This window comes from Hoplias malabaricus, chromosome 15, assembly GCF_029633855.1.
Source record: "Hoplias malabaricus isolate fHopMal1 chromosome 15, fHopMal1.hap1, whole genome shotgun sequence".
Lineage (NCBI taxonomy): Eukaryota > Metazoa > Chordata > Actinopteri > Characiformes > Erythrinidae > Hoplias > Hoplias malabaricus.
In genome coordinates, this window is record NC_089814.1 from 30,788,045 (window position 1) to 30,909,940 (window position 121,896).

The 121,896-nt window shown below is 42.6% G+C and overlaps 1 protein-coding gene across 1 annotated transcript; it reads right to left on the reverse strand.

Annotated features, from left to right (window-relative positions):
* Window positions 1-34,653: 34,653 nt before the first annotated feature.
* Window positions 34,654-120,952, reverse strand: kctd16b (potassium channel tetramerization domain containing 16b). Its single transcript, XM_066646518.1, has 2 exons — window positions 119,959-120,952; window positions 34,654-35,114 (listed from the first exon to the last, which is right to left on the reverse strand). Exons 1-2 carry the CDS (start codon window positions 120,800-120,802, stop codon window positions 34,654-34,656), a joined length of 1,305 nt encoding a protein of 434 aa, XP_066502615.1. The 5' UTR covers window positions 120,803-120,952.
* Window positions 120,953-121,896: the final 944 nt, after the last annotated feature.

The following is a 121,896-nucleotide window of genomic DNA, read 5'->3' on the forward strand; positions in this document are numbered from 1 at the left end:
CTTTGTTTCATTTCCTCTGCAGCGACACTTGAAAAGGGGAAAGTAGTCCATTGTGTTGTATGAATAGCTTTATTTTCTTTAAATCTGCTTGCGTGAATTTGCTACATATGCCATACAGTGCAGCCCAGAGAAAGGCAGGTTTCTTTTTAGTGAGATTTTTCTTGAAAGGGACATATTTAAAAAAATAATAATAAATAAATTCAAAATTTGAAATTTTGTTTCATAAATAATGAGGCCGAATGAGTGCTGAGAAATATCCCTGCCTCATTCCTACACCTTGTGTTTGGTGTAAACACAGGTTATTATTTCAAGGAAGGTAATTTGTTTAACAGGGGATAACGCTACTGTGGTGTTTGATCCTTTTGGTATTTTGACCCCAGAACGGTGTATTTGTGCACATTTTCATATAACAGAAAGTGGATTTAGTAATTTTTTTATATATGTACTCTACTATATAAAAAAAAATAAAAATGCTGGCCCTAATTCTTGTTCCATTTAAAAGTGTGTGGAAAAATAAATGAATAAATAAAATACAACATTAAACACAACTAGTGCAGTAATAGCCTATAAACAACTGCAGTAATAAATATTAAAAATGTTTTTTTACATTCTGCACTCACTACATCCCTGAACATGATGAAGCAGTTACATGAACGTTTTCCCATCATCATAATTTTAGCACAAACACAAAGTTTGTTCAGCAGGGGAGCAGTAAGTGCACTACCAGACCTCAGGCTAGGCTGAGGAGAACAACCGTAGCGCCACAAGCGTCAGAATTCCCTAGTTGTTTTGTGGGCTGGCACTTGATATCATGCACTGAATCTGATTTATCAGCTATTTCAAGTTCAAGCTCTGTTTTTAGCCTTTTTTTCTTAGTTCTCTTCTCTGTTCTTTTTTTCTCCATATTTAAACAGAGCTCGCGGCACGGTGGCGCAGCAGGTAGTGTCGCAGTCACACAGCTCCAGGGGCCTGGAGGTTGGGGGTTCGATTCCCGCTCCGGGTGACTGTCTGTGAGGAGTTGGTGTGTTCTCCCCGTGTCAGCGTGGGTTTCCTCCGGGTGCTCCGGTTTCCTCCCACAGTCCAAAAACACACGTTGCAGGTGGATTGGCGACTCGAAAGTGTCCGTAGGTGTGAGTGTGTGAGTGAATGTGTGTGTGTCTGTGTTGCCCTGTGAAGGACTGGCGTCCCCTCCAGGGTGTATTCCCGCCTTGCGCCCAATGATTCCAGGTAGGCTCTGGACCCCCCGCGACCCTAAATTGGATAAGCGGTACAGATAATGGATGGATGGATAAACAGAGCTCTTTATTTCTCTACGCACATTGTGTCTGTTTTGCTGTTTAACCTCATCTTATGGGGCCAGTGCTGTGGTTGGAAAGACAGAGACCAGGGGGTGGGACAATTCTAAAGTCTCTGCATTTGATGTAGAAAGCACCTGAAAAGCTTAGATTAGCTCATGATTTCTGATTTATTAACCCCCCCCCAAAAAGAAAAAGACAAGTACAAATGTTTCCTGTTAAGAAGAATGTCATGTTTATAATGTAAAGATTGCTGAGCTATTTATACCCTTGGTACACAGATTTGTTTTTTTGTTTGTTTGTTTGTTTATGTTACGTTCCATTGTTCAGTACTGTAGTAGATGTACTGATATTGTCTGTTATATACCAGAGATGCGGACTCGATTCTGAGACTCAGACTCAAGTCGCACTTAAATCGTTCAAACAATGACTTCAGACTCTACTTGAGACTCGCCTTCAAATGACTCAGACTCGAGATTTGGGACTCGTGAACAATCTTTGTGTAATAATGTAATTTATTATTATTATTATTATTTCCTTAATGTATATCTCTCATGTTTCTTTGGTGAGCAAAACACAGCCTACCGAATTAAAGGTATTATGTTTTTATTCTTGCTTGGTGTTTATTAAAAATAAGCCCGTATAACAATAAATTAATGTCCACTCGCTGTGACATAGCCCAAACTTGTCCAATGCTGCCTCTGCCAAGTGCTAATTCCCTGGGTGAGTGTTCACACACAAAGCACTCTCCGTGATTCTTCCACAGTCCCGTGAGTCAAAACTCTGACTGAGCACGAGGCAACTGCAACTTTTTTTGTTTCCACTAGATGTGCTGCGCACCAAGCCGTGCTCTGTATTAATCAGTATAGCTAGTCGTGTAAACTAGAATTAAAAATTGGTCCCGTACAGACCTCTATTTATAATAGTTTTTTTTTCTTCAAAGAAATTGCAATGCAGTGATGTGGGCAGGACCAGAGAGCATTCATGTTTTTCAACAATAAGAGAGTTGAGACTCGACTTGGACTAATGTTGAGAGACTTCAGACTTGACTTGGACTTGCCCCTCAAGGACTTGAGACTCGACTTGGACTTGGGATTTGAGACTTGACTTAGACTTGCCCTTCAAGAACTTGAGACTTGGACTGAAGCTCAAAGATTGAGAGTTGATTTAGACTTGTTAAAGCTTAGTGACTTGGTAACATCAATGTTATTATATACTCAGAAAAATAGCACATGAACACCAGTACATGCTAACTCCTGAATGTAAGTAGGTTTGGGCCTGGCCAGTACTTGGATGGGAGACCTCCAGTGAAAGCTTGGCTAAACTTGCTAACGTAATTTACTCACTCACTCACCTGCTAAATTGGCAGCAAGTTCTGTTGTAAGATGTGGAACTGTCAGTCCACTATCCAATAAGAGAACGATGTCGATCTTGGACCTTATACATATATAGGATTGGATTAAACCCACCTCCTATTCAGTGCCTAAAAACAAAAACAACATGTGAATACATGACGAGTAAACTATGCTTAATGTTACTGCTGCCATTGTTGTGGTTTCCAAAGCCTGCGGTTCCTGTTAGAGATGGTAGCTGGGCACAGTCAAATAGATTAGATTCCATGCCATGGAAAAACCATTAGATGTCTGGGGAGCCCCAGATGCCAGTGTCAGGTTTCAGACATCAGACAGCACAGCTTCATGTCTTGGAGGGAAATGCTGTCTCAGATCTAAGATCTCAGATGTATATATGTATAATTTCATACCAGACCAAACTGCCTTTTTCAAAACAACATTAGAGCAGCCACAGACTGCAACCCTGGTTTAGACCTTTTAACCATCAGCGGTTAGTTTCTGACCACAGACCTAGTAGTGACACTAATGTGTGAACACTCCAGCTTCACACTGATAACGTCACACAAGTGGCACACTTCAGTGTAATAGGTGTGTTCCATTTTCCCTTGACCTGCCGGGGTCCAACACTGAATAATGTTGAATGGATGAAGGGTTACTCGCCTAGATGTTATGCATGACAACAGATGGTATACAGTCTGTCATTGTTCACATGTGATTACAATAAAATTAGGCATAGCTGTTAATGAAAGCACAAGGTTGGTGAGGTAGTTTCGCTGCCACACAGCTTACTGTTTGTGAGCTTTTTTTATCCTGTGTCTGCATGGGGATTCTCCAAGTTCTCTGGTTTGACTGGCCAGTGGTGTGAACTGGATAAGAGTGTGAGTTTGCCGCCATATTATTGAGGTGGATGCTGCCCATTTGGTGGTGATTGATGAGGCACGGTGTAAGTTTTAGTGAAATGTAGGTGTTAAGAATAATGAGCATTCAGTCTAGTATTTCCAGATGGTCTTACTGTACCATAACCTGCTCTGAATCTCAAAAAAAAAAAAAAAATCTGCATTCTTGGACCTATTTGAAGACCACTTTGCATTCATCCAAGTAACAAGTAATGCAGCTTTTCTCCAATTCAATTTGTTCACTGTAATTACCTTGTTGGAGTTCTGCTCTGAAAACAGCATACCGCCAAGCTATTCTGTATACAGTGTTTGAACTAAGTGGTCCATGGCTTTTTGTGTTGACCAAGCACTATTCCACCTGATTTTGCTAATGAGTTTGTCTCGAGAACCTTGGATCAAGAAGTAATGAGGAAATTTAAGCGTCTGCCATTTCATAGCTGGGCAAAAACCTCCAGGCCACCAACTAAGGCTTCAAGTGAGTCTTAACTACCAAACAGAGTATACAAACATGACCAAACCATTTACAGAACAATTCGAAGCCAGATTGTGCAAAATGTTGGCTTATAACCAACTAACCTGAGGGTCCTTCATATCCAAGGCCATATGCTGTGTATATGTGGTTCTGGTCCTCCTGTTGTAGCCAGAGTTTGCTTCTAAAATTAGTAAATAGTGTTGCTAAGATTTGTGCCCTTGGGTAAACGAGGGGACGCAGCTGGCTCTTCCAAACCTCTCCGCAGCACAAGAGTCTTTCTTGACTTGATTAGGATCAAAATAAATCCACACAGGCATCCCCCATCCCATTTGTGTATGTGGAAGTTTTTTTTCCTGGTCCACTTCTGATCTAGCACAACACACAATAGCACATCACCCCCACATCAGTGTCATATATATGCTCTCTGGTGGTCCTGGAGGGGTGTAACTATTTAATTAACAAAAAAAAAGGGAGGTGGGCTAATGAATGGCACTTTTACACTGGTTTACTCTGCTTTTTTCTTTTCTCTTAGGCCAATTGAGTACTTATTAGCCACCACCAAATGCAGACATCCAGCACAAACTAGGCATTTGTAGAGTCACCAGTTACAGTAGAGATCACATTTGCATAAGATTATGCAGGTTTATTTATTTATTTGTTTTTTACTTTTGGTCCCCTACAAAACGAGGCGCAACAAAAGGAGCTGTGTTAAGTTCCAAAAAGCAGAAGCAGTATGTTAATAAACATGTCTTTGTAATGGAAAACCAGCCAGGGACAATAACAGTTTGATGAATCAAGCCTAGCCAAGTGGAATAGGTACCATGAGGTGGAAAAGCGACAAAGGTTTGTAGCGCAACAGATGAACTACTGTCTGTACGGCACCCATTCAGTAACTGAAGCTGATAATTAATGTAGAAATACTGAAACAATTTTAATGTTATTTTTGATAGCTGTACATGTTATACAAGATACAAAAGATCATTGTTTTATTATTATTATTATGACAAATTTGAAATTATTTTTTTAATTACAGTCTTCCATTTTCTGGCCTTTTGTGCCTTCTTTTTTGCAATTACCACTGCACTCAACATAGTAAATAAATTTGGGCTGAGAGTTTTACGCTCTACTGAGCTTGACTTGGACTTTGGACGTCAAGAGTTCAGATGTAGATAACAGAAAGTAATGCCCTTATCTCATAATACCTTTTCCAGTGTTCTCACTGGATGGGTCTCATTACCAGACTGGGGCAATTTCTTTCATGCTATAGATGCCTGAAGGAAGCTGCAGCGATGTCTGGATAATTTCATTTTACGCTTGCCTCCTCTGATTTACGTAAAGAGACAGCAAATAGCTTCAGACTGACTCATTTCACTTGCGCAAGTGGGCTTCTGCAAGTCACACTTTACTTTGTATTAAGTAGGCAAAATTAAACTGCTCTTTCGCAGCTTTTTTTGTTGACGACAGTAGACTCGGCTGGCTTCCATTCGTTTCCCCCTAGGGAGGGAAGGTGGGGGATGCTTTGAGGCATCTTTGCAACGCTGCTGATGTCCTCTGGGATTGAAACATGGAGGGCCAGATGGTCTGGCGTTATACTTTTGTTAGGCTGACACCCTCACACAGGGCGCAAACCGAAATAGATAACCCCAATGCCCTGCTTTCTTCCTACAAAACTATGAAGCACAATGCCTTTATGTTCTGAAACATTAGGCAGCTCAAAGGCTCTACTTTTTGATACACTACAGGGCCAATTTTGTAAACACCCACTCACTTAATATTTCTTCTGAAATTAATGGTATTAATAGGGAGTTTGTCCCCTCAATGTTCTGAGATATTGAACATTGCTGTGAGGATTTGCATCCAGACACAAATTATGGGGGTGGGTTATAACCCTTTAGCCAACACTTGGCACTGTCTATGGTCCACATTAGCAATGGCAGATTATGTGAAAACACACAGACTGGTCATAATATATAAGCCATATCCTCAGATACACTCAGTATCCATTCTCTAAGCTCCATTTACCATACAAGTGCACTTCGTAGTTCTAACCGTCGTTGTTGGCAGTTTGTTGCTCTTCAGATGTTGTTAGCCCTTTCCCTCCTTGTTCATCGATGCTCAGGACCACCACAGAAGAGGTTTGATTTGGCTGGTGGATCATACTCAGCGCTGCAGTGACACTGACGTGGTGGTGCTCTGTTAGTGTGTGTTGTGTTGGTACAAGTGGATCAGACACAGCAGTGCTGCTGGGGTTTTAAAGACTGTATTCACTCTCTTTCCACTGTTATGGTGCGCTACTTGACTCGACACGGTTCATTTGCTTTTCAACTGACCAAATCTGGTACCTGGTCCCTGGAAACCAGGTATGTTTTCAAGCTCACTCTGGGTTTATGTGAGTACACAATGAGTAAACAGCGCCTAACTTCACTGCCGCCGTTGTTGTGGTTTTCAAAGCCAGCGATTCCTGATAGAGATGAGGTTTTATGACATCACCAGGCTCGCAGGGGAGCCCTGTCAGTGGAAAAGTGACAAGCTTTAAGCCAATGTGGTGGAAAAGCACCATTAGACATACCTACCCCGTCGGTCTACATTGTAAATGTAAGATCAGAGACAGTTACCCATCTGTTGTGGCACAGTTTGTGTTGGTCGTCCTTGGGTACTTTATCAGTGGACTCACCCTCAGGCAAGTTGGACTATTCTCAGTCTAGCAGTGATACTGAGGGGTTTAAAAGCTCCCATACCAAGGCAACACCCACTAACACATTTCCATCATGTCAGTGTCACTGCAGCACTGACTGTGACCCCCCCCCCCCACCCAAACTGTTCCTGCTCTCTGGTGTGCCACTGTGCATCTGTATAGTAAGTGGATCTGAAATGGACACTGTTATGGTGGATTTGGTGTATACTGTATGACCCATCATTCTCCCACTATGCCTTAAAGGGACAGTCCCCTGTTTTCTTCAAAGAATGCCCTCCATTCTAGTCACATAGTAGTCACTTACATTTTAGGTCTCACTAACATAGTAACAGAGAGACAGAAGACTCAAAGTACATATCTGTTAAATTGTGATAGATAACATGTCTTGCCTGTTCCATTTTTGAAACATGGCTATGGAAACCCAAGGAACCACTTTCATAAGCATTTCTTACCCCTGGGTTTCTTCTAATGAAACAGGAATGTCCCTGAACATGTCTGCAAAAGGGACTTGGCTTGCTTTTAGTCCCTCAGCCTGCAGCGCTTTTCATTAGAAACATTGTTGTGCAGCAGAAGTGAAGCTATTTTCAGCCTCAATTTTTCCCAGTCGTGGGGAAATAGGAGACTGCATCTTTTGGAGGGGCTTCCTGTTTAAAGTTACAGTACCGAACCCTGAACCCATATCTAGTGAGTCCTAAAATGGCTACCCTCAGTCCAGCAGTGACACTGTGTATTCATTGCCAGTTTTAGTGGGTATGATCGAGCATGGGCATCACCAAACTCTACCTTACACTGGTCCTTAGGAAGTGAAATTGAGTAAAATACAATAGATACATTCCTCCATTGTTTGCTGTTGAGGGATGAGCAAGTATCCATCCTTGTTGGCCATAAATAAACTAATCCTGTACAGCCATGAGAATCCATAGAATTTATAACTATGCCCCCATTGTTATCTGATGTTTTTCTGAGATGGATCCTAGCCTCCATTTCCATCATAGCGACAGGCAATGTGCTCTCAAGGATGGATTGCCTCAAGCTGATTTCATTAAAAATTCTTGGAATTCTTGCTGCTGGTGTCACTGACATTTTCAAGACATGGGCCGTGTAAAAAGGGTTGTCTCCTGATACGTCTCATGGCTTTTAACGTCTGTCCTGCAGGTGTGATAAAGCAAGGATGACCATGAGTGACTGATTTGGTATTCTGAAGTCTGTTTGAAGTCAGCTTGACACCGAGGTTCCTAGAAAAACACATCGCCTGTTGGGGAATTCTGGAATCAGCAGACGACAGGGTTAGTTTTAAGCATTGTGATGTCTCAGGAAAATCAATTGAGGGGGCCAGCAAGACGTGATTCATACTGAGTGTCCCTGCAGGGCAAACTTAACACCTCAGGTAAGTTGTAAGTTATACACTGATCAGCCCTAACATTAAAATGACCTCATTGTTTCTACACTCACGGCACATATAGAGGCACATTGTAGTTCTCCAATTACAGAGAGTAGTCCATCTGGGGGGAGGGGGGTTATAACGACAATGGTGCAACTGTATGGTTTGTGGAGCTGATAAATTGGACAATGGATATAGAAATAAGAAGGTGGTTTTAATGTAATGGTTGATTACTGTATGTACATGTTCAGTTCTGTCGATCTTCAGCTAGATTTTCAAGGTTTTTCATATTTGTTTTCCTTTTATTTATTTGTTCTTTTTTTTGTATGTTATAATGTAGTCTGATATATTACCAAAGCAAATGGCTCTGTCATTATGAGTAATTCACAGCTGGTGTGTGTGTGTACGTGAGAGTTGTGCTTTTGGCATTTTTGAGTAATGCAATAATGATCCTGATTCTCATCACCTGAGGAGGAATGAAGATATAGACATGGACAAGCAGGTGTATCCTATCTGGAGGTCTTATCTGTCCTCCAGCACAGCTCCTGGACAGCACAGCAGCTGGACCGCACAGCTCCTGTTTGCTTGGTTTGTTGAGTGGGTGGGTGGGGGGGGGGCACACGGTGGCGCAGCAGGTAGTGTCGCAGCCTGGTGGTTGTGGGTTCGATTCCCGCTCAGGGTGACTGTCTCTGAGGAGTGTGGTGTGTTCTCACTGTGTCTGCGTGGGTTTCCTCCGGGTGACTGTCTGTGAGGAGTGTGGTGTGTTCTCTCTGTGTCTGCATGGGTTTCCTCCGGGTGACTGTCTGTGAGGAGTGTGGTGTGTTCTCCCTGTGTCTGCGTGAGTTTCCTCCGGGTGACTGTCTGTGAGGAGTGTGGTGTGTTCTCCCTGTGTCTGCGTGAGTTTCCTCTGGATGACTGTCTGTGAGGAGTGTGGTGTGTTCTCCCTGTGTCTGCGTGAGTTTCCTCCGGGTGACTGTCTGTGAGGAGTGTGGTGTGTTCTCCCTGTGTCTGCGTGAGTTTCCTCCGGATGACTGTCTGTGAGGAGTGTGGTGTGTTCTCTCTGTGTCTGCGTGGGTTTCCTCCGGGTGACTGTCTGTGAGGAGTGTGGTGTGTTCTCCCTGTGTCTGCGTGAGTTTCCTCCGGGTGACTGTCTGTGAGGAGTGTGGTGTGTTCCCCCTGTGTCTGCGTGAGTTTCCTCCGGATGACTGTCTGTGAGGAGTGTGGTGTGTTCTCCCTGTGTCTGCGTGGGTTTCTTCTGGGTGACTGTCTGTGAGGAGTGTGGTGTGTTCTCCCTGTGTCTGCGTGGGTTTCCTCCGGGTGCTCCGGTTTCCTCCCACAGTCCAAAAACACACGTTGGTAGGTGGATTAGCGACTCAAAAGTGTCCGTAGGTGTGAATGTGTGTGTCTGTATTGCCCTGTGAAGGACTGGGAACTGTATTCCCGCCTTGCGCCCAATGATTCCAGGTAGGCTCTGGACCCACCGAAACCTGAACTGGATAAGGGTTACAGATAATGAATGAATGAATGTTTGAGTGGGTGATCATTCTGAACCAGTGCAGTAAAAATGGGTCAACAATGGGTGGTGACTTGTGTTTTTTTTTTTTTTCTTAATCTGTGTAGCACCACCCACTGTTGTCTCTTTCTCCCCACCTCTGAAGCATAGGGTGACCTTTTTTCCGCCAGGACAATTAAGATGTTTTTTAGTCCATGTCCCGGTGTCCAGACTTACACACAAACACTTAACAACCAAATCAGCCAGAAATAGATTTCATTCATGCAAAAATTCCATGAGAGAGAGAAGCAAGCCCAAACAAACATAAAACCAATCACCCTTGGACAACGTCATCAAATGTCATCAAGCAAACCCTCTTCGAGGAATGCCTTGGGGCTTGGGGTAAGAATTGGGATAGGGGGTCAAAACCTTCAGAGAAGGCAGTGCATAGCTCAAATCAAGGGTTTAAATACACTGTTAGGAAAAACTGTCACTGTGGTGGTCCCTTTAAGAGTACACATGCTGTACCTTTATTTAAGAAACATAATTATGTGAGGGTACTTTTTTGATATGGCCAAATTTACCAGTCCACCAGGGGTTAGGAGTCATTTTTCTTGTACTGCAGTTTTGGGAACTGTGTATTTTTAAAATGGAAGTGGATCCAAATTTCTTTAGGGTGGATCCACTGGAAGGAAACAAAGAGTAGACCGGGTCTGACTTGCCGAGTACTGTATATAGCAGATCTATAAGGTAGGTGAACATCTTGAACTGGCAAGTAATCAGTGGACGTATAAGGTAGGTGTTTCTAATAAAATGAACTGTGAGTGTATTATCAGTGCATAATAGAGGCAGAGAAGCCAGAGCTCTTCTCTAAGCTTTGCTTCACTTCGTTTTAATGGGTGTGAAAAAAAAAAACAAATGGTCCATCTCCTGCATAATGTATGAGATATGACTCAATCCACCACAGAGAAGCACACTCTCACTTTGAAAATGAATATGCAGTGTGTTGCCATAGATCTGCGTTTTAGTGCAATATCTGTCAGAGAAAATCAGCCCCCCAGCTTTTTGGATTTGGAGTATTACTTTGTTATTACATCAAGGTTTAGCAATATCCGTGTACGATTTTGTACGCTGACGTGGAATGATGTCCAGATAAGACAGCGGAAGACTTCAGTTTGGCTTGTCATCTTGTCTGATTTTCAAAACCACTCGTGTTAACTCACTGCTTGGGGTGTGATTTTCATGCTGTCTGGTGGCGGGGGTAACGCTTAGTTAATCATAATTCAATTACGCTACACAGGATTCAGGGAGTTATTTTCGAGAGATTAAATAAAGTTATTTATAGCATGTGTAATTCAATAGCCTATTCTGCACATGTTAGGGTGCATTAGACACTAACAATGGAAAAGAGCTGCTTTCTTCTCCAGGAGAAAAGCCACAGTAGTGTGCCGGCCTTGGTTGCCATCGGGCTCGCAAGACCCCCTTCCGGGGCCATTTTTCAAAAAAGGAAACCACGTTGGAAAGCACATTCTTTTTTTCTCTTTCAATACCTTCATACCGTCCAGTTGTTAGCACTTTATTAGCACTGTAATCTTTACCCCATTCCCCACATGGCTTCTTTGAGGGTTATTAGTGAAGCTTAATTTACATGACAATAGATATTCATTCATTCATATTGTAACTGCTTCAGCCGGGTCAGGGTCGATGTGTGTCCACTATATGGGGTTACGTCAGGGAGATGGTGTTTGTTGTGTGCGGCGCGGCGGAAGAATACACGGTTACGCGGCTCGGGACCAAGGAGGATAGGTGTTAGGATAGGATAAGTGCTTACAGTATGTTATTTACGTACAGTATGTACATATGTTCCGACTTACACCGAAAATCGGTTTACGACGCGACGTAGGAACGGATCAACGTCGTAAGTCGAGGACCCCCTGTAATAATAAACACATGTTGAGCTTGTTAAACACTATTATTAACATACAGATTTTTTTTCTTTAATTTTCAGTTGTGTTTGAGCGAGTACATACTACATATACATTTATATAACCATCAGTTCCGGTCATGCACTCTGATTGGTTGAGAAGGGAAAATAGCAGCATGTTTTTTTCAGAACCTTGGTATCACTCCACAGAGCCATTCCTAACAACTCTCTTCACGCTGCAGCTCTCATTATGACATTTTTCACCACTGAATATAAACAGCTCATGTTTCACACCAATAAACTGTCCTCAGAGTATACACTGATAAAAATATCAATACCAATTACAGTGGAACCTCTACTAATGAACGCCTATACTAACGAACTTTCCAAGATACAAACCGAGCATTTGAATATTTTTTTGCCTCCACCAACGAACCATGACTCTAGAAACGAACCCAAGCCTCCACCGAACCGGCGGCTGGAAATGGCCACTGACCCCAATAGGCGAGTCTCCCAGCGCCCAGACTTGAGTGAGCTTTTAAGATTAGCAAATTGTAGCTTTAGCAATTTAGCATTAGTGTAAATAGCAGACATCCGAATTCGTGCTAAGTTAAGCCGTATCTACGCTTCGTCTCCTTACATTCACCGCCTACTCTCCGTTATTCCACCCCCCCCACCTCCCGTCATACAGCCAGTGTCTGTGTTACTGCTCCAGCCAGTTGTCACGTCTTCAAGGTAGCGATGTGTAACCACTTAAAACTTTATTTCTTTTTTATTTTTAGTAACGCTACATGTATTTGTTTTACTAATTTGAGAGTGTTGTAAACATATATCAGTGCAAAATGGGTGACTTTCGGGGTGGGGGCTGGAACGCATTAATTGCTTTTCGATTATTTTAAATGGGGAAAATTTTTCCACTTATTAACCGGGTCACGGAACGGATCAAGTTCGTAAGTAGAGGTTCCACTGTATAATCATTTTCACTTTAACTTATTTTTTGTAATAAATGTAAGTTATGTTAGAAGTTTAGGAAATTTAGGATAATTGCGGCTCGACTGAACACATCGGGCTGATTCAGTCAGGTGAGTTACTGTGACATACCAGCAAGCTACTTGTTGAGGAACTTTACAAATATTATAAAATTATTTGACACCTGTTACATTTCGGTCTAAGAGATGATTATTGGTTAACGAAAATTCCCACAAAAAAACTAGAGAAAAAAAAAGAAACTCACAGTTTAGAATAAATGAAAATATAAAGAATATAGAATACAAAGAAAATATGGATATTAAACAAAACCAAACAATCAAATCATATAACAACAACAAACTAAATTTAAAGCCATATCTCCAGGGGTAAGCCACGGCCAAAATAACAAACATAACCCAACACTGACTCCAACCCCAATACTAACTTCACTATTCAAATAAATAAACAAATAAATATACCTGACTCCCTATCTATCAAGGAACCAGGAGAAAACAGGCATACTCAAAAGGCACGTGCCCCCTAGCACAACTAACGATCACATGGACTAATGTAAGGAAACACACAGTCTCCAGATCTACAAGGTTCTCACACAGAGACACAGCAAACACCAAGCTTCACACCACATGGCAATCCACAATTGGAAAAAGGGGCGTGGCCATCTTCAGCTTCCTGCTTCTTTAAAGGCAGACACAGGAAACACCTTCTCAGCACCGAGCAATACCGGAGAGCTCCACAGTGCCACCTAAAGACAGGGAGGGATAGCAACAAGAAAAGAAAAAGAAGAACACAGACATACAAAACCTGTAACAACACCACTTTCAGAGCTCAGTTTATTTATTTCATACTTATTACCCGAACTGTAAAGAGCCCAAAAAGTGCTGCTCCTATGGACTCGTCACTGGAATTTTATGCTTCCTGATTGGCTACTCAGTGGGCAGCATTCTGGTTTGCTAGTGAGTGGGCAGCCTGTTGATTGGATAGTCCAAAAACATGTTGGTAGTGTGTTATTGAATGTGTGAGTGAGTGACACCCTGTTCTTCTTGATACGTTGTTGTTTCCATAGTCCAAAGCCTACATAGCATCACTGCATGCAAGGCAGGAACACTCACCAGACAGAGCACCAGTCCATTGGATAAAACAGAGAGTCTCTTTGTCATATAAATATTTGACAAGAGTACTTAACACTTTAATCCTTGGCTTCTTTCAAGAATGTAATCGTTTCTTGTTCTTTAGAATGTCCAATGGGGACCGCACATGGCTGAGCTGTGGTTTAAACTCAAAACCCGAGGACATAGTTCAGCTCTGCCTCATGAAGCCACCTTCTGCTTTCAGGACGACACTTCCCATTCTTTCACAGGGGTAGATAAATCGCTGCCCTTGTTAAAGGGTGTTGAATCAATCTGTCTTCCCTCAAGGTTTGTTTTTCTTTCTTTTTTTTTTAAACCACTCACTGATTTATGTGTAACATCTTGTGACATGGAAACTAATACAGGGACTCGCAAGCAATTATCCGACTCCCCTGCTGTGGAATAGACATGGCTGTTGACTGAGTGGAGGTTTCCTTGGGTTATTAGGGCTTTGGAGCGATGGGACTGCTTCATTTGTCTAGATATTTGCTAAATACCTGCATTGAATCAGCTGTGGCTGAGCTGACAACACATTACCAAGTCTCTGTAATGCTAGCAAGCAACCAAATTTTGGGGGCTGCACATTAGATGTGTTGTCAGATCGGCTTTTACACATGGCTCTTGAGCCAATACAGGGGGTTAGGTTGTGAACAGGCAAGTCATGTTGCTTTAGATTCATGCATTCATCTTCTGTAAGAGCTTAACAGCAGATTTGGAGTCTACCTGGAACACACCAGCCTCCCCACAGACAGTGACCCCAGGACAGCATCAACCCCATGACCCCGGGACCCTGGAGCTGTTGCAAACAGCAGGCCATCCTTCAAAGTACAATCTCGTTTTAGGAGTGAGCACTTTTCTTCTGGTGATAACACGCCCCAAAACTCTGACCCATGTTTCTTAACAGAATGCTGGCTAAGCCATTTAATGCCACCTGCTTTGACCCCTGTATCCTGCCCACTGTTCTTGCTCAAAGGCATGTGTAAATGTCCTCAACTCTGCAATCGTGGCCGCCGAACCTGCCTGCGCACTCTGCAAGACTTGGTTTGTTGTGCCCTTGCATGACTCGCTTCTTCTTTCTCTTGTATCCCTGTGCATCTCTCTTTTTCTTCCCATCCCTCTCTCCTTCACTCCCTCCCCCGTCATCTACTTCACTGCGCTCTGAAGCATTAATGATGTTCCAGGAAAAATGCCCGCTGGGCTTTGTTTGTTCTTCTGCTTTGTACAGCTTTCTCCCTCGCTTGCCGACTGAAGCAAAACACCACATTCACGGAATTTGCCAGTTACACACCACTCTGTGTGTTAATCTGCAATTTCCTTAATCAAACCGCCAAGAAAACATTGCGTTTGTTGCTGTTCTTGGATAGGTAATTGATTTATTGTCTCTTTTTTTCACTGTGAGGGAAAGTATCTATGACTGTGCCAGGTCTTAGTTCATGACTTTCGTCAAATGAGTTTGCAGTCCAGCTGTGCTTGGCTGGTAATTATGCTAATAGCATGGCTAAAAAAGGGATTGCAGGTGCGAATGTTTATGCTGATGTTCTTAAGATAATCTCCTCTGTAGTCCTGGAGGTGGGAGTCATGCTGCCAAATTGTTCGCTAACACAGCGTTTGTAATGATTGAAAGTGCAAAACATTCCCCTGTAGCCCTTGGAACGTCGCAGTAGTTCACATCATGTCATGGGAATGCAGCTCATATTAGGACAAATCCTCTCTGGCTTCGATCCATCGCTCGGACTCAGTCCATCACTTGGATTCTAGCAACATTGTCAACCACCATTAAAATATTCAAAGCTTGGACAAACACTTTGAACGTGCCTGTTCACGTTGCGTTATTTCATCTTGCAGCCAGGGTGTCAAATCACTATAACTGAGAATCTGCACATCGTTTAGATTTATGTGGTGATTTTGCAGAAGGCTACTGATGCGTGATGCTTGTCGTTCCCTGGGGGGAGTTATTAACACTCTAAATATACGAACATGATGCACTAATAACGTTACACTGCTTTATGTGTGCTTTGCCTTTTTAATCCTTTTAAAATTTCACACTGCTCTGCTTAAGACTAATAAGGAGCTTGGGGCTTGAATCATTTTCATTGGGATATCATTCCAGTGAGCCTGTGTTTATACTCTCACTGTGTGTGGATACTGAATTACATACATACTCGCAAGGGAAACAACTAGCCTGCTTGAACTACAATAGGTTGTTCCTCCTAAACTCCGAGGAACTCCTGTAATTCTGCAAATTCTAATTGTGGAAACGTCTGGGGAGGGGAAACTCCACCCTGGAGGAACAGGCTGGCCTTGCCCTTAAGAGAGGGAATACCTCGCACTGTGTGGAACCCAAACACACAACAACAACAACTCCTGAGAGACGATAAGAGGAGTTATACAAATCATGTTTGCTTGACATTGGAAACCAGTGCTCAATCAACTGAGCATATATAGTTCTTATACTGCTTCTGGGGACAAAAGCAGACCAATTGTACCACGCATGATCTACAATAGCACAGTGATAAACATAATTAAACCTACATAATCACTGGATTTCTCAAGCAGATGATGTGTGGGAGGCCATACTACTCATACTGCTTGACTAATTATAGGTTTAGCAATTAGTGCAGATTTTAAGTATATGTTACATTCTAATTATACACTGCTGCCCCAAAATACCGAACCACTCTCAAATGAAGCTTGGTATGTTGGTTATCAGACTGGTTAGTCTCCATGCTAACCCCGGTCCCCTATCTGGTGGCTAGCAGATAGCTAATACTGCTGCTAGTTGCTACTAATTTTGACCAAGTGAACCTGTTATGATCACTGCCGCCAGATAACAACCTCCTTATTCTGCTGGTAGCTGCTGCTAATTTTATTTCCCTCAGTCAACATTAGCAGGAGCTAGCTTGCTAACCACTGTGCAACAGCATTAATTAAAGGATTTCTGCAAATAGGAAATTAAGCTAATGTGGACTCAGGGCATTAAAATTAGTCTAAATTATTTGTTTTTTCTTAAAATTTTTAAGGCATCATTATGTTTTTGATAGTGGTATCAGTCAATTAAAAATGTAATAATGTTCATCACATAATCTAAAATGCTAGCATTTCCTTGCATTTTGGAAGAGAGAGAAACTGATGTGTATAGCAGTATGCATGCCAAACTCGTTAGAGGAAACCTTTGTTTTTACTTTATTATAATATAATATTTGAATTAGAATCTCTTAAAATTTCAGGGACAGAGTTCACATCAAACAATCTTGAATAAAATCTTTAATTGAGAAAATGGATGGTAATAGTGAGAGTTAGTTATGAGATTTAATCCATAGTTCAGCATAAAAATTGTGCAATTACTTTTTGACTAACGGTGGTGATGCATTGTTTACATTGCATGATAAAACCGCTAATACATCACTAGGCTCTGTAAAATTAGTGCATTATGGGAGGAAGTTGTGGCCAAATTTGTTAGAGTTATTAATTTATGTTTAGAAAGAAATGCTGTGTTAAAGATTAATCATGTGTATTAAAGCTGACAGCACTAGTTTGTGTGGTACTGTTGCCTGACACTGGGAAATCACTTATACAAGGTTGACATTATTTAAAGCTTACATTATTAAAAATTAAGAACCAGTCACAATTTTACGCATTAACTTTTCTGGGCTTTACCCGAAGGAGCCATGTGTGTGAATGCTAACATCCACAGTTGTACTGGGCATTGCCCAGATTACATTTAAATGATCAGACCTGAATCTCAGTATATTTTCCAGACTTCATACGTGAAAATGGCTATTGTCACAAAATGCACTCTTCCATATAGGTAGGGGTGGGTCTTAGGGTGACCAGACGTCCTCTTTTACTCGGACATGTCCTCTTTTTTAGACATATAATAACAAAGTATAAAAATAGCTTATCTCGTCAGTTGCTGACAGTGTGTGTATGATCAGGGAAAGCCTGTTTTCTGTTCATACAAAGCTGTAACACTAGGGTGACCAGACGTCCTCTTTTACCCGGACATGTCCTCTTTTTTAGACTTAAAAAAATGTCCGGGCGGAATTTCACAAACGTCCGGGATGTTGTTTTTCTAGAGCTTCCGTAGAATTTGGAGAAGCATTTCGTTCACAAACTAGTCCCGCCCTCCCCTACTCCGATTGGTTCGCTTGAGTGAGAAGGGGGCGTGGTGAAGTAGCCGAAAATCTTCTGATTGGACGGTCTGACTGTAGAGCTACCGTTATTGGTCGATAACCTTCTCTGTAAACATTTAATTGGTCAGTCTGCACGTCAGTAGTCCTTGTTTACGTCAGGCAAAGCTCATGTACCCACCCTCATCTGGAGCATCTATGCTGAAATGTAAATGTAAGTTCTCAGATTAATTAAAAAAGAAATTAAAAATGTAAAGGACCTAAAAGCACACACAGGTTCAGCTAAGCATACAACGGCAGTGAGGGGCGAGAGCTCATCACCCCTCACCCCCAAGACGTGTCCTCTTTTTCACAATCTCAGATCTGGTCTCCCTAGTGGGTCTGGAGCCTCATGAATTCAGGCAGGGACACTACCTGGACAAGAGGCTAGGCCTTTGCACAGCATGACACCCTCAGCCAGTCATTGTCACACTCAGGTGTTTAGATGATGGGCAGTAATTGAATTGTTGTGGTGTCTTTGTTTCTTGACTCTTCTTAACTAAAAATCTTTGGGCTAGTGATCTTGTCAACCATGGGGGTAAACTTCTTCACAGCAGCCTTCCACTCGGTATATTGTCTCATGCGCTTGTTCATCTCCTGCTTAGGTTGTTTACTACGTCAACCCCTGCCGTCATGCTGAGACTTTCCGCAGTTTGGTGCAGCCCAGTTACACCCTGGCTCCATGACTCTATACACATCAGCATGAGAGAACAGAGCTCTTAACCGCTATTTTCCTTCATTCTCCTCCATTTCCTACTTAATTCACTTGGGAATGAATTAAGGCCTTGGATACACACAACACAAACAGACACACAAAGATTGTATCTCACACTTTTGGGGGGTACTGATATAATGGAGATAAAACACAACTTGCATAACTGATGCAAATTGACCACACAAACAAAATGAGTAATTATTATTATTATTATTTTATTACTATTATTCCCACAATCCAAAAACACACACTGGTAGGTGGATTGACTGTACAAATATATCGTTATATGTGAGTGAGTGGGTGAAAGTGTACATTTGGCCCCACAATATTTTCCAGTGCCGTAAGTGAATGGCAAGTGCCAAAAATGAGACAGATTTTGCCCAAATATGTCTGTTATTTGGGGGCTTAACTCCTCTATGTATTACCTTTCAGTTCACCACTACATACATTTGAATTATTGATCTCTTAATTAAACACCAGTTTAATTATGTCTATAAATTTTAAGCGAGACCTGTAACTCTCAATCGCTTACTGGAAGTACCCCATTGATACATCTTCTCCTGATTAAAGACTAATTTAAAGGTAGTCTTCAATATGTTAGACTGTGATAACTTGAGCACTGTAAGGGACCTTATCCAGCGTAAATTTTACTTAGGTTGCATTGTTATTTTATCTACAAAACCACTTATTGGATAAATTAATATCTTTGCTCTGATTTTGTATGCTGTATGCATGTTTATAAAATTTAATTTTACATATTAGTGGTAATACACCTTAGTGAAATCCTCATCTAAGATTATTCCAATTATTATTAATCCTTCATTAAAATAATCCATTTACTAGATTCAGTGTAGCATGCTTTATTAAACTCTGCGGGTAATCCCTCTGGTGCATGTGATTTCCCATTTTTTAACCTTTCAATTCATCAGCTTGTAGTATTTCTTCTTTTTAAATTTCAGGTGTTATGATATCCTTCTCTTATCTTTGGATATTTTTGATATTTGCTATTCTGGAAAACGTTTCTTCCCTTGGAAGGATTTCCCAGCTGCACATGAGCCTTAGGTGACCATGCCCAGTGCAACATTTGAAAGTGAGATAAACCATGAGATGTAAATAGACAGTGCCCACCTCTCGCCGACCCCAAATTTGGCGTCTGGTGATGAAACTATACTCTGTACTGTATTACACTGAAAGAATGCCTCCATACTGCCTTCTAAGGGTAAAATGCCTAGTGAGATGCTGGTGGTAATGCCAGGGGACGCTGCAGGGTGTTTCAGGAAAGTCAATCATCTTGAAATAATTTTATACTGCATGGACGCATGAGTTTCATCACTTAGAAGACGTGTAACATGTTTCATCCAATCCTATTAGGGCTCACATTGTTAAAACACTGTGGCGTTATGAACGTTTGACACTTACATCAGACAAATTCCTAGATCATACACTTTTTTGTATTTTTAGTTCTTAGTTTCAGAAGTAACAAAGAAATAGATGGAAAAAGGAACCAAAAAAAGTGTGTGCTTTTGAAAGGGGGGGGTGTCACAGTGTCACAAAGCTTTGATTTATTTAATCAGAACGAGAATGTGAAAGCCTTATCATGTTCCCCCTGAAGAGCAGGGTCTCCATGCTGTCTGTTCATAATGGAGCATGAAAATCTTCCCAGAGCTGTCTCTGCAATGCTCAGAGCTTCATCAGTGGAAACCCAGTCACAGATGAGCAGGAAGACAGTGGCACAGGTGCAGTACGATGAATATAGACCTCCACTCACCATATAGGTGCCCTCTGTAGTTCTACAATTACACGCTGTAGTGCATGTGTTGCTTTGCATACATTGTTTGCCCCTTTTCAATGCTCAAGGCCACCACAATGCAGGTATGATTTGAACGCTGTCTCATTCTCAGTGCTGCAGAGGCACTGATGTGGTGTTGTTGGGTTAAAGTGTGCTACGCTGATATGAGTGGATCAGACACAGTAGTGCTGCTGGAGTTTTTAAACCCCCGAAGGGCTTTTCCGCTCTGTGCATCAGCTCGGCTTGGCTTTTCACGGCTCGGTCACTTTTCCATTATAACAGCTCCCCCCACCAAGGGTAGCCATTGATGCTGCAAAATCCTGTCTTTAACAGGAACCACAGGCTTTGAAAACCACAACAACAATGGCAGTAACTTTAGGCACTGTTTACATATCGTGTAGTCACATGTTGTTGTTGTTGTTGCCATCTTGTGGGTGGCGTCCTGTTACCATTGATGAAGGACTACAGAACGACCAACAAAAACAATACAGCAACAGATGAGCTACTGTTTCTGACTTTAATTCTACAAGCTGGACCAATGAGGTACAGAGGTTGGACAATGAAAGTGAAACACCTGGTTTTAGACCACAATAATTTATTAGTCTGGTGTAGGGCCTCCTTTTGCGGCCAATACAGCGTCAGTTCGTCTTGGGAATGACATATACAAGTCCTGCACAGTGGTCAGAGGGATTTTAAGCCATTCTTCTTGCAGGATAGTGACCAGGTCTCTACATGATGCTGGTGGAGGAAAACGTTTCCTGACTCGCTCCTCCAAAACACCCCAAAGTGGCTCAATAATATTTAGATCTGGTGACTGTGCAGGCCATGGGAGATGTTCAACTTCACTTTCATGTTCATCAAACCGATCTTTCACCAGTCTTGCTGTGTGTATTGGTGCATTGTCGTCCTGATACACGGCACCGCCTTCAGGACACAATGTTTGAACCATTGGATGCACATGGTCTTACTGGTGCAATGTGCAATTAATGAAGATTGGCCACCAGGCTGCTCCAGTTTAGCCATGAAACCTCCCACGCTACAATGACAGGTGTTTCAGTTTCATTGTCTGACCCCTGTAGGTGTGTCTAATAAAGTGGAAAGTGAATGGACAGTGTTTAAAGACTCCAGCAGCACTGCTGTGTCTGATCCGCTTGCATCAGCCCAACACACACTAACAAGTTGTAATATATGTTCTGTCATGTGTTCACAATAGCCACTCGATATTGGGAAGGCAGCTGGCAGTTTAGCAGAATAAGAAAGAGTTGTTTAGTTCTTTGTAAACAGTATTTTAGTGTAAATCACTTGATCGCTCTGCTGTGTTGTGTAAACCTGTGCAAACCTGTGTTAAAACTGACATTGGAATCAGCTACACTGGTTTCACCCTATTTTCTAAGACAGGGTTGTCAAAAGTAGGCTGCTGTACTTCATTGCCAAGTGTCAACAGTCTCTGCGGGACTCCCGGGGTGTTGCAAAGAGATCGAGAACAAAGCTGTTGCTCAACAGAATGTGTGAGGTGACCTCAGCTGTGAGATACTGTGCAGAATGGATATAAACTATGACTTTGATATAGGAGCAGAATATTTTTGGCTGTACAGCAGAGATGGGCACTCGAGTTAGCAGTTTGGGTTTGAGTTGCATTTAAGTCACATACGAAAAGACTTTAGACTTGACTCGCAACCCGTCCCTGTGACTCGAAAAATAGAGTGAAATCTCTTTCTGTGTGTGTGTGTGTGTGTGTGTGTGTGTTCAATTTATTTAATTGATTTGGGACACAGCTCCTTTTTTTGTGGCACCACAATCTGTGAGCGAAGTATAGACAGAGCAATATAGTGAGGCTTTAGTGGGAGCACCGTGGGATATAAAAGAAGACTGGCAATGTGCAACTATGGTGGGAAACAAATTAAGACATCGACCACATCAAACTTCAATAAAGCATCTGAAAACACACCCAGATAAGTCTGTTTAATTCACACTAGGCGCCTAGCCTTCACTCCAGCTCCATATACAGTATAAGTTACGCTAAAAACAAGCACACCATTGTTTTTCTTGTGAAATTCCCAATAAGTTTGATATGTCACATGACCCTCTTCCCATTGAAAAAACAAAAGTTAGATCCAAAATGGCTGCCATGGTCACCAACCGTCTTGAAAAGCTTCCCCCTCCCATATACTAACGTGCCACAAACAGGAAGTTAATATCACCAACCATTCCCACTTTATTAAGGTGTATCCATATAAGTGGCCCACCCTGTAGTTATATATCTATATATAGTACCCATCACATGTTTGGACACGCCCACTCAGGGAGGGTTTCCTTTGTTTTGGGTTATTTTCTACATATTGTGAATGTACAGAAACAGTCAAAATTTGGACATCATCTCATTCAGTGTTTTTTGTTTTTTGTTATTTCCTACTCTGTAAATGAATATGGAAGATATTAAAACTATAAAGAAACACATGGAAATATGTAGTAAAGAAAAACATTTTAAACAACCAGAATGTTTTATACTTAAGATTCTTTAAAGTAGCCCCCTTTTGCTTTGATGACAGCTTTGCGCACTCTCTGTGTTCTATCAATCAGCTTCGTGAGGTCGTCACCTGGAATGTTTTTCAGTGAAAAGCTGTGGTCTTGTCAAGAGTTAATTTGTAGAATTTGGGTTGTACAGAGCTAGGGGCTGGTACACAGTAGTGAACAGCCTTATTCCATCCATCCATCCATTATCCACTGCTTATCCGGGTCTGGGTCGCAGGGGAAGCAGTCGGAGCAAAGAAACCCAGACCTCCATCTCCCCAGCCACCGTCTCCAGCTCCTCCGGTGTTATACCAAGGCGTTCCCAGGCCAGTTGAGACATGTAGTCTCTCCAGCGTGTTCTTGGTCTGCCCCAGGACCTCCTCCCCGTTGGACATGCCCGGAACACCTCACCAAGAAGGCTTGCAGGAGGCATCCGAACCAGACGCCCGAACCACCTCAACTGGCTCTTCTCGACGTGGAGGAGCAGCGGCCCACTCCGAGTCTCTCCCGGATGTCCGAGCTCCTAACCCTGTCTCTAAGGGAGAGTCCAGACACACTGCGGAGAAAACTCATTTCAGCCACTTGTACCCGCGATCTCGTTCTTTCGGTCACTACCCAAAGCTCGTGACCATAGGTGAGGGTTGGGACGTAGATTGAACGGTAAATCGAGAGCTTTGCTTTTCTGCTCAGCTCTCTCTTCACCACAACAGACCGGTACAGAGCCCGCATTACTGCTGACGCTGCACCGATCCGCCTGTCAATCTCACGCTCCATCTTCTCTCACTCGTGAACAAGACCCCGAGGTATTCCTCCAATGACTAATGAGATCATGTGTCCAAACTTCCATTCATATAAAGTTAATCTGTTGTATTTTACTTTTAATTTAATTATGAGCAGGTTTTTTTATGCTACACTTACCAGATAGGCTTTTAGTGTGCGACTTGACTTGACTCTAGCCTAAGTACTTGTGACTTGACTGCTGTACAGTGCTGTGAATTTGAGCATGGTCAAGTGTGTGCAACTGAATCTTTACTGCTAGTTCTTGTTACTTTGTAATCATCTGAACACACAGTGGACACAGAAGTCTTGTGTGATTTGATATGAAAGACATGTTAAACCTTATGTTGAGATAGAAGGCTTCATAATAGCTTTGTCATGTGTGTTTTCACACAAACTTATATCATATAATTTTCAAAAAGCCTGTTTCTCTTGAAGAGCTTGTAGATCCATAAAATGTGTCCAGGACAGTCCAAAATAACCGGTCTCTGGAGATTTTGTGATGGACAGCTGAGGTAGTTTGTATTTCTGCACGGCTTGGAAGCAGAGCTTGGATGATCACGTGATCCCTTCACACGGCGAAGCACCCTCATCTGCTATGCAGCAAAAGAGATGCATGTTGCCGCCTTATCTGTGTAATCCTGACAGCACCATGTCCTCTTCCCGGGAGACGGAGCGTGGACGAGATAGCACACTCTAAAGAGCGATCACTGAGAGATTACTGGCACCGGCTTTAGCTCCGGTCCAGCCTCAGCAGTTCTGCCTGGAAAAGCTACATTGTCACAGGGGACTCAAAAAGGTTTTTTTTTTGCCATCTTGGGATTTAGGTCTCCTTTGAGGATTTTAGATGTGAAGCACCTCATTCATTCACATTTTCAAATATATACACACTTACACATTTACAAATATACGTACTAAAGCAATAATACATTTGAGATTTGTGCGATAACGTGAGATATTGGTACTGATCTTTGGCGTTAGGCCTGCAGCCTCTTGCCCACCATGGCAGCACACCAGTGCACCCCCACCCCTGGCCTTTGCACCACTTTTGGTAACTGAATCTGCAGCTTGGCTGTATTAACCAGAACAGTACCAGAGCCATAGATAAAGTGATTTTATCTACTGGGATACAGTCAAGGTTAAGCCACTATACACTTTATATCATAGTGGTATATGATCCACATGTAAATGATAGAATCTCGGTTTGAGTCCAAAGTTAAAATTTGGGGTATAAGCTTGTGAATGAGAGCAGCTGAGAAATATATATTTTAAAATCACACTGACCACAACCCAAGGAAACACAAACAATGCATTTTTCTCATTTTATTTCCTTTTGTTTTTGAATCTCTTTGCACTTTCTTAAGCTTAGAAGTACCTACTATTCATTAATTCCAGCTGAGAACAAACCTTTCGGATTCTGGAACCTATTTATGTCGGTGGAAATGCAGCATACTGTTTAAAATTAGGTGCATGAATTTGAACTATTACCAGTTCCATGCTGATGGAAAAAGACTGATTTATCAGGCTCTGATTCTATCTTCACTTACCCCACACTGCTCTCCTGCAAGTCAATAGTCCAGCCCCACAGGATTGGTTCCTTAGGTTTATGCCGGAGGAAACCCTGGCTGTGGAACACTGCGTTAATGCTCAGCCGTGGCGTGTGTTGACAGCATATATAAACACCACACAGTCATATAAACAAGTTAAAAAAAATTATTTTCAATAGAGGGGGAGTTTAAAGAAACCCCTTTTTAAATATTTCCACCTTTTAAAAACATAATATACAATATGTTCTAAATATAAAGTAATAGTATTTCAAGAAAAATAAAACATGTCAAAATAATTGTGTACTATCAGACTCCCAATTCTGATTCTTATTTATTTATTTATTTTTAAATATATGCTATTTTCCGAGATGCAATTTTCCCAGTTCTACTGTACACATCAATACAGCTTTTTAAGCTCAAGGCATGTCATGATCACAAGTTTCCCTTTGTTCTGTTGCAGTATTGAACTTGTTTCCTTTATTAATAGCTTGGATAGTGATAGCCTACAGTAAGAAATAACTCATCTCTGTTCCCATTGCAATATCGGCAGAAACTATAGACTCAATGTTTCCCCACAACAGAACTGTGGCTGACGCTATCACAGTAATTGTTCAAAAGATAATTCAAGCTAAGCTACTAGTAAAATACTATTGTTGGCTAACTAAGCTGTACGTTTTAATTTGTACCTCTATAAGCCTATAATCTTATACCTAGATATGATATGACACACACCTGGCTGTTTAATATGATGTTTTTAGTGGGTCTTGTGTTACCATTGTCACAGAACTCCATTGAGCCAGCTCTCAGGATTTCAGGAAGCTACTTGAATTTATTTAAGGTAAAAAATATCCAAGAACAACCATTGAATTCATCCTGAATTTCATCAGCATTGGTGTCATGAGGTGAAACGCATGGTGTCTGCTTTCACTAACACAGATCTAGTGCCCTGGACCTCAAGAAATTGTGAAATTTGAGATACACCTGGCAAGGGAACCTTCTGCCTGGAACAGGGTGGCCTTGCCCTTAAGCAAGTTGATGACTGCCTTTCAAAATTGCGCATTGCGAGATTCAGGATCCACAGGGTGAGAGGCACTAACACTCTTAAGGGCAAGGCCACTCTGTTCCTCCAAGTTGGAGTTTCATTCAGGGTCATCATGGTGCGAGGTGCCCCATTGCTTATGCAAGCAGACCTGTTTTTTGGGGACTCTGAAATCTGGGGAAGGTCTTGGCCCATTCCATTACTCTTCATGGTTGTGTCTCTGCAAAGATCTTGTTGATAGTTTACAGTACTCTGTTCAGCTATGCTTCTGTGGCTGTACTAGGTGAACCTCAGGAAGTGGGCTGAAAATGTAAGTAAAGAAATGGCTTTCTAATAAAATAGCTGAGAGGTGTAAATCACGGCGATTTAATGATATTTAACACACAGTTCCTTCTGAGAGGTGGTTATCCGGGACAACACATCAACAATACTCTCATTTCGCCAACCTGGTTACTACCTTTCTGCCTGTGCCTTTGATGTTATGCTTTCTTTCCAGCTCTCAGAATTCTCGCTGCGTCTTTTGTAGAGCAGTGCCATAATCCCTTTGTTTGACAAGCAAGTTCAATTACCCAAACCCAAACCACAAAGGCCAGACGAGGTATATTTATATAGAACTTTATTTTTATGCACTAATACAGTTTCAAATTCCCTGTGCTTGTATCTAAAGACATTTCAGATGACGTGGCTTTGTCTTTATACATAACATTATACATCTGTGGCAAAACAGTAGCAGATGCAATCCACACATTGTGCTTATATTTTTTTTATATCTTTTTTTGTTGTTATTATTTTTTATATTGGTATTTTCTTTTATATTCATTACTCAACATGCGCACATCTTCTGGACCTCGCAGAATAAAATAAATAAATAGATAAATAAATAAAAACCAAACATTCAGAATCCTGTTTGTTTTTTGTGATTTTTTTGTGTGTGTTTTTGTTTTATCTTCTGTATTTATTCGTATTAAACTCTGCTATGATTTTTCTCCACTTCATTGCTTGCATTTGTCTTCAACGCTGGCCTTACAGAACAAAACTGCAGGGGCTTGTGCTCATTTACAAACGCTTCATCATAAGAAGACCATTAGTCTAAGACTAGAAAGTGTACATACACAGCAGCGCAGTTCTTTTAAGCCTGTGGAGTTTTAAATGCAACTACCACCCAAGAGACCTGAAAAATTAATAGAGGCTAAGCGAACTCAATCAGCTGAAGGGCCAATGTGGAAAACAAACAAACAAACAAATAAATAAAGAAACTAAATGACAATGGTTTGTATGATTTTATATCCACAACTACCCTTTGGTGATTCACAGGTCTGGGTCTAGTACACGTTTCCCAGATGGCTACAAAATTATTCTGGATCAGGTCTGGCCCACATCTTGAATTGTCTTGACCCATTTGCCACAAGGAATTGCTGCACTTGTGTGGACTGCTCTTGCTGGACACAAGGGCCACATGTCAATTCTTGTGCTACTTTTGGCTCACCTCCAGTTTGCCACGGCCAGTACGACCATATCTTTGTTAGACTGAGCAGTCGCTTTTGGTTCACGTGCAGTTTGCCAGTACCAACAGTGGGCCAGCAGTGCAGCATCTCTGCCAGACGTGGCCCACACAAGCTGTAAAGGTATTACAAACAAAACAAAATAAATCCATGTACCAGTACTTAATGTATGGGGTAGTGTTACCTTTCCATACCATTACCATGTTTTCACAAAATTCTCACACACCTTTTTATACAGTCACATGGAGCCCACTGGTCTGCTTGCACTACCAAGGTCCCAGCCCCCAGACTCCCCTGGCGAGGGACAACTTAGATCCCAGAGCAGTTTTGGGCTTAAGAACCCCAAAACCTGGGGAATTCACATAATCTCGAGAGTCTTGTTTTCAACTTGTGGTATGTGATCCAGACTTAATCTCTCAGTAGAGCGGGAGGATCTGGCTCACATGACACAACTGGCGACCCTGGATTCTATTCTATTCTGTCCACCTCCAGGATGAAGTTTCAAATCGTCCCTTTCCAGGGGGTCTCTGTTTCCTAGTTTTGGGTTTCCTCAGGGACTCTGAGGCTCGTTATTGATTAGTCAAAACAGACCAGTGCTATACCAGTGCTATCGAACAACACTATATGACCCATGGTTTCTGGGTGCACTGCAGATCCAGTGTTTCTTATAGAGTTTGTAGATATTCTGTCCCCTCTTTGCTGCAGTAACAGCTTTCACACTGTGGGGAAGGCTTTCTGTTAAATGCTGGAACATTTCTGTGAAGATTTGATGGCATTCAGCCAGCATTTATGAGGTCAGGTCCTGATGTTGAATGATTAGCTTTGGATCAGAACCCCAACTCCAGCTCTACTACAGAGATTGTAGCTACACAGCCCAATGCTAGAGGGCGTTCCCTCCACCACCCGTTTCAGTTCACACTTGACATGAGGGAAGCTCCAGAGGGTCTTATGCCACTTAATGTTCTTCGATGGAGTTACGCAAAGCTTTGAGTGCCCAGCTGAACGTTTGTGTTCACAATAGGTGCACGTTAAGAAGCTGAATTCATTAATTATCTGGAGGGTCTACAGACCTGTGGACATATAGTGTATAGATATATTGTGTACATTTGGAGAATATTTACAGCTTGTAAAATGCATCCTCTCATCATATATCATACCAGTTACAATGTGCAAAAAGTTCTCTGAGGTCTTGAATGGGCAAAACATGAATATTCATGAGCTTTCAAATAAAGGGCTGGATGAGCATTTACATGAGATATGACCGATTCAAGGCGGATGAGGTGGTTTATGAAACTGAGCCTAGAGGAATCCATTTGGTTACTGTTCGCTCTGCATCTGTAAAGCCAAAATAAAAAAAATGCCACAAGGCTTGCTGTAGATGACCGCTCCTATTTACTTCAGTTCTTATTCATTTGGATATTTGCTTACACTGTACACTGAGAGCAGAATCTAGCACATTTCCTGAGTCATGACAAACACTTCTAGCACTGATCTGAGATGAATTCCTCATCTTAGTCTCGCACACACAGGCACAGGATAAGAGCCGTATGATCCCAGGCCAAACCAGTGTGCTGACACAGAATGAGCGTCTGGATTAGGGGGCTTGTAGGGAGCACAGACGCCAGTCTAGCCGCTGAGCTGAAAAAGAACAACGTGCTGTACACAGGAGGATTTTTTTATAGGCATGCTTGAGTAAGAAGATTCTCACTTCAGGTGGAAAAATAACTGTTTCTGATGAAAGGTGTGTGGAAAAAATATATATATAATTATCTTCAAGGCCTTCGCATGTCCAATACGTCGAATCATTACGATGTAAACACATTCTTTTAGAGTGCTTGGATTTGAAATGCTTAACTGAGTTTGAATTTTACCCTGTTGTGGCAGTAGGTACCAGACATCTGTTAAAAACAAGTATAAAGCTACCTCAGGGAAAGTTCATTACTTCATTTTCTGTTACTGCTTCTTCCTAATCAGGGTTATAGTGGAATAACTGGGCACAAGGCAGGAACTCGCTCTGGACATCTACGGAATACTCCGGGACATCTGTGGACCTGTTCTTTGGAGAGTCTCTGGACTTGATATGTGAAAGGGGTTACACACTCACTCAGTCATTCGTTTCTGTTTCCTATCACCAGGAAGAAACAGGAGCATCAGAGGGAAACACATTGAGACACAGAGAGAACACACTACCCTCCTCACAGAAAGTCACACTAGAGCTGTGCAGCAGCAGCACTGTGCTGCCTTCACAGAGCATTTATATTAAATTCCCTGCCAATTGCCCCATTTCATGAAAATGTTTTTGAGAAAATCCGTATTTTTAAATCCATTCATGGTAGAGGAAGTGTTGTGAGGCCACTATTTTACTTCTTTCAGCATGACATACAAAAACTGAAATCACATGTTCACTAGTGGAAAAATAAAAGGAATTTAAATATGTTTTGGAGGTTATCGCAGTTTGTTCCTCTCACAGATGAAGAAATCAGAAACTGGGGCTTTTCTCTGCAATTACCATTTTACATCAGGGACCTTTGAATGAGACTGTGTGAGGGAATGGGTGAGTGTGTGATGCCCTGTGATGGACTGGTGCTCTTTCCAGGGTGTGAGCTCTACCTTGCACCCAATAATTCATGGTATGCTCTGGACACACTACATCCCTGAAAATGCGGAAGCGGTCACAGGAGATGAATAAATGATTGAACACTCGGAATCACTCTTTATGTCTATTTACGTTGTTCTCTATAAGTCTACAGCAAGACAGTCTGGAGGAATACCAACTTCTCTGACCACTGTAATATAAATAAAAACCCATCTCCTCTAGTTTGTTTGATCGAAAAATATATGTTAATGAGCTAGCATATTACTTTATAATATAATCTTACTTTTAATATTTAATATCATATTTAAACCTTTGGGCTTTAAAAGGTAAAATATCCTAGTAAACATTACTATATCATATATTCATTGATTAGCCACAACTTTCAAATGACCTCATTTCTACACTCATTGTCAATTTGATCTATCATGTAGTTATACAATCAGACTGTAGTCCATCTGTTGCTCTGCATACATTGTTAGCCCCTTTCTACCATGTTCACCCCAGCAACACTACTTTGACTAAACCACTTTTTAGAGACAATAGCTCATCTGTTGCTTCACAGTTGTGTTTGTGATGCTGTAGTCCTCCATCAGTCGACACAAGGCGTTGTTCGCTGGATGTTTTTCACTAGTGACACTAGGGAGTTAAAATACTTTAGCAGCCCTGCTGTGTCTGATCCACTCATACTAGCACTACACACATAATATACCAGCCAAATAATACCGGTTCTGTCCTGATCACTAAAGGAGAATGGGGGCTAACAAATTATACAGAGCAACAGTTGGGCAACAAAGTGTGCATTTATAGACCTATGGTAAGTGGAGTGTAGAAACAAGTAGGTGATGTTAGGGCTTTTATATATATGCGCATATATCATTAAAAAAATGAAAATGCAAATTTCCTGCAGAGAAAAATACAGTAATATTTATAGATAATTTAAATTAGGACTGCCACTGATAATGATGTCGAACACTAAACGGTTTGTCATATCATTTGCATTCGTTCACTTTCGATATATTGCACAGCTTTTTGGAAAATCAGGGCAGTTCCTATCAACAAAGTAATGAACCTCCAGCGCTACTTCAGGGCTTCTGGTCATTGTGGTTGTGCTTCCAGTTGCTTTCGTGCTCTCGTGTCCTTCCAAAAGGGAGCAGTATCCTGTCCAGCATCTTTCTCACGGTCTCTTTTTAACGGAACACTACGTACCTAAACTTACATCTACAAAATCATTGTGATGCTTCGTTGACCTGTAATAGGGAGCCTATGTCTTTGGGCTCAGCACTGTAGAAACTGGACTATGTAACGTTTGGAGGAGGGTTGAACACTACCTCGCCTCTCCCCTCCCCCTCCTCCTTGATATTTAGGACAGTGCTGCAAGAGTGAATTACACTCTGCAAATACCAGATCTTACCTAGTGTTCCTTTAAAACACATTAAGGTTATTATGCAGTCAATCAGGTTTCCTGTTACTGTCCTCATCCTGTAAGATTACGGTTTACAGTACCTCTCACTGGTAGGCAATATGTGCAGTTAAGACATAATACATTTTTATTATCTTTGTCGTTATTTTTTAGAATAATTATTCTACAGTTATTTACATGTGATTGATAGAGCTATTATATTACAGTATTCACAGACTGCATTCAAAATAGTTGGAATACGTTGGTGGTACAAAAGATGATACAGGTATGTCCGCAGTAACCGAACCGGTCCGATGGGTTCTGAGTTCTAGGTACAGATAGACAGGCTTATGATAGCTTTGATAAACATATTTGATCAATATGTGATGGTAAACTCTTCTGTCTGTTTGAGGTACTCTACAATTAGCTGAAGTTATGGGGGCAGACGACAGTGTTGAGGCTAAAATGACGTGCCCTTATGTAATCAGTTTATTCAGCTTCATGAAATATATGCTAAATTTATGATTAGTAGATGAAGCAGCTTTGCCCATCCCCCTTATTCTGTTCCTTTGGTATGGTCTATAGATAACATTCTAAATATTACTTCATAAACATCGACAAAGTCTTGCGATATGGTCATATTTAAAAAGAACTCATCATAACACACTGGCTGAGGAATGCCTGGTCAGTTTATTACATTCATCTAGCGCAGGTTAGAGGGCTGAGTTTTGTTATAATGGTCTCCCAACCAACTAGCCGTCTACAATTCCACCCCATCACCTGAGCTCCCTCTATCGCACGCCATGCCAGGACACACACCTGCTTCCACGGATACATGTGTTATCAGCCAGATGAGTACAATGCCATCAGACCTCCCCATGAGTAGGAAGAGAAGAGAACGGCCAGATCCATCACATCAGCTGACAGACGCTGGTGATGGCTGGCAATGTGCTCCGTGATGAGGGGAGGGAAGGGCTAACCATCCACCCACAGAGCGAAGCCAATTGTGCTCTTTAAGGACGTCCAATCTTGGACAGCTGAGGCATCAACGATCTCACTGGTTGGAGTGCTGGGCCTATCTGGAGCTCCCATCTACTCTTAAACTAGGCCCAACAAATTTTAAAGAGCTTGAATATTGTATATTATCATTTTATTTGTGTCGTCTGTAAGGGACAGTAAGGCTAATTAGATTAAGACAAAAAAGAAATCGTCAAATGCCGGTGCTATGATAAAACCAGGCTTAATATGTGTTCAAGAAATATACTGCAATGATATAAATGATTTCACTGTATTCTCAGTAGATCATCAGTTTGAATTCTGAAATACAGTCGTAGAAGTATATATTAACTGATGATGATAAAATCTCGGATTGTCCGTATCAACTGATACATCGGTCAACTGATATATCGGTCAGGCTGTAACTGATATAAGTCAATACAGTGTGCATAAGTGGGCTTGATACAGCCAACATCAAGCCATCTGTTCACTGATGTTACATTCCACTAAACCCAAGGCTGTGAGGCCACACAGCCAGTCAAGTGAATGTGTTTTTTTGACTTTTCATGCCTCAAAGGAAAAGAGCATAAAATCAATTACACCACTGATTAATAGACGGATGACATTTTCTCTCTCTCGCTCTCCGACTATTATAACCCTCCTAATCAAAGCATGGCTTCAACTGCTGTGTCAAAATAAATTAATTACATTACGTTGTGAATTATTAGAGCATGTCACTTCATTCTGCTCATTCAGAGTGAAGATTCATGGTCCTTTTTTAACAGCAAATTAAAAAGTAGTCTAAAGAATTAATAAAAAGTCTACACTAATATTCGTGTCACTTAGGATCCCTTCTTAAGATATTTTAAATAAAAAATAAATTTCTGGTTAAATGACTCTTTTCTATAGTGATTCTCTGCAGTAGATGGATCTTCTATCCATTCTGCTGTTATAGATTTATTATTATAATATTTGTGGCTATTGATGACACCCATTAGAATACACTAAGATGTGATCGGTACAGGTTAGTATACACTTGGTCCATAAATAGGTCGTTACACCTAATAATCATTGTTTTATGACCTCACTGTGTAAGTGCAATCCATTTGTCATTGTCCAGTGTTGTCATCTGTGGCAGTTTCGTGTGCAGTTATGCTCTTGTATTTGTGTTAAGCGTGTGTATGTGTGTGTATAAGTGTTTTTCTGAGATTCAGTGTATTATCGTGTAATTTTCTACACCATATTTAGCTTTACAGCCCTCATTTAAAGTAAGCCCCCCGTTATCCCGTTCAAACGCATCAGCAGAATAGACTGCGGTTTCGATATGTGAAGGAGAAGATGTTGTGGAGTTTCCAACTACTGTGCAGAACCCTTTATACACCATGACTAAATCCATAAGGAGACTGATAAGGTGAAGGGATTGGGCCAGTAGCAGGGGTTTGGAAATGGTGCAAGGAAAAGCTGAAAGGGGTTGGGGGTGGGTGGCAGGGAATCACGCATGGTCTTCTGTTGGTCTTTCCGAAGTGTTGAAATCAAACCAGGCGCTCACGTCCACGCTATTTTTAGCGAGGGGCACTGTGGGGACAATATGAATTATTTATGTGTGCGTTCGTCATCCGACCTTTGGGCCAACTGAGCGCACCCGCTAGTGCCACGGACATGCTAAGGTCAATGACAGACATACATTTGTGCTCATCTGTGCTAGCTGAAAAAAACAAAAGGACACCACGAACCAAATGACCAGGAAGGTGTGTTTCTCTCATAACAACGATGCTTTTCCTGGGCTACAGAGACAAAAAAGCTTTCGAGTCAACTTGAAGGAAAGTCTTAAGTGATCGTTCATTGAATCACTCTTTATCAGAAGTGATCTGAGGACAGACGCGAGTCCGAGGCAGTAGTGAAGAATTGCGTACATCGACACAGCTCACAGCTTTGTATTCCTGCTTTGAGAAGGGTCTATAGTTCCTCCGAATCCCCCCCCCTGGTCCCTCAAAGACGGTACTTGCGCAGCAGGTCAGCCTGCCACATGTATTTACGCTCGGGGAAGCGGTCTGGGATCTTGATCTTACGGAAGTCCTGGATGCACTTCTCCAGCTCCTCTTCCACGGTCATCTTCTCCTTAGCAGGCCTCTTCTTGCTGGTGCTAGTGTCCCGGGCACTTGCGGTAAGGGTGCGGAGGAGGTCGCTCTTGCGACGCTGTTCGGACTGCTGCTGCTGCAACAGCTGCTGAACGGGGCCTTTCTTCGGGGGGCGGTCCAATGTCTGAACGTGTGTTTGTCGGCTCACGGGGCCACGGATGACCGTGCCTTGCGGAGAGCTTGCTTCTGACTGGCTTTCAGAGCTGGAGGTAGAGAGCTCGTTGAAGGAGGTGCCGCTCTCGCCCTCGCCATCGCCTTTGTGGCCCTTGCAGCAGCAATCACAGGGGGGAGAAGACCAGCGTGACGGACCCCCTGAAACAGATGGACGAGAATATTAATGACAGTAAAGACACACACATTCTGATGTTTTACAATTATTTTCCACAAAGCAATAAAGCAACTTTACTTATTTTATTTTTTATAATCAATTAGTGTCATTTGAGAAATGTAGTATCATGGAGTTGCTCACACAGATGGTGTTTTACAACAAGATGGATGTGATGGCGGCACATCACAGCACTGAAAATCACAGTAGTTCCAAGGAAAGAAACCTACTATCTTTTCTTAGAATGGTTATGTTAGAACAGGGGTGCCCAACTCCAGTCTTGGAGGGCCGGTATCCAGCAAAGTTTGGTGATTGCTCTGCTAAAATACACCCCTTAAACCTGCCAATTAACAGATGAGTTGATTCAGGTGTGTGAGCAGAGGTATAACCGGTCCTCCAGGACTGGAGGTGGGCACCCCTGTGTTAGAAGATTTGACAAAATCACATTTGAATTACAGCCACATTTCCAAAAATGTCCTCTGTCTACAGCACTTTTGAACCATCTGAAAATAGCTAAGGCCAAGAGATCTTGTCAGGATTTGATGTATGGCACTTCATTATAGTGTTTCAGATGCATTTCATGATGCAGCAGCAGACAGCGTTACGTAACAACTTTTTTCAAATTACTCTTTAGCCCATGGGCTATATTTATCACAGTGACATGATAGTTTCTCTTGTGATGCTGTCTGAGGCCTTGAGCTTTACCAAAATGAGATTTCTCCAGATTTCCAGAATTATCTTACAGTACGTTGTACTGTCTTTAAAGTTTTGTACTCTTATATCAACAGTATTTTTTTTTAACTATTTGACCAATGTTTTATGAGGTTTGAAACAAAGTGATGAACCACAGGCGATCCTTGTGAGAAGTGGCATTGCCCCTGAAATACGTTATACCGTAAAATAGAGTAACGTCCCGTATTTGGACACTAAAAACGTGTTCCGTATTGAGCCGAAATGGGACGCAATTTGTGTGTAGCTTGTGATTTTGTGTTGTGTTTTGGTGTTGCTCCTCTAGTGATGTCATAAAGCGGATAGTAGTGGACCTGCCTAAGTGGGCTCTACAGCAGCCCTTAGATTACTAATTTTTATATTCTATGTTATTATAGGAAAACATTATAGCACACCGCGTCTTTCATGTTAACCTGCATGTTGTGTTCTTTAATTTCCCCACCTCACCTCTGCTTCAAAATCTAAATACACTGTAAAAAAATTCTTGTAAATTTTATAGTAAAATACTGGCAGCAGAGTTCCCAGGCATTTACCGTATTTTTACAGGAACACTACTGTATTTCAAATTTACAGCATATTACTGTAATTGAATAATACAGTAATTTACTGTAAATACTGCGATTTACAGTAAAATACTGGCAGCAGAGTTCCCAGCCATTTACCGTATTTTTACATTAACACTACTGTATTTCAAATTTACAGCATATTACTGTAATTGAGTAATACAATAATTTACTGTAAATACTGCGATTTACAGCAAAATACTGGCAGCAGAGTTCCCAGCCATTTACCGTATTTTTACAGGAACACTACCGTATTTCAAATTTACAGCATATTACTGTAATTGAATAATACAGTAATTTACTGTAAATACTGCGATTTACAGTAAAATACTGGCAGCAGAGTTCCCAGCCATTTACTGTTTTTTTTTACAGGAACACTACTGTATTTCAGATTTACAGCATATTACTGTAATTGAATAATGCAATAATTTACTGTAAATACCGTGATTTACAGTAAAATACTGTAGCAGACTCACTGTAAATTTACAGCAATTTTTTACAGTGTAGGTTTGACCCTCCTGCGCACAAATTTGCCATGTCATTTCTGTGTTGTTGACTTTAGCTAGCCTAGCGGTACAGAGTTTGCTAAAATGAAACTAAACTCATGCTTCCAAAATGAGAGAGAGGGATTTGAAAAACAGTAGTGTTCCTGTATTTACAGTGTATATACAGTGGAACTCTGCTGCCAGTATTTTACTGTAAAATTTACAAGAACTTTTTTACAGTGTGTCCTGTTCAGTAAATTTACATTAAATATATTTAAATATCATGTAACCTACAGTATAATACAGTATAATACCAGGATTAATAGCTAATATCAGTTTGTCGACATTGCTGCAAGCTTAGTCCCCTTCCAGTGAAGTCTCTATTTGTGGGGTTGTAAGTCATCTGATGTATACAAAAACCTCTCCTTAACTGCATGGCCTAGTCTATAGGCAAAAACTGTAGTGGAACCAATTACAGCCCCTCAGTACTTCTTGTGGTGTGGCATTTCCCAAAACGAGGAACCAGCCCAATTTCATGTCAGTGACAGGACTAAGCATTTTTTACTCTCCACTTACAAAGGTGAATCGCCAACCTTATAAGTGAAGTGCCACCCCTATTAGACCTTTAATCAGGCCTGAAGTTTTGGCCTGAAACCAAATACAACCTTCTGAACTTCCTGTATGCACTGACCCAAACCACTTCAAGTTTTGAGTCTGAACCTGACCCAAGGCCAAAATAATGTAGGCCTATTTCAACAGGGCCTGAACCTCATAATCAGATTTTGAGTGAGAAACCAACCCAAGTGCAGCATAATTCTGTCTGAAATGGACTCGAACAGGATCATAATCACCCAAAGCACTAAACCCGATACAGGCGGCCAGTTACAATTGCATTCAGACAAATATTTCAAGCTCTAAAATGTGTATTGTATGAGTGTCCATTATGAAGGGACACCATCTGAGGTGGAAAGGCAATTTCCATCACAATTCACCACGCACAGTGTTCCTAATGAAGTCAATTACCCAGGCTGTGTTTTTCCGAGGGCCGTCACTAAGGCATTGTGTCTTGTTGCACTATTCCCCGCCCCCCACACACACTGATCTACACTACACTTACCAACACTGATCCATGTCATATTTTTAATTATGCAACTTCAGTCCATTTGCATTTAATTATGCAAATTCCACTCCGGATGTCAGAAATGATTCACAGCATGCGATCCTGCTCTTGATTGGAGTCATTAGTTGTCTATATAGATGTTTATGCACGTAATCGGGGGCACACAGACTTAATTGAATGTACTATAAAAGGTAATTGGTTGGTTGTAATGTGGCTGTGTCCATGTGTGGAGGAAAACCTCTGGAAGGCACGACACAGGTGACAAAACCTTCTGGCTCCCACATCCTGTCAGTTTTTGTAGTTATCAAAAAACTACGAGGCTGGAATGTTTACAGAGGTCATATTTTATCCCTTTTCTAGAAGCTATATAACATCTGTGACATGCTTAGATCACAATACCAAAAGCACCAAACCTCACAGCGGCAATCTCATCCTGTCTAAACAGACCAGTTTCAGCACTTGTTCCTTTAAATGAGAAAGAGCTGCTTGCTGTTCACCCTGATCTGAGCGCACAGCTGTGAGAAGTGAGGAGAAGAAACTCTGTTTTTTAGCCATTTTCGCTAGGTTCTCTTACTTTCCTTTTCTTGTTTTTATTTCTGTTTTTACTCAATGCTCTTATTTCTCTGCACTTGTGTTAGTTGTGTTTGTTGCATTATTTCACAGTGTGTGGGTTGGTGGGCTCCAGATCGCCAAATTAACCTGCCCATGCACTGAAAAAAGTAGTTTTTTATAGTATGTCCCCTTTAAGAGAGCGAGGTGATATGTCTGTTGAAACATGAAGGAAGTTGTCCTCTCTTCAAACACTGGCTGAGGAGTTGGAAATCAATAGTTAATTTCTGCAAACTTTGTTTAAGTCTTCTAAATGATATTTCAGTGATAGCATTGCCACTAAATATTAAAGGTTTCGATTCATCTCTGCGTTGATAAGCTATTGATTGATGAAAACACGGGCACACACACACACTGCTCCTAGTGATTAGAGGCAGTGAACATTCAAACACCCAGAGCAGCAAGCAGCCACCTAAGTTGCCCGGGGAGCAGTTGTGCCTTTCTCAAGTGCACATCAGCTGTGTATGTTGAGAAAAGAGAGAGCGCTGTTCCTTCAATTCCCCCCAACCCCATATTTTTCTGGTGACTTTTGGTTCCTTAGCACACTTGTGGAAAGGTTTAGGCCATGGCTGCCATCAACAAAGTAGTATCTGTGATACAATGCTATGACAGTGATGTTAGCAACTCTGAATAACTCTGGACTCTCATTAGCAATACAGGACAGCTTCTTGTATTCGGAACATCAAACCACAAGCAGTGGCCCATCAGGAGTGTTCTTTTTTTATACAACCCCCCTTTGCCCATTATATACAACTAGAGCTGGAATTCATTTGTGTCAGTCGGTGTAGAGAGGAGTCTTTGATCGATGAGCTGGAGTCTTGTAATTGGTGTTTTGAAAAATAGGCCTTGATATAGCACAACAGCTAAATCTGCTGTTGGCTAATTTCCCTGTCTAAATAGAATTAACAGGATGCAGCAAAACAACGGTGACAAATATCACATATTACAAAGACCTTGGTGGATATTTTGGCGAAGCATTTATCTGCCTTGCCGGGATAGAAGTTGGACATGCTGCTCATTTACTCTTTTAGACCCTACTGCAGAGATATCCAAAATGTTTCCTCCAAAAGCTACAATGCTACAACCCCACCCCCAGTTGTAACAATGAGCAAACTACCACAGTGTGTTTATTTAAGAAAAAATAATAATAATAAAAAAAGAACAGCTCAAATAATCCAATTTGTCCAGGACTTTTATTATGTTCCATTAACTAACTAACAAATAAAAACAGCACATCATAATAAGAGTTCTTCTTTTCTACACATATGAACAGGAACAAAGATCCTGTTCTGGGTGGATATTTTCCTCATCCATGGGCCCATAAATAGATATTACATGATGTTATATTTCCTACACAATGCTATTTTATAAATAATTTATATAAAAGTATATTCAAATAAAACTAAAATTGAAAAATAAGAAAATAAAGTCATTTTGCAATCTGACTTCACCAGCACCACCCATCACTTCCTTCACTGTTTGAATAATGTGAATCTACAGTCAAATACTCAATATTAATAATACAATAAATGATTCATTTATTAAACGGCAATCTATATTAAATGGCTGAGCATTTTACAAATATTCATAATTTCTTATTGAGTAGCGGCAGGTAAAATCCTCCTTCACAGTGCAAAGACATGCTAAGTCAGTGTCTAGCCTCTGCAGAGAACCTGATACTGTACCTAAGGAAATATATATACAATTTCCAGACATGTCTTTTAAGAAACAGCACTACTGGCTGCTGCAGTAGCTTTGAGTTCGACTAAGGAGAGAGAGCACGATTAGTGTTCTAGATGTCAGCGGAAATTTCCCCATTAGCAATTTCGTCCTTTCCTGGTCTCCAGAGGTGTGCCTGTTGGATGTTGGTAATAAGACCCCTAACGGCTCCCCTCATTTCAGGAGCCTCTAAACAGATAATTGCATTCTTTAGCAGCATCATGCTGCCATGTGTGCAGAATCGCAGGCTTCAAAGATCTCCCAGTGCAGCATAGTGTCCACTGATGTCTGTTGGCGCATCAGACGAGAGCGCTCACTGTTACTCCATTCACATGAAGAGGGCCTTTGTAGATGAGACGCCTGATGCAGGATGTCGGGCATTGGATCCAGGCACAGATTCCCAACACTAATGTTTTGTGTCTAAATTTGTGGCTGAATTCTGGAGTTCTTCATTGACATAAGCTCCAGTTTCATGGTCTAATTTAGCAGTTTTCTAACATGTAGGTGGTGTCCTTTCCTACGGTGGTGTGGCAAGTGAAGCTTCAAGCTAATCAGAGTCCTGAGGAACTCTACCTCTCAGTAAATGTGAAAGATTAATTTAAATAACCTGTACTTATTTAAAAGAGCTTTTCTGATGTGCATCAATTTCTGAATAGTAAATAAAGTCAGTTTTAAATTTTAGTTTTAGGTTATCACAGTCCTACTTTCTGACTTGGGAATCATAAGTGGCAGTAGTGTGTTTATTCATTCATTCATTCATTCATTCATTCATTCATTTATTTATTTATTTATTTATTTATTTATTTAATACAACATTAAGAAATGTTTCCACTACTGAAAGGAGCAATCTGTAGGATATTTGCTGTACTTGGTAATAAAATGTCCAGGGAGTGTGATCATAGATTAAGGAAACAGTCAAAGTTAAAGCACTGCTGCCTCTCACAGTATTGCTGAAGCAGTATATTCTCATTCAGAAAGTGTCCAGTCCGGAGTCCTGTGATCCCGCCCCCCTAAGTCCCGCCCTCTGTCCAATCATGTTACAGTCCACCGTGTGGCCAGGTTTACAAACACTGTCTCGCAGCCATGAAATGACCAAGTGAACATAGTTAATGTTATATTTTATCAGACCCAAAAATCCCACTGCCCTTTTTTAAAAATCTCCATGACCAGAGACGGAGTAAAATGAGTGGAAATATTGGACCTGTGTTTGAAAATTGGAGGCAGTTTAAAAGCAGCAACGCTACAGAACAAAGCCAAAGCTGGCTAATTTTTCTCCTGAACAGGTAACAGCAAATCATTTGAAAAACTTTATAGAAGTACAGCTGCCTATGTATAGATTAATAAAAGTAAACTCTATAAGTTGTGTGTTTTAAATAAAGAAAGTGAGGCATTGCGATGTTTGAAAATGTTAGGACTGTGTTTTGTGTGTTTTATACAAAGAAGGTGAATAACAACATGATTTAAAAGTGTAAATACCATTTTTTTGTTTGTTTTAAAGGAATTGAGGCTGATTCATGTGTGTTTCTCTGTGGTGTGTTTTACACAAATTAAGGAGTAAAAATGAAAATTCTCACATATTCACCTATTTAAGGTGGAATGGAGAACTCAAGCTTGGTAGTAGACAGCAAATATAAGCATGTCACTATAGTTGTGTCATAGTCTTTAGTTGTGTGTTTTAAGTGGATAAAATGGGAAATAAGTGTTTCAAAATGAGTTTTGTTTATAAAACCTAGCGCTAGCATTAGCTTCGATTAGCTGTTTAAGGTGGGAGTATTCAATAAGAAGCTGGTACACAAATAAGACATTTACTGACACTTTTAAGGTGGAACTAAATGCTTGAATATGGAAATTGTGAACAAGAAGCAAGGATCTGCCTCCTAAAATGACTTTTATTGTTGAAGGGAACATAGGGAATAACACCAACTGTGTCTAAAAAATGTAAGGTGGTTCAGGTACAGGTAAAGTGGATTAACTGTTGCTTCAAAATGTTTCAAAAGCCATAGCTCTAGCTTCCGCTCTTAAGGTGGAACAGAGAGCTAAAAAAAACTGTCGAATAAAGCTACTAAGACTTGTAAATGGACACATGTAAAGTTGAATGAAATGTTTGACCATGAAAATTGTGGATAAGACGATCTGCCTCCTAAATGACATTTATAGTGGAAGGAAAATTGATAAGTAACAGTCTAGTCTATATATTTAAGGTGGATTTGGACAGTGAAGACTTGCAAATGCAGGGAAACGGTAGCCGCATGTTGACATTTTTGCATGTTTTAGTTGTTTTAGTGAAATGATGAACACTTTTCTGTGTAAATATGTTGATTACTGTTCAAGTTCTTAAACTCGTCTCTTGCTTTTTCGTTCAGTTTTCCTCAAACTGGCAACCTGCTCGAGCTTCACGTCTCGGGAGGAGGCAAACAGATTGCTCCAATAATGGAACACTGGGTAGTATGTTTACCTTACAATTACAGCTTCAGGATCATTGCTAGGCTTCACTCTCCTGTAGTAGGAAAAACATGGCCTCTGCCATCTGTTCTGGGCTCCACACTGCAGAAACTGCACTGTGTAATTTTTGGAGGCGGGTACGAAACCAACTTGATATCAATACATTGCTGTAAAAACACTATTCGTTTTTTGTTTTTTACTCTCAACTACAAATGAAGCCTAGGGGTGCCTCAGGAGGAAAATTCAAAAAACAAAAATGTACCTAGTGTTCTGTTTACTAGGGAAAAACTGATGTATTGTGGCTATAAAGGTCTACAGTTTCCATGACAACGATGCCTCAACAACAATTAAAAGGAACATTTACTGAATGCCACTGTTTGAGGTGTGTCTTAATGACTTTTAAAATAAACAAAATGGAAACGAGGAGCGAACAAAAAAACAAAACCTAACAGGACCCAGGAGGAGAAATCATCTGTTCTTTTAGATGAATATGGAAAAAGAATTTACGGTTATGGAGCTTTATGAAATATTAAGCAGTTTTAACGGAATGCTAAAGGGAACATTTAAGGGTTAATGACGATTTCCTTAAGAAAGCCCTTAGGCGCTTTAAGGGAAGGTGGGAAAAAAAAGGTGTTTTGAGTGTGTTGAGCTCTCACAATGATCAGTTTACTCCACAATCTTTAGGTTTATGTGCTCAGGAAAGGGCCCAGAAGCACCAGAGATGTCTAAAATCAGATGGCACAGTGGCACTGCTGTCACACAGCTCCGATGTCCAGGCTTTGTGAGGTAAATCCCTACGTCTGGTCACTGTCTGTGAGAAGTTTGGTGTGTTCTCCCTGTGTCTGTGTAGGTGTATGAATGAAAGAGTTCTGTAAATCCCCAACAGTAACATAGTTTAGCTTAAAATATTTAAGTGTTACATTTCAATACAAATTCAGATGCTGCAGGACTTTGCTGTTTAATCCTTTTCTTAACGGTGTGTGATGATTACTGGTGACAGAAAGGCTTATAGGATACACCAGGTGGGTTTTTTGATTTCTCAAAAATGAAGGGCACAATGCAGGAACAAAGGGTCCTGCCATACAGCACAGCCTTCCGTTGCGTAACAGCAGAGACATGAGGCAATTCTCGGCTTTAGGACGCGGAAATAACCTCTGACTGAAGGGTGGTGTACAGGTTGCACCTGAAATGACACTGTCTTGCAGTTTGAGACAAGAGCAATACAGACGCATTGTTAGCTGTTTCAGGGTTGTGCTACAATGCTATGACTGCCATTTTCACAGCCTTCTTCCCACTCTGTCCCCCTAAGTTCTTTACCTTGAAAAACGATACCATCTCTATGCAGCATGAAAGTATTATGTATATTGTTTGTTGTTTATTTGATGTCTTTATATGTGCAATGACGATGGCTGTTAACTAATTTCAAAACTAGCATATCGTCACTGTCCAATGACAAAACATGCATCTACATTGTCACATTGTTTTTTGTTAACTACATTATTTGAACAGTTGTCTTTCACAAATTTCCTGATGAATGGACCAAGAGAAATGCTCAAAAATGACTTTTTTTTACAAGTTGATTTTGACTCCCAAAATTAAGAAAGTTTATTCCTTCTCCTGTGAAGTTACTGTTTTTGAAGATACATGCTTTTCTTTGGATTTGTCTGGTCAGCACCAAGTGACTAGCATATGTAGTGTTAGTTAGGGTGACCAGACTTCCTCTTTTACCCGGACATGTCCTCTTTTTTAGACTTAAAAAAATGTCCGGGCGGAATTTCACAAACGTCCGGGATTTTGTTTTTCTAGAGCTTACATAGAACTTCGAGAAGCGTTTCGTTCACAAACTAGTCCCGCCCTTCCCTACTCCGATTGGTTCGCTTGAGTGAGAAGGGGGCGTGGTGAAGTAGCCTAAAATCTTCTGATTGGACGGTCTGACTGTAGAGCTACCGTTATTGGTCGATAACCTTCTCTGTAAACATTTAATTGGTCAGTCTGCACGTCAGTGGTCCTTGTTTACGTCAGGCAAAGCTCATGTACCTACCCTTATCTGGAGCAGCTATGCCGAAATGTAAATGTAAGTTCTTGGATGAATTCCCATGTTTTGTGTAGCAAATAAAGGTGTTAAGGACCTAATAGCACACATAGTCTCAGCTAAACATACAACGGCAGTGTCCTCTTTTTCACCATCTCAGATCTGGTCACCCTAGTGTTAGGTGCTAGTTAGGTTCATTCATTCATCTTCTGTAACCACTTCAAAATTTCCAGGGTCATGGTGGGGCCAAAAACTACGTGAAATCTTAAGACACAAGGTGGGAACACACCCTGGACAAGGTCCCAGCTCATCATAGGGCATCACACACTCACCCAGTGACTCACACACTCACACCAGTGGACACTGCCTGTCCATATACCAACATGTTTTTAGATCGTGGGCAGAATCCTGAGCATCCAGTGGAAACCCATTCAGACACAGGGAGAACACAGTTGGGTCAGTTTCAGATCGAATGTATTATCTGGCTTGGGTTTGAACTTGAAACATGATGCGGTGTCTTGGTAGGATACTGACTCAAACAGTCTTGGACTGTATTGAGGTTTCACCTTGTATATCACTGGTAATGTTTTACAGTTTCTTGCTCAAGGCCTTCTCAGTCGGTAAGGACAGGCATGCTGCCTCTCTGCTCTTGTCTCTCAGGCCAAGCACACATGCTAAAAATGCTCATTCTCCACCAGGCCTGCCTCCACAGGGTGACAGCTTTGTCTGATTCCCAAAGTGAAGGTCTATATTTACTCCTTCTGTCCTCAGAGATGGAACAATACACACTTTATAAAACTGCTGGGTTACAGGTTAGCCAAATTTAGCACTTGCATTTGTCAACAACATAATGCAATCCACTGTTTCTCAGTCTTGTTCAAGGCAATGCCTCACCAATAAAGGGGACATAATATGAGAAAATGACTTAATTTCTGGATCTGGAGCCTACTAACCTCCAACCCAATCAGGTTTTTGTAAGCTGCCTAAGTCTGAAAACATGGGATGAAATAAACTTCTGATTTTGAGCTACTTCTTACATAGAGTAATCACTTTTGTGATATCCTGCCTCCTCATCAGAGTCTCTCCAATCACAGCGCTGGACTGGGAGTGGATGTGAAAGCGTAAGATGAGGTTAAAGATGGCAGAACAACACAATGAGCACAGAGAAGTAAGGGCATTGAGTAAAAAGTGAGAAAACAAGAATGGAGAAGTAAGAAAACCTAGCGAAAATGGTGAAAAAACCAGAGCTCCTCACTGCTGCACACTCAGGTGCAGGGGAACAGTGAGTGGTTCATTCTCATTTAAAGGAAAAAGGCGATGAAGCCAGATGTTCAAATTCACAGCTGACATGCCCTTGAGGAAAGCACTTATCCCCCATCTGCACCCTGAGAGTTGTGTGCTGGTTGGCTGCCTGAAGTTCTGAGTCTTCCTTGTGGGGACCACATGCTGGTTAGGGTCGATAGGATGTTTCCACAAAATGATTGGACATCTATGCAATGTCCAAGCTTCATCCACCCCAGTTATCTCGATAGGAGTGGAGTTGAGGTGGAGGTGAGACCTTCTAAAAAGCAGGAGAGAGGGTAACCATGACTCTAAGGAGTGACATTTGTTCATCACAAAAAAAGAAAACCCAGTTCTCGTTGCTTCAATCTTAACTCTGAGTCCAGACATCATTTGTGGAGCTGCCATCAGCTCCCAGTGGTGGGCTGTCTGCCACAGAGGCGGTCTTTCGTATGAGAGCTGACAGGGTTGTGCCACCTCCCTCCCTTCAAGTGCCCCCCTGCCGGCTATCAAGCGCTGATCAATCCTCTACTGCGGCCTACGCGGCCAGAATCCATCTGCCTGCCCTCGCACCCATCTATCTTCCTCGCCTCCTTGGCCTTATCAATTCATCAATTCAGCTGGCCAGCCGAGATGTAGAAGTGCCTGGATGCTGACTTGTTCCATGCCAGAAAGCATCGACGCATGCCAAAAAGACATGAGAAATACGGACAGTGGTGGTGGCGAAGGAGAGGAGCCGTTTATTTTAGCGTTTGTTTCTCTTTGACCCATGGGATCGCTGATGAGCGAGGCTGGGATTCGCAACACAGTGCTCTTTATGCTACAGCAGGAGCTCTAAACTTTGTGGATGGATTACTACCCACAGGCTCTGCGAATCTGTGAAGCGATGTACGGTCCGGAGAGTGGCGACCATTACTGTACGCTGCCAAAGAGCATCTGACTCATTATCAACTGTAGGAAGCTCTACACTTTACTGAATGTGAGCACAGTCTAAATGAAGAAAATGGATGGATGTCTTCTGTACATTACTGATTTAGCTATAGCCAACATAACTGCCAAATTTAATTAGAATCTGTTGCTCTGTATACTTAGTTTACCCCCCTTTCACCCTGTTCTTCAATGGTCAGGACCCACCACAGAGCAGGTGAGCAGGTATGATTTGAGTGACATTGATGTGGTGGTGGTGGTGTGTTAGTGTGTGTTGGGCTGGTGTAAGTGGATCAGACACAGCGGTGCTGCTGTAGTTTTTCAAACCCATCAGTGTAACTGCTGGAATGAGTGTAGTACACATTAACACACCATGTGACCCTTGAAGACCAGGGTTAAAGAAGGCAAAGTATGCAGAGCAATACTACATTTTGGACTACAGTTTGTAGTTGTAGAACTACAAAGTGCTCCTGTATGGTCAGTGGAGTTGAGAGAATGGGCGTTGAGTGTAGATACAAGGTAGGTGTTCGTAATCCAGTTATCATTCTGTGTGGTGTGTGTGTGTGTGTCTATATATATATATATATATATATGCATGCTGTGAAACAGGCAGCAAATTAAACCATCCATTTTCAATATGTTTTTAGCAGCAGGCTGCTGTTAGAAAGAAGCAGTTTAAGCAAACAAACTGACACTCATTATCTCAGAGATCTGATTTCAAAGAAGACAGACGTAACACACTCAAAGAAGCACCGCCGAATAAACAAACTCTTTAAATAAAGTGTCTTCAAGCTTTCAATCTTTTCCAAATTGAGCAGTTTCTCCACGTATTTCTGTGAACTGTGATGTAGGACCTATAGTGTAAATGGTAAAAAATACACAGTATGACCAAATGTTTGTTGAAGACAGCTCATCCAACATTAATTCATTCATTCATTGATTCATTCGTTTTCTGTAACATGATTAGGCTTGTGCTGGGTAAGAATCCTGATGCCAGTCAGTCACAGAGCATCTCACTTTCACCCAGTCACATGTGTATAGTTTCATACAGCCAATGGAACTAACGATGCGTGTTTTTGGAGGAAACCCACGCAGACACAGGGAGAACACACCACACTCCTCACAGACAGTCACCCAGAGGAAACCCACGCAGACACAGGGAGAACACACCACACTCCTCACAGACAGTCACCCGGAGGAAACCCACACAGACACAGAGAGAACACACCACACTCCTCACAGACAGTCACCTGGAGGAAACCCACGCAGACACAGGGAGAAAACACCACACTCCTCACAGACAGTCACCTGGAGGAAACCCACGCAGACACAAGGAGAACACACCACACTCCTCACAGACAGTCACCCGGAGGAAACCCACGCAGACACAGGGAGAACACACCACACTCCTCACAGACAGTCACCCGGAGGAAACCCACGCAGACACAGGGAGAACACACCACACTCCTCACAGACAGTCACCCGGAGGAAACCCACGCAGACACAGGGAGAACACACCACACTCCTCACAGACAGTTCCCTGGAGCTGTGTGACTGCGACACTACCTGCTTTCATATGTTTCATATGTACTGGGAGAATTCCCAGTAAACAAGGAACGTCCCTGGACATTCAAAATAGGTCTAAAAGTAGTCTGTCCGTCACGGACATATTTTAAACGTCAATGGACATCCAAAATCCATCTTAATAAGTTAGTTAAGTGGTGACCAATCGATAACGTCAGTGGACGTCCAAAATGCGTTTTATACAAGTAATTTATTTCAGGACCAATTAATAACGTCAATGGACGTCCAAAATACGTCTAATAGTCGTCTTTTCAATGTCTCTGTTTGGACGTCTTTTCAACTTTCATTTTCAACCTTAAGAGAACGTTGGTTAGACGGCAGTCATTGCGTTATTTCAAAGTTGAATCAACGGCTAAATGTTTACTGGGTTTTCTGATGGAACTGGGTGGAGTTTGTTTTACTGGGAGGATTACTGACTGTATTGGGAGGGGTTTCATATGTAGAGGAAGGTGTTTCATATGTAGTGGGAGGAGTTTCGGTTGTACTAGGAGGAGTTTCAAATGGGAGTTTCAAGTTACTGGGATACTTTTCTGTTTAACTGCGTTGAGTTTTCGTTTTACTGGGAGGAGTTCTGGCTCTACTTTGGAGTTTTGTTGTACTGGGAGGGGTTTCATATGTAGTGGGAGGGGCTTCCTGTGTAGTGGGAGGGGCTTCATGTGTAGTGGGAGAAGTTTCGTTTGTATTAGGAGGAGTCTCAAATGTACTGGGAGAATTTTCTGATGGAACTGGCTGGAGTTTGTTTTACTGGGAGGAGTTGTACTTTGTGGAGTTTTGTACTGGGAGGGGTTTCATATGTGGTGGGAGGAGCTTCATGTGTAGTGGGAGGAGTTTCGGTTGTACTAGGAGGAGTCTCAAATGTACTGGGAGAATTTTTTGCTTGAACTAGGTGGAGTTCTGTCTGTACTTTGTGGAGTTTTGTAGTGGGAGGGGTTTCATATGTGGTGGGAGGAGCCTCATGTGTAGTGGGAGGAGTTTCGGTTGTACTAGGAGGAGACTCAAATGTACTGGGAGAATTTTCTGTTTGAACTGGGTGGAGTTTTGTTGTCCTGGGAGGAGTTTCATCTGTAGTAGGTGAAGTTTCAGCTTATGTGGCTTGACTTTATCCAGATATAACCCTGATACCCAAGATGGATGCCCTAAATTTCAGCATGGTCATATGCGGCTTTTTAAAAACACAAACACTTTGTGCACGTCTCCTTCTGTTTGTTAATGTTTCAGTATTTATTGCTTGAGCAGACCACCTACCCACAGAGACACTTCCTGTGAATGGACGTTTTAGACCAGGCCCGGTCAATCAGGCAGTTTGTGGGACATAGTTTTGAATGTCGCGGTGTCTCTGAGTGGCCTTGCTTGCTTGTGCGAGTGCCATCAAGCAGTTTTGGTACGTTGTGTGGACATGTTTTCAGAATCAAGTGGGCAGCGTGGGCAGATTTCCAAAAACAAGGATTTCAGAAACATCCGGGTTCGTGTGGACGGGGCTGAGTGCGCAATTATAAAAGAGAGAGATTTCCTTCATTAGGCGACACTTTTAAGTTGAACCCATCCCCCACCCCGCCCCTGCTGCGCCAGCTCCGACACAGCCTCTTCCACTGCTTCTGAGCATCAGGCTGCTCTCCGCTCAGCTGAAGCAAGACTGCCTCCACTGCTGCGCAATATGCCAGCCTTCAGCCAGCCCTGCTGTGGATTTCTCTGTTGTGATGAAGTAGTCTTAATTAGGACCATCTATTTCCAGCCATGAAAGCATATCCATATTTTTTGGAGGGGTTTATGTTTTTGTTTGTTGTCTTGTGCTCCTTAAAAAAACAAAAAATCGCTTTCAGAGTGAGTGGGTACAGAATATAAATGGCTAGGGTGTACTGCCTGTCCCTTCCCTCAAAAACAAGTCCACACAGTTGTGCACCTGCAAGATATTCTTCCTATCTGCAGCTAGTTTTACAGCCAGGACAAAGCCAAACTGCCATACGACAGAGCTAAGAGTAATCTGAGGCTCTTGCACTGCATTTCACTGTATTTATTTTCAAGTATGAGGCTCTCCCTTTGGACCCATGCAGAAATCTGATAAATGGCTATATAATTGTTGCAGATATACATCATTAGATTAAGAATAGCATAATTACCCTCTTTTGCAATTGGCATTATTTAAAGGAACAACAGGTAAGATTTAGTATTTTTCCTCCTGGGCTCCCCTTATTAAGGTTGAAGAGTGTATTTCACTTTTACAGCACTGTCATGAAATCAAGAGAAAGCTGTGGTGGTTTCCTGCCCTCGTCCCAAAGTTTCATAGTGCAGTTTCAGCATGTGCTGAGCCCAGGGTAGCAACATCAGTTGGTCATCACAAAAACACTACCTAGTGTTGCCATAGATATATACAGATTATCCATAACATTATGACAACCCCTTTGTCTGTGCATTCCATGTCCATTCTCTCCGCTCCACCGACGATAACGAGCATTTTGAAGTTCTACAATTACAGCGTGTAGTGCAAGTGTTACTCTGCATACTTTGTTAGCGCCCCCCCTGTCAATGATATGGGTGGTGGATAATTCTCTGCAGTGACACTGACATGGTGGTGATGTTAATGTGTGTGTTGCGCTGGTATGAGTGGATCAGACACAGCAGTGCTGCTTGAGTTTTTAAACACGGTGTCCACTCTGTTAGACACACCTGTCTCATTGGTCCTAATTGTAGCTCTAAAGACAGAGACAGTAGCTTATCTGTTGCTGCACAGTTTGTGGTGGTCGTCCTCTAGTCCTTCATCAGTGGACACGGGATGCTGCCCACACTGCTAATTTTTGGTTGGTGTGCTATGTTAAGTCCAGCAGTGGCTTTAAAACTCCAGTAGCACTGCTGTGTCTGATCCATTTGGACCCGCAGTAGGGGTCCTGAGCATTCTACGGCACAGTATGTAATTATAGAATTATGTATGTGTGGTCACTGGAGCCGAGAGAATGTGAAAGTGAGTGTAGAAACAAGGAGGTGGTCACAAGTTTAAAGTTGATTGGTGTATGTTTACTTATGTACATATATGTATTCACTGACCAATCAAATATATATATATATACGCCATCCATATATTATGCATGTGTCCAATTTATGTTATTACTTACGTGTATGCTATATATATGTACATACATTTGGAATTCTATGGCCAATCTTACACAAAAAGGTACAGTTGAGGTACATCATTGCCATTAGAGGTACAAACAGTGTAAATGTACTATTAAAGGTACAACAGTGGTTTTAATGCCCAGTGGTGTTCCCTAAAGGTACATTCCTTCTAGAGAAAAGAATGTAAAGGTGAAAGATTAGTAATCTTTCATTATAAAGCTGTGTATATTAAAATGAATGGAGATGAAATGGAGCATACGAAATCAATGCAAATTTAAAATCTACAATTATAATAGAATAAGGTACAGTTATGTTCCCTAACTGAAGGTACTGAATATGTCCTACACAGTGACAGTTTTTCTAATATTGGATATAATATATGTGTTGATTTCCTTATTGAAATAGACCTTCAGGAGCTTAAAACTAACGTTACTATTCGAATCCTACAGAGAAATGAGAGATATTCAGGGTCTAAACTCAAGGCAATGCTCATAGTCCCAGTTTGCCTCTAAATAAATTCTGTGCAAAACAACAGGCAAACGTATGAGCACAGCACCGCAAATGGGTCATTCCCATTTATGGCTAAACCCCACTCAGATATATTGCTCTGTGAATCTTTAAGAAAGAGCCAGCAGTCTACCGCTTCCTCAGAGCGGCTCTGGCTCCAAGGGCCCTCTGTCTTTCTTGTTTGTGTCTCTCTATCGCCGACTGCCACAGCCACATACAAAGAGCAAACATATTGGCCCGGCCAGCCAGACTTCTTTATCTAGCCGGCCACGGGTGGAAAGTGTTGATGCGGCATTCGTCACGGCACCTGGTGATGGATTGAGAGAAGCGATATACGATGTGACAGGAGGAGAACTAAAACCCTCGCTGAGCTCTCTTTCTCCCCATCTCTCTCGCTGTGGCTCTCCTGGCTCACCGGGGCCGAAAAAATATCAGCCACCAGAAGAGTTTAGGAAACGATGGGAAGGGTGTGTGTGTGTGTGTGTGTGTGTGTATACACACTGAACAATCACTGACATAGAAACACCTACCTTTTATTTACACACTTTGTACATTTTAGCAGTTCCACTATACAGGAGCACAACTACTGCCTATTGTTCATCAGTTGCTCTGCATACTTTATTATCCCCTCCCTTCTCTTCAATGGTCAGGACCCCAACAGAGCAGGTGTGATTTGGGTGGTGGATCATTCTCAGCGCTGCAGTGACACTGACGTGGTGGTGGTGTGTTAGTGTGTGTTGTGCTGGTGTAGAGTGGATCAGACACAGCAGTGCTGCTGGAGTTTTTAAAGCCCTCAGTGTGACTACTGGATTGAGAAATGTCCACCAACCAAAAATATCCAGTCAATAGCGTCCTGTGCTCACTGATAAAGGACTAGAAGACAGCCAATACAAAAATGAGCAGCAACAGATGAGCTACAGTCTCTGACCAATGAGGTAGGAGGTGTAATTTGCAGCTTTAGGCAGCTTGCTAAGGACTCTTACTCAGAGTGAGACATGGGCAACAGGCCAGAGTGCCCCCCACCACTCCCCACCCCAACCAACACAACCTAGTACATGTGAATTGTGGGGACATTGCATTGCTTTCCATTTCATTTTGAGTTGATTTACCATTACGTTTCCAATCAAACTGAGTACAACCAAATAATACAATGAATCCAAGGGTTTTATGGTGCTTTTCCACCACATGGTACCTACTGTACTCGGTCCTACTTGCTTTATGTCCCTGGTAGCTTTCCTATTTGTACAGGTGTTTCATGAATTTTAACAGATAACACTGCAAAACACCATCTCTCATGGGAATTGTAGGGCTTTGAAAACCACAACAAAAGTGACAGTTAGGGATGGGTAATCGACATTCAGAACATCTAATCGACATAATCTTGCACATGAACACACAGTGTGACTACACACACTACCATGCTGCAGTCACCTCATTCTGCCCCTATCTGCAATGTGGTGGAGAGCCTAAACTCTGAGGTCGATCAAGCGACTTGAGCAGCTCGTACCAAAGATAAACACAGCATCTGTGGTTTGGACGTGCTGTCTTTTGACTTTAATTAAAACAACACTGAACAAAAAGATGTCAGTTGTAAACACTGAGAAAAACCAGCGACCAAAGCACAATCACACACCAAATATAAACAATGATCAAAAAACAAGAGGAAAAAGCTCCCAGCAACATTAGAAAAACTATCCCTCTGAACTATGAGGGTCAAAAATACAAAATAAAATAATCGTTCATTAATCGTAATGGTGGTAAAATGTTTAACTTATCGTGATATTGATTTGTGCTCGTATCGCCCAGCACTAGCGACAGTAATGTTAAGCGCTGTTTACTCATCATGTGTTCCCATGTTGTTTTTATGTTTCGAGACTGAACACTGCTCCATGTCCCAGTTCAGATATCGGTATAGGTTTTTCCTTTCTTGTCGCACTGTCCAGCTCTTGCTGGAGTCTTTTGTCATCCATCAAATCGAGGAGCATTTGAACCTGTTCAAAAAATCCCTGTGTAATTTTATGAGCTGCCGCTGAGTTGGTTCAAACAAACGTGATCACTACAGTGGCTGGAGATTTTACAAATGACAAGTGCTTGATATCTACATTCCATAAAAGTACCCTCCCTGTAAACATTTAGCCATTGATTCAACGTTGAAATAACGTAATGACTGCCGTCTAATCAACGTTCTCTTAAGATTGAAAATGAAAGTTGAAAAGACGTCCAAACACAGACATTGAAAAGACGACTATTAGACGTATTTTGGACGTCCATTGACGTTATTAATTGGTCCCGAAATAAATTACTTGTATAAAACGCGTTTTGGACGTCCACTGACGTTATCGATTGGTCACCACTTAACTAACTTATTAAGATGGAATTTGGACGTCCATTGACGTTTAAAATATGTCATTGACGGACAGACTACTTTTAGACCTATTTTGAACGTCCAGGGACGCTCCTTGTTTACTGGGCTGTTCCAAACTTGCTACCAAATTTGCCTAGCACAAGAGTAAAAATATCAGAGTACAGCTGAGCCAAGTAGGTACCATGCAGTGGAAAAGCACCACTTGTTTGGGACAGAGGGTGGGGAGAGCAGTGCAAGGAGCAATGCAAGCTAGAAACTCCAGTTCTGTTACTCTGGTATTGCATTGTGTTTCTGCCTGAAAGGGGAATCAAAAACTAATATTAATATGGCATTTGGAGGGAGGTGGTGTTAGCCACCTAACTTTACCAAGTTGCTTATTTGGAAACGTATCTGAGATAGAGCATGGGTCATTCATTCATTCCTTCATCTACTGTATCGTCAAGGTTACGGTCACTGTGGGACCAAAGTCTACCCAGAATGCTTGGGCGCTAAGGCAGGAACACACCCAAGCTCAAGCATACTTCACTCATATGCACTAGAAGTATCGATTTTGTAGTTGGTCACTAGCTGCCCAGTTTCTCCAGCATGTAAAGGGGTGAGAGCACTTGCTGGTGAATGGACCGGTACTAAACCACCCACCAACATTTAGGTTTTTTTTTTTTACCTCAAATGCCACAAGCCATTTTTGGATTTCAAAGGAAGAGTGGAACCATGAGGAGATCAATGACACGTTGGGAAATCAATGCTTCCCCAGAGACTCATTAGAAGTGGCACATGAACCACGAAGTTGGGGGAAAGGGGTTTGTAGGCTGCAGAAACGTGCGCTGGGGCAGGCCTCAATATATGCAAGTAGGATGTTCATGTATGCCATGTGTTTGTCGGAGGAGCGTCTTTTGATCCTAGACAAGCTCTTCAAATAAATTCCAGCACCAAAGGCTGGCGCATCTCAATGAAGCAGTCAGCTAAAGATTTATTCTTTTATTGCGAAAGCATACATGCATTTGCATTTTGTGTCCTTGAAGTCTTTAAGGAGGAGAAAAGCATTGGAGGCGAAACTGTCAATGCTGAAAATATTGGGCTCCATTTGCAAAACTGCAATTATGCTTAAAGAAAATCAACAGCCCTCTTTCAGACATATTTTCTCATGCCTCTAAGCAGCAGTGACTCTGTTTTCGGCACACACTCTTACAAACTCCCGAGTGGATTTTAACCCAGAATGGCCTGGGGGCAATTAACACACCCAGGATTCCTCTGCTGAAATTCATCACCAGAAATTATTGTACGAATAAAGAAAGAACAGACTTGTAATCTGTATAAATTCAAACAGGGTCAGGATTTAATTCTATTCTAACACTTTTTCTACATGTGGGCACAGTTCTGGGGTCTTAATGAAATGACTGTGCCCTGCTTAAGGTCAAAATACCACAAGGATCCAACACCACAGCGGTGTTATCCCACTATGTAAACAGCCCTGTTCAGAACAACCGGATTCAGCACTTGCTCCTTTACATGATAAAGAGCCACAGCGCAAAATGCAGTGAGTGATGTGAAGGATCTTTATTTATAGAGCACTTTTCAAACACAATTGCTATTCAAATTGATTTACAAAAACAATTAAAGGAAATAATGGAAATATAGACAATAAAACATTCATTCATTCATTATCCAGTTCAGGGTTGCGGTGGGTCCAGAGCCTACCTGGAATCATTGGGCGCAAGGCAGGAATACACCCTGGAGGGGGCGCCAGTCCTTCACAGGGCAACACACACACTCACACATTCACTCACACACTCACACCTACGGACACTTTTGAGTCGCCAATCCACCTACCAACGTGTGTTTTTTGGACTGTGGGAGGAAACCGGAGCACACGGAGGAAACCCATGCAGACACAGGGAGAACACACCAACTCCTCACAGACAGTCACCCGGAGGAAACCCACGCAGACACAGGGAGAACACACCAACTCCTCACAGACAGTCACCCGGAGGAAACCCACACAGACACAGGGAGAACACACCACACTCCTCACAGACAGTCACCCGGAGGAAACCCACGCAGACACAGGGAGAACACACCAACTCCTCACAGACAGTCACCCGGAGGAAGCCCACGCAGACACAGGGAGAACACACCACACTCCTCACAGACAGTCACCCGGAGGAAACCCACGCAGACACTCCTCACAGACAGTCACCTGGAGCGGGAATCGAACCCACAACCTCCAGGCCCTTGTAGCTGTGTGAATGCGACACTACCTGCTGCGCCAGCGTGCTGCCCGATAGTAAAACAAATAAAATTTAAATTTAAAAAGTAAACATGAATTAATTAAATAAAATGCCTGCTGAATAGATAAAAGACATCACAAAGTAAATTTAAGAGAAATGTATATAATTAATTGTGTATAAATGTATTTCTGAATTAGCTACAGCTGTAAAATTGTCTATTTGTAGTCTTGGGAAGTGCCATAAAGGAGCATTGCCGATGAATGCTTGAATTTGTTTTTCTAAGTCTGGTTGTGACATACAGAGGTGGTATTCCAGACAGGGATTAAGCCTAATCCTAGTCTATGTATGGAGTTGTCCAGGACTAGATTTAATTACTGTCTAGGAAACCACCCCATAATATTTAAAGGTACTCTAGGAAAGATTTCATTCATTCATTCATTCATTCATTCATTCATTCATTGTCTGAAACCACTCATCCAGTTCAGAGTTGCAGTGGGTCAGGGCCTACCCGGAATCACTGGGCGCAAGATTGGGCGCAACATACCCTGGAGGGGGCGCCAGTCCTTCGCAGGGCGACACACACTCATACCTACGGACACTTTTGAGTCGCCAATCCACCTACTAACGTGTTTTTTTGGAGCACCTGGAGGAAACCCACGTGGACACAGGGAGAACACACCTCACAGACAGTCACCCAGAGGAAACCCACGCAGACACAGGGAGAACACACCTCACAGACAGTCACCTGGAGCAGGACTTGAACCCACAACCTCCAGTCTCCTGCCCCCCGCCACCAGACCAAAATACATCAGACAGCGTCCTCAGAACGTCATTTTCACATCTGCTGTCTGTCAAGACATGGCCATTCTTGGAAATGTTGCTATAAGTGGTGATATATCTTCTGCTGATCTGGCTAGAGCCAAGCCCAGTATGTGGTAGGTCATTAGATTCACCATACTTTGGCTCTTCTTGACTTCTCAGCTCTGAGCTGAACAGATTTTTGCAAGCTCTCACAAAGTGGCAGCTTTTCACACATCTGCTCATTGTCAGGCTTCAGGGTTGCTGAGTCCCGTCACACTCACCAACACTTGGCAGCTGAAAGCTTCATGCAGCCACCAGACACTCTAGTCGTAGATTTTCCTTTAAGCCCTCCTCTGAAAGGTCAGGTCCTTTGTGGTAAAGCAATAGTGAATTTTGCTTTTTATATAACACAAAGTGAGAAAGAATGTGTATGCATAAATATATATTTCAGTCTACAGTGTACATATTGCCTCATGGTGCTAGAGTTGATGTAATGTTGAGAATAGCTGTCTGGGTAAGAGTTGTTGAAGTTCTGGAGCTGGATCTATGGCAAATATGGACATGCCACCTCTAAAACCATTCAACTCCAAACTTGTTATATCTATTTTAGTTTGTCCCTTATAATGATTGATCGGTTTCATAAATTTGTAATTTAAAAATTGACCGAACGTGTAATAAATCGAACACACACAAAAAATACACTTAATACCAAAGGGTGGCGCTGTTGCATTTCATCAGATACAAACAACTGGGGATGTTTTTACAGTTAAATGAAGCAAATGTTTTCGAAGAATGTGTGTGTGTGAAGGATTGGCGCCCCCTCCAGGGTGTATTCCCGCCTTGCGCCCAATGATTCCAGGTAGGCTCTGGACCCACCGCGACCCTGAATTGGATAAGCGCTTACAGATAATGAATGAATGAATGAAAATGTTTTCACACATGCTTTATGTTTTTTAGCTGTTTTTGGCCGTAGTCATTCCATAGATTAACAGAGTTCTTACACTGTCAGATCACATCTTTCTATAATTTCTTTCTAAATCTCTCTCCACATAGGGATTTTGTCCCTCAAAATGATTAATAATTTTCATAAATCGTGATAAATCTATTGATTCGTCCAGAACATCAAAAACACAAAAAATACACTTTAAGCCAGAGGGTGGCACTGTGGCATTTAATCAGATACAAATAACTCTGTTGGCATGGCATAACCCAGAGGCTCCTTGCCTCCTCTTACCCAGTCAGTACATGGGTACAAAAAAAACCCCAAAGGGTCTTAGCTGGGTATGCTAGAAACAATATTCTGACAGGAGAGAAAAGGCAAGTGGAGACATCCAAACAATGAAAAGCACATATCGAGATGAGTACATTTCTGCTCCATAGGTGGGTAAATGTTGACTTATTTTTACTGTTTTGTATCATTAAGGGTGGAAAGGTCTCCAATTTCAGGAGAAGGCTAATGGCATGAAAATAAACACAGACCAAAACCCCCAACAAATCTAAACAATTCTAGTTACAGATGTGTTTCAAACAGTAAATAAAAATGTACAGACAAGTACAAATGCAGACAGAAACTTCAGCCTTGGACAAACGACAGTAATTATTTCCTCTAACATACTGTTCCACCTTAAAAGAGGAGGAGTTTCTGAATGTAAACAAACCAGAGAGAACAGCACTTACCCAAAAATTGGGAGATCAATCAGGAAATGTTATTTTACATCCAGTTGGCTCCCACCCTAATAAGTATATTCCAAACTATATTTAGCCCAAAAACGTTATGGTCACCCCCAGACATTCTCGCTATGTCTATAATAATGTGATACAATACACAGTCTCGGCCCCCTGATTAAATTCTGGAGTTCTCCCCTGAAATTTGTACTGAAAATACATGAACATTAAAAAAGGCATGGTCAGGGATAGACTGCCAACTTCTGACACACCCCAAAATCTGCAATTCCATTTCTCATCTTATTATACACCTATCGCCCTTTCTGATCAGGCAAGGGCAAACCCCAGAGTGCTCTACACTCAGTAGAAGTGTGCTTAGATGTGGCATGTAGGAGTGTGGGTCTGTTTGGCCTGTTAATCCTGCTTTATACACATACTCTGTCCTAACAAGACCAGACCTGTCACTTTATAGCTTGGTCTCATCCGTTTTAAAGCACCTAAGACATGCTGTAGTATATTAAGTCCAATTTATGCGTCTGCGTTGAATCTACGCCGTATGAAATGTGTATTACTTGCGTAGCCGAGAACCCTACACTACAGCCTGATGCCCACCTCTGTAGAAACTCCAATACTCGTTGTGAGGATGCAAACGGGAGCAGCTATAATTGGTTCACAGTTGGATGAACATAGACCAAGTTGAGGAGAGATAACCGAGGATGTCCAGAAATACGAACTCCTCCACACTACAGACAGCAGCAAATTCACAGCAAGAAATTATCTCAGACACTGCAATGGACATCACAAACTGAAGAATAAAAATGGAAAAGGGATTTGGTTTTGTTTTTGTTTCTTTCCTGTCACCGTATTTAAACTATGCTCTGTCTCAAACAGCACCCTACACCATACATAGTGCACTTCACTGACAAAACTAATACTACTACGCCACTACTACATAGGTAGAAGGAAGATATCTCAGATTCAGCCCTACAGTTTTGCTGGTGTCACTGCGGAACGATGCACACACACCACAGACAAGTATAAAATCTCACAATGGCATAGTACAGTTGCGCAGGCTACGGCATGGACTCTGTTGATTCAAGGTAAAGGCATAAATCGGTATATTACAAAAGTGGGAGGTGTGAGACAAAGAAGTTCCCCATCAAATCACTGGAATAGCGAATGGTGTATTCTTGCAGAACATTTGTGTATGGAACATTCCAGGCTGTAAAGTGATAACGCTTCGGATGGGTGGATTTATGCAACGTTGGGGAATGAATGCGTTGGACTTACTGGCGCATGACCAGCTTTCCTGTAGTTTTATGTCTTCCCATTTGCAAATGCAAGTGGCCCAGCAAGACTCATCAAATCCCCATTCAGATCCTCAGCACAGCTGACAGATGCTGCCACATCATAAAGGTACGATAAAGCTGGCACAGAGAGACAAATGGTTCCAGGCAGATGCCACTCCCTTAAGCGATGTTTAAGTCAGAGAAGCTGCAACGTTCATTCGACTCTGTCACCAGATGTTGCAGCTCAAACATCGACGCTGTAAGGCATGTCTGTCAAGCTTTCCGGTACTAAGCTGCATGCTTTCCTCCGCTGTCAGAGCTCCTCTGAAGACCAGAAGGAGCCAGGTGGTTTGGCATTGTCATTCATTCATTCACATTCATTCATTTTCTGTAAATGCTTCACCATGAGCTCAGTTTCCCAGTCCATCACAAGGCTTTACACACTCATCCAGTCACTCACACCTGTGGTCAAATTGACACACTCTCCCAGTCACTCATTCCCAAACAATCACGGGGAGAAAACTCCAAACTCCTCCCCGTACCCAAGACACGGATCAAACCCAAGACCTCAAGGCCCTGGAGATGTGCGATAGCGACACTACCTGCTGCCCTTGGAATTTTTAACTTCTAGTAATTAGCAACTGATGACTGTCATTACCTGAAGCATGGGGCAGGGACTCAGGAGTTTGCTGAGGCTGGAGTGTCTACAAGTTTATCAAATGGAAAGTAATGCTTCATCCATTACGGCGTGAGGTTTACAATCAAATATGGTGTTGTTGATTTTTCTTCAGCTAATTTGTAGCATCCATCAGCGCCCAGCTTTAAGCTAACACTTTTTTTTTTACGTCTTGTTTGTTCCCATCTCAGTTTGGTCAGGTGGTGATTAGGACATTTTACAATTCACCCAGGTATTGGCAAATGGACCCATCTGCCTTTGACTTTATGAGGCAGTGCCTTAATTGCGGGTTTTAATGGACTTTCTTATAAGATCTAAATGAATGGAAAATCGGGTTGAGTGAGGAGCCAGACAGAGACCATTTAGCGAGGAATCTGGAAATAGAAATAGGGATGTCAGTGCCCATTAATAATTTAATGACCACTGACATTGCTATACTGATAATGTTCCCTGGAGTGGAATGTTCTCCCACTGGCAAGAGGAGAAGATGAATGTGGGCATCATCACCGTCATCTGGTTCGGGTTCAGTTCACAGACTGCTGGTTGGACCTCATCTATCCATCTATCCATCGCATATGTGCATCAGCCAGCACCCATAAATCATTGGCAGAACTATTCGCATAATCCATAACACTAGCACACTCAGTATTCAGCTATTAAAGCCAGGGGGAGCATAATTCCTGACGGAATTCTCACTTACCTTATTTTATTCATCGTCTAGGGGCTGTGACATGGCACTTTGGAAGCATACAAAACAACTTGTAGCAAATGCTAGCTGAGCATCACAGATTCATCAAGTTTGCCACCTATCACCCCATTCTTCAATGGTCAGGACCCCCACTGGAACACCACAGGATAACTATCATTCTTACTGCTTTAGTGACATTGACATGGAGAGGTGTGTTAGTGTGTGTTGTGCTGGTACAAGGGTCCCGACACAGCAGTGCCACTAAAGTAAAAAAAATATCCAGCCAACAGCTTCCTTTGGGCCACCAACATAAAACTGTGCAGTGACAAACGAGCTACAGTCTCTGACTTTACATCTACAAGGCGGACCAATGAGTGTACAGTGAGTGGACATCGTTTTAAAACTCCAGCAGTGCTAAACATAGTCAGAGACAGTAGCCCATGTGTTGCTGCAGATTGTGTTGGTCATGGGTTGGAGGACTTTTCTCAGTCCAGCAGTGACACTGAGGGCTTTAAAAACTCGAGCAACACTGCTATGTCTAATCCACTCAGACCAGCACAACACACACTAATGCGACACCACCACATCAGTAGTCACTGCAGCACTGTGAATGATCCACCCCCCAAATCATACCTGCTCTGTGGGGGTCATGACCATTAAAGAACAGGGTGGTAGGAGGCTAACAGTATATATGTAGAGCAATAGATGTACTACAGTCTAATTACACAGTGCCACTCTCTGGTCAGTGGAGCTGAGAGAATGGACAGTGAATGTAGAAACAAGGAAGTGGTCATAATATTATGGTTGATTCCAGCATTTCCCTTGTTTTCCTATAGCGCAATCCTTTTTGATTTGACAAATTAATAGGTGTGTAGTTTAATCTGCAATTTTATGCAGCGCCTATTTTATAATTGCATCCACTAGCCTAGAGGACTGGAGGACTATGACTGCTGACTCATTCATAAGCTCTCGAAAGCTTTTCACCTGCTACAACAATGAATGCTCAATTATATTATGTCAGGAAATCTTAGCCTCATTATGTAGCGGGTAAAAAAAAAAAAAAAGCCAGACACTTTCATTTCCACAGTGATTTCTTACAGCGCAGTGTTAATCTGTTGGTTTCTGACTGCTGTAATTAAAGAAGACATGTTCTACACCTTTTCCATAAATGAACTCAGTTCGAAGTCCTTAAGGAAAAGTCTATGACCTGCTTTGGTCAAAACAGGACAAGCATCAAACACCACAGTAACGTTATCCCATGTCTAAACCGCCCTGTTCGGAACAGCCTGTTTCAGCGCATGTTCCTTTAAATGATAATGAACTTGTTTTTCACGCCAACCTTGTGCACAGCAGTGAGGGTTGAAGCGCAGAATGTCTGGTTTTTAGCTGTTTTTACTCAGTTCTCTTTCTTCTCCTGTTTTTACTCAGTGCTCTTATGATCCCTTGCTTTGGTCAATCTAACCTCGTATTGGAATTCTCCAATGCAGGTCCATTTCTGTGATTGAGGAGACTCAGACAAGGGGGCGGGACCATTTGGAAGCCTCTGCACTTGACATAAATAGCAGAGAACCTTTTTACACTATGTTTAAGCCCACAGAAAACTCACAGGCTTGTCTTGCTTCTCAGTCTGACGGTTGGAAGGCTCCAGATCCCCTAATTAATGGCCACGTGTATTGAACAAGGAATTTCTTTTTCATGCTATGTCCTTTTTAACAGATGTTAAATGTGGCTTGGGGCTTCAGGACCTTTAAGGCACCCAGCGCACACAAAATTTTCCCAACTTCTTAGCATGAGAGCACATTGGCAATTACTTGGCCTAAAGTGTCTTTAAATAGGGATTACTGATGTGACCTTTCTAATGACTAGGCTTTGCTAAATTAACTCTCAGCGCAGGAACATTTACAGCTTGGAACCATGTTTTCTCACTCCCATTTGTTCTAATGACCAGAATAGACTTCTGATCTCTTCAGGGCACCACAGGAATAAACGGCGTCCGGATTTGGATTCGGACCAAGTGTGGTTTCCTTAACCTGAACTTTCAGCCCGACAGACGAGGGCACAAGTGCTGTGGCATTGATGGACAGGCTGATAGTAGCTTCTAATCACACACACACACACACACACATGCTATCAGCAGCCGGGATCTGAAGTGCGAGGTCTTCCTGAAGGGCATATAGAAATAGCTGAGATGAGAAGTGAGCACATGACCAAGACTGTCAAGAGCTCTCTTTGTAAACCCAGCTGGATGACCCCACTGTTTATCATACGCTGACCCAGGGATACTGCGTCCATGCATTTACTGAATCACTGGATTAGGAACCCTTACCTTGCATCACACTCACTGCTCATTTTATCAGTCCACTTGCCATACAGGAGTATTTTGTAGTTCTACAATTACATAGTGTAGTTTTATCAGGTTTTTGCCTACAGTGTTAGCCCCATTTCACCCTACTAATCAATAGTCAGGACCACCACACAGCAGGTATGATTTGGGTGGTGGATCACTCTCAACGCTGCAACGACACTGACATGGTGGTGGCTTGTTAGTATGTCTCGTGCTGGTACAAGTGGAGTTTTAAACAGTGTGTCCACTCACTGTCCACTCCTACTCTGTTGGTCCACCATGTCTGCTGCTACATGTGTGTTGCTCATCCCCTAGGCCTCCATCGGTAGACAGAGGACAACAACCACAGGACGCTGAGTAAAATTCTCAGTCTAGCAGTGAAATTCAGTGGTTTAAAAACTCACAGCGGCACTGCTGTGTCTGATCCACCCGTAACAATACAAATGAACACATCCCCACCACTGATGAGAATGATCCACCAGCCATGTGGTGTTCCTGTAGGGGTCCTGACTATTCAAGGACAGATTGAAAGGGGTTAACAAAGTATGCAGAGCAATGGATGGTTACTAATTCCAAAAGTTTCTAATCCAGTGATTGATCAGTGTATATCACAGGAACAGTGATGTTCAGAGTAGATGCAGATTAGTCTGTTAATACTTGTAGTCCAATGAAAGCCAAAGAAATGGTTTGTGCGCTCCTGAATTTACTTTACCTTTACTGTCCAGGAATATTATTTGCACCCTGTGTCAATTTATGTAGCATTTAATTTCTCATCAAATAGTGTTACCCCACGGAATCCAGACATCTCTTTCTTTCTTGGACAATTTTGGAGGACTTAGTATTTTCCCAAGCCCAAACAGCTCAAACAGGGGCAGAAAATTGATTTCTTGAACTGAGCAAGCTTATGAAGCTCAAAAATGGCATCATGTCAACTTTATTGATTTTTTTTTGGAACATTTATTATAGAGGCACTTCGCGCTTCAGCCAGATTTAAAAACAACCATTACTGCATTGTCTGTAAAACAGGCCAATTCGTCTGTTGCAGCGTTGGTGGTGGAAGGCTAGTAGGTGTTGTGTTAGTACGAGTGGATCAGACACAGCAGTGCTGCTGGAGTTTTTAAACGTGTCCACTCACTGTCCACACTATTAGACACACCTGCCTTGTTTGTCCACCTTTTAGATGTATAGTAGAGAGCAGTGGCAGATGCTGGTCTTTCAAGGAGGGGAAGCTCATTTTCGGCCTACATCATAAAATGTGTCGGTTTATTTATACGTAAATTCTACCCTCCGTTCCTTTTTAAGAAAATGATCTGTGACCCTGTCGTACCAACAAGGCGTCTTTTCCAGGGACTTGACTAGTGTCCTCTCAATGGCCAGCAGAGCTAGGCTGCTTAATGCCTTGGCCCATGTGAAGTGTGTCCGCCTGTGAGTGCTTTGTGACGGTGGAGGGGCTCAGCAGCACCCACTGGACAGAAACTCAAGTCAGAAAGAGTGATAGAAGTCAATCTCCAAACACAAGCAGCTACAAAAAACCCCACCAGAAATAGAAGCTCGATTTGTCGCTAGTCGTTTTTATCAAACAAAATGCCGCTAAGAGGATTAAGAAAGTCTCCGGTTCAACTCAGAACAGAATGAAAATGTAATGCTCCCACGGATCTTTACACCAAAGGATTGCTGATTCGCTGTCAATCAAAAAGGGATTCAGCCTCAGACAGATCATCCAATCATCATGCAGAAGCTGAGCGTCCGGGCCAGCCGAGGCCAGCCCACTGCTCCATAGACCCCCAGAGACGCTGAGCATCCGATGGGCGGGACAAAGCCCAGCATTTATCCAATGACTCGTCTCGTTTCGCTGCTTCGCTATTGAACTCTGTGGACGCTCAGCGTCCCATCCAATCATCATGCAGAAGCTGAGCGTCCGGGCCAGCCGAGGCCAGCCCACTGCCCCATAGACCCCCAGAGACGCTGAGCATCCGATGGGCGGGACAAAGCCCAGCATTTATCCAATGACTCGTCTCGTTTCGCTGCTTCGCTATTGAACTCTGTGGACGCTCAGCGTCCTCACTGTTTAAAGCACTGTGAAGATGCAGGAATGATTGAGAGGAAAGCCGCATCTTTACCAGTGATAAGAAGCTGATTCTGAACAAAAGTTGAGCTCGTTGTAGTGCATATTTATTCAATGACATGTACACACAGCAGTTAATATTTGATCACTTATTTTTTGACATTTTAGGGGAAGCTGAGCTTCCCATGCAGTCTTAGAGCAATCGCCTCTGGTAGAGAGGTCATCCTCTAGTCGTCCATTAGCCTGGATTTTTTTGGTTGGTGGACTATTCTCCAGCAGTGACATTGATGGGTTTAAAAACTCCAGGAGCACTGTTGTGTCTGATCCACTCATACCAGTGCAACACACTCAAACACACCACTATCAGAATACTTATTTTATTCCATTTTAATGGCTATTCCGAATGGTTGTATTATGCCTTGCAGGGTATTGTAGTGAGATAACACTGATGTACAAAACCACAGATAGCGTAAACCATGATGAACTCGTTGCGCTGAGGCTGAGTAAAGCACAGACAGCTCAGATGCAGCTGTGGAGTGAAAAGGTGCGCTCTCTGTTATTTATGATGCCCCCCACCAGAGCGGGTCTGATTCAGTCACTCCATCAGTCCTAGCTCTCCATCAGTTCCCTGACCTGAGGAATGGTAATGAAGCGAACACCAGCCTCACGGCACCCAACCATCTTAGCCTTCTCCTTCCCTCGGCTACACCCCTCCAAACATATTCAGGGAGCTCAGCTGAGGAAGATTACTTATTCACATGGAGCTTCATAAATCATGGATCAGAAGAGGAGGATGGGGAGCAAGGCACACCTGGGGCCAGAATGCTCTGAGTACACAAACTGCTCAAACTGGGAGTCAAATAAGTGTCGGCCGGATGGTCTGCAGCTGAGATGGAGAAACACATTGGCTGACAGTTTAAACACTAAGCAAACCTAGCTGATAATCCATACAGTCAGCATTGTCCTGCAGTGGCAGCTGGTGAAAAACATTCTATGTTTGGCTACTGGAATTTAGAAAAAAGTGTGTGTGTGTGTGTGTGAATATATATACAGTGAATTTCCACGAAGTAGAGGAAAGATTTTCTATGTATTTAACGAGTATTTGGACTTTTAAAACCCTCCCTGTTACTGTTAACAACATAATGTTTTTCAGCTGGAACTACATGTGATATCCTACCACGGTAGATTACACCCATGTTATCGCATCCGATGGTGCTGAATTATTATCTTTATTATTTTTTTTGTTAAATCACCGGTTTTGTTGTTTCAAGGCTAGGGAAGTGTTTATTATTAATATTTTATAGGATTTCATGAAAACTTTTGGGTGTTCATTATCGAGAGAGAGAGAGAAAAAGGGGCAGATGAAAGCATTAATCTATGCACCAATCACATTCGTCGTCTCTCCAATTGCCCCAATCACAAGTCCTCTTACAACGCACTGTCAGCAAGAAGTTACTGTGCAGTATAATGCATGTTGTCTGCTACCAAGAGGACGCACAGGGTCTACTACATTATTCAAATTATAGATAGATAGAATTATATAGAATAATACATGAACTAAAAAGAAGAGGAAAAGGATTTGAAAACAAAATCATAAAGATTTGTGCACTCTGGTAAAAATAGCAAAAAATATAGAAGAATTTTATGAAATTTTAATGGATTTAATGAAATATTTTGGCTATTCCCTCAATATCCGCGATAAAGCGACCATAAGCCCCCTTGAAAAAACCTGCGAAGTAGCGAATCCACGAAAAATGAACCACGAAGTAGCGAGGGATTACTGTGTATTTATATATGGAATCTGGCAAGATCTGAAAAAACAGAGCAGCAGGACACTAAATTTTAGTAAATTTCTGGGCTCAAAATACTTAAGACACCTTTACATGGTGTCTCATCTTGTCTACAAACATTTCATTCATTCATTATCTGTAAGCGCTTATCCAGTTCAGGGTCGCGGTGGGTCCAGAGCCTACTTGGAATCATTGAGCGCAAGGCGGGAACACACCCTGAAGGGGGCACCAGTCCTTCACAGGGCGACACACACTCACACACATTCACTCACACCTACAGACACTTTTGAGTCTCCAATCCACCTATCAATGTGTGTTTTTTTGGACTGTGGGAGGAAACCCACGTGGACACAGGGAGAACACACCAACTCCTCACAGACAGTCACCTGGAGCGGGAATCGAACCCACAACCTACAAGTCCCTGGAGCTGTGTGACTGCGACACTAACCTGCTGCACCACCATACCGCCCTCTACAAACATTTATTATACACGAATTATTCAAAAAAATATGTGACATAATCATTAAACAAAGTCCTGTTTAGGTTTAAAAAAAGAAAAAAAAATCCAGTGTAGTCAAACAGTTGAAGGAATCTGGAAAAATCTCAGGAAAACTTATCTACCAGGTCAGAAATGTATCTCCAAGACACTGTTGTAGCTATGGCAACATGAACATCAACACAACCGCAAGCTGTAAGCTTTGCTTTGTTTGTCTATTACTTTCTGGCAAAAATCTCGTCGTAGTCGGAAGGGATGGGGGATGTTAACAATGTTTAACTGTGAAATCTGAACAAATTCGTTTAATTTTTTAACATGGACAAAAAGCACATCAAAGCATGCCATTCGTAGGTTTCTCATAATAGATGTTCTGTGAAGCTTGTGTTGATGCTGTAAGCCCGAAGCCGTACTGTACTTGCAGTGGCACTCAGCACAGTGTGACTAGAACCTCGCACAATCCTGTATCATCTTCTCCAAACTTCAGGGCATAATTAAGCATCTACATATGGATGAAAGCTGCACTGCCCCAGGTAAAAGCTCCACTTGCTAACCTGCTGATATCTGGGAGCTGCATCTGCTACAGCACCGTTTGCGTTGGTGAAGACGTTGCAGCTGACAATGCACACAACCTGTGAGCCATCTAGCCTAAGTGCACCTGGCAATTCCTCCACGCCGCGCCTCTACACACCAACGGCTGCGCCAGACTAACAGCAGGCTGCCAGCAATCGCTCTTCACTGCCTGCTAGCACGACGGTAGGGAGAGACAGATGGAGAGAGCAAAGGAAAACGGGTGGCGGCTGGTGGGCGCTAGAGAGAAAAGGAGGGGTGGCAAATGAAGACGAGCCGGTGGAAATAAATAACGATAGACAGCAGGGGACGGGGATGACTGTCGGTGCCAAATGAGGCCATGGTCGCATGTATAATTGCCTCTATTAGCACCATTACCCTGGTGTTCCATTGCTGCTCCCTTTTTTTGCTCCGTATCTCGCAAACAGTCCTGGAATAGCTTTGAATTTTACATGAAACATTTGGTGGAGAAATTGGAAATGTGTTGGAAAACTTTTGTCCAGTTTATTGAGTCCTAAATTTGTAATTAGCTTCACGACTTCTTGAATCATAATCTACTTTAATTTACGCAAACTACTGAGTTACTACTAGGTCTTCTCATATTTAACCTTCAGTGTTTTAACAAGGACTTTTTTCCCAGTATCTCACATTCCTCTTCCTGTTATTATCTTATATACACCCTCCTGTGTTTAGCACTGTCTCTTTACAGCGTTCTCATTTAAAATCTTAGATTTTACCTTTCTCTTTTTACCATGTTCTTATATCTAACATCCTCTACCCTGGTGTATTGTGCAAATGCGTAAATGTATTGCCACTTCTGAGGAAAGGGATTCACTTTAAAATATCAAGATGTCTTTTTTGTGCTGGATTTTTATTGAATCATGAGTGTAGAGAACAATGACTACCCTTGCGATTCACACCTAGCGCTATCTTCTATATCTTGCAATGTTTTCTCACAGTTGAACTATATACAGTTTAATATAAGACCTAACATTCATTCATTCATTCATTATCTGTAACCCTTATCCAGTTCAGGGTCGCGGTGGGTCCAGAGTCTACCTGGAGTCATAGGGCGCAAGGTGGGAATACATCCTGGAGGGGGCGCCAGTCCTTCACAGGGCAGCACAGACACACACACACACACACATTCACACCTACGGACACTTTTGAGTCGCCAATCCACCTGCAACATGTGTTTTTTAGACTGTGGGAGGAAACCGGAGCACCCGGAGGAAACCCACCAGAGAGAACACACCACACTCCTCACAGATAGTCACCCGGAGGAAACCCACGCGGACACAGGGAGAACACCCCACACTCCTCACAGTCAGTCACCCAGAGGAACCCCACGCGGACACGGGGAGAACACACCACACTCCTCACAGACAGTCACCCGGAGCGGGAATCGAACCCACAACCTCCAGGTCCCTGGAGCTGTGTGACTGCAACACTAACCTGCTGCACCACCGTGCCGCCATAAGTCCTAACAGTACAGTGCTATTGTATTCAAATAGTATAATACCATGAGACTAGTGTATGAATGACGCAAACCTTAAAGGTTGTCTAACACACGCCCACCCAGGCACTCTCACACTCACCTCTATGGACAATTTCACACAGCATGGTGGTTTTTGGATTGTGGATGGAAAGAGGTCGGAGCGCATGGAGGATACCCATGCAGACACAGGGAGAACACACCACACTCCTCACAGACAGTGAACTGAATCAGGGATGGAATACAACCTGTAGCACCACTGTTAGCTCTTTTCCACCATCGTGGAACCGGTTAGGTTCCAGTTCGGGAACCTTATTTGGAACTGTTTGGTGCGTTTACAACAAAATAATCAGGTTCATGAACCAGTAATGTTTGTTCTTAGCTGGAACATACTGTGATGGCGTTCGTGGGCACAGAGCACGGAGCCTCAAATAAAGCATCATCACACAGTGGAGGTCTAACTCTTACACTTTCCTGACTCTGGAATCTCTGGTTCTTTCTCTGAATGCAACCAAGCAACCCCACAACACCCCTGCTGAAGATGTATTAGTTGTTCCCATCAAAATGGTTTGGAAATGTGGAGAGCACCAAATTTCCAAGAATCCTGATCCAAAATTGGTTCAAGAACCTGAATCATTTAGCTTGAATATGTGCCACATATTATTCACATAGAAAACCAATAAGCAGCAAACCTAGGCAAAAGGAACCAGTACAGCAGCTCAGTTTTAAGATCCATTATGGAATTTTATTCTTTCTTATCAATTATTTATCAAATACATGTGTAAAATGTACTGCACCCGAGCAGAACTACCCACCTATCTGTCCACTCACCCATAGACAGCACTACAGTACAACAGCTGCTCTATATGCCTCAATTTCAATAGCGCACCAGATCCTTGGCTGACCCATAACCGTGTATCCTATCATATTTCAACAATAGCTTTCACTTCTGGCCCTTGGCTCCTCCTGAGCTTTTCTTTTTCAAGCTCTTAGAGTATTCGGTCAGCCCTAGCTTGCTCATTGTATTTCTCTAAGGCTGTTTTTGATGCCTATTGCAGAAAGCACCACACAAATAAATATTGAGTTAAATTGAATAGATCAACCTTTGTGTCCCTCTTTTTTGGTATTTGCTGAACGAGGGACATCTTGACAACCCACATTAACTCCAATAAGAGAGGCGAGCGTTTTGGTTTTGTTTACATGCTCCCTGCCACCGCCTCCACAATTACCGCCGAGTGCCTCTCCAAGCGCTCTTTCATTACGAATGCAAATAGCGTTTTGTTCATGACTTCACGTTGGCGGAGTGAAGGCCCCTGCAGCAGGGTTTCCTTTTTTTCCCTTTGTGCTGCTGTTTTATCCATTCTTTATTTTCCATTTCACCGAGAGGCTGAGACACCCCGATTGCGAGGCTTTAACATGAGATGAGGTTTAGCTCAGAGTGAAAACAGAGATGTTTTTTACAGAAGAGATCACATCAGATTTGGAGAGCATGTGTTGTCATGTGCCAAATACTTGGTAACAACACAAAGACAGTGGTGAGTTACATGAGGTCATACTACAGCATGGGATCTTTTGAATGCAACTCAAATGATCTTTATAAACAGCATCAGTGCCTCAGATTCCTCTCCTAGGGACAGTTGTGAATTATTTAAAGTCTTGATGCAGTAGGTCAGGACCTTAGTCCTCTATCCTCTGAAGGCTCCTTCTCAGTACTTGTAAAGCCACTCAAATTAAATGGTCTAATGAAGCTGTGTGGTGATGTAACCTAAAAAGCTCTGTCTCTCGCAAAAAGTTTTGCAGCAAATACTTGGAAAAAAAAGGTTCTGGCACAAAAATAGAGAACCCTCTGTAACCAAAGTTGTGAAGGATACATTGGTGATGTCCTCAAAAGTTTAGGCTGCATTTTATGTTGTACTTGGAGGATGTTTAACACTGGAACAGCCTTCCATGATGTACTCCCGCAGCTCTGTTGACCTAGCACTGACCTTCTGGCTCCACCCTGGCTCCTTGCCTGCATCACACTTTGCACCCATGTCTTGTTATTTCACCTTCGCCTCTGTATAAATAATGTGTATAAATCTCTCCTCCCTGTGTCTCAAATTGAGGGCCATCCACTGTGTACTCACAGTCTTGATGCAAGTGGTGTGTCCACATTGGGTTTGTGTACTGTTCATACCTGGAGGGTATCAGAACTCCCAGATAAGAAAAAAGGGAGCAACAGTGTAAATCAACCTTTAAAAACTATGGCTAATATACAAGCCAGTTGAAATAATAAATTCATTCTTTATCTGTAACCCTTATCCAGTTCAGGGCCGCGGTGGGTCCAGAGCCTACCTGGAATCATTGGGCGCAAGGCAGGAATACACACTGGAGGGGGCGCCAGTCTTTCATAGGGCAACACATTCACTCACACCTACAGACACTTTTGAGTCCCCAATCCACCTACCAACGTGTGTTTTTGGACTGTGGGAGGAAACCGGAGCACCCGGAGGAAACCCATGCAGACACAGTGAGAACACACCACACTCCTCACAGACCGTCACCCGGAGGAAACCCATGCAGACACAGTGAGAACACACCACACTCCTCACAGACCGTCACCCGGAGGAAACCCACACAGACACAGGGAGAACACACCACACTCCTCACAGACAGTCACCCGGAGGAAACCCACACAGACACAGGGAGAACACACCACACTCCTCACAGTCTGTCACCCGGAGGAAACCCACGCAGACACAGTGAGAACACACCACACTCCTCACAGACAGTCACCCGGAGGAAACCCACGCAGACACAGTGAGAACACACCACACTCCTCACAGACAGTCACCCGGAGGAAACCCACGCAGACACAGTGAGAACACACCACACTCCTCACAGACAGTCACCCGGAGGAAACCCACGCAGACACAGTGAGAACACACCACACTCCTCACAGACAGTCACCCGGAGGAAACCCACGCAGACACAGAGAGAACACACCACACTCCTCACAGACAGTCACCCGGAGGAAACCCACGCAGACACAGGGAGAACACACCACACTCCTCACAGACAGTCACCCGGAGGAAACCCACACAGACACAGGGAGAACACACCACACTCCTCACAGAGAGTCACCCTGAGGAAACCCACGCAGACACAGAGAGAACACACCACACTCCTCACAGAGAGTCACCCGGAGGAAACCCACGCAGACACAGTGAGAACACACCACACTCCTCACAGACAGTCACCCGGAGGAAACCCACGCAGACACAGAGAGAACACACCACACTCCTCACAGACAGTCACCCGGAGGAAACCCACACAGACACAGGGAGAACACACCACACTCCTCACAGACAGTCACCCGGAGGAAACCCATGCAGACACAGTGAGAACACACCACACTCCTCACAGACAGTCACCCGGAGGAAACCCACACAGACACAGGAAGAACACACCACACTCCTCACAGACAGTCACCCGGAGGAAACCCACGCAGTCACAGGGAGAACACACCACACTCCTCACAGACAGTCACCCGGAGGAAACCCACGCAGACACAGGGAGAACACACCACACTCCTCAAAGACAGTCACCCGGAGCGGGAATTGAACCCACAACCTCCAGGCCCCTGGAGCTGTGTGACTGCAAAACTACCTGCCGCGCCACCGTGCCGCCACCAGTTGAAATAATGTACACTATTATTTTGATCACTGTTTGGCATCTACTCCATGTGCTTTGTGTCTCGCTTGTTGACTTAATCTCAAAAAAGCCCTGTTAGTGCCCTTTGAAAAGACCCTCACAAACACCTTCTATTGTAATGCTGAACAAAGCACTAAATACAATGAAATGGAGATACATGTTTTCATTGGGCCGGTACTTGGACTATTGGTGCCACTCAGGTGGGCTGCATATCGAATAAATGTGGGCAGCCTATTATCTCTCTACGTAAGAGACCAACGTAGGTCCATAGTGGGTTGTCTTATATTAGGGAGAATTTGTAGCAAGTGGGCTGCCCTATGTTTAACCAGTTCTAGTCCCAACAGTGGTCCTGGAAGCAAACTGTGTATGAGGCCAACATATAACCCATGGACAAAACTTGCTAGTACCCTGCCGGGCTGCCCATATGGGTCCTACATGGGTGTGTTAGCTGGGCTGAAAGAATAATCTAAAACCAAGCCATTTCTTACCTAAGAACACCCTAGCAGGCAGGCACTGAGATCAATTAATATTATGCAAATTATATACAGGGAGGTGCATTGCTTAATGGTGACATTATTACGTTTCTCTGTTTGTGCACTGGTCTAATGTGTTCACGCAACTCTAGTATTTGTAAAAGAATAAAAAAAACAAAGTGGCTCAGTCAGACATGCTAGGCTTCCTCTCTCTCTGTGCTCACTTCCAAATACTGAAAATCATGAAAGAGATGAGGATATTGCTTTGTTCCTATTTTATGGGTAACATTGACTTATTTTTGCTGTTACAGATTATTTAGTCTGGACCCACTTTAAATTTGGGAGAGTGCTAAAAAAAGTGCTTCAAAACTACACAACTTGAGCTACAAATGTGTTTCTGTGGTAATTCAAACAGTGAATAATTGAAACAGTGAGACAAGTTGAACTTCACCCAGAACAAACAACAGTCAGTTTTCTTTTCAAACGTAGCATTCAACGTTAAAAGACGCAAAGCATCTCAATATTAAACATACCAGAGAGAACAGTGTTTTCCCACAAACGTAGACATTCCCTTTAATAAACCTGTGGTCAATACTGTTGTAAAATATAAGGTGTACAAATAAGATCTAAAACTTTAATCTTTTTTTGTGTAATGTATAACTGTAATTCAAAATTCAAATATTCTCCCCTCTTGTCATTTTGTGGTAACTGTTTAAAACAAAAGTATTAAGCAAAAAATAACCTAAAATGTAAGTGTTTGAAAATGCAAGTAGAGTTTATTTATCACTGCATTTTGTTAGTTTCTTCAAGGAAAAAAAATGTACATCAATTTCTTCGGTACTTGGGGATAACATTGTATCCAAAATACATGTGATCTAAACTTGGTGATCTTTGGTGCAGCAGGTAGTGTTGCAGTCACACAGCTCCAGGGGCCTAGAGGTTGTGGGTTCGATTCCCGCTCCGGGTGACTGTCTGTGAGGAGTTGGTGTGTTCTCCCTGTGTCTGTGTGGGCTTCCTCCGGGTGCTCCGGTTTCCTCCCACAGTCCAAAAACACATGTTGGTAGGTGAATTGGTGACTCAAAAGTGTCCGTAGGGGTGTGTGTGTGTGTGTCTGTGTTGCCCTGTGAAGGACTGGCGCCCCCTCTAGGGTGTATTCCCAACTTGTGCCCAATGATTCCAGGTAGGCTCTGGACCCACCGCGACCCTGAAATGGATAAGCGGTTACAGATAATGAATGAATGAATTAATTTTATTGTCATTTTTAGTATTATGGAACATTTACCATAAAAAAGTTAAAAGAACAGGGGAATATTTCAATTTTAATTACAATTAATAATTATATGTTACATGTAAAATGTATTATTCCACCAAATGGAATGGTATAACATTCCCAAACCTTGGCTTTGGGAATCTGTGTCCAGAACGTCAAGGACATCTGTGCTTAAGGTCAATAAGACAGTAATCAAGTCCACTGCTTTAATACAGGGCTGAATGAGCATACATTGTTATTGACTCACTATAAATAGCCTGAATCCACCCACCCACAGGAATATTTGTGGCCTTTCACCGCAGTAGGCCTCCTCCGCTCGGTTACTGGATCCCCTTTTAGTATCTCTCAGGAACATAACAGAGGACAGGACGCTAGCTCTGTGCCAGCATTCAGAAATTCTCCTGGCTATCAACCACCCTTCAAGGGAAGGCTCTTCTCTTATGAGTGTTTAAAAGGAAAACGGTACAGTCGCAATGTGAGAGGTAACATTCATCAACTTCTCCAGACCTTTTGGACTCATGTTGACAAAGTAATTAACCTCAGACAGTAACGGGGTTCTGTATTTTATCAAAAAATATGCACCAGACTTTATCTGTAATAGAGTTTGGAAAGCCTTGTAACACCTTCTTACAGCACTGATGTAAATGATATCACCCACCTACTGAGAAGGAAGGAGGTCATTGGGGTGGAAAATTACGACCCACTCGAAAAACAAGAACACACAAACAAGATCCGCCACCATTCTTTTCTCCCCCATCAGGCCTCCGCTAGACCAAAAACATCTATCTCAGAGCAGAGCGGACCGAAATCGATGTGGGCAACATTTAGGAAGCGTAATGAACGAGCCGTCTCGTCTCCCGAACATTAAAATTGGTCCGAACGAAATTACTTTTCTGGCCGACGGTGATGTTTGGCCCGAGATGGGGGAAGGGAGCTATTGACTGGCTGAGTAAACCTGACGCCTTCATCCTGTCCCTGTGGGCCAGCCCCCTGCTTACTGCCTGGCAGCTTAACCAACAGGAAAGCAGAAAAAAAAATGCTGTGATCTTCAGTGCTGGGACAAACGAGGACAGGGACAAGACCTCCAGAACAGGTCATGATCTATGCCAGTTCTGTCAGGCAGAGATTGTTCCTAAAGGAACATTTGCGAGCATTTTCTGCTTAGTAGAGTGAAAAAATAGACCTTGAGACAAGCCCAGGTCTGTCAGTCAGCCACAGCTGAGTTAATAGGCATCAGATGCATGTGCCCAAATCCCTGACCCTGCCTGTATATCTGTGTGTGAGCACAATTACTGCGCAGCACTAGGGCTGAAACGACCAGTGTGGTGTTGTCCGCAGTCTTTCATTAGCACAGAATGATGCCTGAATTTTCATGATGAAACCTTGCTCAGGACCGCGGACCCTAACGATGTTCTTGAAATGACAGAATAGATGTTAATGCCATAGTCCTGCAATGTATCTGTTGCAACTCTAGTGTAAGGTAAGTTAACAGTTTGTTGTTGTTGTTTCCCTGAACACCTGACCTCGTAATGCACTTAAAATATAAACTAATGGGCACACAGCAAATTCTCCAGTGTTAAATCAACAGTAATAGTCTTGTTTCATATTTTATAACTCATTCCTTCAATGATAGGTCTAGTTTTCCAATGGGTGAAACGTCACCCATTTTTTGTGTCAATTCTCATTCATTGCCAATTCCAACAACAAAGATGCTCATAGCTCCAGCCAGAATTCCTCAAATTTCCCCCACTTGTTCCAGCTCACATTGGGCATGTGCAGCACTTCTCAAATTTATTATATATTTTGTTGTAGGTAGTTTCATGTTCTGAGGATATTTTGGGGCGTATTAGTTTCAGGTTGCGTGTTCTTGATATTTAATGGGACAAGTACATATTTTCATGGATTCGGATTCAGTACAAATTGGATAGGAACTACCCTGTGTGTGTGTGTGTGTGTGTGTGTGTGTGCATTCGGTGTACACTGAGAGAGAGAGATGTGGGCTAGAGTCTACAGCTTGACTATAGGCAACAACATAAAACATAAAAACACTAAGGCTTGTGCCTCTTTTATTGGTAGGAATGATTCATTAGGCTGAAAATGGAAGGACAGGTAGATGACTGGATGGCCAGTGTGAGTTACCAGGCCACTGATATTTCACAGTCCACATACTGTCTATGTCTAAGGGGGCAGCCTTGGCCAAATGGTTAGAGGACCAGGCTTGGTACAGGAAAGTTGCCCCAGAACCGGCAGGATCATCCATGGCTGAAGTGCTCTTGAGCAAGGCACTGAACCCCCAAATGCGCCCTGGGCACTGGGGATGGCTGCCCGCCGCTCCGGGTGTATGTTCACAGCCTCTAGTACATGTGTGCGCCACAGATGGCAAATAATGACAAATAATTGCATTCCATCTCCATACTTCCATCACTGACCATGAAAGGCATTCATAAGTAAGGCCAAAATTTAACCCATGGACAAAACTTGCTGGTGCCCTGCTGGGATTCCATATGGCCCCAATTCAGATTTGGTTCATAACTGGACAATTCCTTTATTTGTTTCATTTCTTTTTAAAAAAGCATATAAATGTGAAGTCCTTAATAACAGTAATAACAATAATAATAAACATCTGGATTCAGACTTTCCTCACCTGCTACACCACGAACCAATAAAATTTATTTCTGCCAGACACAGGCAATAACTCAGAAGCTACAGAAATCAAATCACAAGTCACTATCGCAATGCCTGGCTCTGACGGTGAAGTAATATGAAGCCTTCTTGAGCAATGATATATAACCCATCTCTTATCAATCCTTAGAGGAACAGCAAATCATAGATGGTACAGGCCACAGTGTCTGGATACTGGATGCTGATTTCAAAACTTGAACCCCCAACTGCATACGATGTTTTGACTAGGATACCCAGGCATTCTTAGGGGCCTGCAGCTGGCCCACCTTCAGTCTGCCTTTGATTCTGCCAGCAGAGATTGCTGAGTCTGAAGTACAGAACTGGTACAGATACACAGGGTTTTTGGTGAGGCAGTCATAGACTCAGTGAGTCAGCACAGTCATTTTTGCACAAGCAACACAAAGTATTTATGCTGCATTGTGAGAGTCAAAGAGGAATATTTTCCCTGATTTTGGGACCACCTAAATGACCACCATAGAGCAGATATAACCACTGAAGAACAGGGTAATACATGAAGGTGTGTACATAATTACAGTATTTATACACTCTGAAAAGTGGTCAGAGTTTATGACACATACTAATAAGTGACCCTCAATTTAAAATAAAGACAGATACATGAGGCCTGCATGTGAAAACACATAAGTGAAGTTCTCCAAAGGAACTTGATTTGGCTAAACTCTACTGGAGCTAACTGAGCGTCTGCAGTTTTATTGCTCCCAGACATTACCTCCGACTCGGCCCATTTGCTTCCAGACAATGTTGTTTTGTAAACTCGCTAAATCTAAAAGACAGTTCCAAACAGCTTCCCTCAGTAACTTCGTTTGGAGGGCCACTTTAGCCAATAAGAGACACGCCATGATGGATCGAGGGGAAAACTAGGTGTTGCAAATGGCACCTATTTGATTTGTGGGCCGCAGTTATACTGCATAATTCACCAAGTGCCTTCTGACCACCCACCACACCCTCCATCGGCGGCACCATAAAAAGGATGCTGTTCTTCATTAATGAGCACCCATTTTCATTAATCTTCTACGACTAAAGCTTAAGTCTAGCAGGCTCCAGGGGCCCGTACACATTGCTGTTGACGTGATTGCTTGTGCTGTAATTACCTCAGTGATGAGCTGAACGTGATCTAAAAATACACTCTTCCCAAACTACTGTGTGATGAGACTTGTCAGCAAATGTCTGTTGCGCAGTGGGGATGGTAGGAATGTGCTTTTATGTCATACCTCTTCCTGTTCTAGGCAGGTACTCACACCTCACATCAAAAATATTCACGTTTAATACTCAGTATTAGATATCATAAGAAGCCGTTATAAGGAAGGAATATGGCTGATGCGCTGTATACTAAAGGCACTCGTGCAAAATCACTATTCAAAATGGTTCTGAAAGCAGTGCTGCCTTTGAGGCAGAAGGAAAGTAATTGGTTACCAGCCAACAGGTAGGAATGAATGTGATTGGTTAGTGCACATTTGGTGGAGAACCACAAACCACCTAGACCTTTGTGGTTTGCCTGAATTGACTTTGGTAGAAGTAAATTTGCCTTTTTTTACTGTACACTTTTTACAATTAGTTGCACAAATTTTAGTACTTTTAATGTTTTTTTTAATGTCTTTTAAGGTTGTTTTAATGAACGATAATAAAACTCTCTGCCTCTGATGAAGCTTCTAAAGAACTACCTTCCTGCACATTTGAGTTATGACTGCTGCCTCAGAGGAAGCTCAAAAATGAGGCAGTGGTCACGTGCTATTCAACTTTCAGAGGAAGCAGAACTTTACTGGATGACATCCTGTAACTCATTAAGAGGCAGTAATCATAACTCAACCCAAATGTGCAGGAAAGTATTTCTTCTGAATCTCCGCAGAGGCAACAGAACATTATAACATTCTGCAGCTTCCTCAAGGGCAGTTACATTATACTCCATTCAAGCAAAGCAGAATACTTTTGCAACATTTACAACACATTATGGAACAGGACAAATTAAGTCTACAGTAAAAACAACAACAAAAAGGATTGCATGCTTGTACTTTCCAAAGATATTAACTGTCAGAGCAGGCAAACACCAGGTTCTCGGCTGAGTTTTACAGGCGTACGGCACTGTATTTGAAGATATCCACCAAATGTGTACTAACCAATCAGGTTCATCCCTGCCTTATGGCTGGTAACCAATTACATCCTTTCTGTCACAAAGGCAGCCTTGCCTTCAGAACCATTTTGAGTAGTGATTTTGCACACAAGCTACCAAAGGCAGTGATAGATTTTCAAAGTGGTTTGGACAAAAGGGGGAGCTATACCTGAGTCCTAACATAATATTGGAAAGATTTGAAAGATGTTAACTCAATTTCAGGTCATTGCACATTGATTTAACTTCCCAGTTTTGCCATTAGTGGCTGCGACAGCCCAGTCCATAACTCAGTTTTAGCCCAACAATGACTGTCTGCAAGTTGCTGACTTGTCAGCAGCTGGTCAGTTTTTTAAAGGAGCAGAGCTAAGTCCGAAGCCCTTCTAGCCTGGTGTGTTCCAACAAGAGTGTGCTTGAAAGAGAACACTGCTGTACTGTTGGTACTCTTCCGTCAGCAAAATTAATGAGTGTCCAGCAGCTTTTCAGCACAGCTAATGCAGTAGCACTGGGAAGAACAAAGTCCCGTAGGCACCTCTCTGCCTCCAGGGCTGTTAGGTTGGTCCACTCCCCATGCCCTAGCACCCAGTTAATGAAGGGAGACCTCCAACTGGGAAGCTATTCCGGGATATCTAATCATATTGCTATTGAGTGTGGCAGATCCACAAGGCTAAAAGCATCGGAGTGAGAGCCGGTACGTTAGGATGGCTCGGGAGATTTTTCAAAGTGGTTTGCTTGTGTTTTAGAGGTATCGATTTGCACACTGCTGAAGGGATTGTTTCATTATTCATGGCCTGAATTTGGAGAATTTCTTTGAGAGAATTTTGAGAGCTGCCAGAATCCATGGGGTGAATTGCAAAGTCTAAAAGCCTAAAGTCTAACTGCTCCTGAGAACAGTGAGAACTGATGAAAACTTTTGCAATGTCTAAGCAACAGAACAAGAATGCAGAAAAATAAGGCATGTGTCAGTCCACCAACATAAACACGGCTGACTCCATTTCAACAACGGATGCTGTGAACTAGTCTAAGTGGAAGTTATGATGTTTATCAGGTTTGCGGATAAAACACTAACGTTTTCATTTGGTGAAACGTTTTCATTTGGTCAGGTAGTGGTACATTATATATTCTGAAAAAAATACTTGTTCAGTGCATGTGCACAAAAATATGTGGATCTAGAACCAACCAACACACACACTGTGAGCCAGGGCAACCCAGTCTTTTTTTTTTTTGTGGGCTGCCTAATTCAGAAAACATGAGATAAAATTTGTCTTTATGTGAGAGTGCAAAGACAAGGTTAAATAGAGCAAAACAAACACAACATGCATGGAGGAATATATGTACTGATTAAAAATGTCAAAAATGTGATCGGAGAAGAAAGAGAACCAGTTGAAAATGGCTAAAAAAACAGAGCTTCTCCTCCTTGCTCGCTCCTGGACTCTCACACTGAACGGAGCTGTGGCTTATTATCATTTAAAGGAACAGGCACTTAAACTGGCCATACTAGACAGGGCTGTTTAGACAGATGGAGAATGCCGCTGTGGTATTTTGACCAAAGCAGGTCACAGACTTTTCATTAAGATCCCAGAAATGTGTTCACTTGTTGGAAAAGGTCAGAATATTTCCCCTTGACTTGTCAGTTTTACTGCAGTCAAGAACAGTTGTTACTGCAGTCCTGTTCTCCAGCAGCTAGTAGCAGGTTCAATACTGATCAAATATAAAAAATATTTCAGTTTAATGCAGTGTGTTGTAGAAAACCAAAACAGCTTGAAGTTGTTCAACAGCAACGTAGTTTGGATACAAAGCATGCTAGCTAGCACACAGCTGTTGCAGCTGAATTTGCCATCTTAAGTAGCGTTAGCTTTATTAAGTTACACATCACATTTCAAGATGTTCTGTTTCTTTGAGCCCTTCATTTTTGTGCTGATTCCAGAGTTTTTAATAATGAAAGTCTCGTTATTTGAAGCTGCATCAAACCAGACAAGTTTTAGTAGGGATTTTACTTTGTAAAATTCAACGCCGGCTGCTAATGAGCTAATGGCAGCAGCTTAGCCAAGTAGTCCATTTATGCAGGCGCCTCTGGCTATGACTGTCCTGAAGAACAACATCCAGATTATTTCCTAGTATGTGTTGTGTGTTTAAAAGGATTAAGGCTTTCCCATGATGTGATAGTTTTGCTACATCATATCTTAATTGTTTAGCAGTATTAGCAACAAGCATTTCCACCATGTTAGGTCTTTAGGGAGCTCATCAAAGACACTTATGCTTGAGAGGTTCAAGTCCAGTGCCAAAAATGAGGAGCAATCTGTGATAATAGAGAGCTTGAGGGAAAAATCTTTTCAGCTCTCAACATATTATACCCTCTTTGAGCCCTGGAAACTATGCTAACGTTTCCTAGTGCAAATCTGGTAATTGGTGTAATAGAACTTTGTACGGCTTCCCAGCTTCGGCCACAGTCCATACAATCATGTTTTATTTTTTTGCAATGGGCAAATTATACTCTCCATGCTATCATTTCAGCTACATTCCTTGTAGTTGTGTGTCATTTTGGGTGGGAAGGGGTATAAAAGGACAGATGTTTTTCACAGGCAAAGTCAATATTTCCAGCTTACCAAGGACCGCAGAGATTTAGAAAGCAAAAGCCTATCAAGCAAGAAATATTTACTTTGACACAGAGCGAACAAATATAGTGTTTGTCTTGACCCTGTCAGATGAGCCTTGATGCCTTCTCTTCAAAGTGCATGAATCAAGACATCCACAGCTCATCTTTCTGATGATAGATGTATCGCAGCAAAGCTAATTCAGTTAGCACTGCCGCCTCATGGTCTGCACACCAGAGGCCACAAATTCCCCCATGCCTGATCAACTACGGCAACGAAGCCAGTGCCACATGCCTCTTTCCATCTCTGATGCTCTGAAACCTGCCTGAGCTTTGAAGTAGCAACACACGGTGGAAAAACTTCAGCTGTCTCGGAAGACTTCAAACGTGATTAGGCTAAAAAAGCCGTTTGAAGAAAACTCAGCTAATGGTGTGTGGGGAGAGCAATGAAGATAAGAGATGATAAATCTTTCCCCATCCTTCTCCAGGATCTCCGGAAGAGGATGTTTGATGGTGGTTTGGATGTCTCACTGATGGAGTATTACTCTGTCTGGGTGTGGCAAAACCATGATGTCTCAATTAGCAAGTCCCGAATGTAGGGCTGAACGATATGTGAATATCCATTTGCAGTATTTCTGAGCAGTACTGCATTTTGATTTTACATCTGATTGTTTTTTTATACGTTAAGTATCAGGCCCTTTTTTTGCAAAGAGGTCCAGCATTTTTCAGATTTTAACTTTCACTACGTTAAAAATTAAGACATTGCATAACATGAGACATACTTAAAATCGCAGGCCTTGCGATTTGGACAAAGCTATCTTTCATAAAGTTTCTCATACCATCCACACGAGCACTATTTTAAATAGTAAATGTGAAAACATAAAAACACGTTGCTCCTTGGCATTCTGGCAAAGCAGCCCACTCAATAAAAGCGATGTCCTTGATCAATGAAAATTCTCTTGCCATTCTTCAGCAACAACCACTGTGTTTTGAAGTTGCCCCATCAACTAGAGGTTTAACTGTACCTCACATCTGGCAGCAATCATGGCGTGGTTTGTTTCATAGGAGCGCAGAATGTAGCAGTGACCAAGGTAGCGCAAACTCACACTTTTGTTCACTATAGTGTGAGAGTAACTGTACATTTATATGTAAACTTGTAATAAGTCCTGTCAGGAAAGTTAAAAGCGATATATTAATGTGTCCGACATTGCTGAAGATAGTCTCTTGTAAACAGTGGAGGTGACGACACACACTCTTGACTTTACAAAGCAGTTAGCAATGCAGTACTCGTACAATGTAGTACGAGAAAAAAGTGTACAAAATCATCGTTTTAAAACAGGCCCATTCCAAACTAGAGGTGCATGATCATGTTGCGGAAACACATTTTCAGAATAAATACAAGCTAAAGCCTTCTTAAGCAGTGATCCTACTTGTTTCTATTTCTCTTATTGAAATCTCTTCTATAGCCAACCATAACCCTTAACAGGAACTTGCCAAATAACAGAAACTGTAAAAGCAAAACCAAGCCAAACTGTTCCCATAAGAAAGTGTGCACTGAGGTCTGCCACTTCTCCCCTCTCCTCCTACTAAATGCCAGCAGTTCATTGAGACTCCAACAGATGCTTAAAGGCAATGCTCATAATAGTCTACAGCACCCCCGTGACTCCACTGAACGCTGAGGGGCATTTAGAGTACAATAAGCTTCTTCGTTCTGCTTAAACCTATAGGCCAGCAGAATTTTAATGAAATGAATTAGAGAGGGTATTACTTCAGTGGGGAGCTGCAATTAGATTCTATCAATGTCTGTGGGCTAAGATTATACTTAGCGTTTTTAGATGCAAATTTAGGACCCACAAATGGAGTAGCAAAGTGCACTGAAAGAGAGCTTTAAATAGAGTGCGGGGGATGTATTTCAAAAACTTGGCCTTGAGGGATGGGACCAATGCCGGACAAACACACTGAAGAACTTTCAATCCCATTTTAGTCCCAATTTGCCTCTTCCAAATAATTTTCAACACTGGGTTGAAAACTGATCCTTGGAGGCTCAAACTGTGCGAAGGTCAGAACAGATTATCTCGTAGCAATGGGGCAGAATCTTTCAAGTTTCCAACAGTGCTAGACTATCCACTAGAGGGCAGTGTAGAAACTCAGCTTTGTTTTCATGTCTGGACACCGATTGGTAAACTTGTCAATGGCGAATTTTATAAGGTATGGGGCACATGAGGGTGACTGTCTGTGAGGAATGTGGTGTGTTCTCCCTGTGTCTGCGTGAGTTTCCTCCGGGTGACTGTCTGTGAGGAGTGTGGTGTGTTCTCCCTGTGTCTGCGTGGGTTTCCTCCGGGTGACTGTCTGTGAGGAGTGTGGTGTGTTCTCCTTGTGTCTACGTGGGTTTCCTCCAGGTGACTGTCTGTGAGGAGTGTGGTGTGTTCTCCCTGTGTCTGCGTGGGTTTCCTCCAGGTGACTGTCTGTGAGGAGTTGGTGTGTTCTCCCTGTGTCTGCGTGGGTTTCCTCCGGGTGCTCCGGTTTCCTCCCACAGTCCAAAGACACATGTTGGCAGGTGGATTGGCTACCAAAATGTCTCCATAGTTGTGAGTGTGTGAGGGAATGTGTGAGTGTGTGTGGCCCTGCGAAGGAATGGCGCCTGCACTGGATGTAAGGTTGGGCTCAGGATAGAGGGCAGTAATGTCAATTAAATGTTGGCACCATGACAGTGTGTATAGGGATAAGGTAGTGGAGTAAATAGCTATGTTGTTGATATATGATTCTAAAAGGAAAACTAAGAAATGCTTTTATGGCCAGATAATCTTATTCCATTCCATTTAAATTTTAACAAAAATTAACAATAACTAAAAAACACCTTTTACACTTTTATGTTCGCTATTAGCTTCTTTTGGCTGCTGCTGTGGTGCTGAGGCTAATGATTGAAAAGCCATTTGACCAGTGTTTGCATGAATGGCTTGTACATGACAGATGTTGGCGTGTGCGTAGGCGGGGCTGAAAGAGAAATCAATGCAAATACACACACAACGAATCATGACTGCAGACAACAAAAGCCAAATACCAGATATTTTTGGTAATATTAAAATCCTGGCTGGACACATTTTTTGTTCCAAAAATCTGGGAAAAAGGGGACGCATGGTAGGGCTGGGCAATTAATCGAAATCGACATTCAGTACTTTTAATCGATGTAATCTTGTCTATAACGATTATATAGATTTTTTTTATTCTGTTATTTCCCCACTGTGTGTTCATGTACTGCTCCTTTAAAACCATGCTACCAAGCTGTAGTCACATGATTCTGCCCCTATCTGCCACGTGGAAGCAACCTAAACACAGAGGCAGACCAAGTGACTCAAGCAACTCGTACCAAAGAAAAACACCTTATCTGTGGTTTGGACGTGCTGTGTTTTACTATAATTAAGACAACACTGAACAAAAAGAAGTCAAATGTCAACGCTGAGAAAAAAAGCCAAAGCACAGTCACACACCAAATATAAACATTGCTCAGAAAACAAGAGAGGAACAAGCTCCCAGCAACATATCCCATATTTAATACTGGAGCATATTTAGAGTACAAGCCTCGTCACTGAACTATGTTCAAAATTACAAAAAACAAAATAATCGTTCATTAATCGTAATCATAGTAAAAGGTCAAATTAATCGTGATATTGATTTGAGCTCATATCGCCCAGCACTAATGCATGGTAATTTGGTGGACAGAATACACTGCGTCAGCGACATGGTGGGTGAGATGTGCAGCATAAACATATCCAGCTTCTCAACATCATCCACTAAAATATATAAGATTTTATGTAACTCTCTGCAAACTCAATGTTTTTTCTAGCCTAAAGGTATGGGATTAAACATGACGTTTGAAGGTAGATGCTTAGCATTATTCATACACCTTAATTCTCTGCAGTCAAAGGGCATTCTTAACTTCACCTTTAAATGCACTTGCATATAAAACAATACCCATAGGTTTCATACCAAACAATGAACAGAATGGTCTCAGCTCTCTCTGTAATGAGCACCATTTGACCTAGAGCAATGTAAAAAGAGATCATTTGGCCTTTAAGAAACACTACTATGTAAGATTTGTGTTTTTTTTACTCTTGGGGCTCCCTGTAGTGTTATTCATTATTAGAGCACTGTACTGACATCATTGAGGAGGGTAAGAAGGGGGTGTGGTTTCTTAACCTTCTCCACAAGTTACCTAGTGCAGTTTCTGCAATGCTCAGCCCAGAGCAGGAACAACAGAGGCTCTGTTCTCCATATTACAGGTCAGTGAAGCATCACAATGATTTTGAAGCTGTAAGTTTAAGGTACAAATATTATGTACAGGGTGGGCCATTTATATGGATACACCTTAATAAAATGGGAATGGTTGGTAATATTAACTTCCTGTTTGTGGCACATTAGTATGTGGGAGGGGGAAACCTTTTCAAGATGGGTGGTGACCATTTTGAAGTTGGCAATTTTGGATCCAACTTTTGTTTTTTCATTGAGAAGAGGGTCACGTGACACATCAAACTAATTGGGAATTTCACAAGAAAAACAATGGTGTGCTTGGTTTTAACGTAACTTTATTCTTTCATGAGTTATTTACAAGTTTCCGACCACTTATAAAATGTGTTCAAATTGTCAATGCAACCCTCTTCTCCCACTCTTCACACACTGATACCAACACCGCAGGAGAAATGCTAGCACAGGCTTCCAGTATCCGTAGTTTCAGGTGCTGCACATCTCGTATCTTCACAGCATACACAATTGCATTCAGTTAACCCCAAAGATAAAAGTTTAAGGGGGTCAGATCGGGAGCACACCATTGTTTTTCTTGTGAAATTCCCAATAAGTTTGATGTGTCACATGATCCTCTTCCCATTGAAAAAACAAAAGTTGGATCCAAAATGGCCGACTTCAAAATGGCCACCATGGTCACCACCCATCTTGAAAAGTTTCCCCCCTCCCATATATTATTGTGCCACAAACAGGAAGTTAATATCACCAACTAGTCCCATTTTATTTAGGTGTATCCATATAAATGGCCCACTCTGTAGTGTTGAAGTCTGATTTTAGAAACTCTACATATCTCTTGTGAGTAGAACATACCTTTACATATAAGTGTCCATTGGTCAGTTTCATAAAATGTTACACATGGTGAGATGCAGGTGGCATCCTAACTCTAGATGGGAGTGCTGTGTGAACTCATAAGATGTCATTTAATGGGTAGACTCTACAGATTCAAGTAATGTGCCCTATTTCTGTGCTGTATTAGATGATAATAAAATAATGTTAACCAATGAATATGATGCACTGGAATGTTCCTCAACGCCATATGTTAGGGGTAAATTTCAGGCTACACACCTACAAGCAAGACACTGGGTGGTGTTACTGTTACTGGGTGGTTGTAGCTAAAGGTCTTTCTTGAAACTGTGTTGACTCAAATCTTGGCAGTTTGGCGTTTTTTTGTTTACAGAGTCTGAACAAACATTTATGAGGAACATCGTCTCACTATTGAACCATTAGTAGAGCGATGCTCCACTGAGCAAACAAACTAATTGACTGCAGACCTTGTCATTCCTAAATGTCTTGGTCTTTATCATTTCTGGAGCAGACGATGATGAAGCTCTGGTAATTCACCTTTGTCACTGTAATTGAGAATGTCGCATCGAAATACCTAAATGAGAAAGAATAACGGCCCCTCGCCTTTAACAGTAGCGTTCCATCACGCTAATGAAATTTGAACAGCAATCAGGGTGCTAATTACAGAAAGCAGCGAACACCACGTGTACATAAGTGATTGTTTTTTTTTCTAAAGAAGACTGAAGCTGTTGCTATGTGCTTTCCTCCTTTCCTCGCCCACAGAATAAAGGCTAGTCATTTAATCAGTGCCTGTGGCTACCTTTCTGCCTTCTTTTTTTCATTATTATTTTTTTTACTCATGACTTTTCAAGCAAGTGTTCCTTCATTTTAAAAGATAAACAGTTATAATGTCACATATAAGCAAGGTAATTGTTAGATCAAGTACTATTAGAGCTAAACAGCTTTTGATGTGATGGTTTAGAACTGGGAGCTGTTATAAATGGGGAAAGATTAAGCCATTGTATTCTCTATGGGGACTTTCCTTAGAGCTGTTGACAAAATAGGTTACATTTCCTCCCTGATCATGTGCCGCGAATCCTGGCTGCAAGTGTACAAGATGACTTAAGGTTTGTCACTTGAGGAATAAGCTAAAGTGACAGGCCAAACAAAAATGAGAAAATTGAATGTCAATCATAGCGCAGCTCTGGCGACGCCCCAGTGGAGGACCGGTATGAAAACACAGCCCAACCAATGGGCTGCCAGCTTCCCCGCAATGTAACAGACTGGCTTGTAAATTCATTTCTTTGTGGTTGTGCTGGGGACAAAAATTACTGACACTGGTCTCGTAAAGCTGCATCAATAAGTTTCAAACGAACATGGCACCGGTCCTGAGAATAATTTAGATTGCCAAAGTGAGTTAAACTCCGGAAATATTTAACAATGCTAGGCTTAATTGTGTTTTTTTGTTATGTTTTGTTTTGTTTTTTTAAATTGCTGCTGGAGGTCTGGAACACTATGATGTTCATGGCTCATAGGAGCATGAGAACAACAGAATTCTTACATGGAATGAGTGAGCATATATGAATAAATATAGCCTGTTCAATTTGGGCATACAAGGTTCCAATTTAAAAGTCTGTCAGCAATTTTATGCAAAGGAATGCTTATTCCAAACATACTATATGGACTGTATGGCCACATATATGTGGAACCCAGCTCATCCAACTTCCATCCATCCATCCATCCATTATCTGTAACCACTTATCCAGTTCAGGGTCACGGTGGGTCCAGAGTCTACCTGGAATCATTGGGCGCAAGGCAGGAATACACCCTGGAGGGAGAACACACCACACTCCTCACAAATAGTCACCCGGAGGAAACCCACGCAGACGCAGGGAGAACACACCACACTCCTCACAGACAGTCACCTGGGGGAAACCCACACAGACACAGGGAGAACACACCACACTCCTCACAGACAGTCACCCGGAGGAAACCCACGCAGACGCAGGGAGAACACACCACACTCCTCACAGACAGTCACCCGGAGGAAACCCACACAGACACAGGGAGAACACACCACACTCCTCACAGACAGTCACCCGGAGCGGGAATCGAACCCACAACCTCCAGGTCCTTGGAGCTGTGTGATTGCAACACTACCTGCTGCACCACCGTGCCGCCCGCTCATCCAACTTATCACATGAAAACAAGGACATTTCACGCTTTTCTATAGAGATTATACAAACAGTCTGTGCACATATAAAGGTGCCAAAGAATGGAAAATATATTTACTTCGGCATAGCTGAAAAACGTTTGGTACATAGAGCAGACGTAAGGTGAACCTCTAACACTGATTCTGCTGCTTGCTTTGAGGGTGATGGGGCTTTTTGTGGCTCATTCTCAGTTAAAGGAACAGGTGCTGACTCCAGCCATTGAACAGGGCTGTTTAGAGAACTTGAAAATAGTGCTGTGGTGTTTCATTGTTATAGTATTGTGACCCAAGCTTGTCCCAAAAATTTTATTGAGACTCTAGGGATCTGTGTTAACTGTGTGTGTATGTATATATATATATATTGTTCCAAAATATCTTTATTAGTATGTTCAGCACCAATTATTGATTATTGGGGTTATATACTGTATACTGGGCTGCAGGAATGTAATATGTTTCAGTAGTTCACCCCAAAATATGCTTTATGTTGCAGGAATACATAAGTGGCGTGCATTATAATGGTCCAAATGTTATCTTTAAACCAAGATGTGATGAGTGTTGTTCAGTCTGCTTTATGTTTCGGGGAGAGTTTTCGTCTTTGGAACAGAGAGATTAGGAACACAGGCACACACCACACAGCCACTGACTCGAGGGAGGACTGGAATCCACAACCCCAGGACCCTGGAGCTGTGTGACAGTGACACTACCTGCACCATCACCATGCTGCCCACGTATAAATACAGCAACATGTTGTGACGTCGCCAGAGGTAGGAAACCAGACTGAGCCATCACTGTTTTCGTTACATTTTTTGAAGTGGCCTTAAAAGGGCTCTAAACAGAAAATGGGGATTGCTGTGTAGCGAGATGCAGGGATACCATCTGCCTGAATACCACCTATTTTGGGACCACACTACACCACATCTTGCTATGCACCAAGGCCCAAACACACAACACAAACATATGTCCAACCGTTAGCATTTAAAACTACAAAATAATCTCTTACATCACAGAACAGGCTGCCGCTGAGCATGCTGGGAGCTCCCCATTGAGCTCCAAAGCACCTTCTATACAGTATTATATTGATTGATTAATTCCAGAATACAAAATGAATACACTGTACACTTCTATTTTGATTTTTGATTCTGAGTGAGCGATCAAAATATCTCAGAGTAAACCAGCCATTTAGAGTATTACCTGAAAAAAGGGCTTGTTTCTCTGTAAGGCCAAATCATATCTATCTATCTTTACACTTATATAGTGCCTTTCTAGACACCCAAGGACGCTTTACAATCCACACTGCTCAGAACAATCAATCCACACACTGGCGAGAAGCAGCAGCCAAACGTGCACAGCGTACTCTAGACCAGGAACGACCGTCCACCTGGAGGACTGCATCGGGCACTAGGATTTCACCCAGGACAGAGCGCCAATCCATATCTGGGCACACACTCATTCACTCACACATACAGACATTCACTCACACACCAGGACATGTTTTATATTAGAGAAGCCAATTCACCTACCCTCCATGTTTTTAGACTGTGGGAGGAAACCCACGCAGACACAGGGAGAACATGGAAACTCCACCCAGATGGGACTTGAACCCAAGATCCCAGCGCTGAGAGGCGAACATGCTCACCACCAAGCCGCCGTGCCGCCAAATTATTATTATTATTATTATTATTATTATTGATCCATATGATTTCATGCTGGCGCAAGCAACATATCATCTAGACATTTAAGCAATTACGATTCTGAAGAAATACATCATATTGCACCTTTTAAATGCTCCATACATAGTTCACCTAATATACATCCATGATTGTAATCAAATAACACATTTTATAAAATTCATATGATGTTTCCTCACCATTTGCTACCTCTCCCATCTGTTTGCATGCTGGAAACTGGTCTAATGTGTTTATGAAGCCCCAGTGTCTGTAATAAGCAAAAACAAACTGTCTTGGTTCAGTATGCTAGGCTTTCCCTTTCTCTCTGCTATGGTGGAGGCATCTGGAGTATTCTTACACAATGAAGAAAACTTCAAACTGTGAAAAGCATGAACTGAAATGAGGATTTTGCTCTATTCCTACTCTATAGGTGGGTAATATTGACTTATTTTTGCTGTTTTGGATTACTTAATGTGGAAATGGCCACCAAACGGATGGCTACCGAAAATGCTATAAAATTACACAACTTACAAATTACAAAAGAGTTTCTGTGGCGACTCAAACACTTACAACAGTCAGTTTTTTTTCCTCAAACACAGTGTTCAATCTTAAAAAACACACAGCTTCTGAATGTAAATAACCAGAGAGAACTGTGTTTATCCACAAGTGTAGATGTGCCCGTTAATTCACGAATTATAAAGGGTATTACCAACTTACATCCCGAGATAGAATGTACATAGCTCTTGTGAGTTTTGTCTAATTTTGGCAGATTTTAGGTAGTGTCGCAGTCACACAGCTTCAGGGACCTGGAGGTTGTGGGTTCAATTCCCGGTCCGGGTGACTGTCTGTGAGGAGTTGGTGTGTTCTCCCTGTGTCTGCGTGGGTTTCCTCCGGGTGCTCCAGTTTCCTCCCACAGTCCAAAAAACACACGTTGGTAGGTGGATTGGCGACTCAGAAGTGTCCGTAGGTGTGAGTGAATGTGTGTGTGTGTGTGTTACCCTGTGATGGACTGGTGCCCCCTCCAGGGTGTGTTCCCGCCTTGCGCCCAATGATTCCAGGTAGGCTCTGGACCCACCGCGACCCTGAACTGGATAAGCGGTTACAGATAATGAATGAATGAATGAAACATAATAGTTATGATATCTCTGTTTCTACTTTGTCACAAGGTGTGATCACACTAAAGTGATCGGCGACTCCTAAAGGGTTAAGCTTTGTCTTGACCAAACAGGAAGTGGCATTCCGTGTCCGTCAGTTTTCCCCTGTAAACATAAGCAATGTATGCTTACACTTTCTTTTCCTCCTTTTCCATCTCAACACTGCGTCCTCTCAGGACTTTTGTGTGAAGTGTTCTGCCAGAATCCTAAACACTGCAAGGTGAATATCAAATAAGCAGTGCACACTTATGTATTCTTAACTTCAATGTACCACAATGTTTGTGTTCAGAGAGAACGAGAAGTAAAAGCTCTTCATACACCTTTCCACATGGGGCCTTTAGTTTCAACCAGAAATGATCTTATGAAAGCCGGCGTCTATGGAGCTACCGTTGCCTGCGGACATACAAAGGTCCTCTGGAGTGTTGTGTGGTCAGACACAAAGATTTCAGCTGGGATTCCTGTAGATAATAAAAGCCTATAACGGATCAATGAAACGCGTTCCCATGCAGAAAGCTACAAAATAAAATAAGCATAAGGGGAGCACCTTCAGGGAAGGGCTTTATCGCTCCCTCGTGGAGCCTTGTTTGCTGTATATACTTCAGATTGCTTTTGGTGTATCTCAAATCCCACTGGGCTGATTGAGGCAAATTGCCAAGCGGTCCCCTTAACTGTCCAGGCAGCAGCTTTCAGAAGATTAATTTGGTGGTAAAGATGGCAAGCGCAGGTGTGAGCTGATTATGTTGGATGACTGCTTGATTAAAAATGACCTAACCAACTGATCCAGAGCTAACGCTACTACTCAAGGACTTGGGGAGACAAGTGTGTATCAGTTTCACTGAGAAAAGTTAGGATTACTTTTGGCACTTTCCAGCTCAGTTCTTTTGATTGTTGTACTTTTTTTAGCCCCTGCTCATTCCTGTAAGTAATAAATGTGATGTGTAAACCTTGCAGAGCCCTGATTGGCCAGAGAGACTTGTTTACACAGCGAAATGCAGACCTCACCCTAGCTGCTTGTAAAGTCTCCAGCATAACAGCGGTGGTCACATTTGTTTTTATCCGACTCAAAACAGCAGCTCATTAAAATTATGCCATTCACTGTGTTTTGAAGAGGTTCAAATGATCCTTGGATTGGTGGCTGATGGAAAAACTCCAGCAAGAGCTTGGATGCTGCAACAAGGAGAAAACTGCTGATCTGTGAGAACTGGGGTGTGGAGCCATGTTCAATCAAAAAAATAAATAAATAATAAAAACATCTGAATGCATGACAAGTAAACCATGCTAAACCTTACCACTGGCATTGTTGTGGTTTTCAATGCTCAAGGCTACATTTTGTGGGGGAGCTGTGCTAGTGGAAAAGTGACAAGGGAAAAGCGCGTTGAGCCGTGCCGAGTCAAGTCAAGCCGAGACACAGCTCTGTTGGTCCGGCATGAGTTTGTTTTGTGTCAGGGGAGAGATGGAGCAGTTACAGAGGCATGGATTGTTGCTCAGTCTTGCCTCCCCATCCCCATCCTACGGAGGTAAGTTTGGGAAGAACACTGGAGTGAGTGAAGGCTGAAAAGTAAGCTAATGGGCTGTTTTTTTTTTGTTTTTTTTGTTTTTTTCAAGGACAAACAAGACAGCTCAGGCAAAAAAAGATCACATTCTATGCAGAATTACAAACGCACTGCCTGTTTCAACTTAAATGGTGCCATGCCCCATTCCACTTTCACATTTTGACAATTAAAATGAACGAACTCATTGTTCTAACAATTACATTCATTCATTATCTGTAAGCGCTTATCCAGTTTAGGGTCGCGGTGGGTCCAGAGCCTACCTGGAATCATTGGGCGCAAGGCGGGAATACACCCTGGAGGGGGCGCCAGTCCTTCACCGGGCAACACAGACACACACACACATTCACTCACACACTCACACCTACGGACACTTTTGAGTCACCAATCCACCTACCAACATGTGTTTTTGGACTGTGGGAGGAAAGCGGAGCACCCAGAGGAAACCCACGCGGACACAGAGAGAACACACCACACTCCTCACAGACAGTCACCCGGAGGAAACCCACGCAGACACAGGGAGAACACACCACACTCCTCACAGACAGTCACCCGGAGGAAACCCACGCAGACACAGGGAGAACACACCACACTCCTCACAGACAGTCAACCGGAGGAAACCCACGCGGACACAGGAAGAACACACCACACTCCTCACAGACAGTCACCCGGAGAAAACTCACGAAGACACAGGGAGAACACTCCACACTCCTCACAGACAGTCACCCGGAGGAAACCCACGCAGACACAGGGAGAACACACCACACTCCTCACAGACAGTCACCCGGAGAAAACTCACGCAGACACAGGGAGAACACACCACACTCCTCACAGACAGTCACCCGGAGGAAACCCACGCAGACACAGGGAGAACACACCACACTCCTCACAGACAGTCACCCGGAGGAAACCCACGCGGACACAGGAAGAACACACCACACTCCTCACAGACAGTCACCCGGAGGAAACCCACGCGGACACAGAGAGAACACACCACACTCCTCACCGACAGTCACCTGGAGGAAACCCACGCAGACACAGGGAGAACACACCACACTCCTCACAGACAGTCACCCGGAGGAAACCCACGCAGACACAGGGAGAACACACCACACTCCTCACAGACAGTCACCCAGAGGAAACCCACGCAGACACAGGGAGAACACACCACACTCCTCACAGACAGTCACCCGGAGAAAACCCACACAGACACAGGGAGAACACACCACACTCCTCACAGACAGTCACCCGGATGAAAACTCACGAAGACACAGGGAGAACACTCCACACTCCTCACAGACAGTCACCCGGAGGAAACCCACGCAGACACAGGGAGAACACACCACACTCCTCACAGACAGTCACCCGGAGGAAACCCACGCGGACACAGAGAGAACACACCACACTCCTCACCGACAGTCACCTGGAGGAAACCCACGCAGACACAGGGAGAACACACCACACTCCTCACAGACAGTCACCCGGAGGAAACCCACGCAGACACAGGGAGAACACACCACACTCCTCACAGACAGTCACCCAGAGGAAACCCACGCAGACACAGGGAGAACACACCACACTCCTCACAGACAGTCACCCGGAGAAAACCCACACAGACACAGGGAGAACACACCACACTCCTCACAGACAGTCACCCGGATGAAAACCCACGCAGACACAGGGAGAACACTCCTCACAGACAGTCACCCGGAGCGGAAATCGAACCCACAACCTCCAGGTCCCTGGAGCTGTGTGACTGCGACACTACCTGCGGCGCCACCATGCCGCCCTCTAACAATTACAATTTATATTTTTATTACAATATAAGAGGTCAGCCACTGCCTCAACTCTTTCTCCTGACTGCACATCCCTGAATCCCTGGCCATTTATTCAACAGAAACTGAGAGAGAAATTTCAGCAGCTCCACTGTAGCGTTGCCAACACTCCATAGCTTATAGTATCATCCCTGGAATGTGAGAAGTATTTTCCTCACAGCATTGAAACCATTTCTGTCAAAGCATCAACCATTATTCTGCGCTATTAAAACAATGACTGAAATATGGGAGAAGCTGAATGTACATTGTGCCCTATTTTTTTTTTCCTGCCTGAGTTTTCCAACCAGTAAATTGGCCATGAATCACTCCTTCAGTGCTGAAAAAGTGGGCAAAGATTTAGGTAGTTTCCTGATGTGCGAGTGTGAGTGAATTTGAGTTTGTGTCGCCCTGTGAAGGACTGGCGCCCCCTCAAGGGTGTGCCCAGTGATTCCAGGTAGCCTCCGGACCCACCGCGACCCTGAACTGACCCTAAACAATTTATTACGTTTCAATTACTTTAAAGTACTTTGCTAGTTATAAAATTCTATCCCATTTATAATTGTAATGGACAATGATATGAATTAAACCTGTTACAAAACTCTTAAACCCAACCTGGTATCGTGGTGAAAAACATACCTATTGTTTACTAAGTCTTTTCCAAATTTTTTGTTCATTTTGTGAATATCTGCCACCCAAGAGTGAAAGAACAGCTTTAAAAGTTTGCCTATCCCAAACCATAAACCTAAACCTAACCCTAAACCCAACCCCAACTCTATACTTTACCAACTTCACTAGACTTAAAGGTGATGTTCATGATGTTGGGCAATGAGGTGGGCAATTTATTTATTTTTGCTGTTTCAGATCACTTAAAGTAGATTTGTCTCCAAATTTTGGAGTGTGCTATCTTCATGAACGTAAACACAGTAAAAGTGCTTCAAAATTAAAAAACTAGAGTTACAAATGAGTTTCTGTGGTAATTCAAACAGTAAATAAAAACTAACAGACAAGTTAGACTTGAGCCACGTACAAACAACAGACATTTTCATCTTAAGACACAGAGCTTCTGAATGTGAACAAACCAGAGAGAGCAGCATTTCCCCACAATTGTAGAGTATAATTGTGTTTAGTACAGCAGTGAGAAGTACATTAAATAGTAAAAAGAAGTATATTCCCTTATTTTTATTTTAAAATAATATACCAATTGCAGGGCGGCATGGTAGTGTCGCAGTCACACAGTTCCAGGGACCTGGAGGTTGTGGGTTCGATTCCCGCTCCGGGTGACTGTCTGTGAGGAGTGTGATGTGTTCTCCTTGTGTCTGCGTGGGTTTCCTCTGGGTGACTGTCTGTGAGGAGTGTGGTGTGTTCTCCCTGTGTCTGCGTGGGTTTCCTCCGGGTGACTGTCTGTGAGGGGTGTGGTGTGTTCTCCCTGTGTCCGCGTGGGTTTCCTCCGGGTGACTGTCTGTGAGGAGTGTGGTGTGTTCTCCCTGTGTCTGTGTGGGTTTTTTATCCGGGTGACTGTCTGTGAGGAGTTTGGTGAGTTCTCCCTGTGTCTGCGTGGGTTTCCTCCGGGTGACTGTCTGTGAGGAGTGTGGTGTGTTCTCCCTGTGTCTGCATGGGTTTCCTCCGGGTGACTGTCTGTGAGGAGTTTGGTGAGTTCTCCCTGTGTCTGCGTGGGTTTCCTCCGGGTGACTGTCTGTGAGGAGTGTGGTGTGTTCTTCCTGTGTCTGCATGGGTTTCCTCCGGGTGACTGTCTGTGAGGAGTGTGGTGTGTTCTCCCTGTGTCTGTGTGGGTTTCCTCCGGGTGACTGTCTGTGAGGAGCGTGGTGTGTTCTCCCTGTGTCTGCGTGGGTTTCCTCCGGGTGACTGTCTGTGAGGAGCGTGGTGTGTTCTCCCTGTGTCTGCGTGGGTTTCCTCCGGGTGACTGTCTGTGAGGAGTGTGATGTGTTCTCCTTGTGTCTGCGTGGGTTTCCTCCGGGTGACTGTCTGTGAGGAGTGTGGTGTGTTCTCCCTGTGTCTGCGTGGGTTTCCTCCGGGTGACTGTCTGTGAGGGGTGTGGTGTGTTCTCCGTGTCCGCGTGGGTTTCCTCCGGGTGACTGTCTGTGAGGAGTTTGGTGAGTTCTCCCTGTGTCTGCGTGGGTTTCCTCCGGGTGACTGTCTGTGAGGAGTGTGGTGTGTTCTCCCTGTGTCTGTGTGGGTTTCCTCCGGGTGACTGTCTGTGAGGAGTGTGGTGTGTTCTCCCTGTGTCTGCGTGGGTTTCCTCCGGGTGACTGTCTGTGAGGAGCGTGGTGTGTTCTCCCTGTGTCTGCGTGGGTTTCCTCCGGGTGACTGTCTGTGAGGAGCGTGGTGTGTTCTCCCTGTGTCTGCATGGGTTTCCTCCGGGTGACTGTCTGTGAGGAGCGTGGTGTGTTCTCCCTGTGTCTGTGTGGGTTTCCTCCGGGTGACTGTCTGTGAGGAGCGTGGTGTGTTCTCCCTGTGTCTGTGTGGGTTTCCTCCGGGTGACTGTCTGTGAGGAGCGTGGTGTGTTCTCCCTGTGTCTGCATGGGTTTCCTCCGGGTGACTGTCTGTGAGGAGCGTGGTGTGTTCTCCCTGTGTCTGCATGGGTTTCCTCCGGGTGCTCCGGTTTCCTCCCACAGTCCAAAAATACATGTTGGTAGGTGGATTGGCGACTCCAAAGTGTCTGAAGGTGTGAGTGAATGTGTGTGTGTGTTGCCCTGTGAAGGACTGGCGCCCCCTCCAGGGTGTATTCCTGCCTTGCACCCAATGATTCCAGGTAGGCTCTGGACCCACCGCAGCCCAGATCTTTGACCATGATTGAACACTATTGATTTCTATAGTGGCCAAAATTTTTAAGACGTGGGTTAAAATGAAGGTAAGCAGAGCAGATTTTGAGCCCTCAGGCTCTAAATGTCCGGACCACTGCCAAAGTATTAGTCTATTAATTTAAATTAGAAACCCTGGGATGGACTGCAGCACAATACACAGTGTGTTATTGCTTTTTGTATTTGCATTGTATATTACGCAAATAGGAATGGTGGTGCTTCAGGTAGTGTCATTGTCACATAGCTTTTTAGACTTGCTGGCCATACAAATGGACAAATGTGTGGACCGGATTCACGTGGCAATGGTAAAACTGTAAAAAAAGGTATATATAGTAGCTGTCCAATGAAATACAAGTATCTTTCAAATCAGTAACTTTACAGGAGAATGAAAACAGCCTTCTTATGTACTGAAAGCCATACACTACATACCTTTTTTTCCTTTTTTTTTTTTATGGATTTCAGGACACAATGGCAAAGTTCATGACACAAAAGTCAAGCCCACAAAAGATGGCATAGCTCTTATTGTCAGTATGGTCTTAAACTCGACTACCACTTGTGTAGACCTCATTCTAAAGCCCCTCTGTGGATTCCAGTCTGGAGAACACCTGGAGCCCCGGCTGATTGACAGCTCTGAAAGGTTACACACACACTCCGTCACAGTGACTCGCCTCAATCTTCTCCTGTAGTTGATTTACTCAGGCTGGATGATGATGGAGGCTCCCAGGGGAAGCTGTCTCGGTGGTGCCTGCCCTTATCTGTCTACATCATCACATCGGCAGGGTGGCACACAATGCAAGGGTTAGTGCTCTCAAAATCCATTCGCCACTTAATAAGACCTAAAAGACTATCCTCTGTGAGCTAACGCTTGATTTCTTGCCTCCTGCCACACGGATTTCCTGCCGACCTTCCCAAGGTGAGAAAAGTGGCTCTCGACTGATGCCCAGCACACAGAGGCGGCTGTCCTGCGATTGATGGAGAATGATTGGGTTTGTCGTCTTACCGCAGCACTCCTCCTCAGCGAGCTGCGAGCTGGAGGTTGATCAGGTCGCCCGCAAAGCATGCGAGCTGGAGCTTCTGATGGCTGCTGCATTAGGCCCGTGGTAATAAGTGACAGACAGGGGCTGCTGAAGAAATATTCGTACTCTAATCAGGGTAATTATTTTCCGAGACAGCCCTAACCATAGCCTACAGGAGACTTCTCTCCCACACACACACATGCATACAGTAGCTCAAACAATCATTAGCCAAAACATTAAAATGACCTCGTTACTACACTTGTTTTCCATTTAATCAGCTCCACTGACCATTTAGATTCACTGTGTAGTTCTACAATTACAGACTGTAGCCTGCCATACATACTGTGGTAGCCTGTAGTCGGTGGAGCTGAGAGTATAGAAACCAGGGGTTTATCAGTGTATATCCTTTTAGATTCATTCGAAACACTGATAGTGTCTTTTAAAGAATGGAAGCTGCAATGATGGCAAATGGTAAGCACAATCAGTAACGTATTATTTATCCAGTTTAGGGTCGAGGTGGGTCTGGAGCCTTCTCGGAATCCCTGGACGCAAGGCGGGAACACCCTGGAGGGGGCACCAGTCCTTCACAGGGCGACACACACTCACACAAGTACTCACACCTACGGACACTTTTGAGTCACCTATCCACCTAGCAACGCGTGTTTTTAGACTCTGGGAGGACACCGGAGCACCCAGAGGAAACCCACGCAGACACAGGGAGAACACACCACACTCCTCACAGACAGTCACCTGGAGGAAACCCACGCGGACACAGGGAGAACACACCACACTCCTCACAGACAGTCACCCGGAGGAAACCCACGCAGACACAGGGAGAACACACCAAACTCCTCACAGTCATCCGGAGGAAACCCACGCAGACACAGAGAGAACACACCACACTCCTCACAGACAGTCACCCAGAGGAAACCCACGCAGACAGAGAGAGAACACACCACACTCCTCACAGACAGTTACCTGGAGGAAACCCACGCAGACACAGGGAAAACACACCACACTCCTCACAGACAGTCACCCGGAGGAAACCCACACAGACACAGGGAGAACACACCACACTCCTCACAGACAGTCACCCGGAGGAAACCCACGCAGACACAGGGAGAACACACCACACTCCTCACAGACAGTCACCCGGAGGAAACCCACGCAGACACAGGGAGAACACACCAAACTCCTCACAGACAGTCACCCAGAGGAAACCCACGCAGACAGAGAGAGAACACACCACACTCCTCACAGACAGTTACCCGGAGGAAACCCACGCAGACACAGGGAAAACACACCACACTCATCACAGACAGTCACCCGGAGGAAACCCACACAGACACAGGGAGAACACACCACACTCCTCACAGACAGTCACCCGGAGGAAACCCACGCAGACAGAGAGAGAACACACCACACTCCTCACAGACAGTTACCCGGAGGAAACCCACGCAGACACAGGGAAAACACACCACACTCCTCACAGACAGTCACCCGGAGGAAACCCACGCAGACACAGGGAGAACACACCACACTCCTCACAGACAGTCACCCGGAGCGGGACTCAAACCCACAACCTCCAGGTCCATGGAGCTGTGTGACTGAAAGACTACATGCTACACCACCATGACGCCCTGTTGTGTAACATATATTTGTAATTCAAAATTAAATTCCACCACTCTTGCCATTTTTTGGTAACAGTTACATAATATTAAGCCTGGGCATCTGGGCTTTGTAGGATGGCCCCACACATCAATAATGGGAACTCTCACAGTGCGTCTGATAGTGAGGCTAGAACTATTGGCTACACTGCCCCCACAATTCCCAGTGGTGATCCTATGATTTTTCCTTATCCACAAGCTTCAAAGGAATTAATGGCAGTGTGTGGACAAAAAGCTCCATCCACATCCGTATCCATTTTTAACGTTCAGAATAAATGAGTCTTTAGCTGTTGAGGCTACTCCATCTTTTTTAGTGAAATATTATATAGATGTAATTATATAAATTATTAAATAGTTGTTGCGAGACTATAAATAACAGTATTGTGAACATGTGCAGCAGACCACTGGTTCCCTCAGTGCAGAATATAATAAAGTAATGAGGCATTCCAGCGCTACACAGCTCAGGTGAAGTGAAAAAAAAATAAAAAATCAATGGATGTGCTTCTCGCCTTTCTGCTGAAGACAGCTAAGAGGAAAGCACATACTGTGTGTGCCTGTATGTTCCTTTAAAGCTTCCAGCATTTAGAGTTCTCCAATAGAACCCACCGTTTAGGCCGCTTTTCTTATGCAGGAGAATTAGCTAAAGCTGTGTTTGCGCAGCCGTGAGCATTCTGTCGGAATTCACAAGCTAGAGAAAACAATTTGGCTCTGTGGAGCAGTTCAAAGAGAAGCAGACGCATGCCCGGATGGGTACGGGGGTGGAAACATGAGACGAGTCAGAGCTCTGTATGAAATAAGGCTCAGAGAGAACGGGAACAACGCAGCAGGCGAATGCAAAAAAAAAAAAAAAAACATAGCTTGCCACTGATTACAAGTTGGCTCAGTTCTATGCAGAAATATGAACTATTTCAAGGCAAAATTAAAAAATAATGAAAAAGGCTGAACTATTCATTGCTTTTAAATAAAAATTTGAAAGGGATACAGTTTCAAAAGTGCAAGAGCTACAACATGCTCAAGGAGTTCAGTTATTTACGTATTTATTGGTCTTTCAAAGCAGACATTTTATTATAAAGGTATTAGCTACATGAGGTGTCTTTGAATAAGAAAAAAGTAAGAAAGTATTCTGATACTGTTAAAAATGTAAATAGATAATATTCAGAAAACAGTGACATTGGTGAAACTAATTGGCGGTTGTGGGTTCGATTCCCACTCCGGGTGACTGTTTGTGAGGAGTGTGGTGTGTTCTCCCTGTGTCTGCATGGGTTTCCTCCGGGTGACTGTCTGTAAGGAGCGTGGTGTGTTCTCCCTGTGGCTGCGTGGGTTTCCTCCAGGTTGACTGTCTGTGAGGAGTGTGGTGTGTTCTCCCTGTGTCTGTGTGGGTTTCCTCCCACAGTCCAAAAAAAAACACATGTTGGTAGGTGGATTGGTGACTCAAAAGTGTCCGTAGGTGTGAGTGTGTGAGTGAATGTGTGAGTGTGTTGCTCTGGATCCACCGCGACCCTGAACTGGATAAGTGGTAACAGATGATGAATGAATGAATGAATAAATTTAACATGTTTATTCACTCTCAAATTAAATTGAATCCATTTTTTCTTTAAAGCAACTTCCTAGAAGCCCTTAAAATATGGCTGGGCAATTTATAAAAAAATTATCAACATCGACATTCAGAACATCTAATCGGCATGATCTTGTCTACATCAATTATATTATTTTTATCCATCCATCCATCCATTATCTGTAACCGCTTATCCAATTTAGGGTCGCGGGGGGTCCAGAGCCTACCTGGAATCATCAGGCGCAAGGCGGGAATACACCCTGGAGGGGACGCCAGTCCTTCACAGGGCAACACAGACACACACACATATTCACTCACACCTACGGACACTTTCGAGTCGCCAATCCACCTGCAACGTGTGTTTTTGGACTGTGGGAGGAAACCGGAGCACCCGGAGGAAACCCACGCAGACACGGGGAGAACACACCAACTCCTAACAGACAGTCACCCGGAGCGGGAATCGAACCCACAACCTCCAGGCCCCTGGAGCTGTGTGACTGCGACACTACCTGCTGCGCCACCGTGCCGCCTATTATTTTTATTTATTTATTTATTTATTTAGTTAATTCTGTTTTGTCCCCACTGTGTGTTCATGTGCTGTCCTTTTAACACCACACTAACATGCAGTAGTCATGTGTTTCTGCCCCTATCTGCAACATGGTGGAGAACCTAAACCCTGAGGCCAACAAAGCAACTCGAGCAGCTCCTATCATAGGAAAAACACACTGATTTGGTTTGGACGTGCTGTGTTTTGGCTATAATTAAGACGAAACTGAACAAAAACCAGTCAATTGTAAACACTGAGAAAGAACTGGGACCAAAGCACAATCACAATCACACACCAAATATAAACAGTGCTCAAAAATCAAGAGAGGAACAAGCTCCCAGCGACATTAGAAAAAATATCATAAAAAATGGAGCATATTTACAGTACAAGCCTCTTCACTATGAGTGTCAAAAACCAATAACAAAATTATCGTTCATCAAGCGTAATTGTGGTAAAATGTACAATTAATCATGACATTGATTTCTCCTCATATCGCCCAGCACTTAAAATAAAACACGCAACATGTTCGCACTTACATTAGTTGCCTGCTCACTTGAGGTCATGGAGCTGGGACGAAACAGACAGGAGAAAACAGTGTTCGTTGTGTTGGAAATGAAAACAGTATCTAAAGCAAAGTGGAGAGCTTAACATCATGCAGTGCAACCTCTGTGTGCTAGCTACTAACTACATGAATGTAGTGTATCTCAACCCCTCTTTATATTCTCTTAACACCAGTTATGAGTTATGTACGGCCTAATGATGAGATTGAATGAAATGGGTGGACTGTACATTGAATAAATGTATTTCTGCACTGTATAATCACACATGAATGACACACAAGTGGGATAGTTGACCCCAGAGTGTTAAAAGTACACTAAAAATATAATAAATACACGCAAGTCATTATTTTCTGGATGGTATAGAGAGTGAATATTCAAGTACACATTCTGAAACACCAATGAATAGAAAACCTGTATAATTCCATTCAGCACGGCCCTACTTTCAGCTCTTAGCTCCCCTTATTTATGCTGAATGGTGAGGTTGGCGCTCCAATCATCCACTGTGTCCAATTTAAATAATACTTGGAATTCTGGCCCATGTCCGAGAGCTGGACGGCCTGCTCTAAATGCTAACATTCTGCACACATCAAGAAGAGAGTCAGATGATTAAAGAGGGGTATGGCGCTGCGATGTCAGGCCGCAACTTTACTGGGCTTTAATTGGCTAAAATGAGATTCACGGGTGATGGATTTTGATAATTGTCGGCCCCTTGTTTGCCACGCCACCCAAAGCTTGCAAAGCGTCTCGCATATTAACCATTAACTCTGCGGACCCTCGGCTTAGAGACCGCACAATTATCCCCCCACTGCCTCCCAGGCATGCTGATCAATGCTAACGTTTACACAATTAAGAGCCAGTCTTAGTCGTCTTAATAGTGAAGTGACCGCCTGGGTTTTTAACGCGAGCACAATCCATGGCTCAGAGCACTTACCGGCACATGGCAGTTGGATTTCATTTTTTTCCCCTAAACCCTTAATAGGTCCTTTGAACTTGACTTCCCCATCGCCTTCACTCTAGACATAACAATGCGTCTAAACGTCTGGATAAACGTTCTGAGAACTATCCTAGCTGTTTAGTTACTCAAACAGCCAAATATCCTTGAAGGGAATGGCCTTTTTGATTTCATTGTGTTTAAAATTACTGTCCACCCATTTTCAAAATTTTCCTCTAACCAGGGTCTGTGTGTTTAGACATAAATGTGCTCTGAAGGGCTGCAGAGAGAAAGAAAATATGTTTAAATTATTGTTTCCATAGTATGTTTCTGTTGGATTTTAGTGGGAGGGACTAAATTTGGTGTAGGACTGCCACACAAAACCATTCAGAATTAGTAATACTAGTACACGACATGTGCCTCTCGAACTGCACTGCAGCTCCCCCAAATTTAGCATCAGCACTTTGCCAGCATTCAAGCCTTTAGATGTAACACAGGGGCACTCTCCTGTTGCCCACCACTACCAGGTTTCTTTCAGCCAGCCAGCATTAGTTTCACTGAGGCACTATAAAACACAGGTCCTCAGTACCATGTAATGGACCATAATGTGTGTATTTTACAGATCATAGACCACAGTTTAATCGCTAGCTGCCTCTTGGCTCTTGTCCTCTGAAGGGGCGTCCAAACCCAGGCCAGCCTTAGGGTTTTTTAGGCCACGCCCACATGTATCAGGATGTTGTTGGGAATGTAGTTTCCTTCCCTCCATTTTTGAAAATACCAATACATAAATGGTTTCATTATCATGCCAATCCAGTAAAATAGTACATGCCTTATTACCTCGTAAAGACAGACATCAAAACACCACGAAGCATGAGAAAAACACAAAGGTTTAATCCCATATCACTGTATACGCCATGTATAGGGCACTACTCAAGCATGAAATTACTGAATCTATTTTATTACATATCCTATATACATTTGTGTGAATCTTAAATGTAGTGCTATATGGAAGTATACATTTGTTTTATATCTTATGTAACTGACATGCTGTGTGAACCAGTGAGTTTTTGAAAAATGTCCATTTTAAGTGACCTAAATCACATTTTTTGTGTCGATAGGAGTCCCAAAGCTGATAAAAACCTGTTATGAGAAATATCCAGATACGTGTGAACAGGGCCTTCACGTGGTTTTAGCTAGAGCCATCAATCTCCTACTGACCTGTCCTACTGGCACTGTTTACATTGCTATGGTGATGCCACTGTCCATAATTTTGCAATAGGACCCACTCTCTTAGCTCAGAACAAACAGGATTTTGCTACAGTATTTACAGTAAATTATTGTATTATTCAATTACAGTAATATGCTGTAAATTTGAAATACAGTAGTGTTCCTGTAAAAATACGGTAAATGGCTGAGAACTCTGCTGCCAGTATTTTACTGTAAATCACAGTATTTACAGTAAATTATTTTATTATTCAATAACAGTAATAAGCTGTAAATTTGAAATACAGTAGTGTTCCTGTAAAAATACGGTAAATGGCTGGGAACTCTGCTGCCAGTATTTTACTGTAAATCACAGTATTTACAGTAAATTATTTTATTATTCAATGACAGTAATATACTGTAAATTTGAAATACAGTAGTGTTCCTGTAAAAATACGGTAAATGGCTGGGAACTTTGCTGCCAGTATTTTACTGTAAATCACAGTATTTACAGTAAATTATTTTATTATTCACTGACAGTAATAAGCTGTAAATTTGAAATACAGTAGTGTTCCTGTAAAAATACGGTAAATGGCTGAGAACTCTGCTGCCAGTATTTTACTGTAAATCACAGTATTTACAGTAAATTATTGTATTATTCAATAACAGTAATAAGCTGTAAATTTGAAATACAGTAGTGTTCCTGTAAAAATACGGTAAATGGCTGGGAACTTTGCTGCCAGTATTTTACTGTAAATCACAGTATTTACAGTAAATTATTGTATTATTCAATTACAGTAATATGCTGTAAATTTGAAATACAGTAGTGTTCCTGTAAAAATACGGTAAATGGCTGGGGACTCTGCTGCTAGTATTTTACTGTAAATCACAGTATTTACAGTAAATTATTGTATTATTCAATTACAGTAATAAGCTGTAAATTTGAAATACACTAGTGTTCCTGTAAAAATACGGTAAATGGCTGGGAACTCTGCTGCCAGTATTTTACTGTAAATCACAGTATTTACAGTAAATTATTTTATTATTCACTGACAGTAATAAGCTGTAAATTTGAAATACAGTAGTGTTCCTGTAAAAATACGGTAAATGGCTGAGAACTCTGCTGCCAGTATTTTGCTGTAAATCACAGTATTTACAGTAAATTATTGTATTATTCAATAACAGTAATAAGCTGTAAATTTGAAATACAGTAGTGTTCCTGTAAAAATACGGTAAATGGCTGGGAACTTTGCTGCCAGTATTTTACTGTAAATCACAGTATTTACAGTAAATTATTGTATTATTCAATTACAGTAATATGCTGTAAATTTGAAATACGGTAGTGTTCCTGTAAAAATACGGTAAATGGCTGGGGACTCTGCTGCTAGTATTTTACTGTAAATCACAGTATTTACAGTAAATTATTGCATTATTCAATGACAGTAATAAGCTGTAAATTTGAAATACAGTAGTGTTCCTGTAAAAATACGGTAAATGGCTGGGGACTCTGCTGCTAGTATTTTACTGTAAAATTTACAAGAACATTTTTTACAGTGTACTTTCTAAAATACACCACTCAAAAAATTTCCAGTTGAGAACAGACTTGGAACAATTGTTCAAACAGCTTTGTAAAAACAAACAGAAGCTTCTGGACCAAACATGGTCTTTTAAAGAGCCGTTTGGCACCTTCCTTCTTTTAAACTGTGCTTGGATGTATCTGGGCCTTGAGCAGAATGAAACACATACACACAAACACACACACACACACACTATTTCCACTTCCTCAGGCGTGCCAACAGAGGAAGCTTTTCATGGACTGGAAAGACTCACCACACAGCAGCAATGTGATTTCTATTTATGTGATCCATGCTTCAAAACCATCGCTTCTTGGAAGGAGGCCCGTTTTAGAAGCGGCCGTATTCTGCATCATGGCACTCGTGAATCAATAACAATAACGCTGAGCGCTCACTGCAAGTCTTTATCAAAGAGAGATTAGGAGTTTTTTTTCTTTCACACACATCTAAAGCACTTAGCTCTGGAATCCTGCTGGTGTTCGCCGGGATCAGGTGTGAACGATTCAAATGTTGCTGCTGAGACGTCAGCCTGTGTGTACAGTGACTAACGGGGTGGAGGGCACTTAATCTGTATAAATGAGATTTGTTTTGAATGAACGCGCCTGCTGCTGCTGTCAGAAATGTGCAGTTTAGTTTAGATATTGATCGCTCACTCGCAGATGGGAGTACAACCTGGTTCAAGCTGCTGATCTGGGAGCAGTGATGGAGTAATTGGTATGAAATATGGTTCAGAAAATTGGACTGTAAATGAGAAATATCAATACGACTCAACTTGAGCCCTGCAACATAACACTGACATAAGCAGGCCATAAACATGTCAGTGCAGGTCGCATTTATTAACATAACAGGGTCGCGTTACCATTAACAGTAATTGCCATGACATGCCCTAATGTCCGATCACGTTACGGCACCATGCTGTCTGTAGTCAACCTGAGGCATATATGGAATTCCAGGTCTCAGTTGACTGTCCAAGATCTTACCCTGCTGTAAACATTCATTCATTCATTCATCTTCTGTAACTGATTCATCCTGTTGAAGCTTGCTGTGGTTCCTGTACATTTGATAGTACATGGAACCAGTCTATTAAAGGGCATTACACACTCACCCAGTCACTTGCACCCTCAAACTTACTGACAATTTCACATACTCACCCACCCACACACACCTGTGGGCAGTTTCACATGGTCAAACCACCTACAAACATGTTGTTGGGCCAGATCTCAGGGGACACACATGCAGACACAGGGAGAACACTCTTTACATAGTGTCCTGAGGTGGAAAATCATTTTTTCTTTTCTTTTTCTTTTCTCCACAGTTAAAAAAAAGAAAGTGCATTTCTGTCTCGACCTAACCTGTCATACAGTGACCACACAGTCTCTGGGCAGACAGGACTTTGTGTACCCACCTGTCTCCGTGGCCAGACAGTGGTCACTGGTCAGGATCCGCCACTGCTTTGTATTCCTGTCTGTTGGGAAGTATGCTTCCATTACAATGTTGCAGTTTACTCTGAGTTTTAATATTACATCCACAGTTTTCCCAAACACATTTCAGAGCTCTGTTCTTGGAGGGTGGAGCTTTAAAAGGGATGTCTATGATTGTGAGGAAATGCTGTTCTCTCTGGTTTGTTCACGTTCAGAAGCTTTTCGCATTTTTATTAAGGTGGAAAGGTGTGTTTGAGGGAAAAATGCAGCAGGTAGTGTCACAGTCACACAGCTCCAGGGGCCTGGAGGTTGTGGGTTCGAGCCCCTTCTCCGGGTGACTGACTGTGAGGAGTGTTGTGTGTTCTCCCTGTGTCTGCGTGGGTTTCCTCCAGGTGACTGTCTGTGAGGAGTGTGGTGTGTTCTCCCTGTGTCTGCGTGGGTTTCCTCCGGGTGACTGTCTGTGAGGAGTTGGTGTGTTCTCCCTGTGTCTGCGTGGGTTTCCTCCGGGTGACTGTCTGTGAGGAGTTGGTGTGTTCTCCCTGTGTCTGCGTGGGTTTCCTCCGGGTGCTCCGGTTTCCTCCCACAGTCCAAAAACACGTTGGTAGGTGGATTGGCGACTCAAAAAGTGTCTGTAGGTGTGACCTCCGGGGTGTATTCCTGCCTTGCGCCCAATGATTCCAGGTAGGCTCTGGACCCACTGCGACCCTGAACTGGTTACAGATAATGAATGAATGATAAAAATATTACCACAAACATTTGTATTTGTAATTCCAGTTGTTTACATTTGTAGCACTTTCGGTAATGCATTTTTCGAGACATTTCCACCGTAGAAACAGAAACAGCAAACATACAATAATATTGCCTCACCTCAGTACAAGCTTTTAAATGTTCGAACAGCTCTCTGTTGTCTAAAATATCAAAGATACCTTTTCTGTGTCATGAGCAGAGAGAGAGAGAGAGAGAGCATACTGAACCAAGACCTGTTGTTTTTTTTTAAACCATTTACGGACACTGGGGCCCATTTTGATCGTGTAAACACACTTGAGAGGTAGCAAATGGTGAGGAGACATCCTCAGAACTTTATAAAAAAGTATTTTTATTTTTTATTGAAATCATGAATATCACCTTTAATCTCGTGTATATGAACAGACCCAATTCATTGGCTGGTGTCTTCCTATTTCTCTCAGCTGAACCATGGCTTTGTCCTTCACCCATCCACCCATGCACTTGCCTTGAAACTCTAACTCAGCCATCTCTACTCACGTAACGTCATGTGGCAGAGAATAAAAAAAGGACACACCCGGGTTGTCTCCATAAGTGACGTGCCACAGTGCAAGCTTTCATTAAATGAACAGCGCTGTCAGTTAAAAGCAATGACGCTGTCCCTGTGATGTAAACGAGCACAGTATTTTGAACTAAATGTAATCTCTCATCTCGCTCTTTCTCTGGTTGTGAATAATGCAGATGCTGGATTCAGTGGCAGGTCCCCTGATGGACTGGACTGGGGAGCAGCTGCACCTAACAAGAGGAGCATCCGTGCTGTCATGGCTCATCCCCTCACTGGGCAAATTAGTTTAAGCAGGACCACACCATGCTGTCCATCCATGCTTTTTTTAACCACCCTGTCCCTATCACATCACACGTTCCCCTCTCCCCTGCCACGTTAAGTCTTCTTCTCTTTACTGGAGCTGCTATGGCTAGGCATACTATGCCAAGACATGTGACCTAACTCATTCTCTTTAATGCACTCACTATGTGTTACACAGAAAGTGTCCATATAAACAAACGGCTTCTGAAAGTTCAGAACCACTGTATACGGAAATGTGGCTGCCCCTGGCCAAATGGCATGTCTGTTGGCTGTTTTTTGTAGACAAACCGCATGAGTAACCTCTTTCCATAGCGCCCCCTAGTGGTGTTCCTGCTGGTGGGTGGGAAATGAATTAGCACTGTTTATATTCATTCATTGTTTAACCCTTTGCGGTCTACGGACATTTTCTCAATTTTCAGAAATTCGCCTTTAAAGTACTTGTATTATAATATACTGCCCACATGTTTTATATCAATATCAGCTCTCCTGTTAAGAGAGGCCCATGTGACCTACAGTATTTTATGAAGAGATAATCTGTCTCTAACCCTGAGAAACTTAAATCTTTATATTTCTTGTGAAAACACCCCTTTACTCGTGTGGATGAATGGTTTTGATGATTGAAATAGTTTTATCAGAGTCTTAAAACGAGCGAATCCATCAGTTAGACACGGCGAGAGGCAAAGGAGGCGTGTCTCAAGCTTATACATAGGCTGATAACTCTGGATGTACAGTAGTCTCATTATAACATGCAACCGAATGAGCAGTTTCTGTACATTCAGAGAGTGTTTGAACTGTATTTCCACGCTGTGTTATCGCTAAGATATTAAACATAGTGGATGGTCGACCCCAAAGGGTTAAATTTACTGATAGAGGAGCCAGGGTGTGTGCACATTCATGCAGTGCTGATTAGTAGAATTCATAGTTAAATCAGGGTTATTTGGGTTCTGAGTAGTACTCACTCACTCCCTGACTCACTAACTCAATTGTAATCCCTTCCTTTATGTACTCACTCACTCACTCATTCATACAGACTCACCCACTCACTTCCTTACATACTCACTTACTCCAATAGCTACTCACTTACCTACTTCCTTACACCCATACGTAGTCAGTCACTCACTCATTTACCATTATATATTCACTTACTCAGTCTCATACATATTCATACATTCATTCACTCACTCACTGTTTTACATATTCACTCACTCTCATACATATACATTCCCTTACATACCGTCTTTCCCATACACACTTACTCACTCTCATACATGCACACTGCCACGATGTGTGTGTGTGTGTGTGTGTTTAGTTTGTTGTGGCTTCTATCTGCATTAACAAAGTAAACTAAATAAACTCTTCAAGCCTTCCTCAATTATGCATGAAGTTTTTATAAACGTTCTGCCGACATTCAGGCTACATCCGCTTTAAATTAGAAAATCTGACATGAAAAAACACTCTGACACCTCTGTTAGAAATGAGAAATGATGCTTACGACTGATGTAACAGTTACATTTATAATTTTGGCCATCGTCCATAAACCATTCATCACAGTGTACATTTTAACCAGACCTCAAGAAATATTCTGAATGCTAAATCAATCTGCAGCATTCTGTCAACATTTCTTAATCTGTCCATGTTGCTGCAGCTAAAAATCAGTTCAAGTATCGACAACACACCAGTGGACAGTTCAGTATCGGAGTCCAGTACTGATCTTTGACAGATGTCCCACGGTGTCTCAGACTGAGCTGATATTGACACCGAGGCCATGAAAGGGTAGGGGTTTGTTTTTCCAGAGGCTGAGAAGAGGTTACCAAGTCTTGGAAACAACCAATGACTCGCCGGAGGGCAGCGGCAAGTCCTCAACCTGTCACAGGCAATGATTGATTGTCAGTCAGTCTAACTATGCGACAAATTGGTAAATAAATTTGCCTGCTGGGCAAAGCACACTTGGGCAGCCACCACAACGAGGCAATGAAGCCTTGAAAACGCAACTGGTGCTGCCCTGCCAGGGGCTGAAAACACGAGTGGCAGTCTGGCACCACAGCTGACGACAACCAAACTCCAACAACTTCAGCAAACTCTCCTTAGTACTGTGTTCAAGGTTACAGACACACTGTGGTGCCTCATATTAATCCCACTTCATTGAAATGCTTACATGTAATAAATAATTAATAGCAGACATGGCAGGGTCGCTACAATGGACTATTTGTAATATTTAAGTATAGCTCCATTCACAGGGTGATTTTACATTCGTCCCATATTCTACATCACTCTGTATCAGTCTTTGACAGTCATGTGTTATTTTTCTGTGCCATCACCAACACGCCATTTTTGAGATACTGTTACAATGAGCCATTCAGTAAAAACAAGGATAGATTTATTTGCATAAGCAAAGTGAGAGGAATCCAAACTGATACAAATACAGCAATAAAAAAATAATAATAATAAATCATATGACCTGACCACAAACATTTAACCCTATATTTAATTTAAAATCATCCAAAAGCAAAAAAAATTTAATGTTGAAAAAGAGAAAGTTGGGACAGGGCTGTGTTTACCACTGTGTTGCATCACCTCTTCTATTATCAAAACTCTAAGTGTTTAGGAACTGAGGAGACCAGTTGCTGCAGTATTTAAGCTCCACTATAGTATATTTGTTTCATAAAACACTAGTTGTTTTCAGTGGGTGACAGGTCTGGGCTAGATCATTCATTTACTAAGGAGCCATGCTGTTGTAATCCATGCAGAATGTGAACTGAAACAAACAAGGCCTTCCTTGAAAAAGACGTTGTCTGGATGGCAGCATGTTACTCCAAAACCTGCATATTTGGAAGTCACCCATGCTTTGTGCACTAATGCCCCCTCATAAAATCACAGATACTGGCTTTTGAACTGTGCACTTATAACAAGCTGGAGGGTCCCTCTCCTCTTTAACCTGAAGGATGCAACATCCATGATTTCAAAGAAGAATTTCAGATTTTGATTTGTCAGATTACAGGACAATTTTCCACTCCATTTTCCAGTCCATCTTAAACAGACTCTGGCCCAGAGAAGGCAGTGGTGTTTCTGGATCCTGTTTAAATAAGGTTTCTTCTTTCGTTTGTGGATACAGCGACAGTGGATGCTTTGGGAAGTGTTTCTCAGACCATCCAGTGATGCAGTGTTGTCAGAGGGCTCGAAGACCACAGCCCGCTAATACTAGTTTTGGGTGATGACCCTTTGCATATAGAGATTTCTTCAAATTCTCAGAAATTTATAATGATGTTACGCATTGTACATAGTGAAATCCCCAAGTTCTTTACTATCTTAATCCCCATCTTTACTTCTGAAAGACCCAGCGTCTCTGAGAAGCTCTTTTTAAACCCAATCATGTCACTGACGTATAGCCTCCCTTATTTATTTATTTATTTATTTATTCATTAATTAATTAATTACATTTTTTCTTACACAACTTTATTGTATATAACAGTATTTTGTTCCCTGTCCCTACATATTTTGGAATTTATTGCTGACGTCAAATAAGAAATGGCCCAGTATTTTTCAAACAAGATCAAAGAGAAAATAGGCAGGTTTTGCCGGACAGCCATAGCCATATAACTATTTTCACAAAGATGTTATTGGCATAAAGGTGTTTTTTATTTAAAAATAAATACTTGAATATCAATCACCTCAGAACAAAATACAAGACCATTTTGTTGATTTTAAAAATTACATTTACTTATTTATTCAATGTAACAGGTTAAAGCACATGAAGTTTAAGGAGGTTGTGGGCAGCTATATGGAGTTTTATAAACACACCAACACCACACAATGTCTCCCCACCAGAAAGAAACACACTCATGCGAAACAAATCATATTCAGCAGTCCTCCGCTCTCTGTGAGATGTAATATGTGTATAAATGTTGCAGAGTTCTGAGCCGTCTTACTCATTGTGAACTAACCAACGTCGACACGAAGCTCTGGCCAAAGTGCATGGCCAATCACAGCCCCAGAAACACACACAAACAGAGCATGTTCCTGTCTTATTTCCTATTTTGAAGAAATTTCTGAAGAACCTACTGTTCTTTGGTTCCAGCTGGGAACAAATTGTTCTGGTTCACGAACCATTTTATTAAAAACTGAAATGCGAAATATGGCTGACAACAGGTGGTGTAGTAGCGCCACCTTAAGTTGTCTTGGTGAGATATGGCTGAACTAACAGTTCCGACTCGCACATGCGCATTTCAACATTAGGAGTCAGTCAGTCACTCATTCACTCAGTCAGTTAGTCAGTCAGTCAGCGAAAATGCCTCTTCTAGGCCTGCCCAGTAGGCGGTCCAGCAAAATCAATAACATTTCCCAGTTTCAACAATTAAAATATTTGCTTTGTTCTATTTTCAAGGAAATATGTGGTTTAAATGATTTGCCCATCATTGCATTCTATTTTAATTTACATTTAGCCGAACGCTAAAGTATAAGTCTGTAAACTGATAGATCCTTAAAGCCCACCATGTTTCACCAACAGCTACTGGTTTATATTTCGCTCAAAATACTGTGACAGCACAGTCCTACAGCAAAGGAAAGCTGACTGTATGCAAGGAAACTTGTGCTTAGCTTAGCAGCCTTCACTTACTCAGATCAAAGCTTAGCAGCCTTCACTGGGTACAGATCCTACCTGTCCTTCACAGGGCAACACACACTCACACGTTCACTCACACACTCACACCTATGGTGGCTGTTAAGTAGCTATTCCACCTACTAATGTGTGTTTTTGGACTGTGGAATGAAACCCTCCTGGACACAGAGACAACACAACCAAGGATCAGCAAAGAATTTAAAACTATTTTTTTTTTACATTTTCAATTGTTGGTCTCTCATAGGTCTCTAATTGTTGCATCAGAGAACATGGACAAAATGGTGAACGTCAGGTAAAACAAAAGACTTTAGATATAAAGATGGAAATGGGCCGAATTTGGATAAATAAATAAATATTGTTATTATATGAAATATAAAGTAAGAAATAACTTAATTCAAAAAATACAAAAGTACAATTTAGGTATTGTTTTGTAGTTGATAACTCATACACACCTAAATGAAAAAAATACTACATTTATACAAATGAAATAAGTAAAATAAAAAATAATATTGCATAACACTAAAGCTGAATTTGGGAAAAATATAATAGATAATATTACAGGCAATGTAACGTATATAGATCCTGGAGTTGTGGGTTCAGTCGCCACCTCGAGTCACTGTCTGTGAGGAGTGTTGAGGTGTTCTCCCAGTGTCTGCGTAGGGTTTCCTGTAGGTGCTCTGGTTGTATCCCACAGTTCAAATCTACATTTGCGCTTTGGCTGTGTCAAAATGTCCGCATGTGTGAGTGACTTGGTGATTATGAGAAACTGTCTGCATGTACCAGTGTGCAAGTGTCTGATTGAGTATGTGTGTTCCTGTCTTGCGTCCAATGACCCTGAACCTGAACTGAAACCTGAACCTGAAACCTACCTGAAAATAACGTTGGGTCTAGTTTGCCTTATAACACCTCCCTCTATACTTCTCCACCTTGAATACGAAACAGAAGCTGAAAATATTTTCAAGTAACCTCAGAAATATCCTAAAACAACATCTCAGACAGCTGCCAAAATATCCATACACATTCCTGTAACAACCTTCAGTAAAGTTTTAGAGGCAGATATATGATTGCTGTCAGCAAAAGTGTGCAATGTTCTGGCTCAGCAAGTTTGTCTAGAACTAGCTTTTGTGAATGACTTTACTTCTTTATGATTAAATTATACAAAAGGTTTTCAAGAATGCCCTGGAAATCCCATTACAGCGTTGCATCATTAGCCTAATGCTAGCACATATTTATCAGGGCCATAATCAAATCTCATTAAATACTTGCAACAAATATGATCTAACCCAGACCGCGACAGGAGATGATCCAACAAACAGAACGGCAAATCATGCAGCCTATGTTAGTGTAATATACTGGTGTGGTAATAACTGCTAAAATGTCTGTGGAACAGGTCTCATCACATGAAACATGAAAACCCTCTGGAGGATGACAGGCATAATTTCTTTAATGGGCCCACTATAGGTCCCATTATGACTTCCTCCATTTTACCTCGTGCAAGGGCCAAGCAACGCATTAGAGGGTGGTGCTTTGTTGCGCCATAAAATATTATGAGAGCCATTACAAAAGCCATCATCCTTTGCCACTTCACTGAGATGGCTGACTGAGATGAAGAGGGGTGGCTTCTCCGAGAGAGAGAGAGAGAGAGAGAGAGAGAGAGAGAGAGAGAGAGAGAGAGAGAGAGATTAGGAGACAGGAGTTTCACTTAGCCAGTTAAAAGCTTTATGTAAAGACGTTTCTAATGTCTTGTGTGTGGCTCAGAGCTGTGCCAGACTTAAGTTGCCCAACTGTCATTTGCAATACTTTATTTACCCCTTTTCACCCTGTTCTACAATGATCAGGACCCCACATGGCCAGCCCAGAGCAAGTATGATTTGGGTGGTGGATCGTTCTCAGTGCTGCAGTGACACCGACATGGTTGTGGTGTGTCTCTGTGGCCAGGGAGTGGTCACTGGTCATGATCTGCCACCGCCATGAGGTAGGCAGTGTTCAACAGAGTGGACAGTGAGTGAACACAGTGTTTCAAAACTCCAGCAGCACTGCTATGTCTGATCCACTCATACCAGAGCAAATGTTACAGCAGTGTTCCAACATAAAATGTATGCCAATCGCCCTGATCCGTTTGACAGTATTCACAAGTCTTGTATCAAGTTCCTGTTTCTGTTTATTAACATTCTCTCACTTCAATTCCCAGTAGAGTTTTGCAAATAAACCATACAGCCACTGGGAAATCTAGCCACTGTCTTGTAGGCTAATAATTACAGCTAGTGTGACTAGCATTAGCGTAACTCTCACTTCTTTCTTTGAAGAAAATCACAAAGGAACATACATTTGTATGCTCAGTCAAAATACCAAAAATACCACAGCCAACCTGAGGCAAATTAGCCAGGATCTTTGCTAACTTTAACCACAGGGTCATCTGCTGAGACTACTGTCTTTGCTTTGTTAAGTTGGAGTCCCTAGTGACTACAGCAGCACTGCTGTACATTAATAAATAAATGAATATATAATAGTAATACTACAAAAGTTAACTGGGGTGGTACAAGGAGCATTGATTGGGGGCTCACGGATTGAATGGTTTGTGTGATTAGAATGACTCTAAATGCCTATGATTTACTAGGGCCTCAACCCAGTACTAGAACATTGGGTGGAACATTTTCTTGTGATTCAAAATACACTGTTCGCTACACTTTTTTTCACTGGGGGCCATATGTAGTGTCAGCATTTATTTAACTAAGTATACCATAATTAAAATGTCTACAATTGTATATTGTGATAATACACTATGAAAAGTACAGGGAATAGTGACTATAAATGTCTTAATTAATGTCCACATTTGGGACTCTACGTTTGAGAGTATGTTTATATTCTTTATACATATATGTTCCAGTACAATACCCTCCTTTCTGCACATGCTGGATGCAAGTAAACACATCTACATTAGATGTAGAGATTAATTTATTATTTAATTTAATACAAATTAATGATATTATGTCCTATCCACAGCAATTTGCCCTTCCAGTATACGGAGATATGGGGGTGATTAAAGCCTTGCTATTTCTATATAGACCTATCACTATATGCAACAGTAAAATGTTAACAGTATCACGCTGTATTTGTTTTCCACATTTCCACATGCTGTCATCGAAACTAAGACTTTCACTGTTGTAAAATGGAGAAAATGGAGTTTAACACGTGCTGTAGTCTGTACCTCATGTATGCAAGGTCCTTTACAAAACAAGCGCCCCCTCTGGCGGTGGTTGGAGGTAATGCAGTTGCCTCCAAACATCTTAAGCAGTGAAGTTGGGGAAGAGAAATCTAGTGTTGCTGCAGGTTTTCTCTCAGATTTTAGAAAACTGATCATGAGTGCTGGGATAAATCTGTGCAGCCTCACCTGCCCAGCTGGAATGGCACACCCCTGAGTTAACGAGTGAAAGACTGCAGGACTTACGGTAGAAGACATACTCCGTGTAACTCGACCATATCTTGTCATCTGTGTGCTGGTTGACGAACGAGGCTGTGACTGAGGAGTTACAGGCCACCATTTGGAAGCCGCACTCCGAGAGCATGTCAAAGGAGCGTTCCAGGTGCTTGAACTTCAGGTAGAAGCGGGAGGTGTAGCGCTCTGGAGTTCTGTCTGGATCCCTGCTCTCATTCAGGGTCTCACCAAAGACTTCCTTGGCCAGGGCAATACGGCCACAGATCATGATTCGGGGAACACGCCTGAACCTGGCATCCGTCTGGCTCTCGCGGCCCACAGTGCAGGAGCCCCTGTAGCCCACAGTGATGAAGCCGCTCCTTCTGTCGGCAGGCACCAGCGAGGGCGGTGGGCAGGCGCGGTGATCACTGCCCTGCGAGCCATCCTCGTAGTCACTGTGCAGGCATTCCTCTGGACTGGGCTTGGGCTCATCAGGAGTCAGAAGCTTGACAAGGTCGGGCAGCAAGAAGTACTCAGCCTCCTTCCTCAGGCGGCCCTTCTCGGGGAAGAAGTCAGGCAGGACCACTTGCTTGTCCCGGAGGTAGTCCAGCACGTATCTGAACAGGAAGCCATCCCGGTCGATGAAGTAACGTCCCTTAGGGTCCCGGGCCAGGTCGTTGGAAGCGTTGCTTTTGGGCGAGAACAGCTTGCCGAGGAGCGAAGCCGGGTTGTTGGCTAGGGTGGAGTGGCGGGTGTAGTACACCTGACCCCCAACGTTAAGCTCAATCACATCTGGGAAACTGTTCTGGACAGAGCCTTGATCTTTCCCCACGGGCTGAGTCCTGCAGTTCCCACTCAAAGCCATGGTTTCAGTCATGGAGGCCACCTATCGGCTCTGAGAACGTCCCCTTCCTTTTAACGTGCAGAGTAGTGGAGACCGCAAGTGCATTCGCTGATCATTCACGAAAAAACTCAACCATGGATGGGCACATGCTCTTTATTCTCCTAGCAGGGCATGAGGAGTGGATGTTCTGTCCAGACAAGACAAAATCAAAGATGGGCTACTGGAAAAATCCCTGTTTCTGACCTTCCAGTTTTCACCCCTTTTTTTCAAACCAGTTTCCAAGCACTCTTTATGGTCCTGAGGTGTTGACTGTGGAGTGGTCCTTACCTCATGGAGACAACAGACAGTAACCCAACTACAGGAACTCTTTTTTGGGGGGGTTTCTTGGTGTGAAATATCGCGTGAATAGACAGATGCCTGTCCAAACGGCAAAGACCATAAGGGGTCAGTTTAGAGCTGTCAAAATCCCAGTATGGCAAGTACCAAACGCAAAAATTGGCCGGATAAACGTATATTCGCGCAGACACCTGCGATTTTAGTAGTCAACACGCGTGTAACTGGTTCCCTGTTGGTGAGTTGGATTAGACCATAGTTATGGTTAATTCTGGACCCTAAGTGAAGAACCACACGAACGAGTCGCTCCTTACGTTAAATGCGTAGAGTGGATGGATGCCTGTCCGGGCAGAAAACGGCAGAACACCGCGCTGAAACAGATCTGCCGACCCAAACGTGCTCAAGTGACCAGTATTGGGCAGAAATATGTGAGGAAAGCACTCCTCCAAAGAGAAGAAAACACGCAAGACTTCTGAAAGAGAAACCCTCGTTCACTTTCCCCACTCTGGAGCTCCACACCTCTCCGAGCAGCGAAGAAAAAGTCCGCGAACAAACTTCAGGAGTTGAATCCGTCCAAGTGTGTCCACAGCAAGATCCCGCCGCGGAAAATAGTCCGGGATGGAACTTGGAGGAGAGGAGTCTCACGTTTTTTTTTTTAATTTTCAGGGGTGCCCAGCATGGTCCAGCACACTGTGGCGAGCGGGCACGCCGACGATTCCGAGCCCCCAGGTTCCCATCGTGTTTCTTTCCCTTTCCTCCTTTCTTTTTGGGAAAGAGGAATAAATGGATTTGGG

Excerpts from the sequence above, each read along its gene's own strand:
- kctd16b (XM_066646518.1), bottom strand. The coding sequence starts at position 120,802 with ATGACTGAAACCATGGCTTTGAGTGGGAACTGCAGGACTCAGCCCGTG. Across the intron at positions 35,115-119,958 it reads CACGGAGTATGTCTTCTACC|GGGGTCCGTCACGCTGGTCT; the intron begins GTAAGTCCTGCA and ends CATCTGTTTCAG.